The sequence below is a fragment of the Protopterus annectens genome, chromosome 2.part1 (genome assembly GCF_019279795.1).
Source record: "Protopterus annectens isolate FY-2018-M chromosome 2.part1, PAN1.0, whole genome shotgun sequence".
Taxonomy (NCBI): domain Eukaryota; kingdom Metazoa; phylum Chordata; order Ceratodontiformes; family Protopteridae; genus Protopterus; species Protopterus annectens.
The window spans coordinates 198,245,575-198,389,753 of NC_056729.1; positions in this window are offsets into that span (position 1 = coordinate 198,245,575).

Here is a 144,179-nt window from a genome sequence, read left to right on the forward strand (position 1 = left end):
TGTGTGTGTGTGTGTGTGTGTGTGTGTGTGTGTGTGTGTGTGTGTGTGTGTGTGTGTGTGTCTGTAGGTGATCTGATTGTGACAGTGGTGTGGGAGTCTCTGTGTGAACACAGTCAAGCTCTGTGCTAGCCCTACATGTCTGTATGTTGGTCAGCTTTGAGCTGTGCATGGTGAAGCTGACAGTTTACTGTCTCCACACAGAACACGGAAACTGGCTCTCCCAGGAGTTGCACTGGCACCTCTATGGTCATGGTCAGAATTGGGGCTAATAACATAGAGTGACTGCTGTCTGTTATGACAGTGTCCTCCATGGGAATGCTCAGGACCATGAGCTCATAGCCTTCCACATTTGGTGTAAACAGCATACTCCCATCTAAAGTTCTGGATGCACTGCCTCTATGGGAGTGTGATTGCATATGGTCACGTGGACTCTCAGCTGATGTACTTGCAGACCTACGTCCACAAGTCCAATGGTCAACTCCAACCAGATGTTGCATCACAGACAATGTGTTTTCCAAGACAGATTGTGTGGGATCTGTTTCAGATCAATGTCTTTCCACTGTGTCAGTCAACAATTCCAGGGTATTAGCAATGGGGTGGAGGCAATCATGGGTGTCAGACTGTACTGCATCCATAACCCTGAGCATTCATATGTAGTTCCTTTTGGAACATGCCTGTGCCTACATGATGACCCTAAAAATATGACGAGTGGCACATGATGAGACATCTGTAACAGGTGGTGGAGGGACAGCAGGACTCCTACGAGCACCCCTATCATTCTGGCTGTGTGGAGCCTCATCATCTCTTTGGCTATGGCCACTGTCAACACTCACTGCAGGCATAGTAGCCACACTTTCTTGTTCAATGTCCCCACCCTTCGACTGTCCAACATCTGTGGCCTCAGTGGACTGGGTAGGCGTAGGCATATTGACTGTGTACAGTGATAATGAAGGCAGAAGAGGGATGTAAACCTCTGTGACAGATTCAGCCCCTGCAACCCCCACCTGTACCTCACCTTGACTGCCATCATCATCAGACTCTGAAGAGACACTGACATCAGGTTGTGAAGGTTACAGGTCTCATCCCTACTGGTTACTTGTGATAAAATGGAAAAAGCAGTACATTAAAACCTGCATGACTATGCTCTGCAGTACTATGTTGCAATATGTTAAGCTGTATACAGTGTTGTCACTACTACAGACTTGTTTAACCCAACATCATATAGTGAGACATGAGGGCATTATTTTCTAACAAACATCTGTAGTTACTTATAAATAAAAGCTCTTTACACAGGAATCTCATGAGTAACAATGATGCACACTGTTGACATTTGGCACAATTCTGCAAAGTTGACACATATGGCAATCAGTAATGTCCTGACAATACAGTGAACTCTATCAGTGTGCTCACACCTACAAGGCATAGGTATGAGTCTAAGCTGTGTGCAGTCAGAAAATATCTGTGCAGCTGGCAATCATGCAGACAGTACATCAATCTAGCCAGCAGTCCTGGGATGACACTTTAGTTAGTGAACAGATTGCACTAAATGTACATCTGTAAGAAAATAGAATTGTGCTCACAAGGGGCAGGAGCAAGAGGTAATGTAAACAACACTGCATATTGCAGTATAACAAGGTAATATGTCCAACGATCCCACATTTACAGTAGCTGCCATGTTAATTGGTATGTTGGTCACAATCAGAGCATGATATTCAAAGTGCTGCTAATCTCCTCCCTCCCTCCAAAAAACACCTAACACCTGTGTAAAACTATGTACACTCTGAAACACTGAATGTAACAGTATTCCAATGTTGATCCAAATAAGCATACCTGGATGCTCGTTTTGTGTAGAAATGGTGGCACTGGCATCCATGGCATACTGTGTGATGGATGCCTGGGACCTGTACTGTGTTCCTAGGTTTGCCAGAAATCCCTCAGTGGCTGACATTGGTTGTTCTGCCGCAGGCCCTCCACCAGTGACACCATGATCCCTGACCATATCCATTTGTCTTCTGCATATGGTATTGATCATATTGGTGGCAATGTGTCACACCTGCTCATATGTCCTACTCTGGTGACTGATAGCATTCACATCATGGAACATATCAGCCCATAATGCTGCTACCAGCACTAAACATGCTACAAGGAAACTCCAGTACTTACTATTAATGCTCACCAGTCCAGGCATGTCTAAAGGTCAGTTCCTTCTGCTTTCTCCTGTTAACCTGGTGAACTTGGGCATCCTGACACAATGTAGCAACTGCCTCATATAAACTGACAAAACTCAGAGTTGTGAGAGATGCACTTATATATCCAAATTGGAAGCCACGCACTCAGCAGCCAAGACAGGAATAGCTGATCAAGAGAAGGTCAACACTTGCACCACACCACATGGAACATATAGACCTCCAGAATACACACCAGCACTGCCTTCACATAAAAACACAAACCACATATCCATGTTCATGGAGGCTCTCAATAAAAATCTACCCAAACAGCAGAGACCTCCAAGGCAGAAACGCACACGACCACCACAACACAACACTAATCACAAGACACATAACCCACCTAAACAGTGTACCACTCAACCAAAGCCCCTAAGGCAATACAGCATTCCCGACACACTAGACATTGGTGATTCAATAGTGAGGCACACTGATGTCCCATGCACTAGAATTAATAAGAAGAAAGTAACAGTCAGCTTCCTATCAGGTGCCAGGATCTGCCACATAACCTCACACTCAGGTCCCTCAATGACAGGTACAAATATGACTCTGTCATTGTACATGTGGATGTAAATGACCTGAGATGTACCTCCCTGGAATACATGAAAAGAGACATGGAGGAGCTCTCAGATTATGTAGCCCAGGCAGGTATGACCTTAGCCCTGAGCAGCCTCCTACTATTACAGAGAATGATACCACAGTACAAGCAAACAATGATTGATTACAACAAGTGGCTAAGTTTCTGGTGTCATTCTAAGGGGATCCAGTATCTGTCTGCCTGCGATGTCATGATTGCCAGACCTTGATGCTTTGTCAGAGATGGCCTGCATCTGTCACTCCTGGGCATCCGGATACTGGCTAAGGCTCTTGCCACCCTTATAGTGCCTTTTTTAGGTGGTGTTCCAAAGACCAAATTATCACTATAACAGCCACAAAAAAATGCTATCTGAGGGTCATGCTGCTCAATGCTAGAAGTCTAAATCTCAAAATGCACTCACTCAAAGCACTCCTTAAACTGGAGAACATAGACATTTGTGCTGTAACAGAGACCTGGTTCAAGGAAGCAGAAAACAGGTCCCCAACCATGTTCCAAGACTCACACTCCATGTTCCTAAGCACCCTGGAGAATATCAGGGTCCAACCTAACATTTTCATACTGGGTGACTTCAACTATCCCACCATTAACTGGGATAACTATTCATGTACCAATCCACTTGCCCACATTTCCTGGAATTCATTAAGTATATATTGCCCTGGACCAGCTTGTTTTTACAACCACAAGAGGTAGCGGCATCCTTGACCTGGTCATTACTAACATGGGCGACCATTGCTCTATACCAATAGTTAACTTCTCTCTGGTTAGATCTGACCACAAACTAATCACCTTGAAAATCCACATCCCACCCCTGCAAAAGTAACCACCATGAAAAACTTCTCCAAAGGTAACTTTGGACTTCTAAAAACAGAGGTGGCTAACTTCACACACCCATGCAATTGGAGAGCAGCTGCATGACCGCCGAATTATACACTAATGCTCTGTGCGAACACATACACAAATGCATGGATCTTGCCATACATAATAGAACCAAGATGCTCTCCTCCAAAAAAACAAAGCCAACCTGGTGGCCCCCTGCAACAAATAAACTCTACAACAGAAGGAAGAAACTGATGCAGAATAAGGTGAAGTCCCAAGACTGGAAAAACACCCTTATCAGCTTCAAGAAATAATTGATATCCCTCACCAAATCCTCTAAAGCTAGCTATAAAAACAGAATTGCAGGAGATAGTAAAGACAACCACAAGGCCTTCTATAATTATGTAAAGAATCTCCACAGCAATACCCATCATTACTCGGAACTATTGCACAATGGCACCTCCTATACTGAGTCAATAGATATTGCCCTCTCTCCCCCACCAAAGGACCAATCACCAATACCAGTAGTTTGCCAGGTACCCAGTATCACTGCTGCAAAGGTTAAAACAGTACTGTCCAAGGCCAAGAATTCAGCTTCTCTGGGACCTGACAATATCCATGGCTGTGTTCTACATGAACTACTGAGTGAACTGGCACCTCACCTATGTGCCCTGTTCAATCACAGCCTCACCTCAGGCTTTGTCCCTACTGAATGGTGCACCACTATAGTCATCCCTCTCCACAAAAGCGGAGTGACTACAGACCCTGGGAAATATCACCCCATTAGCCTGATGAGTCTGATATGCAAAGCTATGGAATGCATCATTATGGACCTAATAAACAAGGATACAGGGAATCTCCAAATTCTGTATCACACACAGTTCGGTTTTGTGAAGGGTAGATCATGCCTGCTCAACCTGGTCTACTTCTTTGAGTCAGTCACTAGAGCTGAGGATGAAGGCAAGTTGGTTCATACAGCCTACCTTGATTTGGCTAAGGCCTTTGATACCATTCCCCACTCAGGAATCATAGAAAAACTCACTAAGCTAGGTATCAACCCTTATATCAATAGGTTGGTTGCAAACTGGCCCACAGATAGAACCCACGTGTGAAAGTAGCTGACTCCAAGTCAGACTGCTGACCAGTCATGAGTGGAGTCCCACAGGGTTCGTTCCTGGGTCCTGTCCTGTTTGGTATCTACTTCTCTGAAGTCCAGGCCAACACAAAGGGACTCTGACTGACAAAGTGCACAAATGATTGCAAGTCGGGTGCTATAATTAACTCCCCAAGTGATGTTGACATCCTTCATAAAGGCTTCACTGAGACCAATGACTGGTGTCAGAACCATGGCCTTTAGCTCAATGCCAAAAAATGTGTCGTCATCCCCTTTGGGAAAAACCCGGTTCCCATGAATTACCATATCGATGGTAGTCCACTGAACACAGAAGGTGTTATAAGAGATCTGGGAACACAGGTTGACAGCAACCTCTCTTTGACCACTGCATTGCCACTGTGGTCATAAAGTCCTTTTATGTGGCACATCTCATTACTAAGCATTTTGCATCCAGAAGAAAGAGGTCATTGTCTCCCTCTACTCTTCCCTCATTAGGCCATTCATTGAGTACAATGCTCCATTTGGCATGTGTCTCACTAGATAACTGCAACAACTGGAAGAGGTCGCAAAAGTACCTCACAAAGAGGATCCTAGGCCTTAAACACTTGTCCTATATGGACACACTCAAAAAACTCCAACTATTCTCTGTCTCATATTGCCTACTTAGAGGCGATCTCTGCTTGACTTACAAAGCCATGTCTAACCCAGCTCTGTTAGAAATGTTAAATCTAAAGAAATCCCAATCACTTAACACTACACACTCCACAGACCTCAACCTCATTACCACAATCAACAGAACTAGATGGAGGGACAAGTTCATAACCCAGAGGCTGCCCATGCTATGGAATAGACTTCCCATACATATCAAGCACTCACATGTCACCTCCTTGACCCTCTTCAAGAGAAATCTTGATGAGTGGATGGGAAATAGAAAATTCACCCTGGGGATCACTCCATTGACTCTATTCGACAGAGGCACTGGGAACTAAGGTTGGGTGGCACTATACCAGGGTAATACTATGAGCTAGGCTTGTAAAGGCTCCAGGGCCATTAGCCTAGTACACACCTATGAACCTATGAACCTACTCTTCCCTGATTGCCTTCCCGCTGGACAGCAGGAATTGATGGTGTTGATGCAAGGCCCCCAGGGTGCTGTTGTCATATTCGGCACCTGTAAAAGGGCCCCAGCATCAGGGATACATATTTCCTGAAAGGCAACAAAATGGGAACACATGTCAGGATCACGTACATGGGAGTACAGTATGCAGATATACATCAATAATGGATGGCTAGCAGAATTCATTGCTTGATTACACATGTCATATGCAACAGTGTGCAAACATACAAAGGGTGTACATGCAGGATAGTAGCAATAATAAGCTATGTTTGTGCCATGATGCATACTGATGTATGATCATACACCCAATACAGAAATCCATTGTAGTTTGACCCCTAGGGGTAATCCCCATTACAATATATAAAAACAGCCATACCTAAACAAATAGCAGTGTACTACTGCAACTGTTATCAAGGGAAATTTCCTGGAGACCGATGTACCTAATTAACTTATTACATCTGAGTGATGCCTCCAAGTGCATGTGCAGTTAACTCTAATGATGCCTCTAGGCATCAAATATTGCTTGTTCATATTTGCATCAATAATTCCAAAACATTGCAATGTGCAAGGTTTTAAAAGATTTCATCTTAAAGCTTCCATAATGGCAAACTCAACTGCATCAATATTTGACCTCTGTCTAGTGCAGGTAAAGAGATGTTAATTGTTGTTTTCATGATATTAATTTATATAGATATAATTGTTACATTTTTCAAAATATCTCAGCAGCCAAATAACAGACAGAATCCTTAGCCTTACATGAAACCCCTCATCTAGACGAATAAAATGCTGCTGACAGTATGTGAGTAACTTGAGTGGTTGCTGAGATATTGTACATTGTTTACAAAATATTACAAACATAATAAATGCATTTACTATGACTTATAAAATTAATTTTTAAGACCTAGAGCCTAAAGAATACCACCACTATGAAAATAGTTTGTGCTGAAGGGTTTGCCATTTACACTTCTTTCATAATCCCTATGATTCTAGAGATATGAACATTTGTTTGAAATGTGAGGACATAATTTGATTCTGTCAAAAGGCTTAGGCTCTGCACATTGGAAGTTACAGTGCAAACTTCCTGAGCTCCATTGGAGTTAATGAGTTAATACAAAGCATTCTACCCGTACTGTACTCTAGATACTCTGTAGGTGTAAAACATAAGGAGGTCAATGACATATCATCAGTACAGTTCTTAGAAAGGCTAAATGATGTGATCCCCATCCCCCCTAAGTATATTCAAACATGTGCATTATGTTGGAAACAAAATAGTTGCATACCTGATGGAGTACAATATGCCTCTGTTGAGAGGTATAGATATATGAATGTTGTGCCAATGAGTTCACCCTGCAAAGTAACTGTCATATACAATGGTTTCCTTAGCTTGATGTTTGCCTTTTTAACATGGTGCTCATTAGAAAGTGATTGCCTCTGAACCAATCTGTGCTTTTGAACTGCTAAATGCAGCCTGCACAGCTGACTTACAGTATAATCAGACAGTTCCATGCAACCACTAAACAAGATATACAGCCTCAATGTGGATTATAACCTGTTTCTCATATGTTGGGGTTGGAAATTACTGGGGTAAAGATACTACATCATTGCAGAGAGAATGTCTGTAGCAGCTACATTTTACATACAGATGTATGTGCTACAGGCTGTAGCTGAAGCTGATGCTGGTGGCAATAGGCATAGGCAGAGAGGGTGAACACTTTGCAGGACAACAAGCTTTAAGAATTCATGTGGAGCCTTTGTCAGCCTTCTTGTATAGGTACAAACAGAGTGAGGGAACCCATCCTACTGGAAATTAGGTTATGTGTTTAAGGTAAGTATGTTAGCCAAAGTAATCACTAACAGAATAAAGGCAAAATGATGGTGTGTCCTAGAGAAAGGTAGGAGGTACATTAACCATTATGTCACATAGTTGGACAACTGCCAAGTCAAGTATGTCATGGTAGTCCACTGTTACATGTGTGCTGGCAACCCTTGTGTCTAGCACAACCTAAATATATGTATGTTACTTGTGCAGCTGTGAGTGTCTTTAATATCACTAGCACATCATTTTGGGCTGCAGTCTATTACTGGGCAAAGATTTAAGTACACACTTCAAAATCCTATGGGAGTTTAGGATAATACCTGATCTGACATTATTTTCACTTTCTAGTGTTGTAATAGGAGTAATTAAGAGTGGTCTCATCTGTAGGCCTTTGATTTATATTATTTAGAAGGAGACATTCCATATGTACTGCTTTGGTTGGATAAATAGGTAATAAAACAGACATACATATCACAATTTATAATGTTGATTTCCATATGCATGTATTTTTCAATGCTAGATGCAGCTGTAGTTGAACACAGGACCATGTGTACCAAAAGCTAATGTTCTCACTGCAATGTACATACTGAGCTACAGAGTCACTGTTACAGTAGATGTATTTTTACATGTTGTAGATACCATTCCACATTTATCTGCTGTTACATACCTTACTTACATCTATTTTTATGTGGATGGATTTAGAGATCTGTATTTGCCTATGAGACCTAGATAAGTGTATTTTTTACATGTTGTACATATAATTGCAGGATTGTCTGCTATTAGATACCCCATTTACATCTATTCTTATGTGTATGGCTTTATACTGATGTATTTCTGTACTCGAGTCCCTATTAGAGTACTAATTTTCTCTTAATCTTTTAGCTGATTTGCATGGTGCAGTATTGCTTAAACACACTTAATGATGGGAATTTGAGCATTACTATGTTTTCATTAAAATAGGTGTGCTGATTAGCAGCTGTGTGGCTTTGATGGTTGGTCCACTGTTCTGGAAGTGTGATGGTCCTGGGTTCGAAATAAGGTGCAGGTGTACTTTTTGAATGCATATATCAATGCAGCACTATTTAGCACAGCAAATCAACATGGCACACCAAGCTGCATCACTCAAAAAGTTTTTAAAGAAATAAAAAATGTGGAGATAGGACAGTGATGAAATGGGGTGCAAGCAGGGAGAAAACATAGAGAAACACAGGTAGGTATGTGCAGGAAGGGTGTAGGAAAGAACCATAGCTATCCATTTCTTATACAGCAACAACCGTGCACTTTAACAGATTTTTTTTAGATGAATTTGGACTGTCACCTCCAGACAGAGGGGTGAGGACCACAGAAGTGCATTGTCAAGCCAATTGGACCAAATTATCCAAAATGGAGAACTATGTATGGGACAATTTTTTTTTGGGACAAGTGCCCATTTTGTATTTATTTATTTATTTTTTTAGGTGAGAGTGGAATGCACCTGAAGGGACATAGGTACGTGTGGGGGCGGTAAGTTGGGAAGGTGAGGCAGCTTTTGCAAACAGACAAAGGGCTCAAACAGATGCCATATGCTGCCCGGTTAAAGAAACTCCAGCTGTACTCAGTGTCATACCGTATGCTCAGAGGCGATCTATGCCTGACGTATAAAGCCATGTCCAACCCGGAATTAATGGACATGCTCCACCTCAGAAAATCCAAATCCCATCGAGCTACGTGCTCGAGAGACTTGAACCTCAGCACTGAAATATATAGGACATGCTGGAGGGACAGATTCATAACCCAGAGGCTCCCTTCACTCTGGAATAAAATCCCAGTCCAGGTTAGGCAGAGTCCCTCATTGACTCTCTTCAAGAGGAATCTTGATGAGTGGATGGGAGATCGTAGGTTTACCCCGGGTATCACTTCTGTGTCACTGTTAGACAGAGGCACAGTATACTAACCTCGAAAAAGGGCATAGCAAAATTAATTTAAAATGGGTGGCGAAAGCCAAACACACTCTGGCTAGGCTTATAAATGCCCTAGAGCAGATAGCCTAGTATGAACCTATGAACCTATGAACAAGACAGCAGACAGGGTGGGTATATGACACAAGAGGTGGGTAAACAATGTGGTTGGTGAGGGTGTTGTAGAATCCCAGTCTCATGGAAATCAGACATGGTAGCAGTGTCCCTCAAGTCCTTCCCATGAGATTGTCAGCACTGCTCCTTCAGTTCTCCTGTAGAGGCAGTGTTTGACGTCAACATGCGGTGCAGGCTGCCCCACCAGGATGGACAGCATGCTCTGCATCCAGCATAGGCATGCACCAAGAGTTCAGTGTAGCAGCCCATGCACCATGTCTAGCAGCTAATCATGGGTGACATAATCTCTTCCTCTACTTCCACTCCCAGAGGGGGGGACAACCCCAGTCTCTGGGGCAGAACTAACCGATGGCCCAGGAAGTACAGGGGCAGCAGAGGCAGCTTCTCCAGTCTGTGGCCCAGATGTGCTAGTGCCCGGTGCCACTGCTGGGGGAGCCAAGGTAGGTGGATCACCAGGAACCAGCCTACGTTGTCGCTCTGTTGAAAATAAATATAAACATAAGCTGAAAATAAACATAACCAAACGGATGTTAGTATTAACATAATAGAATATAATAATGATTAATCAAAAGAAATATAAAGGAATATAACGAGGAACATTACAATAAATTATGTAAATGAAAGTATTTTAACAGCAAAATGATATGAAATTATACATAAGGCCAACATAGGTAGGAGGTAGTTACAAAAATATATATTATTATTATTATTATAGTATATATTAATATCAAATCATAATAATAAATGACAATACATTAAAGAAGAGAAGAGTTGGATAAGAGAGAGAAAGATACCCTTAGCAACTTTGCAGATAGTATTACTACTACTACTACATACTTCTATATATGTACAATTTCAGTTGTGAGTACAGTGACTGCAACTACGGCACAGATGATGTTGCACGTACATAGCTCTCAACCTGTTAGTATGGGACATTATGGGCTAAGCTCTAACACATGGTAGTACAGAGGCACAACTACAGGGAACATTTGCACATAGTGCGCTCATACATTAGTAGCAAGGTGTTCTGATAATGGATTTGCCAATAAATTGCATTCCAAGTAATGCCATTTATCTGCTAATAAAGTATCAAACATATGGGGCACTAGTCATTACATTCTGAAAACTCATGACATTCGAGAGGTATGTTCATGTACACTAAGTGCACTAGACAGCTGGTCATTTCTTAGTTGGCTGCCATGGGATTAGAACCCACAAGCTGTGACTACAGGAAAAATGTGAACTTAATTTAACAGTTGACTGGTATCAGATTAGAACACACATGCAGTGAATACAGGAATAATGCACACTTAGATGAAAATATTACTTATCAGAGCACAATCCTGTTCTAAACATTATTGATAATGTCCCTTAAAATCTAGCATTTATACAGATGGATAGCTGCCCATGACTTCATCTACCTTACCCACATACCTTGTTCCTTAACAGACAAAATGGCCAGAACACAGGCTTGAACATTACTGTGGGTATTGCACTACATTTATTTCAGACAGTTTCTTTCTGCAGTCTTTATTCATTTACATTTAATAGTTGACTGGTATCAGATTAGAACACACATGCAGTGAATACAGGTATAGTGAACACTTTTTATTTGAAAACATTACATAACCATCAGCCTTCAAAATGTATTGATTAATGTTGCTTCAAGTCTGGCATGTAGACCACGGATAACTGTGTACGACTTCTAATAAATAACCCATCTACCCTGTCCATTAATTGAATGCAACCTATGGCATATTTTACACAATGAGCAGACAAGAACAGTGACTCCTAATCTGGGTAGACCCCAGCATTAACCAAATTTTGGAAGCTATTCTACACAGTAATGCATGTTTACTTGATTTAACTTACTTCACCATTTCAGATAGTCAGTGACACATTACTAAACATGCTAGATGTCCCAGTTATGTCATACCTGACTGTTAACACTGCAAACTTTGTAAATAATGCATTATATTTATTAATATATTATAAATGCACATTATGCATTAAGTTATTACTTTGATGTTTCCCTACTTACCACACTCTCACCTCATCCTGGCCAGGCACCCTACATGGGACTGGACATTGTAAGTCTTCTCATTTGAAGCTGTTGTAAGAGAAGCAAACCATTATGCATACCAATTTTGCACAGATTCAGCTTGTACATTTCTAAAGTACTGCCAAACATACTTAGATATCTATGGGGTCTGGCCAGCCTGAGCTTCTTGGACACGTGTTCAAACTTCCCCTCTTCCTAAGCCTCAGGTCATTGCAGTGGTGACAACAATACTGACCAGTGTGGTAGATACCAATAGCACTGGTAAGTTCCCTAGCCAACCAATCACAGGCATCAGACTTACAGTCTGAGTTCTGGTAATCACCCTGCAGCAGCTGGCGGTCATAGTTCTTAACCAGGAGTACAACAAAAAATGTGAACTCCTGCACTCCCTACTTCTGCACCCAAAAGTGCACTCCCTCTCCAACACCACCAGGCATATCAACAGCCAAGTGAAGACTCCAATGAATGGTTTGAAATTCCCACCTATTGGTCTTTATATAGGCTGCATTCCCACCATTGCACATCATGCTGTACCTTTCAAAAAAGCGCTGTGTAGCTTAGCATCATGCAAACTCACACAAACCATGTTTAAGTGCTGCTTAGCATTGTGCAGCTTTTCTAAATGTAACAATTTGTTATTTTAAATTAAACTGATGTTTCAGTCACCTGACACATTTACAATAAATGTAAACCATATGACTGGTCAGGACTCGAACTCGGGACATACCGTAGGTCATGACACAACCTGTCTAGCCACTTGCATAGTAGAGGGATGCACTATATCTTGACGTATACTACTACAGTGCCTGTTAGCACTGAGCAGCTTCACTGCATGGGTTTACATGTCGCTAGGCACTATAGCACTACAATAACCAAATCCATCCGGTTTCTATTTTTAGATGTCTAGTGGCATTGCTAAGCACTTTGCCGCAATGTGCAAACAAGCAGGATGGGAAAAAATTTAAATTGATTACATCTGGTTTCTATTTTTAAATATATACCAAATGGTTGCTATATATATGTATAAGAGTGGCTCAGCATTGCTAAGCATTGCACTGCACCATGCAGACAGGAAGAAAACAAAATAAAACAAACAAACAAAAAAATACAATGGATTACATCTGGTTTCTGTTTTTAGATATATGACAGATGTCTGCTGTATATGTATACGTGCAGCTCAGCATCACTAAGCACACCACACCTCACCATGCAAACATCTCATACAGATTAAAAAAAAAAAAAAAAAATATATATATATATATATATATATATATATATATATATATAGTCCTGTGCTTACTACCTGTGCAGAATTTTTCTGGATAGTCCACAAGTACGGGACAGCCTCTACACTGTTGCTTGCATGGATTCAATATCCATGTTACTGTAATCTCCCTCGGCAGCAGAACATGACTAATATGCATGCCGTGCAGCCAATGAGGAACTATGGCCATTTACATGAATACATTCCATGTTGAGTCCTAGGGAATATAAGGTTTAAATTAACCAAAGAGCAAAGCGCCAAAATTGATAAGCCATTCTCTTTTAAGGAGTTAAAAGATCAAAGTAATAATTGTAAACCAAATAAAGCCCATGGTCTTGATGGTATAATCCCAGAATTATACAAATTATTCCCAGATAATATTTTCAATATCCTATTTAAAGGTTGTGAACAAGTTAAACATATGTCAACCATCCCCATCCTGGAAATATTCCATGATATCTTCTATCTTGAAACTAAATAAAACTTTGTCTTATGTTCTTTTTACCATCCTATTTCATTATTAAATGTTGATTTTAAAATATTTATGCCTATTCTTGCAAAATGATTAAACCTTATTATGCCAAGATTAATAAATGATGATCAGATTGGTTTTATATTACATAGAAAGGTTCAGGATAACATAATTAGGCTTAATACTTTAATAGATCTGGCTAATAAAAACAAAAATACACTAACTATAATAAGTCTGGATATAAATAAGACTTTTCATTCTATAAGTTGGAATTATTTTTTCAAAGCTCTTAAACAATATGAATTTTCCCTAGATTTTATAAATCTTATAACTAGTCTATATAGCAACTTGTTCTCTTTTATTAAAATTGGCTCATTTCTTTCTAAACCTTTCAAAATAGTAAAAGGTACAAAACAAACTTGTCCCTTTTCACCTCTATTATGTGTTCAAGCAATAGAACCTTTTGCAAACCTTATTAGATCTAATAACAAAAATGCAGGGATTCTAGAAATAGATGAAAGTTATTCCTGTAAAATTCAATTATTTGCAGTTGACATTTTAATAACAAATGGTGATGTTGAAGCTTCAATAGAAAATGTATCTAGGTCTATTAATTACTTTGAAAAAGCATCAGGTTTAATGTTTAACCCTGACAAAACAGAAACTTTGCTTATTAATAAAAAAGTTAATAATTATTTAAGAAACTATAAGCATGTTGTCTGGGAAAAGTCACAAATTAATTATTTATTTATTTCCAGTTTGATGACCGGGGAGGTCCACTGGGCTCAGGGAGCCCATTTTCAGCAGAGGCATGGGGAGAAAAGCTCCATATTACATAGTAAAAATAAGCAAAGTATAATAGAAAAGTTGCAAATTAGAGACAAGCTGTATATTGGTAACATAGCATTTAAAATTGTATGATGGCATTAAAGAGAATTGCTCCCAGAAAGGGGAGAATAAAAGGTGGAAAGCAAACTATTTACAATATATATTATCTTGGAATTATAATTAAATCTACTGTTAAAGACTCAATAGCAGTAAATAATAGTAATCCAATAAACACTGTTACTAAAATAATTATTAATTGGAACCATTTTTTTACAATGGAGGATAGACTTACTTTAATATAAATGATAATCCTACCAAAAACACATTTCTACTACAATCGCTAATTATTCTCCCTCAAAAAAAAAAAAAAAAAAGTTAAGAAATTAAATCCTACTCTTCTTAATTTTCTCTGGTTCCCCAATAAACCAAGAATATCATTTGATTGGCATGTTAAAAGTTAGCAAGAAGGTGGATTACATTTTCCAGATGTTGAATTATATGCCAAATCCATAATTCTCAATTTAATATCTCTACAGTTAAATTCCTATTAACAATCCAGTCAGAAATCAATTTATGCAAGATTAATAAATAAAAACAGCTATGTTGAATCTTTCTCTTAATTTGGAATTAATAACTTTACTGGATCTTGAAAGACTTATGTTTAAATTAAAAGAAAAATAATATTCCTCCCCCTACACTAGTTATATACTTCTACATTTTAAAAGATTCATAAATTCAAATTATATATTTAAAAAAATATATTGTTTTTTATTATTCCCTTTATCAAATGCTGCAGGTTGTGGGGAACTTTTAATCTAATCAAAATGCTAGACCTTGAAGATGCAAAGTTAATCTTTTGACATCAATCCTTTATCGAAAATAAATCACATAATACAGGTTATCTTCTTGCAAAACATTGGTTAGAAAATAATTGGTTGACTATACAATCTAGTGAAAAATATGTTAGTGATAAAATCAAAATTTCCATGGATTTTCAATCACACCATATTCCAAACATACTTGAGTTATTTTTTTCAGAATCAATAGTTACTGAAATAAGAATAAATCATATGCATCAATAATTTATGAAATATAAAGAAAATAATTTGATTCCACAGATAGATTATTTTGGAATTACTCAACTAAGATTAATGAGAAGGCCTTTTCTGATGAAGATAAATGCTTAATTCTTTGAAAATGGAAAGAACTCTAATTATTCTCTTTATTGTAAAATATATACCTGAAGATTTCTTCACGGAGCTTTCTTAACTCCACATAAGGTGGCTTTAATATAACTTTGGGAATATTAATTGTTGGAGGTGTAATGAAGTCTCTAACACAGACTGATTTCATATGATATTGGATTGTAAAACAGTAACTCCTATTTAGCTTGAATATAAAAAATTTTCCCAAGCTTTGTGGACAGATAATTGTATTATTTCCAACTTCTTGATCTTATTTAATGATCCAGTTCTGGATTCTATTCTTTGGGCATAGGTGCCTCTCCTTCCATCAATTTTAGCCATAGAAAGAAAAATAGTCACAAATAATTGGAAATGCAAAATTACTCTTTCTTTCACTAAATTTATTAACTTAGCAAAAAATGTCTGTAAAAAACAATTATCAACTTCCAAAATGAGAACTCCAAATATTACTCACCAGTTTAGACTTTGGTCAAATTAAGTGATTTACTTGATACGTTTTTAATGATTTAGTTTTCTAGTTTTGATTTTTTTTTGCAGATATCTGTAAATAGTTATGTTTTTGTTCTATTTATCTTTAAGTAATTTTGTACAATCTTTGTTTTAAAATTAATAAGACTTTTTTAAGAAGTTAATACAGAATAGGGGGATGAATATTGAGTGGAAATGACAGATAACTTTCAGGTTAGTTTTGTTTTTGGGGGGTTAATTAGAGCACTCCCCAAATCTGTGGCATGTATTGTGTAAGATGCAGATTATATATGGGGGTGAGAAGAAGTCATATATGCTATCTGTAATGATATATGAACTAGGGAGTTATGTTGTAATATCCAAGAAGGGGTGTCAGTGGAAATATTTTCAAGTAGAATAGAGACTTCTTTGGGATATATTACTTAGAAGTAGAACAGGGGGATGAATGGTGGGCAGGGTGCAGAATGCATGACCTGTGGGAGTTGAGGACTTTATTGAGGGGAGATTGCTAAATTCTTTAAAGACATCTTCTTGAGAAAGTTTGTTGTACCACATTGAATGGTGTTTCTAGACAGAGTGTTTGGGGGAATGTAATTTGTTTTTTTTTTGTTTGGAGATTTATTTTGTGCCTTCTGATGGACTTCTTCTCTAGCTTACATAAGACTATAAATTAAGTGCGATTGTCAGTTTTGTGTGTGTGTGTGTGAGTGTGTGTGTGTGTGTGTGTGTGTGTGTGTGTGTGTGTGTGTGTGTGTGTGTGTGTGTGTGTGTGTGTCTGTGTTTTTCATTTTTGACATGCTTCATTCCCTAGAGTTAAAAGATTCTTAAGTATTAGGGTCATGTAAGGATAGTATATGGTTTCAGTTGTAGGTTGTGAGAAAGGCTTTGACTTTGTCAATATTAATGCTACTCTGGTTTTTGAAGGCTTTTACCACTGATTTGCAGTTTTACAGGATGGCTGACAACTGCAAAGATGACCAGGCAATAGTTTAATAGTAATGGTGACAGAATGTTCATGCTAGGGATAGAGTTTGCTATGTTTGTAAATTTAGGCCAATGTGGATTATTTGGAGAACCTGAGGTTAAGTCTTGTTGATTCTTTTATGAGTTGAAGGAAACCAAGGTCTGCTAGAAAAAATACCCATGTCAGATAAAGGACAACCATGACAATTATGGCTGAAGACATCTGGAATGATTATGTTATTATTTTTGGAAAAGTTATTAAGGAAATCAGTGCAGAGTGATTTGAATTTATTTAGGGAAGAAGGGGTTAGTATAGATGCTGTAGAAATCAGTAGGAGTTTGTCTTTGTGAATTTAAATTTTTTTGGAGAATACAGTTAGGACCAGAGTCTGAGGAGGAGTTTTCTTGTGTAACAACTTTTGGATTTGGGTTATTTTTATGCATAATTACAGAGCCTAGTCTGGCATCATTGACATACTTGTAGGAGGTTAGAAAGTGTTAGAAGTAGGGAAAATTTTTTTGACCCAGGATTCTGTGACTGTTAGAATGTCTGGGTTGTGCTGGCAAATAAAAGCAGTTATGTGGTCGAGTTTGCTTCTGATGCTATGTGCATTGAGGAAGGCACGGGCTAGTATTGGAAGACAGTAGCTCAGATCTTGAGGAAAGAAAGTTGTTGGGCATGGGTTGGGTTCAGTGTTACTGTTTAGATGGAATATGAAGATTATGGAAGATATTCTGAAGGAGATCTTTGGTGTTTTTAGGCAGAGTGATCTTGACAGTATTGAGCTGTGGAGTGGGTTTCTTCTGATTTCTAGGGGGCTGTGGTAGTTTGTTACCGTGGGAGTTATGCTGATGTTCTGATTGGTTGTGTAAATGTTTTATGAAGATGGGATTGGCTTTAGGGGATGAGAAAGGTCAAGAAGAAAGAAAAAAAGGTAGTACAAGGTAAACTGGGAAACAGGAATATTTTACTAATTAGATATTTATTGTTTTTGTACAGGAAGTTGTAAGTGGGAGTTAAGATTTCTAATAATATTGTAGTAATGACTATGAGGGCAGTGAGAGAAGAGGGTTATGTTGTTTTATGGTGATGTCTTGAGGGTATGACAGTAGGTGGAGATCAGAGCAAACATATTGGGTGGTTTAATAGTGGCTTGCGAAATGGGGGTGGGAAAGGAGCAACACAGGACATAACCCTCAAATTTTGGGAGTTAGTCAAAGCCTGTGCCTAGTAGTGAGCTCAAAAAGAGTAGGGACAAATGCATGAATTGTTAAGAAATGAGATCTTGAAGAAAAGGGACAATGCTAATAATTGTATAATAGTAAAGCAGTGTACATTGTTCTACCACTTATTGGGGTAGGGTAACCATAAAGGAAATCTACTTATTGAGATGGAAGTGTTTTGAAAGGAAAGAGTTAAGCAAAAAGCAGTCATGGAGATTCCTCCTGCCTTAATATAGTTATAAAAAAGAAAATCTGAAGCATAAGACACTAAGTATATTTGGAAGTGTAAGTGGAAAATGCACTTTGTTTTTTCTTTTTGCTTGTTTTTTTCTTTGCTAAGGTGACTGGAGGAAAAGTTTGAGTAAAATCCACTGCACAGCTGATGTTTGTTTACAGTGTGAGGACAGACAGAAGTAGCTTGGCAAAGAAGTGAAATTCCCGAGAGTGGAAAAGTGACAGTATCAATGGGAGAATTTAAATTAGCAGGAAGGCATGAAAAAAGTTTTTTTTTTCACTTTAGGAACTGTACACAGAAATAAGTTAACCTAAGAGTTATGTGACTACTCTGCAAATATGTAAACAAATTCAATATAACAAAGGCACTAAAGATTTAGGCATAAGCAGCACTGTTATAATTCACAAAAAATAACCTTCCACTAAGTAAAATTAAGACTGAGACAGCATAGTTCATGCAAAGAATACATGCAAGAAATAAATAAATACTGCAAGCATGTAAAAGAATTGCTAGCCTACAGTGAAGTATATTGTAAGTAGACTGGATTAGTACTTGAACGAAAAATTATTGAATTTAATGAACTATTCATCAAGGTAGAAATTCCATCTGTATGTGGGAGATGATACCATAGCTAATACCTGGTGGGATGCCTGAGTACTTTCTTCAGCAAGTAGCATATACAGATGGACCTTTAATGCAAACCTTGGGAGTACAGGATGAACCTGTGACAATGCATTTTTGCAGTTCATTGTAGTGTGAGCTATCCTACAAACTTTTCTGGGGATGAATTTTAGTGCTTTAGTTTCAAAAATAGAATTAATTCCCTTCTGGGCTAAAGGCCTCATAAGACCATCAATAGTTTTTGAGGTGGAGAATGCAAGTATGACAGCTACACAGCCCTACAGGTGGAGCATCTGCACTGGACAGCCTCATGTCCATGCAGCTCAGGATGCATTTCAGACATTGGTCTCAGCAAAATCAGGACTGATATACAAGTGAAACTGCTCTGCCATAGAACATTGCCCAGATTCATGCCTTAATGTGTTCTCAGGAAGGTTTGGGCAATGCAGAGAATTGGTGATGAAATTCAATATGTAGAAAGCTGCAGGCTCTTATTGCCTTTCACTTGCATATCAAGGCTCCCTTCAATTTAATACTTAAGGTACTGAACTACACACTGTTTACCACTCTGATGACACCATCAGAAGGTGCCACCACATGACACAGGATCAGGATATAACTGAGCTCAGCATGCAATAAATACAGACAGAACTTTTTTATGTGCAATAAATAAACAGTAGGTCTTCTAATGTAACTAAGTTAAAAAGAAAAGCATATTTTAGAATCAGAAAGCCCACTTCATATGACAAACACATAACTTCAGCAAAAGAGATTTAAGAAAACTTTTACACATGATCTTTAACCTCAAGGAGGTTATGTAATCGTGTTCTATCAAAACACAATGTTCCTCAACTATAGTCTCTGAGGGAATAGGAATATATTACATAGGACATGATTTGTATGTGTTACATTTATAACATGAAAGTTTTCTGAAAGTATGCAATTCCTTTACTACAACAACCAAATAATGCTCTGAATTGGATAAGTACAATAAATGATCATCATTGTACAAATAGCACAATATTCTGTGTATAATACAATTTTATCAGTGATGAATAGTAATATATATACATATATATATATATATATATATATATCACACACACATATACACACACACACACACACACACATATATATATATATATATATATATATATATATATATATATATATATATATATATACACACACACACACACACACACACACACACACACACACACACACACACAGCATACCTGTGTGGGGAGTACCTCATCTGCTACTACAACATGGCTGTAAGTCCATCCTCTCCTTATGTTATACCTCTACTGTGGGTGTTTGACCCCCCCCCCCATGCTATGGGTAATCGTTCTAGCAAAGGGGAAATAAAGAGGACAGATGACCCAATAGCTGCCATTGTTTTTCATATAGTTCTCTTTTGGCAGTTTTAAGGAGACCTTGGTATTATCTGATAGGTCACTGTGAGTGATAAGACAGGGTTCCACAGGCAGGAACATACCTCACTGCTAAGACAGAGCCAACTGTCTAGTCCTTGTCAATGCACCTGTCCTGGCTAGATTTTACAGCTCTGGTCTGCACCATGTCTTTCTTCCTAGTACATCTTCCTCAAACTCTCCCTCAAGAGAAAGGTAACAACTGAGGCCCTGCCTATTCTCTCTATCCACTGCCTGCGCAATCAGTTAACTGGGCTACTTACTGCACATAGATCAATTAAACCATATTCAGGGCTTTATCCCTGTATGCTGATTGAGCTGACTGACAGTTATATGTAACAGATCAAAGTCAAACCAGATTCTGAGATTTAAAAATAAAATACCATTAGTAATTCCTAGAATAATCGACAAGAAAAAGAGCTGCTACTAAAAATATCTTAGAATGCAACATTCTCATTTATTATTTACTTGAGAGACAATGATCGTACTGGGAAAAAAAAGATGTAAAGGCACTGCAGACACATATGAAATAGAAATGTCGTTATGGCTTTTGTTAATATAAACTATTGATTTTGTAAAATATCAACAGTGAGATGAATGCCATCTTACCTATGAAGATTAACACATCGCTAAGTTTCCCTGAGGGCTTAAAATATAAAGTCTTTCTTAGGAACCATGATTATATAGGATCAGTTTCTCTTGGTTTTAGTCAGAAGCCAGAATTTGTCAGTTTCATAGATCACGAGATTCTCCAAGTAGATTAGTATTTTAATTTTGTTTTGCTGTGGTGCATACAGAGAGAATTTTGAAAAGGAATATAAATTATTTTGTTTGCAATTATTTCTTGCGAATAATCTAGAATGAACTATAATGATACTGCAAGAGAAATTACCTTGCGACAGAAAAAAATAGTGGACCGATGTTCGCTAAGGAGTACTTAAAAACAGAAGAAACACTGAAGGGGATCTTCCTGGAGTGATGCTTCCAGAAAACAGACATTTTTTGTATCTTTAAGGTTCTTACAGATAAAAATGACCTTTTTAAAACTAGGCAGCATTGTTTTTAATAGTTAACACATATTTTTAATAATGATCATCTAACAGCTTTGTGCTGATATGTTTTTCATACATACTGTTTCTCAGACTGAAGATAATATAAAAATTCTTTAAATACACTGGCTAAACATAGATTATAACCAAATTTCAAAACATAGATAAACTAGCAGATCCTACAAGTAATATTATAACAGAATTGTTCTTTATTGCAGTTTTAGTGCTATAGAAAGTGGTAATTAAGTAGCTGAAATGTTATGCAGTAGAAATCCATTTTTTTCTGCTGCAAAAATGTATTTCTTAGTGGAGTGCTCAGACATATCATTTCTACAGACTGCCAGTAGGAGTGCATTTTTTTTTCATTTTTGGGCCTACTGACTGGGCACTAACAGCTCTCAGTCTTTGAATCCATTCCTTCCATTCTCCAAGCAGGAGCTGAACAAGAGGGTCAACACTGTGTCATTAGACATGGTATGAAGCTTTTTTTTAACTCCCTGGTCTTGAACATGTGTGCAACTGCTGAGGGATGTGCAATGGGTTGCTTGAAGAAGGTGTCCTTTCACTTCCACAATGAGTGTTTCCTTCAAGCAACCCTGTCCTCCCTTTCTCCCACAACATAAATAGTGGACTTCCTCCATCAGGGAAACTACCTTGTGTCCATATGAGTGTATGAAAATAATGCCCCTCCCCATGAGAGACAAACAAGCTATGACCATTTACTCCACTTCTTTGCCTGGCTCCTCCAGTGCCAAGTCTGTTATATCAAGCCCTGGCATCCTGAGTCATAGTCTCAGCCTCCTACTCTACAGTGCCAGGCAGGAGGGCACATTTATCAAGCTGCCACATTTAGGCTCTTTAATTTTGAATCCTGTGCTATAAATTCTGAAGCAGCTATGCTGATTTTGAAGGCTGATATAGCTACAAAAATGCTTTAGCATATCTGATGCAAATGTTTAGTACTTGGTTTCCTTCAGAAAACAATCATAAACCTTTCCTGGGCTTTCCTGTTTGCTATGTGTGCTGGTTCACTCCGCCCCTTGGATATTTTTGTGGCTTTACTTGCTTTAAATAATTTCACAATCCTCAGCCTTGAGTTAAAAGATGCACATCATTTAACATATGCAGTATTAACCTACATCTTTAACAGCTAAAACATTATGCAAGGTTTAAAAATATGTGTCAATTAATCTCTATGTTTAGTCTGCCCTGATGGACTGGGAACATTAATAATTATGTTAGAATGCATTTTAATTTCAAAGACATTTCAGCTTCTCTCTGGTACACACATATTATTTTGCAACAGTACCAGTTATGCATGTAGTAAATCTATAAAGGTCTTAGTGTTCCTTTCACTAAATTTCATCCTTTTTCTTTATAATTATATCATTCTTCATAATTATATCATTGAGCTATAATTGACATATTACAGATTCATCAGTGCATGCCCACCTCTCTGTGCTGTGTGTAGGCAATTTTGCTGAGTATACAGAAACAGACTCTGTGACTGTAATATTTTAGACTGGAAAATCACAACTGTTTTTTTTTTTTTTTTTCAATCCACTACTCATTGCATCCAATCACATCTGGGATTAATTTCAAAAGACTTAGGGTAGTTTTGCAGAGGCTGTTCTCAATGATGACATGCTACCCCAAGCTGTGTTGAAGTCACACTCTCCAAATATTCATTTGCCAAAAGCTTTCATTTCATAAGACAAATGGCTAAGGTTAGACAAAACACTGAAAATGTGATTCCATAAATATCAATGTATGGAAACACTTATGTACACATAGAATGGTTTCAGTCCAGCCCAAATGTAGCCAACTCTAATTGCTATCAAATTCATGCATGGTATATGAAGGTGGGATAGATTTTCAGAACAGTATATTCCTTGCTCTAACAGTAATGTGAACAGATGAAAGTAATGACCAGGAGATATGAAGACGATAATACTGGGTATACTGGATGGCATTTACTCACCCTCACCTGTGTATTTTCTGTCTTTTGACCAGAACATATAAGCTCATAGTAGCCACCATTGTAAAATAGCAAATACTACATTAGACTCTGGTGTTTAAACTAATTAAAACAGCATTGAGATTCAAGGAAGCAAATTTAATCCAGCAGATCCTGTAGCAAAAATTGTGACAAAAAGACATGTTCTTAGCATTGTCTTACAATACTAATGTGTCATAGAAAGGTTCTAACCAAATTGTTCAAATACTACGCAACATTAATGCATTTCTGTTGAAAATATTTAATCTTCTGCTAAGTGCACCAATTTATGCTAAGTCTATGTACTACATGGGCTATGTTGGCTTGGCCTGGAATACCTGGGAGTGATATGACCACACCACATCATGTGCACACAGTAGGGTATGTGTTTTATTTTGCAGCCGTGTGTGTGTGTGTGTGTGTGTGTGTGTGTGTGTGTGTGTGTGTGTGTGTGTGTGTGTGTGTGTGTGTGTGTGCGTACGCGCACACACGCATGCACTAATATATGCACATTCTACGTACAGGCATATATTCTTCCCAGTACCTATATGTTTTTATTGATGGATAAAACCTGCAAAATGATGGGGTTTGTGATGGGTGCAAATATAACTATTTTTGTGCCCCAGTAATTTTTACATATGACCACATATCACACTGGGATTCCTCCTGTTTGTTTCGACTTGATAATGGCCACATACACCCTGCCCTAAAAGCCTTCTGCTTTTCCTCATTTCTCTACATTGCAGAAAGAAGCATATGAAACCTCTTTAGGAATGGTCTAAATTTCTGCAAGTATCATAAATTGAAAGTACTGCTTTTCCTTGTGCATAATTTGTTTTGGTTACCAGAGATCAGATTTAAAAGTTGCTGCTTGTATATTTTTATGAACAATTTCACTACTTTTATTGATGGATTTTGCAGAACCTCTATGAATCAACTTGCTAAATAGACTTCCACAGTTATGATTACTTTACAGTAGTCTCTCAGACAGATTCAATAAAGCCTACATGGTCTGTTTCCACCATGTCTGTGTCATGCCTCAATGCACACACAGTATGTTTTGGATTCACTAAACAGCTCTACATGGTGTGTAGAGCTTCACACAGCTGTGAAAATAGGGCAAACACCATGACATGCACATTTCAGCATAAGCATCTGAATTGTATACTATTCAACCAACCCAAGATGGAGGAGCTATTCAACAAGCTATAAAGCATCTGTGTAGACTCAGTGCTGGTTTTCACTGCAAATTCTCAAACCTATTGGAATACAGCCTTGAAAGGAGTCTACACAGAAACAATGCTGGGGGCGGCTGCTGCTTTAATTCATGTGTATGTGCAACATGCTGAAGTTTATGCTGCTTCTGCTGCTAATAGATCAAGGCCAAGAAGGAGAAGAGTTTTCAGAGCCTGAGTAACTTATCACAGTCTACATGATGTGCAAATTGTAAAGTGCTGTTGAATTGATAAAGGCACACTACCAGAACTCTGCAAGCTCTGTCATCCTCAACTCAGAGCCAAGGCAAACTGAGAGGAACCCATCCCAATGGAGACAAAGGTATGTGCAGCACTTAGAATCTTACATGCAGGTATCTTTCAGAGACCAACAGGGGACATGCTGGGGATGTCACAGGCATCAGTATGCAGGATCCTCCATCAGTTATTGAATGCTAAGCTCCAGCATGCTAGGGACCATATATATTTTCCCTGTACTCCTGAGGATAGAGCCAGAAATCTGCAGGAGTTTTACACTGTAGCACACTACCTTGAAGTACTGGGTGCCATACACTCCACACATATAGAAATTAAGGCACCACCCAAGGAACAGGGAAGGCAGTACATTAATAGAAATGGCTTCCATGCTATTAACTACCAAGCTCACAACTGTATCAGATGTTGGGCATATCCCACAGGGTCATTTACTGGTAGATGTAGGTTATGAACTGGAACCATGGCTGATGACACCCATCAGAAATGCACCTACACCTGGTGAAGAACACCATAATGAGGTACAGATCAGAAATAACATGCAGTGTGTTTGGGCTCCTGAAGTTGTGGTTTCACTGCCTAGATACCTCAGGTGGAACCCTGCAGTACAATCCACGGTCATGTACTAAGATATTCACAGTATGTGCCATGCTACACAACACAATCCTGAGAAAACAGCTTCAGCAGGGTCAACAAGGGGAAGGACCACACATCCCTCCACCAATGCCAAGGCTGCCACAACCACACACAGGTAAGGAGTTAGAGGGAGAAGCAGCAGCTGCTGAGGAGGTAAGCAGATGTAGGCATGTCCAATATGCCCTTGCATTGGCTAAAAGACAATGCATAGCACACTAACTCGGATCTATATTACGAGATCGAAAAACCCATTACGTGAATACCCAATCATCGACCCCTATACCGCAAACCGCAAAAAATCCCAAACGCACGAAACCGCGAAAAATAAAATATCGAACTATCATAGTCGGCCAACCCCACCAACCGCTACATAGTACCCACCCAAACAAAATAAATAAACCACATACATACACTAACCAAACCCTACTTCTAGCCTAAACTAAAGCACCGAAACCCTACTTTAACCCTACACTTCTACACTAACCTCATATCATTCCTTCCTACCCAACCCTCATATTCACTCCCATACTTTAAGCCTCTCTAAAAGTCCTCCTTCTACTTGCTCCTTTACCATATCAACTTCACTTTTCAACTTTTCATTAAACTGTCTATACAAACAAATAATTCATCTAAACCCTTCACCCACATGCAAATCTAAACTCAAACTCTATAACTATCATTTATTTTTCTCATCACACATACTTTGTACAACGAACATTATCCTCTCTGGAGACATTCATCCCAACCCAGGTCCAACCACCTCCTTTCTCTCCCACATACCTCACAACACTCCCTCTTCCACTCTCACTTCACAAACGTCCAGCCACTCCCTTCCCTCAAGTATCTATTCACTAACTATACAAAGTCTCACTAACAAAATCACTGAACTGCACACATGGATTGCCCATACTTCCCCTCACATTCTTTCAATATCCGAAACATGGCTCAAACCACACATTACAAATAATGAAATTCTCCCTCCTGGTTATAATACTTATCGCTCCAATAGATTCCCCAAAAAAGGGGGTGGAGTTGCCATCCTCTACTTGAACAGCCTCAATCTCTCACCTATTGACATCCCCATCCCAAACTTCCACCCAGCTGAATTGCTCATTCTCAATTGTTACCTCAACCAACATAAGAAATTTGCTATTGCTTCCATTTATATTCCCCCGGTATCAATATCCCCATCCTTGAAAACATTCTAGCCCTACTTCCAACAATAAACTAAACCCCACATACACAACTATCTATGCATTATCCTTAACCCCTCCCTAACCCTAAGGTCCATAACTACTGCACTCTTCCCCTACAGATATACACCCAAACAAAATAAATAATACACATACATACACTTAAAAAAACTTTACATCTAACACTACACTATATCTTACATACATTACCTATCTATGCACTTACCTTAACCCAAATCCTAACCTTAAAGTCCTGTCTATTGCACACTTACCTTACGGAGCGCTACCGCAGATGGGCCAACCAAAACAAATCGACATTCCGGAATTTGCGGTTTTGGACGTTCGAGGTTCCTGTACTTCGTGCAATACAGGTCAACGTATTTGTATTCACATAAATGGGTTTTCAATCTCATAATAGGAACCCCACTAACTCACCACCTAAGGGCCTAAAACCTTCCTCCGACACACCTACATATAGGAACATTGATGCCAGGCAACTGGCACAGCCTTTACCTCCTCATGTATTGGCTGTGTACTGCTTGCATTATACAGAGTCAGCCTTGAACTAAAACTGTTGCAAACAGCTGGATTTATAAGATAACTGTTGAACATGGAGTGTATCGTGTAATGATATGAATGACTGGCATATCCTTGAATCTTGTTACTTGGTAGTGTAAGCAATTAAAAGGTTGGAGATTTGTACAGGAATGATTTTGCCATGTGGCAGTAGAGACTTATATGACTTGTATGTGTCCATTATTAAGTAGTAGGCCTCGGGCACCAAAGGTTCACACAGTCATACCTCTCAAAAGTAGTGATGGTCACTGCATGCCCTCAGTTTAACACCATACATTTGTCCTTGAAAATCATTAAAGAGAAAAGTTAGAAAGTAGTGATACACATTGTAGTTTCAGACTTCACTACCCTCACAAGATCATTAACAATAAAGATAGAAAAATGTTGAAGCTATCAACTGTGCAGCTTCTAAGGGCAATATAAGTCAAAGGTACAATTACTAGTTCAACAAATGTAGGTATACTAAGCACTAAGTCAACTATGTATCCCGAGCATCAGACACAAAGCATATGTATCCCTGATTCCAAAACATACAAAACAGGGATATGGCACAGTCATCATCATTTGCACAGGGTGTTGTGAAGGGGGTGGGGGCAGGAAGCCTAGGCTGACCCAAAAGGTCAGTGAGTGTGTGTGAGTAAGAAAGAGAAGCAGACAGACATTTAGATAAAACAACAAATGGCCAGTGAGACAAAATGAGATTTAAGCTGCGTGGCTGAACTGTGTAACTGTTGTGTGTGTGTTTGTATGGATCCTACAGGTGAAATTGGTTTATGAGTGTCTGCATGAACACAGCCATGCTCTGTGCTAATTCTACATCTTGGTATGTCAGACAGGAGTGAGCTGTGCATGGTAGAGGTGGCAGTTCATCATTGTTGTCCCTGACCACAAGACCGGGCTCTGCCAGGAGTTAAACTGGCACATTCACACCCACAATCAGATGCACTGCTGCTATCTAAATGTGACTGATGTCTGCTGGATGAGTTTCCCTCATGACGGTGCCTAGCAAAATGACTCCATGGCCTGCTATGTCTTGGTATGGACAGCACACCCACTGATGGAGCAGTGGAAGTACTGCTATTATGGGAGTGTGATCGGGCATGGCCACATTGGCTAGCAGCAGATGATGTGGCTGACCTACGTCCACTAGGATGCCAACCCCCTCCCAACAGACATTCTATCACAGACACTGCTCATTCTAAAGTGTCATTCATCTGATCCATTGAATTGGCAACATGGAGGAGGCAGTCAAGCATGTCAGCTTGTGCCACATCTACAACCCTAAGCATTTCTCTGGAGCCCCTATGGGAATGTGCCTATGCCTCAACGATAGCCCTAAACATATGTTAAGTGGCACTGGAAAAGACACCTGGATCAGGTGGAGGATGGACAGTAGGCATCCTCTGAGCACTCCTAACAACCCTCCTGCATGGTACCTCACCCACATTCTGGGTATCGCCAGAGTCAACAGGTACTGAAGCCACAGTAATCATACTTCCCAGATTGGTTGTCTTGCCTTCCAGCTATCAGGTCACTGGAATGGGTAGGCATAGGCCTACTGGCTGTATTTAATGGAATTTCAGGGGATGGCTGTAATGTCAACCTCAGTGTTAGATTCAAACTCTTCACCCCCCCTCCCCGACTGTGCATTTGTTTGGACATCATCATCATCAGAGTCTGCTGATACTCTGACATCAGTTGGTAGAAGTCCCACACTTCTTCTGTCAAGCTCACATGTGATAATAAGCAACAAACAATTAATACCTACAATACTATAATCCAATATATGCTAACAAAATAACAGTGGTGCCACTATTAGACAGTGCAGAAATATAGACAACAGTCCTGACATCAACATTACATACTAAAATATTTCTTTGAATTGCTCATCAGTACTGACATAAAAATCTTTGGCTTACCATATGCAGGTGATTGTATGTTCTGTATGCCAGATGGTCCTGGAAGAAGTTAAGCAAAAGGTAATGACAACATCATTACAATTAACAATATCACACGGGGTAATACTTTTGCCCCTTTATATGTCCATTAACTATACTTTTAACAAGAACTTGGACGACAAGTCCGACCTAAGTCCATGTGTATTCAATCAGAATGTCTTGTTAACTCTGGCAAGCTTCAATTCCCACCCCACAAAAAAAAAAAAAAAAAAAAAAAATTGTGAAAAAGAACTAATATATTGATTTTAAACTTTACTATACAACAGTATTTAATAATTGAGATGCACAAGCCTACCTGGAAGCTCCTCCTGGGACATGCTTGCTGCCCCTGAAACAGTAGCACAAATGTTGATGGCAAGTTGTCCTGCACTTTCCTTGGAGCTGTGTGGATCCCTCTCAGTGGATAGGAACTCTTCATTTAATTTGACTAGTTGCCCTGTAGCAGCCCCTTGATACCCATCTGATCATGGGTCATTGCAGCTGCTCTCCTTCATGCAGATGAGATCATATCAGTGGCCCTATGGTGCACCTAATCATATGTCCTGCTGTGGCTGCTCACTGCATTAGTGTCTGCAATGATCTGCCTCCAAATTTGCATTCTGCCTGATATGTCTATACTTCCTCTCTCAAGCAGGATGGTGCCATGTTGCCGAAAAGCTTCAACAATGACCTGAATCTCAGGATCAGTGAAGGGTGGTTTTCCAGGATTGAGACACCTCATTATCATAGTCCTAGGTGTCCAAAAAGACAACAGAAGGATAATACACACAAGTGTCACATAACTACAAAAAAACTGTTTCCAGATAAAACAGAAAAGGTAGCATTTCAGTATTAACCACTGGAGAAGCATAAAACAGGATAGATATTTGAAATATGAACAGGCTGTATGCAAAAAAGGAGAGTAACAAAAGCAACAAGTTTGTGTCATAGCAGAAATGCAGCTTTGCTCCCCTACCCACAAAAGAACAGACAAATGAGACATTTTGCTAACAAACCATCTTTGAAATTATAAAAGTTCTATCAAATGAACTGTACCTGTGACATCTACAGATTTAACACAGAACATTCCATGTTAAGGTATTGCCAATCATGTACACTTGGGATATGCCCCGACAAACATGCCCATGCCAGTAGTACACTTCTAACTAATGCATACAGACAAAAATGTAAAAGCCTTTGTTAATCAATATATATATATAACTATTAAACAGATTTTTATCAATTACATTTCAGCATATACAGTATGCAGCTGACAAAATGCAAGCATATCTTCTCAAGCTCAGTAATCCTCTGTGCAGATATATCCTAAAGTAATAATCTCTTTTCTGTGTTCTCCACATAAACAAATCTCCTCAACTTCAGTTTCCCTTGTTACACGGTTGCCTTTTTATGGTGTAGATTCATTGCTGTCAGCACTGTTAAGATGCAAATTAGGTATGAGCTCATTAGAATTGCTGAATCCCAAATATCTGGCTCCATGTTGTAGATGTAAACATAGTGCAGGTACTATCCCAGAGTTTGCTTCTAATGGATTGCAACTGTGAATGATTACTGCTAGGGAGAAGGAAAACACAACAGCAATGCAGCCTGCCATACATCCAGTATGTCAGATTAGACTTACAAAGTGTTAGGTGTAATTTTGTCAAGGTTGGAAATGTAAGTAAGCAGCATACAATTCACAGGTTCTGTTCATTAACATCCAACCTTTCCTTCATTTGTTGGCAACTGCATATTATATTATTGCCATTTAATATCCTCACACATATTAAGGACAATGACATAGAATGGCTTACAGACTGCATGTCTCATATTTCTGGTCAGATAAGAGAAGAATGAACAACTAACATAGAGAGGTAAGACACTGCTGCATAGTTTCAAATAATACTTTTAAGTAATTGTGTGATCACTTAGTGTAGTACATCCAAAAATAATAAATGTACAAATAACACTTGTATGATTTCATATCACTGTAGATGATATTGCAGTTGGTTGTATGCAGAATGATTTCAGTTCCTTGCTGCAAAGCTGTTTTTGCAGTTAAGAGGGATAAGTGCCCTTACTGTGTTCTGAAGGTTAATTGGAGTGAGAGTTCAAATCCAGATTTATATAGAAATATTTCATGTGTACTAACATTTTGTAGTGTGTATGTCATAGACTGCTTTTCCTCATTTCAGGTACTTTCCCCTTTTTTTCTTTTTTTTCTTTTCTTTTAAACTTTTTATTTTTTATTTTGGAGGGGTGGTGTGCGCTATGCATCACTTAGCGCAAACATAGGAAACAGAGAAAATGAATGCCAGGCTTGGCTGTGCTTTTTTTGTTTCCACAAAGCATGGCTGTGTGCAAACTGGACTAGTGGCCAACCCAGGAAGCAGATATAACACCCAGCAAACACCTGCAAACAGGGAGCCTGTAAAAGGGCAAAGGTAAAAAATAATACATTTTTGCAATTTCTGTGTTTCATTGTGCAACTGCACTTAGTGACACTGCGCAGCAGTTAGCAATGTTCCTCAGGAACTGCAGCCATTGAAAACATGCAGACAAGACTCAGACAGCCAATAACTGAAACTGGATACATTCATTTAATTCTGTTGGCCACTGCACAAACCTGCTAAGGGGTGTTACCTGATGGTTAAAACAGAGACTTTAAGAGTGATTAGGAAATTAGAAAATGTCATGCAACTAGTCCTGTGACAGCAGGTATAAGTGTAGGGTTGGAGTACAGATGGTCATGGGTTCTAGTACATAGTGTGCAACTTATTTTTACTGTTGTGACAGTGCGGTTTATAGCAATGAACTGAAAAATAGATAAGTGTTATTTCAACATTCTTGTGGAAACAAGTTTATGTGTAGGACTGACATGCACATGGTCCTGGTTTGGAATACAGGATATTCAATACACTTTTATTGTTGTTATTCTTCTCATTATATTCAGTATCACATATAACACTTTAGATAGTGAAGCTGATATAAATTATATATACGAGGGATGAGACCCATTGTGTTTTCAGATGTATAACTGAGGGTATTCTGTTTACTATAATTCTATAAGTACAATTCTGCTGTCTGGACTTGCATGGACTTCTTAATTACATAAGACACATAAACAACTGGATCTATATCCAATAAACTTGGCAGGTCACACAACACATAAACATTTAACAGCTCAAGCTGTCACCTGAATTTATGTATGATTCCAGACTATGTGTGAGCAGCATTTCTTTGGTGGAAAAGATAGAAAATCAATACTGTAGAAGAAAATGCTTTCTCACTTATGCCTTGGTTTGAATCTCACAGTGTAAAAAAAACAATTTTCTTCAGTGTTTAAAGGCAAAAACAAATGTGTCAGGTCATTATATTTATACCCCTAGTGCGTGTCTACAAACTTAACACATCTAACAGTTACCTTCCAATTTCTAGTATATATATGCCAAGGCTACATCAGTAGACACCCCTCAAACTAAGGCCAAGTGTCAGATTAACCTTCCAATCTCAACTGTTTAATTCCTCCCTCTTGGGACTGCTGCCCTGTGTTTAACATCTCGCAAAAGTGGTTTGAATTGTTGCTCAGGTTTGCATAGTTCCAGTAAATGCAATAACTGGAATTGGCAGGAAAGAATCAGTTTTCTTTGTTCTAGTTCAGCTGGTAGACATGGCTGGCATTAGAGAGCAAGGTGTCATGTTTAGAGCACAGAGGTGGGGTGTCCAGTAGTCCAGGATACTTATTGGACTCGGGGTAAAATGCTACAGCCAAAGACTTCTGCAGGGGGACTATTCTGTTTCCCAGTACAAGCCTGAGGAGTGTAATAGTTTGGCTCAGGCTGTATCCAGTGCCATTGGTATCTCACATAGTGGAAATCAGTGTAGGCATCATTTTTAATGACTTACATAGGAGTAAAAGGGATACTGTCAATCGTTTGTTGCATGAGTTTGAAACTGCAGACATCCCACAGCTGTGTATGTATGACAATAACAGAATACTTGTAAGACTTAGCTAAATAAAATCAAGACTGGTATGCATAATGCTCTTTTGTTCTTTTCTGTTCTTTTCCCAGCTCCCATGAGTTCAATTGGAAGGTTCATTTTTCTTGATTGGAGAGACTGAAGGAAGCAAGTGGTATGTATGCAGCAGAAGAGAAGTGTTATTGTAGATTTAAAAGTTAAAGATATCATTTTTGTTCTTTTTTAAAGTTGTACCAAATTGATCATACATATCCCAAATGTAAAAGCAAGTATGCATGCATTAATCTGTAGCACAAACCAGTTGTGGGAGTCCAATATTAGACTGTAGTCAGAGGTTGTGGGTTTAAATATCATGATTCACAACTATACAATACTGTTATTTCTTCACTAATATTTACATTAAATTAAAAAACCCTATACCAGTGGCACAACTGCCCTGCTGTAAACTGTAATTTGTATAATTGGAACATGCATATGTGCATTACATGCGCATTTCAAGGATTACTTGAAGAAATCTGTAGTATAGTGTGTGTATCTGTGAGGGCATATACTTCAAGGATTACTTTCAGAAATCTGTAGTATAGTGCGTATCTGTTAGGGCATATACTTAAATGTAATACTTCAGATAAAAGAATTGTATAATTGTATTAATGCATTGTATGTCACATATGATGGTACTAATTTTATCTCTTTTTTTTTCCCTCACCCCAACCTTTATCTCTCTTTGTTTCAGTTTTCTATTATGTATCGTCAAAATGTCTTCATGTCATCTATGTGTACTGTATCACTATATACTACACAGCACAGCAATGTAGGTTAGCCCCAATGGATCAACCAGCCTCTGGTCCACCAGCTCCAGCAACGATGACCAGCCCATCAAAGAGCCAGCCTGGCAGCACTGAATTTGCTGCCCTTGAACTACCTATGCCCTCTGGTAATACTTCTCAGAAAGATGGTGTAGTGTTACCCTCCAGAAGCAGTGGCAGAGGTGGCAATTTCATCACCTGCTGGAAGATGCCAGAGTCCGTGTGTAGGGTTGTGCACCACACCATTGGTGTATGCCTATGCCAGATGGCGAGGCTGCTCTCTCTCATGTTCCATAGGAGAAGAAGATGTCAATCACTCCAGCCACCAGCGGAGTAAGGGGACAGTGATGACAATCCACTGGGTGAGGCCTTGATTCTCACTGTCTCCAAGCTTGATGAGCATGAGCCAAAGTACCCCCTCTTTCACTCCAATCATGGCTTCTCCAAAACCTTTGCGTCCCTCACTGTCCCTGTCTCTTGTATTGTTTGTCTTGTTTGTTTGCATTTGTTTCCTCAACTACCAAACTTACCTGACCCAGACATACGTCCCTTACCCATCAGTCATCTCTTATTGAATTAAAAAATGGTCACCTGTCCCACAAAAAAAATCCCATACCTAGCTCTCCATTTTGTACACATGTCTTCTTGACAAACTTGATTTGGTACAATTGGCTATAAAATATGATTATATTATTGTCATCCCTCTCTCGCAAGGTGAGTCTAAATTCAGCTAATCTTCTGAATATATTATCAGTTTTTACTGTTGAAGAAATTGATAGCTATGGTTATTTCCTACATCCCTCCTGCACATTCCTCTATTACTTTCCCTTTGTACCTCCCCCTAGTTTGTTCCACATTTCACCACTTTCCTATCTACTCCATTGAAAAACCTATAATCTGGTCAAAAATAGAATTACACACAACACACATAAGTAGCAGATAAAGTAATAGATCCCTTCACTTTTTGGCCTATATGCACAAAGTTTTGCATCTTGCAGCAATGCCAAGCAATGGTAAGTGGCAGTGCAATGCTGCAGTTACCTCCATGCAATGCCTCTTGATGTGATATGCCAATACACAACAACACATGTACTATAAAGAATTAATGTAATTGCATTATCACTCTTTAGTTAAAAGTAAGTGCAGAGAGAAGCAGCAGTGTGGAAACATAGCAGTCACAGTTCAAAATATTCATAGATATAATAGGCAGCTAACAGCAGGCAACATGTGAAATAAATCCAACTATGGAAACACAGCAGTCACAATTTAAAATATCCAAAGATAAAGTAGGCAGAAAACAGGGAGCAGGTAAAATAAATCCTGTTGATTGCTGCCTAGTGCCTACTTTACCTTTGGATATTTTAAATTGTGACTACTGTGTTTCCATACTTGGATTTATTTCACCTGCTGCCTGCTGCTTCCTGTCTATTTTACCTGTGGATATTTTGAACTGTGATTGCTGTGTTTCCACACTGGTGCTTCTCTCTGCACTTACTACTAGTGTGGTTTGTCTGCTGATGGAATTTTTGTGTTTTACATTTAGTTAAAAGTGTTTACAATTATTAGATACACCTGGATTCATACCCAGTATCATCTGGGTTCAAAATGAAATGTGTCAGTGCATTTACACCTGCTGCCAGAGAGTCAGTAAAGCAGCAAATGTGCTTTGTAGACTCAATACAAACTTTCAGACTTTACCAATGCAGCTTGTGTTTGTGCACTGCTTAACTATGTGCGAACAGGGAAAGTACTAAAAATGTGTATCTTGCATGTGCAAACATTTTGCTAGCCATTGCGCAAATCCATTGTTCACTGTGCTATGGAAAATTAAATACTATTATGTTTTACTGCTGTTTACTGTCCATTTCTTGTCTATGGCATGGAATTACATTTGAAAACATAAACTAAAGCTTCTATCTAACAATATGCCACATATTTATAATATAGCCATGTCTTGCCACCCTAAGCACTGTAACCCTGGTGTCTTAGTACTTTTTTCACCCACATATCACCTGCACTATAGAAATAAATAATAAATTCTGTGTAATATACAATGCACATGAACCTGTTAACATGAAGAAATAGAACTAATGACCCATAAGCTTAAACAACCTTATCTACAAGGCTATGGAAGGAATCAGCATAGACCTTATCCACAGCGACATCAGTGACCCTCAACACACTTGACCAACCAATTTTTTTTTGTCAAGGGTAGATCTTGCTTATTAAACCTAGTGGACTTCCTTTATACTGACTCTAATGACCTGGATGAGGGATAACAGGATGTAGTCTATGTTGAGTTATCCAATGCCTTTGACACTATCCTCCATTCAGGTATTATAGAGAAAATCTCCCATCTAGGGATTAACCCATACATTACTAGATGGATAGCCAACTGCCTCACCAACAGACCACACACTGTCAAAGATGAGCACTGCACCTCCACCACAAGACCACTTACCAGTGGAATACCACAAGGATCTGTGCTGGTCCCTCAACTGTTTATTTCTCTGATGTGCAGGCAAAGGTAGATGGCCTATGGCTTACCAAGTTTGCAGATGACTGTAAACCGGATGCAGTCATGTAGAGTACAAAACTATGTTAACATATTACAGAAGGGGCTGACACAGACAAATGCTTGGTGCCATACTCATGGGCTGAACCTCACAGCAGAAAATGCCTGATTGTCTCCTTTCTCAATGAAGTACTATTGCTAATTATGATATACATAGCACCCCTCTAAGATCAAACACAGTGTTGCAAGACTTGGGAACACATTTTGATAGCAATCTACACTTCAATCACCATGTGTCCATAGTAGTGAGACACACATTATACATTGCACTCCTCATAAATAAGGCCATCATATCCAAGACCAGGAGGTCATAGCTCTGTTGTACTCAGCCCTTATCAGACCACTAATTGAGTACAATTCCCCCTTCTGTCTGTACTTCACAAGATGCCTGCAGTAACTGGAGAAAACACAGAGATTTTTTTTTTACAGGAAACAGAGACGTTTGGTCAACATGCGGAAATTTGCCCTTTTCACTATTGTAGTGCTATCCAGAATCTGTATATTTAGTTAATGGGTGGGTGTTGGTTTGATGTGCTTTAGTGTTTATTTTGTTAAATGTTGTCCAAGTGTGTTCTTTCTCTGTGAAAAAAAAAACCTTTGGTAATGTGAAGGCTCGGTTTACTGAAAGTTTGGTGTTGTTGTCTTGGTAATCTGTAGTTCAGGTAAAGTATAAATTCAGTCTACCAAAGTAGACCCCATGTGGAACACTGTTATTGCCATATTCTCCTCACCAGACACTGCTGATGTCAGCAACTTTATGTGATTTGTGGATATGCGCTATTTTTACTAGGGTATGGTCAGAAACTGGCATGGAGGCCAGGTAGAAGTCACCTCATCCCATACAATACAAATTACAGTGACATGGATTTCAGTCTATCTACACACATCATGGCACTGATTGCTTGCTCTATGTTCTCTTGGTAAGTAACCTGTGTAGTCTCTTCAGCTGCTGCATGTGTCTAGTGAGGTACATGCAAAAGGGAGCATTATACTCTATATTAGTGTTCTGATGACATTTGAGTACAGTGCTGTAAAATAATCCTGAGATCTGAATACAATGGCATGACTTATGATGTGCACAACATAGGCTTTCAATACCAGTATGGACACTTGGTGGTTGAAGTTCAGAGTGCTATGTACTTGTGTTCCCAGTGCTTGCATTACTGGGTTTCAGCATAGCAGGACTTTTGTCAGTGCTGTAATTAGCAGGGAATTCCACTTTGTAGAAGGCTAAAAAAAATAAATGTTTTCATTTATTTGTAGACTGTATGGCTTTGCTACCAATCACTTGTCTGTGTTAGGCCCTTCTGTAGTATGTTATCATCATAGGTGGACTCAATAACTGCACCCAGTATGCAAGAAGCAGCACACACGATAAGCCAAAGGCTGTATATTTTAGCCTGAACTATTGAGAAATAGATTTCAAACAGTAAAGGGCCAAGCAAAGATCCTTGGGATGCACCAGTGGTGACAGCTCTACTGGTACAGGTTGAATCCACAACTTTCATCGTGTGTGCTCTGTCAGTTAGCCAATTGGTTACCCTTCTAGTGACATGAAGTATAACCCCCAGTTTCTCAGTGATCCCTGTGTAGGGCATTGTGTTCTACACTAGGTCAGTTGAGGATAGCCAGTATGCACTGCGTTATCTATATCCAGGCCTATCACAGAGAATCAGTGGGCTGTGATGACATCACAGATGACATATCATATGACTCATCACATATACTATCCTGACATGGTTGAATACACACTTCAATGCACCCTAAACACTCATCACATATAATTTCCTGACATGGTTGAATACACACTTCAACACACCCTACACACAGGCTATGTTGCTATAGAAGGGCATTTTCAACATGCACTTATATAAGTTGGTGGGGGGGCAGTACCTGATGCATGCATGTATAGACACATCCTGACTCTTCTCAACTGTGAAGTAGACCAGTATGTCATTATGGTAATTTTCTATGTGGACACTAGTGATATCCAAGCTGTGTGCAACAGACCTGTGTGAGTTGCTAATGCAATATCATGTCTGTAAGATGTCCTCAAAGAGGTCATCAAGGGCATACTTGACAACAACACTATCAGCCTTTAGAACATGACAAGCCCAAGGCATTTGACACAAGTCCACACTAAGGTACTCACTCAGCACTGTCAGATGTGGCCATATACACGTATATCAACAAGTGAGCAGACCAGTGTATCACATATATGGCATCTAAAATGTTGACATATGTGAAGTGACCGATATCTCAGGTCCAGTGATTGGATCCATACATCAGGGCTGTCTGCTAGGCCTTTTCCTGTCCATTATTTAAGTGATGGACATCACAGATAACATAGACATACTGTGTCCAAACAGCTGCCTGAAGGGCTATAGATTGTGGGCACTCATTGACTCCAACGGTAATATTAGTATAATATGGACAGTATCAACACACACCAAAGATTGCTGCCACAACCATGACAACACCTGCAATGACAAGAAAACATGGGGGGGTTTGTTAAGTTAGGAAAAGAAACACACATCCCAAGTATAATGACAGTATTACACCCTATAACCAGAACAATAGGTATGTGACCTGTGTCCTTGGGTAGATGATAAGTGGAACATCCACCAGCATATGGTCACAGGGTTGACTACTCTCTTGTATGTAACACAACTACTGAGTATGTGAAGGACATCCACATCAGAGGCTATAATACCTCCATAGTTCACAGCCTTCCTCACACCGATAACTGAGTACAATGCACTCTTCTTCATTGAACTCACTACACATCTTCCAGTGATGTGTAACTGAAGTGTACCACCTTTGCACAGTGAGCTGTTACACATCTTATTGGCCATACCTAGGTATTCTTTTTGTGGCATAAACTTTACTGTCTAATGGTGGGGAACCCCCATCAAATTGTTACACCAGATACATGTGTGCTACCTGTTCTGTTGATATAGATAGATAGATAGATAGATAGATAGATAGATAGATAGATAGATAGATAGATAGATAGATAGATAGAAATATATAGATATAGATATATTTATTTGCCATTCACACCAGTCAACTAGCCTGTATTGATCATAATGTTGCATACAGGTACAGCAGTGTCCCTCCTAATACCTCCAGCAGATGTTACGGTGCCAGGACAGTCTCTCAGAGGTTGCCACTCCTCTGGAATAGGCTTCCAATCCATATCAAGTAGAGCACCTCCATGACCCTGTTTTAGTGCAGCCTGGATGACTAGATGGGAAATCATAAATTTCTGCCGGGATTACCCCAGCATCTTTCCTGGGCATGGGTAGTCCTTGTTAGAAAATTATTGGGCATAGACAATGTCTCTCATCTAGTATTATATTGAGATTTAATAGTTAGGCTTGTAAAGACCCTCAGGTCAATAGCCTAGTAACTTCCTAGCAACCTATGAACCCTCATAGACTATGTACGTATCATAATAGTTTTACAGGTGTGTTCATGCAGAATCATCTCTGAGCACTCAAAATCACATATATTATGTCAGAAGCATGGGATTACCGGTGGTATTATTCTGATATTGTCCATGATTCTGCTTGCTTCTTTTAGTGTTGTCCATGAGCCTTTACTTCTGGCCCACTTGCTGGAGACTTCTGGTGAGATTACACTCACATTAGGCAAATCAGTTTGTCAGTTTCACAGTATGCACCATGTTTCAATTGTATGCAGCATCCCTGATAGTTGTCCTGTGCATTATTCATGTAAGGATTCTTATCTCACACAGACATCCTTCCCATTATGATGTAACTCTGTGTGACAGTCACATAATATACATTTTCACTGTGAAATCCCCACTGTATTAGACTGATATGTGATCGGTGTTGCTGCAACCATTTTCCATTGACATGCCCTCATCTGCTGTACATTATGTTGTTGCACCTGTCCTCTTTCCCTTTGCTCATTCCTACAATTCATCTGTGTGTCCCTATTCAATGCACACACTTCCACTGAGTGTTTATTTTACATGGCAGTCCATGCACCCTTACAGATCATTTACACAACTTCAGCAAAGAATGCCAGGCATGGGATTTCACAATAATCTGCACTGTAGATACACTGACCTGCATTGTGTTTTTACCATGTACTTAACAATCATACCTCTCAACTGTCCAGATTTTTGCCTGTATATCCTTTGGTGAGTTTCTTATCAAACTTTTGGTTTTCTGCCATATCACTGGGATGAACTCAGGACTGATGTGTCTCAATAATTACATACATTTGAGTTTCAGACTTCAAATGCTTCAGAACATGTATATGAACTCAAACCCCTGGTTATGCTAACAAATTTCTTATGAGCATATATGTCCCTTTTTCTGGGTCATTGTCCCCCTCATTATGTTGGTCTTTGTCCAAATGTCTTGCACTAAGAGCTTGAGAGCTATCTGTTAAGCCCTGGTGATTGCTGTGGCATTCCACACAAAACCGGGACCTTCACTGCTCTGACTTAAACAAGATTGCTATCCATGGTCGCTTACATGGTTTCCTGGCCAGCAACACTGTTGCCATTGTGTGAGACATGAATAAGCAATGAGCACTGCTCTTCATTGTGCATCACCTTGCACACATGCAAATTCCATGCAGGATTCAGAGGAAGCCTACATGACATTTATTGAATCCCAGGGTCTATTTTTTTTTTCTGTTTTGACAACTCTGTGTTTTCTTATTATATTCTCCTTCTTGTCTGCTGTAGACTACTTTCCAGTGGGACACCTTCTGCATTCATCTTTGTGGTCAGAACTAGAGTCATGCCCATTCATATGATATCTCATGTTACCAGTCTAGGTTCCCTATCCCCAGTACAACTCTTTAACATCATTAGTTTGTCATTTCTGGCACAACTGAGGTACAGGAATCAGTGCCAAAATAATGGAACTTATTGTTTCTCCTCCTTTGTTGTACTATTAATCTTCTATTACTTTTTGGGTGGAACACTTTACTAGAACAATGTCTTTTAATTGATTCAGTTATTCTCAGGTTTATGTTATCCAGGCTATTTAATGATCATATTGATGGTATCAGACTTTGGAGAATGGTCTGCAGTTTGACCTGTTCTGTGGAATTGTACTCTTTCTCTCTAGATTTAGATGTTATTGGAGCCAGCCATAACAAATTCTACTTTGACCATGCCTGCAAACTGTCTAAAATTTCTCTAAATATTAAATTATTATCGTATGGCTTGTATGGTATGTCTAGTTTGTTATAATTATTTAAACTGCACGTTTTTGTTTTATTTTTGAAGATTGTAAAATCATTGTTCTTAAAATGTTTAGTAATAATTTCGAGCTTTTCTCCCCAGGCGTCTGCTGAAAATGGGCTTTTACCCAGTCTGACTTTCACAGTAATCAGATGCCAATAAATAGACAATTAAATAAATAAATGTCTCTAATTCTTGTACTCAAGAAAAATACCTTAGCCTTTCATTTGATTTGAAAATGATGGGCAAAAATTAGGTCAAAACAGTATTGCTTTCATTTTTTACTTGTTTTTCTACCCAGGTACATAATTAAATTCTGGCAAATACATACTGAGATAACAAGCCCTGGGATTCAGCAAACAGCCATGCAGGAATAAGTTATTCCTGCACGGCAGGGACCGATCCTGTTCAGCATGGCAGCGCACCATGCATATGTATGAAGGTGCGCTGCCGTGCTCTAAAGCAGACACGGTTCCGTGTACAAGCACAAGGGGTGTGTGTGCGTGAGAGTAGAGCTCTCACAATATACACACCACCTACACTCCAGAATTGCCTTTTGGTAATTTAAAATGAGTGAGAATGCTTGTAACACCCCCAGCCCATCAGGATAACAAATCTGGGTCAAAGCCATAAGGGACAATCATTCCTACCAGGACAAATGTCAAAATAACAGATGTAGTATAAGCACATAGCACATACCTTCCAAACCTGTCAGAGTAAGGAATGTGGACAAAGCCAAAAGGGACAATTGTCCCACAAAGCAGAAAGTTGATAGAATAACAGGTTCAGCATTAGCAGGGATATTTTGAAAGGTACAAATAAAATAACGCAACAAATATTTTTATTTATAAATGCAATAAAGTTTAAGCGTAGCTGAGCAGGTATGGCCATTGCTTAGCTATGTTTAGTCCAGCTTAAACAGCACAAGAAGTTAAATAGCAAGAGACATCCAACCTAAGCAATATTTCAATAGTGTAGTCGTTAGAGCATATGCTTTGCAAGCACCATTCCCAGTTTGATCCTTCTATAATCAATTTGCACTTTACATGTGAAAGCAGTACATAAACATTTATTTTTATAATTAGCTACTAAATAATATATATTTGTTAACCAGAATACTACATTAGGTCCAGATGTGAGGTGTCAGTTTAATAAAGTTATGAACCCATACAGTATAGTCACACATGAATAAATGTAAGGAAAGCACATTGGGGGATGTCAGGGACAGTAAACAAATTTATAATATGTAATGAATGATGAATCAATGCCATACAGCAGATAGTCTATAAAATGAAAAATAAGCAATGCTAAGCATTGCACAGCTCTGCTTACCAGGTATAAGCATTATGTAAATATGACTGCTAAGCAATGAGTAGCTTAGCTAAGTGGATTTGCCTAATCGATAAGCAGTGCTGAACCTGTCCATTTAAGCACTGCCAACCTTAGCTAAGCAGGTTTGCCTATAGCTTAGCTTAGCACAGCATATTCAAAACTGTCCAATCATTGCAAAGGACAGGAAATCAGCCGTATTTAAACCTCACAGGTGGGAATACAGCTCATAATTGGTTACAGATTCCCATTGAAGGCAGTATGGCAGGAGTTGGTGAGGGCATGTGCTTCTGTGCGCACCGCTGGGGCATACAGGAGTCCAAGGTCATGGTAGGGATCCTGGTACAAAACCATGATGAGAGACTGCTGCAGGACCAGTACTAAGGCTCCCAATATAAATCAGAACCCTGGGACCATCTCGCCCGTGAACTCACCAGTGCCACTTATATCCCTCGGACTGGTGAGCAGGTTTGGGTTTGGCACCACTATGCTGACTTGGAGCAGAGAAAGAAGGGGCTCTTGGATGAGTGGGTCCAAGAAGCAAGGCAGAGGTGTGATGTCCTAGCAGTGTGTAAGTACTCATACCAATAACTGTTTACTAATGTCCAGCCTGTGTATACGATGGATAGGTATGCCTAAATATTTCTGTATTTACCCTTACAGCTGCAGCTGAGCGGGCTGCAAATCAGGAAGCCCATGCTAGTAGGTTGCAAAGGCTGTGTCACAAGGCTGGTGAGTAACAATCCTGCTTGTAGAAGTCATACCAAATAAATATAAAGTAGTAGAAAGTCACCTGGCAGTATAAAAACTGTGTATGGGTTGTACTGAATAAACCAGACAATATGACAGTAATAGTCCCATAGAGGTCATATTTAAATAAAACTGTAACTGCTTTGCAATAAAGCTCTAAATTCTGGACTGGTTGTGTTTACTGGTGGTATTGTATGGCATTTATTGTTTCATTCTCTGAATAGTAATGTTGCATTAACCACTGTTACCCACACTGTGCTACATAAAACAATGTTTAGGAATGTTTGTATAAGACTGTTGTAAGTACAAGATCAGATTGTACAACCAAGAGAGACCTAAACAGAAAACACTGAAAAGATAGACAACAATATCCAAATAGCACACTCTGCTGAAACTTAAAATTGTTGTATTCTTAGCAAACACAGCCATGGTTTGAATCCTGGGAGTGGTAGTAAGCTGTATGCATAATCATACTTCTCAACTGTACAGATTCTTTCAGAATGTCCATATAATTGGCTCATATGTTTTGCCTGTTCCTCTGTCCTCCTGGCAAATCAGTGGGATGATCTCAGAATTGTAGTCACTAAATAATGACATAACATTTGATTGTCAGACCTTAAAACCTTCAGAAAATGTATATTAAAACAAATCTTGTCACTCTAGCAGCTCTCCAAGTTTATGAGAGCAATATTCAGAATATGTCCCTATTTGTACCCCCCATGTTGTCAAGCTTTGCCCAGAGTGTGTGCATTAAGAGATTGAGAGGTATGTGCATAATATTAACTCTGAATCTGGGAATACGTGTAAAAACAGTCAGGTAGTGTTAACAAACATTTTCTCCACAGGTCTGTCAGATAAGAAAACTGTGCCTGACAATAAAGATTTAAATTCTGGACTGGTAGTGTTTACCCTGGTATAGTATGGCCTGACATGTAGCATTCAGTAACATCTGATATCAGAATAGTACTGTTGTGTCAACCACTGTTTCTCACACTGTGCTACATAAAAATATGTCTAGGAATGTCTGTATAAGACTGTTGTAATTACAAGGTCAGATTGTACAACCAAGAGTGACTTAGACAGAAAACACTGAAGGAATAGACAGCAATATCCAAATACCACACTCTGCTGAAACTTAAATTGTTGTATTTTTAGCAGACACAGCCATGGTTCGAATCCTGGGAGTGGTAGTAAGCTGTATGCATATCATACCTCTCAACTGTACAGATTTTTTCAGAATGTCCAGATAATTGACTCATACTTTCTGCCTGTTTCTCTGTCTCCCTGGCAAATCAGTGGGATTATCTCAAAATTGTAGTAACTAAATAATGACATATGTTTGATTTTCAGACCTCAAAATCTTCAGAAAATGTATATTAAAATAAATCCTAACTTCAGGTGACAGGATCCTGTCTGTGCCCGATCCCGGGGAGGGGGGGGGCCCATCCCCTGAGGTGGTTCCACCTGGAGGTAGTGCAGGACCAGAGGATGTGGAGGTCCCGAGGTGGGTCCTAGATGTGCTGTGGCCCGGTGTCATGGCCAGATGAGGTGGGAGAGGTGGGTTCGCTGGGAACAGCCTCCCCAAACATGCTATTGTGTTGCAGTTTTAGAACATATGTGTGTTAGTAATAGTCAACACACTCCAGGATTAGTTATAACAGCATGCATAGATATTCCCATTAACCTAAAACACCAGATTTGGAACAGATGCATTGCAAACAGAACGCATGCATATATGGAACCACAGTGGCCATTACAATGGCATGTAGGTTACTTTGATAGCAACAGGCCACCAATGCTAGTGTTTCAACATGGAACATGAATAGAAAGACATTTCAATATTTGTTGAACAATAGTACATATGTCCCAACAGTAGGTTTGGTGTAAACATACTCATTGATTTGTATGTTTAGATTATTGTTGCAGATATGGTGGTGGTGGGGGGGGGATGTCAATTAACAACTATTATATCCTTGCAGTATGAGGTCCTCTGATCTTTTTTCCTGTTTATGTCTTCCAGGTACCATGTCCCGTGAATGTCTCCTTGTGTACACTCCCCAGGAGAATGATATTATCACAAACTTCCTTGTACTTCATCACAGAACCCTATTTGGACACAGGGCCCATGATCTGCAGGAGAGGACCACCCTGTAGAATGAGCTTGTCCACAGGATAAACAATCTCAGCCTGCATAACCGCAGTTATGAGCAGGTGCAACATCATTGCACTGATCTCATCCGCCAAGTCCATCAGCGTGCTGCTGCAATTAGCAGGGACCAGCTAGCCACAGGTGGGGGTCATGCCATCCAGCCCCCACTGACACATGCTGAGGAGCTCCTCGCCAGCCTTGGGGCACCCGTCCACCAGCCAAGCCAGGAACCTGAAGATAGCATTGTGGAGGTAGGTGCTACCCACAGTGGATGAGGAGTGTGCAGGTAAGGCCCCAGGGCACATTAGTAGATCACTGATGCTTATCCATCTTCATCTGTAAAGTATCTTCAAGTATATGTCAGATAACATAGTATGTTGCTGCAGTGCATAATCTCTAGTATTGTGGGTTTGTACTGTTGATGTACTGAAATGCTGCTTCTACCCTGTACCAATGCCACAGGTGTGGCTACTGACATTACATCTCTCACACAACTATGTAGGTCCCTCTGGTATGCAACTGGGGCAGAAGCCTGTAGCTGGTGAGTATGGAGTTGCTTTGTTCAGGTTTGCCAATACACCAGCCATGTTATGGCTATGGTATTTGTCATGCACACATTTAACACACCTACCCATAATGCATGCTGTACATGTTCACTTATTGCTGCTGTTAACTGCACTGCATCACAGTGGCCACCATGGTGCCATATCTGAAGGGTATATAAGAGTCATGCAGTATACCTAATAACCTGTCAGTGCAAGGTGTGTGGACAGAGATGAACATAATGGTGGGACAAATGGCCTACAGTAGGGGCATGTCTGAAACATTACCCTTATACAGTGGCTACAGCAGTATATACACCACTATTACAATGGTAACTGTTACAGATCTACACAATGGCATATCATGATACCACATCCCACACCTTTTACAACCTGTAATGTGATCCTAACATGAGCAATGGATGTGTACTATGGAATTGTATGTTAGGACAACAAGTATGGAGAATGCATACCTTAACAAACACTGGAAGCATATGTGTGCACACACTCCAAATAACATATTGTGGAAGCAGCTTTTGAGGTACTGACAGCATTCACTCTTCTTGAGTATGGACCTTCTATCAAGTACAGGGCCTCGATGTCACACCAAGTAATGGTCTGCTGTCCAAGAAGTATGTCTATGACATTTGCCCACTGAACTGCAACAGAGGCAGCCGTTGCTTGCACACATCTTACAAACCATGGAATGGATCCCATATCCAACAGGTAGCACTCAGGAGTAGGAGAAGTAGCCTTACTTCATCATTGCATATCCCATGGCAAACAGTGCAGACAGTCATGTATGTGACTAAGAGGTATGGGACAAAGTTACTGTAGAAAATAAACAGATGACCATCCAAGACAGATGATAACACATGTTGCAAGCTGGTCATGGAGGCGGCCCAGAAACATGCAGCCTCACTGAGGGAATTGCAGGAATGTCTAGCAAGTACTGCCTGTGCAATACCTGTGTCAACAATTGACTGGAATCTGCATAAGTGTGGCCTATGGGCTAGGGTAATCAGATGGAAGAGTTGTTTCACAGGAAACATCATCCAGGGCTCTCTACAGGTAGCATATGCATAACATCAAGTCTCCCAAAGGCATGTGTTGCAATGTTTAATGGTGTAATGAGACCAAGGCTGAAACCTACAGACAGTTTTAATAAAGATACATGTGGTACACAAGCAACAACTCACTCAACCTCAGGCCCACCATCCCCATCAGTACCTTGCTGGTGCCAGTGTACACCTTTAGGTTTGCTGTTTATTAGCAGGAACTAGGCCGGTAGACATGGTGTTCTCAATTTGGAACACTACAAAATGACACTCATGTGTGGCCCATAGTTGTCAAGCATCTGCAATAAGGCTGAGGATGGGAAGGAGTGTCATCCTGAAACACAACAGTGTACTGAAGCATACATCCAAAGCTCACTAAGAATGGTTGTATTTGAATACAGTCAAGGTCATGAAATGTACCAGATATAAGCCTGACTCCACAGCGATAGTGAAGGCACTGTGTGACCTCCAAGGGCTGTGCACATGAACTGACCTTGCAATCCTGCAGAGTTGGGGGACATTTGTAGGGCAGAGTGTCCAAATAATGGCAAGTGAAGATGGGCCATGTTAGTATACCCCTTCCAGGAATAGTGACTGCTGTAGTTCACTTAACAGGTGCTGCAACAAACCATCATGTTAAGGGTGTGCACACTTACACAACCCACATATTGTATGTATCTCAATCAGCATCTGCACAGCTAACACATTTGTTTGATACTGCATTTCATTGCACAGATCATATGTTCACATATCAGGTGTGTGTAATGTTAACATATGCAGAATTATGGCCCCTTTGCATATCATGGAAGAGGCTGGCATGTCAACAAGGGTGTGTACACTCCTCACAGCCACAGTAAGCTTTGAAGGTTGTCAGTGTAATTGGATTTTATTGCTCATACATGCACTGCCGATAATGAGATCTGCAAATCAGAGGTCAGGCATTCATTACTGACATCTGTCGTCATATCATCCCAGGTATGTTTCAGACAAACACATAGGGGCTGTGAGCAAAAGAGCAAACATAACTGCCACACATATACACATTCAGCAATGGTGTGTACACTCATGAGGCATGGTTCCCAGTACATGCCATGGTGCTGAACAGGTGCACTGCAAAACTGTGTACATGGGTGCAGTATATTCCAGGTTAAGGGGCATCACCTACTAAGGACTGAGTATAGCTGCAGTGCATATTGTTGAGTGCCATATGTCATGCATGTTGACTGTTGGGTAAGGAGAGGTCTGTGTAATATCTTTGTGCCACCTCACCTGTAAGAGTGTGTGTGTGTGTGTGTGTGTGTGTGTGTGTGTGTGTGTGTGTGTGTGTGTGTGTGTGTGTGTGTGTGTGTGTGTATGTGTTTGCATGTGTATGTGAGTGTGTGTAGAGGTAAGCAATGATGTACAGGTCTTAAATTACAATTTTTGTTTTCCCCTCACAGGTGGCATGGTGGGTCAGGGTCCATCCTGCAGGCAAACTGATGTTAGTGTCCATACAGACTCTGACAATGATGATAGGTACGATGAGGCACAGGTAGGGTTGTCAGGGGCTGAAGCTGTGCCATCAGTTGACATCCCACTTTTATCCAACCCATCCCCACACACAGTCACAATGCCTATACATACCCAATTACCAGTGGCCACAGATGAAGGACAGTTGGCAGGTGGTGGCATGGGACAGGACAGTGTGGTGACTATGGCAAGTTTGTCTGTATACAGAAGCCATAGCTGGATGACTGGTGAGGTACCACATAGGCAGATGTGCAGGGGTGCTCATAGGAGGGCTGCTGGCCATCATGCCCCGGGCAGAAGTGCCACAGCAGGTGTCACCAGACGCATGTTTCAGTTTGTCATGGAGGCACAGGCATGTATGGAACATTACACCAGACAGAGTCCGGGGCTCCAGAGGGCTACTCATTTTGTTGTACTTGACAACATCCATGATCTTGCAGGTGGTGGGAATCCTCGACCGTGCAGTGTCTGTGTTAGAGCATATGGTGGGAGCAGGGTGACAGCCATGTGGATGTAGGTCAGCAACACCAACAGGTGGAGGTCTACGTGGATGTGCAACAAGTCACAGCTGCTCCCGTAGTGGCAGTACCAGTGCCAGCATTGCAGGGGAGGTGCTGTCCACACCACAACACAGCAGGCAACGTGCATGTAGTCCTGGCCGGTCCCAACAGGGACGTGGATCCAGCGGACAATTCTTATCATCAGGGGAGAGTACCATATCTGGGCTTCTACCTGGTAGTTCCCATGGAACCCCTGGCAGGCACAGTTCTCGTTTCTGTGGCTTGACATGGTGAACTGTACACCCTGCCATGTACAGTCTGCAGCTGTCCAACAAACCCCTGCATAGGACAGTCACATTGCAGAACTGTGTGCATACATAGACACACACATCACCAACACAGCTAGGGCACCTCCATACCTACACACACCACATCTGCACAGCCCAATTGATAAACAACCCCCTAACACACACACATGATGTCAACCAAATGGACTGTTTATATATATATATATATATATATATATATATATATATATATATATATATATATATATATATATATATATAAACATATGCCCATAACATGTAGTGGAGTTATACCTCAGGACCAATAGTCACAACCTCTTAGTTCAAGGGGATGTCATGTAAGTATTGCAGGTATAAATGTAGAATATTGCTGCAGTAACAATGGTGGTGTCAACAGACATGTTGTGTGGGAAGTCACTTCTGCTACTTACATGTACACTATTAGTTACTGACAGACATCATAAGCTCATCATAGTGAAGTAGCACACAAATCACAGTAATGATCCTGTGGAATACAGCAGAGATTTGACCAATAAACGGGGACAGTCTGACACAATCTGGTCAGTCCAGAGGTATACACAGAACTCCTTAGTACAAGACATGTGGACCAAGCCTGACAAAGTGGATGTTTACAGCCATGTAAATGGGGATATCACAAAAATACTGGAATAGATAAGCTCACACAGTTGATGCATTCACACAAGCCTGTCTGTCCTAACACATATTAACTGGAAGAGCAGAGGTCCCAAGCCCACATACTTTCCACTAGTTAGTGACATACATCTTCACAGCTTTCCACTGCTTTTTCAGAAATACACAACACTTATGGTGGCCAGGCAACAGTACATCTGACAAATATCTGGACATAACATCACACTAGGTAAATACACTAAGCTGGTAGGCATGTCACAAAGCACTGTGCAAACTACAGGCAGACTGCCACAACACTGACCCCAAGTTTCCTATGGGGGAATAAACATGTAATTGCAAATATAGCAGGCACTACAGGCATGTAACAGCACGGAGTAACAGATACAAATGTGATAGTGCATACACACAACCAATCTCAACACAATCACATTATGGTAAGCCTAATTAATAGTACTGTGTATGGATTGTGTGAACAAAACCATCCTCGTATGTGCCCCTCACACACTAATCCTATATATACTGGCCCAATATACAGTGTAGTCTGATGCCTGACTGTAGTGTGGGACATGTCTCAGTCTGGCCCTACAAACGTATACGCTGATAGGGTACCATAAACTAGTGCGGCATGCAACATCAGATAGAACAGGACCAAGAACAATGACATCTACCACAGTCTGTACACAGGCCAAGTAACATTCACGATACACACTCTGTCAACAATAACCATAAGTACACACACCTCACTACTGTATGGAATACAGCAGAATGTCCAGGTTTTGTCCTCAAATATAAGGCCTGCTATACATAACATGTCTAGCAGTATGATATCTCACTGGCTTGTTATCAGGTATGATGTCAGTAAATAACGATATACTGTACATATGCAGCTCTTACTGTATGACATATGGACAAAGGGTGACAGACTTGGGGGACAGACGCACAAACACCAGGCCAATATTGACATATTGATGTGATAAACTGAGAAAATTCCTGGTATAACTGGGTTTGTTGTGACCTATCTCTTCTGAGGGATATGAAGTCACTAACTCACATGGATGTCACCATGTACTGACGGCAATCATCAGAGTATGCTACTGCATTTCTAAAGATAGGAAATGTGTAAAACACCACATGTAAGACTCCAAACTCTGGCCAGTCTACAGATAACCCTGCAGCTGAGAGTTTCCTCAATGACATAACACTGTCATGCCAGACTTTAAATCATGTAGAACAGCCATATCCACACAAGCTCTGTTAAACCAACATTACTTCAAATGTAGAACAGTAATACTTACATTCTGTCCCCATGTCTGGAACATCCCCCTCCTGCTTGTAGGCCTGATTCCACAGTGTATGTTGTAAGAGGTATTTCCAACTACCCTCTGTGATGTTGTTTGTCAAACACCCACATGAAGCCCTGCTCACAGTGAAGGAAAAGGGCCAGCACCCACATGAACTGCTTAGTTATTAGGAGTGTGTTTCCATGCAATTGGCTAAAGGAATGATACCACAGCTGTTCCACATGCAATTAGCAAGTCAAGGACTGCAATTCGTGCACAGGCAATCAGCTGATCATGAGCATTACTTAAAAAAACTCAAGCTGCTGCCTATGCAAAGCAGATGTACTTTTCCACATCTGCCAGAGAGGGAGAGAGAGAGAGAGAGAGAGGAGTGGGGATAGAGAGAGACAGAGATAAAGTAAGAAATAAATGGAGTAGAGAGTAATAGCCAAGCATGTTTGTGTATGATCCATGGGGGGAGAGTGGTATCTGTGCATTATAATGGTTGTCTATATTATTTACTAATCCATACTGTCACATAGTAATTGCACATGGCTGTAAACATTTATGGCTGAGGATTGTCTACAACAACTTCTACAGTGTTTGAAAACTGTTGGCCTTGTAATATGGACATTGGGATGTAAAGGTCCTCAAAATAATGATGTAGCAAAACTCACACTGCAATTGATCCTGTCATTACACAATCACCCCCAAAAGGATATTGATGACACACACTTACCAATACTAAGTTTCAAACTCCTACCTGACTGTGCATTGCTATTACAGTGCTACGCAGTTATTGCACACACCACGGAGCTTGCATGTTGAAGAGATGTCCAAAGGTATCTTTGAAGGTGAGTAACATCAGCAACAGTGCTAAAGGAAGGATAAGGAAAGTGTAGTAAGTGTGAATGTCCACAAAAGCAGGTGTCAACAAACACATTCATATACTCTGTCTGGAAGCACACACATTATCACAGTTGGCAGGATCAGGATTAGAACTCCTACCTAACTAATTTGCTACACTACAGTATTATGCAATTATCACAAGTGCCACAGACCTTATATAGCTGACACTTGGCCAAAGGGTTATTTCAAGGTGAATGACATCAGCAGGCATGATATAGTAGGGCAATGGGAGGTGCAGTGAGTGTGAATGGCTTCAAAATTATTAATCTCCACACACACACACACACACACACACACACACACACACACACACACACACACACACACACACACACACTTGCCAGTACTGAGATGCATTGGTTCATTGCTTCACAGGTGTGCATTAGGTGAATGGGTCTGAAGGCTGTACAAGGCTTGGCAAAGCAAATATCTTGGCATCAGGCTACATGACAATAGTCTCCAGTGTGGCTCAGGGGTGTAGTCCCTGAAGTGATCCCCAGGAGTGAGTATTGTATTCACCATCCACTCATCTGGGTTATTATTGTGGGTGGCCAGTGATGTGCATTGCTTCCCATGTATGTGATCTATATTCCATAACATGGACAGTGTCTGGGTTGTGCACATATGTTCTTTGACATGTGGAAGTGTACTTGAGGTCTCTGGGGCATGTTGTGTGGACTGATTGGTATATTCTGATGTAGAATTCCTGACCTCATTTGGTGAAACCTATCTGTAGAACTGAGGTCATGCTTGCACCTACAATGACAGCATGATACAGGTATTCAGTAGAGTTGGTGGCATCTGTAAATACAGGGCATGTGTATAAGGCATGGTATTCCCTTTGTGGGTTACATTTGCAGACTCTACAGTTTTTGCAGGTGCCCACTGGGTAACATAGCAAAAGGGCCACTGTAATCATTTATTTGCCTACTGCAGGGATGGAACAGGGTGCTTTGTCCTTTTACTTGCTGGATAACACAAACTCAGTCAGGAGATGTAACACGTCACAGTACTTTCTGATGTCAGTGGTCAGTGGCACTGTTGTGGTCAACAGGCATGTAGTCCACTGCAATCACACCATGGTTACTATCTGTGTGGCAATATGCAGGGAACTACCAATATAGTGGTTGTTGCCTAGCCAAGTGTGTTTGTGCATGAGACATGGGTGGAGAGTGTTCTCTGAGTAGCAGAAGGTTTGCCTATATTACTCGCCAATCCATAATGTCACATATAGGGCTATGGATAGTCTACACCAGCCTCTCTGGTGTTTGACATCTGTTGTCCTTGTAAGGTGGAAATTCTGACATATACTAGGTTCTCAACATAATAATTTAGCAAAACCCACCCTACAGTGGATCCTGTTATTACACAATCACAGCAACCTCTACACAGGATACTGATGACATACACACACTTGCCAGTAGTGAGATTCAATCCCCAACCTAGTTCTGTATTGTTACTATAGTGTACCACATTCATGACATGCACCATGGAGCTTATAGGATGGATGTTGTCCCAAGGTACTTCTAAGGTGAGGAACATCACCAGCCCTTGTAAATACTGGCATTGAGTGATGTAGTTGATGAGAGATACGAAAAATAATTTTACCCTAAGCACATATTTACATTTGGCAGGGGTGAGGTTCAAGCTTCTATCTAACAATCTTTATGGACCATTATGTTATGCATTTACCATATGCACCACTGACCTGACATGGTTTAGGGTTGGCAACAGGTACTTCTAAGGTGGATGATATCTGCAGGACTGCTAAAGTCAGACTCTGAGATGTGTACTGGGTGTAAATGGGGCCAAAATCTTTGAGGTACACACATGCATATGTACACACACAAACACTTGCCACAGATGAGATTCAAACCCATACTTGTGTATCTACTGCTACTACATGGCTCTGCATTTATGGCACATAACATGGAGCTTACATGTTGGAGAGCTTTCCACGGGTATCTTTGAAGGTGACTAACATCAGCAGCAGTGCTAAAGAAGGGGTAAGGGGGATTAGTAAGTGTGAATGTCCATAATATCAGGTATTATCAAAGACACACACACTCTCTCTCACACAAACATACAGCTTCACAGTTGCCATGTCTGGGATTAGAACTCCTACCTAACTAGTATGTTACACTATAGCATTACACAGTTATCGAATGACATCAGCAGACTTGCTAAAGTAGGGCAATGGGAGGTGTAGTGACTATGAATGGCCCAAAAAACATTCAACTACACTCACAAACACACACACGTTCCATGTCTGGGATTAGAACTCCTATCTAACTAGTATGTTACATTATAGCATTACACAGTTATCACAAGTGCCACTTTGCTTATGGGGCTGAAACATGGCCAGAGGGTTATTTCAAGGTGACTGACATCAGCATGAGTGCTAACATGGGCAATGGGCAAGTGCAGTGTGTGTGAATGGGCCATAAACCATTCCTCTGGAAACACACACACACAACACTCAGTCACACAAAACTTTACATTTGACAGGACTGGGTATACAAATGCTAGATGAATACTGATTTGTACTATCATGTTACACAGTTATCACAAGCACCACAGACACTATAGGGATGAGGACTACCAAAAGCAATGTCCACAGTGATTGACATTGGCGCATCATGTGATATTGGCCAATTGGATGTGTGGTGGGTGGGACAGGCCTCATGATGGAAATCTCTCTGTCACTGTCTGTCTCTCTCTCTTCCTCACATCTGTGTGTGTGTATGTTTGACATATTATAGTGTGTTGGCCTTGGATATGTATGAGTATTCCTATCCAATGTGTGTGCAAAGTATGAATGGTGTGCAATGCGGTGTGTGTGCAAAGACATCTGCGACTGACAGATATGTATAGTTCACTGTTGTTGTCAGACATGGGCTTCATTTCTCTAAGTGTAGGAGCATGCCCAGAATGACCTTCTTTATTTAGTATGTGAATCCATTCCAGGTAGGTTGTACTCCAGTCCAGGATTTGATGTTCTACACCTACAGCTAGTGACCTGTTTCTGCAGGATATCTGTAGATAGGTTGACAATATGGAGTCACAATGGGCAAAATATAGTGGGATACTGTAACTATTGTGTTTGAGCTGCTTGAGTTACATGGCTGGTGTTAGCAGAGATATTCAGGCATATGTACTGTTTCACACTGTGTTGTATTATGTCATCAACTACTGACAGATATACTTATTTGCTCACAGTTATTTCCAGGGAAATACAAGATGAATGAAGCTGTGCCCAGTATTGTGGTCTGCAGCCTACATATTCTTGCAAACTCATGCCATTCTGGAGGGGTAGCTGCAGACACTTGCTGATGGGTCTGTGTAAATCATCCAGTACCTTGGTACTGTAGTGGCTGAGGATCGCCTACTTGTACATATATCGATGTAACAGAATGGCCATATCTTTCTGTGGCCATACCTCCCAGCTGTAAAGATTAACTCAGGTTACCCAGAGGCAGGGCTCATTTATCTGGTCAGTTCCCATTCACATTGTGGTTTATGATCAGGTTTGTAGCCTCCCGTTACTGGGTTTGCAGGCAGGCGTAGTATGGGCACATATCAGAGTTTCAGACTTCACACACTTCATGACGTCCATGCTTCTACACCCCCCCACTCTGTTATTCTATCCTCTTCCTAAAATTATTGCGAGCAATATCTGAGAAGTATCCCTATAGTTGTCCCTTCATCCCAGCAGTATTTAGGAGTTGGTACACAGTTCATGCAGTTTTTAGTTCAGACCCTATGAGATAACATACACTGGCAGTAAGGGTGAGGCACAGGCCTTTGACAGAGGAGTATAGGAAATTTGGTAGTGATGCAGGCCATCTGTAGCAGGCCACTGCATTCTGTCACTCTTACATTCCCAGGATGAGAGCCACTGGATTCACCTGGGGTGACAGGGCAAGTGTGTGAGGTGTTAATGGCAATAGTTCCTGTCCATATTAATCCATTTGTCTGGATGCTGGCAGGGTGCTGCTTACAGCTAGGGACACACCTGCATGGGACACCTCTTCACCATGTTGCATTCTGTGGGTATTCCCATACAGAAGTGGGGGTCATACTGTACTCATTCCCAACAGCAGGGATATGACCTCTGATTAACCTGTGGCTAATGGTGGGGTGAGCTGAGTGCATGTGTGATATGGAAGCTTCTTGCAGCTGACTCACAGATATACCTGAGACATTCCCCTTATGCTGCCTTGTGCAGGGACATAGGCAGTCTCTCATTACTTCATAACTGTGCCTTTTGTGGTCTGCCAGTGATTGGCCAGACTACATCAGTGTTCCATACTACACGGGCAACTAATGTGCTGCTATCCTGTATGTACATTTCCAAAGTTGTGTGTGGCTGACAGTTACATTTTATGTACTCTGCCTATGGTACTTCCACCTGTGTACTGTGTGTATGTCTGTGTCCACATTCATGGCATGCCCATCTTTCAGATGATGAAAGATATTGACATCTGGACAGTCAGTATAGATGACTGCTGCATTGGGTATTGTTGGGATGCATTGTGGGTGGCACTGCAGTTGTCAGTACATGGCCCTGTCATCAACAGTACTGGCCAAAGACTACTGAGACACAACCCTCCATGCCTGCATGCAGACCACTTCCACACAATATAGAACACATAACAACCTAACACACAGACCCCTGCATATTGTACACATGCAGCAATCTATCCTGTAAATTGGGCTAGCACAGGTAAACTGTGCTCCACTGTTATTAAACCCACATGTACATGTTACTGCATTTCTACATAGGATTGGGGGCACACCTGACAACTATAAACATCTGCTGTGACTGTACTGGTAGTTCAGGTACTCTGTTGGCTTCCATTTTGTTTTGCATTCTGACCTATCATGCAGACTAGAGGCATATCAGAAGAGTGCAGATCGTAGGTTTTATTGACCTACATTTAAGTTTCAGACTTCTTACCCTTCAGAACTAACATACAACTGGCAGACCTGTTATAGTCTGTCTGTGTAGGTCTGGACGGGGGATATTCACCATTGCCATCAATTGGAGGCCTTAGCACAGCCTTTCTTTACGGTCATCTACACCTGTTTTGCTGGCTGAGGCTGTTGTTGGGTATGTGAGCCTCACTGACATGCATGGGTGTGTCCTATGGACACACATTTGGGCCACCACATGTATTGAAGTGGGATTTGTCACCTTGTCTAGTACTGCCTACTTTGTTGACATCAGTATTTGTTTTGGATTTCATGCTGCCCATATAGGTGTCCACTATCTGCTGCCATCCCATTCAGCCACACAATTCCCTTGCATGCTCACATCCATACCATAGATACAACTATCAGAACATGCTACTCCATTCAGCAATTAATAGGAAGACTGACTTACCTTTTGGCTGTGCCAGTATTGAGGATGGTGCTGGAGGGCTGACTATGTTGGATGCACATAGTACACTCACTATACATGGTAAAGCACAGGTAGTCAGAGAGAGGTGTCATTCCCTAGGTTCCTACCATGTCAGTGTATGTGCTATGCATTGCCTCTTTGCCAAAGCCTGGGCATACTGGGCTTGCCTCCTTCTGCCTATATGGGTAGGCTCAGGTTGTTCCTTCTCTGAGTCCCTCTGTGCCTGTGATGGCCTTGGCAATGGTGGGGGGCTGTGTGGCCCTGCCCCATGCTGTTCCTGCTGCAGTTGTTTCCGCAGGATCATATTGTGTAGCATGGCACATACAATGAAAATTTGTGTACATGTTACTGAAGAGTACTGTAAAGCTCCAACGGATATGTCCAGGCACCGTAACCATGAATTGATCATCCCAAACACATGCTCTATTATGATTCTGGTTTGGGCGTGTACCTCACTATGGAGTTCTTGTTCGGGTGTGTGTGCATTTCTGATGGGTGTCATCAGCCACGGCTCCAGTGCATAACCAGCATCCCATACTAGGTGGCCATATGGGATGTCCCCACTGGCAAATTTCTGGTACAGCTGTATCATATGCCAGATGTGGGAGTTGTGATAGCTTCTAGGGCTGCCACTTCACACATTCAAGATAATACCCTGGGCATCGCACATGAGCTGGCAGTTGATGGAGGGGAAGCCCTTGCATTTTATGTAGACCCTACCCCACTCGCCATGTGGTGCTTTGATGTGTATGTGCGTAGAGTCTATAGAACACACTACCCAAGGGTATTCTGCTATTTAGTGGAAGAGACGCCTACTGCTGGTCAATTCCTCACAGGTGTTGAGGAAATATATGTGCTCACCAGAATGTGCTGACATGGCATCCAGGAACTGGTGGAGTACCCTGGATGCTGATGCCTATGAGATCCCCATGGTATCCCCAGTTGGCCTTTGGAAGGTACCTGTGGCTAGTATTCTTAACCCTACACATACCTTGGTATCCACTAGGATAGGTTCCTCTCTGTTGGTTCTGTGTGTGAAACATGGCTGGCACAGCTCAACAATTTGCTGTAGAATACCCCTGTCCACCCTATAGCACACCACTATCTCCCTGGTAGGTTATCCTGGGTCTGTACACTCTTCTGTTCCTCCTCACTGTGGGTTGGTCATCAGCATTCACATACTCACCACCCTCAGTCTCTTCACATATTGATGTATGAGAGCAACAGCAGTCCCTAACATTTTCTTAGTTTTGTCAGGGAAAATTTCCCCATCTGTGTACAGCAGTGGTGTAGAGCATGTGAGAAAACACAGAGTGAAAGGTGTTTGCACAGTTTATAGTAATGTGTTGGGCTGGGCTGCTTTCTGTGTTATTGGCTGATTCTGATACGCTTCACCTGCCAGCTATGCTAGTTCTCCTTGATTGCCTTCCTACTGCTGTTTTCCCTTCCCATTGCCTTCCCATTTAATTCCCAAGGTGCGCTGAGCATACCCAGTGCTCAGATGTGAACATAGCTGCTTTTTCCATTTTTAAACCTGGTGCATGACACGCATACCAGTTTAGGCAAGGTAAACACTGCTAGGCAGTCTCAGACTCACACCCCTTCCTTAGCTGTGCTTACCTAAGGGCAAACACGGGCCACAGAGCTCCAATAAGCTTAAAGCATGCATGACACTCCCCCTTATAAGGTCATCTACCTCTTATACCATGGTGTTGCTGCACCTACATGGTTGGGTGCAAGCTAACATTGAAAGGAAATCTGTGATTCAGTATCAATCCCTTCATTTGCATAAAACAGAATGCTAATTCATAGTTACCACACTCACATTGAGCCTTCCCCCTTAGCAACCATTGTTCTCTGGTATTGTTCTCTTATGCATGCCATTGACTATCATGGCAAAATGCTGATTTGGCTTTAAAAGCTTATTTCCAACTTTTTTACTTATTTTTGGGCTGATCCTGTTTGTGCACCACTGCCCTATGCTTAAATGACCAAAATCGGCCAAAAATAAAGTTATTTTTTTATAATTTTGTGACTATTTCCCATGCCAATGGCCATACATTTGGCCATTGGCATGCCTACTACATTGAATACATGCTTTCTTTTGAGCTGTCATGCCTCCATTTTGTAATTTGCAGAAATGTATTCGGTTAGTAACTGAATACATTTCTGCAGGTTACACTATTCCTGCACAGACTCCTGCCTGCTTCCTAGATAGCAAATTCACCTCATTTGCATGGTTTTCATCAGCAAATGAGGTAATTAGCATACAGGAGCTATGTCAGTCCAGGATTAGTGTAGGAACGCTCGTGCATGTCCCGGGAGCTCGTCTCGTTCCTGGATAGCTCGTTGGTCATATCGCATGCAGCAGCTCTTGCATTATTCCTGCACACCATGCAGAGCCTGCTGAATTCCGGTAGAGGTCTAGCTGATCACTGGCAACTACAGTATCTGTGATTTTACTGGTGCAAGCATGTCAAATAAGTTTAGCAATGTTGCTGTTGTACTGCTGACTGCCAGTAATCCTCTTATCCTTTTGAATGGATAGGTAATAGAGATAAATCCAGGCCTTAGTTTCCTGTTGATCAATCTTTTACTTTGTGGAATTCCATACTATCCTTTGCTATAATTCATAAATTTTGAGTCATACTATATGTGAGAATGATGTAAATAAGGCCACTGAAAGACAGTATTTTCTCAGGAATTTACTCCAGAATAAATACAGCCCTCCCTCTCACTCATTGCCAAATAAGGAGTGGAATAAAGTCCTAGCTTACCACTTACCTTAAATCTACTTAGATTAAGGGATATTATTTCGAAGGAACCACAAAGTCTCAGCTGATACAGAACTTTTATTTATTTGCCTTCTTTTTAGGAATGCAGGAAACCTGGAGACAAATGTTAAATATCCTAAGGATCAGACAGGCCAAACTATTGTACAGGCCAATAATATTTTATATGAGCAGAAGCAGCTTTGCTGCGTTAATGTTATGCCGAACTGAGAAAATTACAAAACAACGTAAGCTAAAATTTAACTTCTGCACAGATTTGACCTTCTTCTTCTTGATTTGTTCACCAAAAGCACTCCTATGTTGGAGCTGATGCTCTGTGTGTCCATTAATCTCACAACTCCATTTCAGAAACATTGTATGCAAGGACACAGTTATGCTCTTTCATAAGTTGGAGTCTACTTTTTGTTTTCCTCCTTGCAGTTGACAATCAACTGCCATCAGCTCCTCTCCTGATTCATCAGGTCTACTGGACCCTCCTTAACCAGAAAGTGGTTCAATCCAACCCAAATCTGAGTCCGGTGAAAAGAGTGAGAATTATTGTGTAGCATCATACTGCTTCTGGGGAGTGCATCTTATTCCTCCTGACAAACACACACACACACACACACACACACACACACACACACACACACACACACACACACACACACACAAATACCCTTGTGAGTTCTATAAATGCTGCTTTTAGGCGATGAAGAAGGGTTTCCCCATACACACAACCTGTAGCACAAGAAGTATGCTACTTACAGCATGGATCTCACAAGTCTCAAGTCTGATATTGTAGCAAGTCCAGACAGCTTCCTTAGCCCTAAGTTGGGTGAGCATGCATCAGATACTCACAACCATCCTCTCCTACCTGGTCCCACCAGTGCCCATGCTGCTAATCAAATACGGATCCTCTTACTGGATAAAGCCTTTGCTGCCCCCATAGTGCCATTTTTAGTAAGAGCCCCTCTACATTCCTTCTTAGTAAACTATAGCTCAAACTTGCAGAGCATCATAGTGCCAGTACTCTGTGTTAGCATAATAAATAGAAAGATGCTTAAACCTGAGGCTTTTCTTTATCTAAAATACATTGATATTTGTGTTCCTACTGAAACAGTTTCAATGTGATGACAGCAATCCATATATTCCAGGTTTAGTGCCTATCATATCTTCAGGTCTTTGGGATGAGGCACTGACTTTATGTTAGAAATAAATTAAATTTTGTTTTCTTGAGATCAAATCTGGGAATTACACCCATATATTTTTTAAGTGTGATATCTGATTATTACTGTGATTTAATTAAAATGTTCTTCTTCATCTATCTATCTGTTTAGCTATATATCTCTATATATCTATAATTATATATATGTGTGCATGTCAGACCTCCCAACCATCCCAAATTACTCAGTTTTTACAGAGTTTTGGGGTCCAAATAATGGGGTGCCATGATTCCAGAGTGGGACCCCTTCATTTCTGATTTTGTTTCAGGTTTTTTAAATTTTACGTGCTTTCAGTGCTGATTTCATCATGTGCATGATGATGTCAGCACCATCAGCCACATCAGCCAGTCAGACTTGAGCTCAAGACTTTCCCGGCTGGCTGGCTGTTTGAAATCTGGCTTGCCAGCAACTACAACATCTGTGAGTGTAATCTAGTATGCTTTTATTTTTTCTGCTGCAACACTGGAGTGTATTAAGCCGATGCTGGTATACTTTTAATTTTCCTGCTGCTGATTGTGCTGAACTACAACATTGGAATGTATAAAAGCTGACGCTGGTATACTTTTTATTTTTCAGCAGCTGAACTACAACATTGGAAGGTATGCTAAACAAAGTATGTGTTTTACTTTCTTGTCCTGCACTTATACAAACAACAATTCTTCTTTGGAGGGTGTCTGTGTGTGTGTGTGTGTGTGTGTGTGTGTGTGTGTGTGTGTGTGTGTGTGTGTGTGTGTGTGTGTGTGTTCAATAATTAATGACAGGCATTTGAATTTCAGCCTTCATATTCTTCAGAAAATACATGGTAACATAAACCTTTTATTCTAGCAATTTTCTAAGTTTATAAGATCGGTATTTGAAATCTGTCCCTGTTTTAGGGCTGTATTCCCCCATTATTGAATTTGTCCAGGTTTTTTGTGCTAAGAGGTTGAGTGCTATGCTGGTGAGAAGTGAGAAATGAATTCACTAAATGATAGCCATTTAAGTTTTAGTCTTGATGTCTTTCAGGATGCTGCTGATTTGGCATAGTGGTATGTTTTTCTGACTGTAGTGCACTGGGTTCTGGGTTCAAGACTTGGCAGTGAAATACATGGTGGTAACACAACATTTTATTCTAGCAACTTTCCAAAATTATGCAAGCAATGTTTGAAATGTGTCCCTGTTTTTTTTTTTTCTTTTGTCCCCCCCCTGAAAAAAAACTTTATATATATATATATATATATATATATATATATATATACACATACATATACAATTTATTTATAATATATTTTATTGTGTGTGTGAAAGTAGACATTTATGGTGGAAATGTTCTAAACTGGGCAGTTTTGTCATTATTGGTTCAAGCATTTTGTTTCATTGCCTAATGCCTACTGGAAAAATGTTCAAACAATAAATTTAAAAATGCACTCTAACTTAAGTCTAACAAGTGTGCTGTATTATACAAGGAATAAAATTTATAAAGTCAGGAAGGTGTATCAAAGAACGCATGTATGTTTCTTGTTTTGTGTGCAAGGGGCCTATGATTTGAAAACAGCCCAAATGTAATCTTTATCCACCACTGGCCAGATGCATTTTATTTGAATGTGGTATGGATTTCAATGTTGTTTCAATGAATGTGAGTTTCAACGGCAGAGAAATTTTAATGCCAAGTCTATTTTCATTGTTTGACAGTATTGCTTTGTTATACTATCTATTGGTGTTTGTGCATTGTACTATAAAATGTGAAAATAAAATCCAAATAATCATTGTAGAAGTAAAGTAGTATGCACACATTAGTGTTTATGGTAAATGGGGTGAAATAGAAAGGTAATAGGGCATTGGAATGGCTGCAGGGGGACTCTGGTGCCATATTTTGGTTGTCCTTCAGTTTGTTTGAAAGTTGGTATCTCACAATTCATTTCAGTGGGTGGGGTTACATAATTATGTATGCAAATTTTACGTTAATCAGCGTACAGATTTGTACCAATTTTTCATGGGCTTTGTCCAGATTTTTGATGTTTCCAGGTTGAGAGGTATGGTGCACACACACACACACACACACACACACACACACATATATATATATATATATGGTTCTACCTCACTTCAACGACACTGATAGACAGCATGAAGACCGAGCCCCAGAAGATCCCCACCCACAGAAGACCGCGAAGAAGGGACCTAGAAGATCGGCACTGGGAAGACCCACGCCGACGGATGCAAATGGGAAAAGGCTGTGGGCGGTCAAGGGTCAGTATGGTGTGGTTTTGTTTTGGGTGTTAGGGGCGGGATAAGTTGTAGGTAGTTGTGTATGTGTGGTTTAGTGTGGGTTTGCTTGTGTTGTGTATGTGGTTTTGGTTTTGGTTGTGTTGATTGTGATTGGTGTGTGAAGTGTATGATGTTTGTTTGTTTGTGTGCGGTTATTTATTTTATGGGCATGTGGGATTTTCGTGTTTTGTACTGTCGGTTATGTGGTGTCGGTGATTTTGTCGGTGTTGTGGTGTTTCGTTTATGTGAGGTAGAACCATATATATATATATATATATATATATATATATATATATATATATATATATATATATGTGTGTGTGTGTGTGTGTGTGTGTGTGAGTGTGTGTGTGTGTGTGTGTGTGTGTGTGTGTGTGTGTGTGTGTGTGTGTGTGTGTGTATATGTATGTATAATGAAACTTAAAACAGATTCTTTTCACAGAATACTCACTATAGCTATCCACAATACTATAAATAATAAGTATGAGTAGTATTGAGTAGTAATACAGCTTGTGGTGAATGACTGCTTCAGGGTAATGTGCCAAATTCCATAAAAGTCCCATTTTTCTCCAATGCATAGGACAGTCCAAATTTGAAGCAGAAAATCACTGTCCCTATCTGTGAGGGACTATTTAATTTTTATCAGAAATACCTTTACTTCATATCAGATTACCCACAAGCCTGACTTGGATAATCAGAATATTCAAATCACCTTTAACAAGTCAGACTATTACTTTGTTGCCAGCTGCAGATCCCCATCAATGTCCCACAGATATCATGGAGATTGTGGGATTAAATATAAAATTAACACCTTCTTGCTATGGGACTTAAATTACCCCTAGCATGGACTGTTGCACTAAGACCTCTAAAAATGGATATGGTCAGCATTTTTGTAAACGTTGTTAGTACAGATGCACTAAAACAAATTGCAAAACTATCTACCAGGGGTTCTAATATCATTGCTCTTGTCCTTACCAATCTAGCCCTGTTAACACCCATCCCATATATCTACATCCCTGGTTAACTCTCTTAACATATTTTGCTTAGGCCTAGTGCTACCTCTCAACCACCAAATGGTACCATCTAAAGGACCTTTATAGAGCGATCCTACTTCAGCTTGTAAAATGCCTATGCAAAATTCCAAAATTAGATCCAGCTGAGAGGGGTGCTCCATTTACCATTTAATATTATTTATTTATTTATTTTTTTATTCCAGTTTGATTACCAGGGAGGTCCACTGGACTTGAGGGCCCATTTTCAGTGGCGGCCCAGGGAGAAAATCTCCACAGGACAAAGTTTATTAACATGAGAAATTTCAAAGATAGTTTGCAATACAAACAATGGGTTTCTTCATCAAGAATAAGACAAAAAATTTTTGTTCACGAGATAAAAACAAGCATATAGCATAATAGATTTTACTATTTAGTTACATATACGAATCAGCAATTGAGAGTGAGGTTAGGAAGGTAAAAAGGTTAGCCTGGAGTGAAGGGGGAGGAGAGCTTGAGAGGTATGGGCGGAAGAGTGCAGTTGCATTTCCTGTTTAGGTAGTGGTAGGAATGAAGTTGAGTTTTGAAGTTATTATGGTTGTTACAGGTCCTTAGAGAGGATGGCAGAGCATTCCATTTTTTGCTAGGGTAAAGGATAAGAGAAGCTTACCATCTGGGCACTTGGGTTTTTGAACAGTGATCAGGTTTTGGTGAGAAAATCTAAGGGGTCTGAGGGGGTATATGGTTGCAGTATATTGTATAGTGCAGGGCAGTTAGTGGGTTGGAATAATAATTTGTGGGTTGTGGTTATTTGGTGAAAATCAAGTAGGTTGGGGAGTTCAAGCCAGTTTAAAGAGTGAAGGGAGGTGCAGTGATGAGAGGAAGATTTGGCATTGGTAGCAAATCTGGAGATTTTGTTGTAGCATACTTCCAGTTTGGAGGTCAGTGTGGAAGATAAATTAGTGAGCAGAGGAGCACCATACATAAGAGAGGGAGGGAGATGGGTAGAGGCAAGAGTTAGTCTGGTGGAAAGAGAGAGGAAGTGGTTGTTTCTGTAAAGTAGGCCAAGTTTTATTTGTGTTTTCTTGATGTTTAGCTGGATATGAGTGTAAAATTTTAGTTGATTGTCAATTGTGGCACCAAGAAGTTTGGCAGAGGGTACGATTTCGATAGTGGAGTTGTTAAGGCTGGTAATTTGAAGAGAGTTTTTATCAAGGGAGAGGATTTTGAGGGGGAGAATAGAAGGATCTTAGTTTTGTTGCCATTTAGTGAGAGGTGATTTTGGAGCATCTGGCGTTCAGTGGTTGAGAAGGCATTTTGTGTCAGAAATTGCAGCTCTGTTAGGTTAGTGGCGCAGCAGATCAAAGTGGAATCATCAGCGTATTGCACAATTTTGGTGTTAGGAATGGCTTTGTGGAAGTCATTAATAAAGATATTGAATAGCAATGGGCCAAGTATGGAACCTTGGGGTACTCCAGTGGGGGTAGGAAGGAAAGTGGAGGTGGCTTGGCCCCATTTCACAGCTTGGGACCTGTTTGAAGGATAGCTAGAGAACCATGAAAGAGTTTTTTTTGGGAAAAGTTGAGATTAGAGAGATGGTTTAGAAGGTGGGTATGAGAGATGGTATCAAAAGCTTTGGTAAGTCCAGCAGAACAGAAGATACCATATTACCAGAGTCACGGGCTGAGTTGACAGAATGAAAGAAGGAGAGAAGGGCAGAGTTAGTACTGTGTCCTGGGTGGAAGCCATGTTGGGTAGGAGAGAGTAGCTGGTATTTGGTAAGGAATGGCAAGAGCTGCAGGTGGATGCATTTTTCAAGAATTTTGGAGATAGGGGATATTAGATATTAATTTTGGAGATAGGGAATATTAGATAGGGGTTATTAGAACCTAAACAGTCATACAGAAAAGTTAGTAATTATCTGCCTTTAATGTGAAGTTACATTCAAGAATAAGTCTGGTGAAACTACTATATTAATAAATGACATAACAAAAGAAGAAAAATAATGAAACAATGTACAAAATCCCCATCCCCAACCTCAAGGTCACACTGAAACATTCTAGCAAGGAACATACGAGTGCTATTAGAAAATACAAAGTGGATTATGAGTTTATCATTGCTACAGGTACTAAAAGAAACTATAAAACATTCTTCAGTTATGCCAGGAAATTAAGTAGTAATGTTCAACCCTTCGTAATAATATTATGCATTCTGATCACAATGATATAGCCAGTATTTATTAGTAACAAACTTAGTGCTAATTTTTACCCCATATTGATGCTTTCCCTATCTCGGAAAACTGAGTTTTCCCTGAACTCACCTTGCAGCAAGTCTTAAAATCCTTGTCAAATGTTAAAAATAATACCTCTATGTAATCAGACAACATACTACTCCTCATTCTCATTGGTGTAAAGCATGTACTATCCAAGTATCGACTTAAACTTCTCAATCTCAGCCTATCTGCAGGGTCTGTGCCTGATGCCAGGAGAACAGCTATTGTGTATCCCTCCACTACAAAAGGGTGGTCCTTCTTCAGACTCAGGTAATCACCCTCACTAGACTTATGTACTAAGATATGGAAAGGATCATAGCACAAGTAATTTATGCAGACACAGGTGATGTAACCGATGCAAACCCCAGATTGGTTTAGTGGAGGGCATATCCTTTCTTCTGAGCCTTTTATATCCATCAAAGTCAATGTGTATAAATATTGAATGACACTTCATCAAAAACTAAACATAAAACTTGACGGATATCAAAAACTAAAAATCAAAAACTTAGAATGATTGAAAATAAGTACGCAAACTTTATTTTTCAGATCATTAAAGATAAAAAATAATTAAATAAATCCTCACAGTACCTTCAGATAAATGTTTTCCTTTTTCAAACAATTAAAAATAATAATGACAAATAAAAAAAAATCCTGTCAATACTGTGAGACATGCTTTGTCTGAATAGTGCTACTGTCCGGAAAAGCTTTAAGGCAATATGTGGAGATGGAGTTAAGGACAATGGTATGATTATGGTTAGAGTTAGTGCACATGAATAAGGATGGACAACAGGGCTGATGAAGATGTTGTAGGACATCAAAAGTGGTTTATTGGCTTTTGATCCAACAAGTTAATTTGGTATATAAAATAAAAAGACTTTTATATTCCATAGTCTCTTGTTTGTGGTGTTTCTTGGTACACTGTTCTGGTGCTGGATTCTATCGGTTTATTTGCATATACATAGGTCTCCTGCATTGCATTATGCAAGCAAAACTGAAGTCTAAGGTTACCAGCCTTCTATCCACTTATTGGTTCATAGATTCATATGCATTTCCTAGGTTAATGGACACTAGGGCCTTTTTAAGCCTAGCCATATATCCCAACTCTCTGGCAAGTTCTTTACCTTTGGTAAGTGTAAGCAGGAGCTTGGGAGATGAAACATTTACAATCAGGGGCCTGTGAAACTAATCACTTATAAGGTAACAATAGTCACAACTGTAGTGCACTGGTATTCATTACAGTGTATCTCTCTCTCTCTCTCTCTCTCTCTCTCTTGCTCTCTCTCATGAACTGCCTTTCTTGTTAGATCTCTTCAACCACAGTTACACTGTGGAACTTTCTTCACTGAACTATGACCCCCACAGATGAACCTGCTGGTGGCTTTTGCTCTTGACTATACTTGAAGTTCAAACATCATCTCTTCTCAATATCTAAACACCATTTTTAAGGTATTTGGGTTGTTACAAAGGAATTCAATCAGTGGATGAAATTATATTTTTGCTAAGTTCCTTAAACAGCCTTCTTGCTAGCCTAGTTTCTATAAATTCTTTCCTCTGGTCTCCTAAAGATTTTACAGCATCTAATCGCATCCATCCTTTTGCTCGTTTATTTTCATCTAGGGATCTAACACCATTTGAAAGCTACTAAGTCTACCAATGGCTTAACTTTCAGATGACAGAATTGAACAACATAAAGGGAGAGAAGAAACTGCCATAGAACAACTGCTATATAATTTCACTATGCTAACATCTACTGAAGGGACTTATATGAGTGCCGCAGTACAAAATAGATGCCTGGTACTTGCTAGCCTTGGTAGTGGATGATGCAATAGTTCTCACCTGCATTGGTGACAGGAGCTGACATAAGTGACAAGAAGAGCTGGTACTCCAATCTTCTTCATTAATATGAAGAAGAGATTAGGGAGACAGCACCTGAGTACTACAATAATATAATTCCATGGTGATAGCTTCTCCAAAATTAGTCTTTATTGCACACCTATATGCATTTAGTGCTTTCATGGGTATGCTGTGCCTCTGTTTTTGTTACTGTTTAATATCTTTCAGATGAGAATTAAACTCATGATAACAAACTAACCTACCAAAGGAGACAAGTAAGAGTGTTCAGACATTGAGGTATGTTTACAGAATTGCTATATTATCTGCAAATCTCTGCTTCACCTGCTTAGCACAGCAGTGCCTGGGTGTGCTATACTGCTAAACAGTTTAAACACTGGCTATACTTCTGCTTTGCTATATGTCTCCTATAAGTTGTTAATGCATGTGCACGTGTGCCACTGTCTTTACAACTATTAGACAGTTCAAACAGTGTCATTGCACTGTAGAATTTATTGTCCTTTTGTTTAACTATGCAGTAAAGGTGTAGGTCTTCACTGAAACTATTTTGCAGTTTGTATTTTTCAGTGTGTCATATCTCTGTGATTATCTTAGGTACAGTGCACTGTCCTTATCTGCCTGACATGTCATACTGCATAGGTTCATAGGTAGGTACTAGGCTATCGGCCCAAGGGCCTATGTAAGCCTAGGCAACAAGGTTCCATGGCTTACGCCACCCAAGAAAGTTATTTTCCTGTGCCACTGTTGAGCAGCGACACAGAAATGATCCCAGGGTGTATTTATTATTTCCCATCCACTCATCAAGATTTATTCTTGAAGAGGGCTAATGAAGAACTTTGCTTGACATAGATGGGTAGCTTGTTCCAGAGTATGGGAATTCTCTGGGACAGGAATCTATCCCTCCAGCATGTCCTGTTTATTGTGATGACAAGGTTTAGGTCCCTAGAGCATGTAGCTCAGAGGGATTGGGATTTCTTTAGGTGTACCATGTCCAACAGCTCTAGGTTTGACAGCTTTATATGTTAGGCAGAGATCACCTCGGAGTAAGCGATATGCTACGGAGTAAAGCTGGAGTTTTTTGAGGCAGTCAGTGTAAGGCATTTGTTTGAAGCCAGTAATTCTCTTTGTGAGATACTTCTGTGGCCATTCCAGCTGCTGCAGATGTCTTGTGAGGTACATTCCAAAAGAGGCTTTGTACTCTACAATGGGTCTAATGAGTGTCGAGTAGAGGGGAACAATGACCTCCTTTTTCCTGGATGAGAACCCTTTTATGATGAGTTGTGCCATGTAGAAGGACTTCCTGACTACTGTGGTGATGTGACTATCAAAGGAGAGACTACTGTCCACCTGGGTCCCAAGGTCCCTTATCATGCATTCGGTGTTAAGTAGATTGCTGCCTATGTGTAGTTCATGGGTATAGAGTTTTTATCAAAGGGGATCAAACTGTACTTTTTGGCACTGAGCTTGAGGCCATGGCTCTGACACCAGGCATCTGTCTCAGTGAGGCCCTTCTGTAGGATGTCCACATCATTTGGGGACTTGACTATGGCTCCTAGTTTTCAGTCATCTGCAAACTTCATTAGCCAGAGGCCTTCTGTGTTAGCCTGTACTTCAGAGAAGTAGATACCAAACAGGAGGGGTCCCAGGATGGAACCCTGTGGTACTCCACTTGTCACTGCTTTGAGGTCAGATTTGGAGTCTGCAACTTTTACAGTGTGGGTTCTGTCAGTAAGCCAGTTGGCAACCCTTTTTGTGACATAGGGATTTATACCTAGTTTAGTGAGTTTAGCTATAATTCCAGAATGGGGGATGGTGTCGAAAGCCTTGGCAATGTCAAAATAGGCTGTGTGAACCATCTTACCCTCATCCACGGCTTTGGTGACTGCCTCAAAAAAGTCGATCAAGTTCAGGAGGCATGATCTGCCTTTCACAAATCCGAACTTGGTGGGATCCAGAGTTTGGAGGTTACTAATGTCTTTGTTTATGAGTTCCATGATGATACATTCCATGGCCTTGCAGACCAGGCTCATCAGGCTAATATGTCGATAGTTCCCATGATCAGTTGTGGCTCCCCCTTTGTGGAGTGGGATAACTGTTGCTGTGTGCCATTCAGTGGACAAAAAGCCCAATGCGAGGCTATTATTGAACATGGTGCTTAAGTGGGGAGCCAGTTCTTTCTGAAGTTCATGTAAAACGCAGCCTGGGATGTTGTCCGGTCCCATGGATGCTGTGTTTTTGGCTTTAGAGAGTGCAGCTTTTATCTGCATAGTTGTGACTACAGGGACTCGGCATTCTTCCTGTATAAATTTGGGCCCTTTAGGGGGTGAGAGGGGGTAAAGTTAGCACTGAATCTATATGTCATGATGTTGGCAATATCAGTTGGTTCTGTAATTTCTGTGCCTTTGTGCTGTAACTCAGAGCAGATCTGGGTGTTGCCATCTAGATTCTTGACATAGCTATAAAATGCTTTGCGGTTGTTTTTGGATTTAGTTGTGAATTTGTTTTTGTAGCTAGCTTTGGAGGATCTTATAAGGGATCTCAGCTTCTTATTGAGGTTGGCCAGGGAGCTCCTCCACTCATGGGATTTTACTCTCTTTTGCAACAGTTTCTTCCTTCTGTTGTACAGTTTGTTTATGGCAGGGGACCACCAGATTGTCTTCCTTTTTTTGGAGGATAGCATCTTGGTTCTCTTTGGGATTGCATGATCCATGCACTTGTGTAAGTGCTTATAGAGGGTATCTGTGTAGGATTCAGCAGTTGTAACTGTATTGCCCATCTGCATGGGTGTCATGAAGTTCACCACTTCTGTCTTAAGAAGCATGAAGTTGGCTTTGGAGAAATTTTTTACTGTGGTTTCCTTAATGGGGGGGTGGGGGTGGGAGCGAGATGTGGATATCAAGGGTGATAAGCTTATGGTCGGATCGGATCAACAAGGAGCTGACTTCAGGTTTGGAACACCGGTCACTCATGTTGGTAATGACTAGTTCTAGGATATTGTTGCCCCTGGTGGGGGTGTGGATAAGTTGATCTAGGGCATTGGAGTTTATGAATTCCAGAAAGCGTTGAGCTAAGGAGTTGGTACATGAGTAGTTTTCCCAGTTAATGGTGGGGTAGTTGAAGTCGCCCATTATTAGGGTATTTGGTTGAAGCCTAATATTTTCCAGTACATCAAGAAAAGAGGAGTGGGAATCCTGGGGCATGGTGGGTGATCTGTAGCAAGCTACAATTTGGATTGCAGTTTTGCCCAGATTTAGTTGCACTTGGATAACCTCGGATGCATTATGCTGAGCAACTAGCCTGGAGGTGTGGATATCCTTAATGAATGTGGACACACCTCCACATTTGGTGTTTCGATCCAGGTTACATGGCCGAAAAGTGTGGTATGAGTTATAGCCTGGTAGTGCAGGGGTGCTCTCTGGAGCCTTGAACCAGGTCTCAGTCACTGCACAGATATCGATGTTCTCCATTTTAAGGAGTGCCTCGAGTGAGTGCATTTTGAGATTTAGACTTCTAGCATTGAGTAGCATTACCCTCAGTTTTTGCTTGCCTGTTCCTGTTATGGTGGTGAATTTGTTATTTGAACCCTGCCTAAAAAAGGCACTATAGGGCATTAGTGCTCATTCCTTTGTTCATGACTATACCATTAGCATCCACGTGTCAGACTAATGTATACCACTGCACTTGCTTTTAGGATTCTCAAGGTACATTTTTATCAGAGAGATTACACATTCTCTTTGCATTCCTGCTAATATTGTGAAATATGTTACATGTCATATGGTGCCACCCTAGGTCATCCTTCCCAACATTTGAAAACTTTGTGTGCTACCTTCTGAAACAGTGTTACCTCCACCGTGCTGCTCAATTCATTTGTGCATCAGTGCTAATTTAGCCTAAACATGATACCAGTTTTACTTACACTAATTTATGAGCCTACACTGCACCACTGTCCTACACACCAGTGGCAAGAGAGGTCTCATCGTATTCCACCCTATAATCTTGATAATCCTGTCACAGGTGTGCCCCACTTCTGTGTATTGTCTGTATTTTGTCATTGCTCTGTCGGCTGCATTTTTCGCCTTATGAGGCACTAATATGAAGCTGAAATACAACTTGCTCATCATTTTTCTTTTCGTCTTCTTAGTTTTATTGTTTGTCCTTTGCTGTTTTGTTTCTATCAAATTTTACTTATGTTTGTGGCAGTATCAGAAACAGAGCTTGGAGCTAGATGTGGCACGGCAGTATCCACTGTACCATGCACTAGCCTCACTACCACCAGCTGGGTTGCTGGGTCTTCAGCAGTCTCCAGACTGTCCTCTCTGTAAAGTGACAAATGTCATTCAATAGGCAGTAAACTGAGGTGCTTGCTGATAGTCTCTAGTGCGGCTTCTCTTGTGGGAGGTTTAGGCTCTTCATCAGGCACAGCATAGGTTGTTCTGTTGTACAACTCTGTGAGAGGTGAACAGACTTAAGTGAACTGTGACAATCCAGTGGCTGCACACCTAAACTGACACCCTGGAGTACATCCTCAAGTGACTTACAGAGTTGCACACCTGCACTATAACACCGCTAAGCCACTACTGGCTAGACCCAACCAGAACTGCTAGAATGGTGGTGACTGCTTTCTGGATAGATTTTCCACTGTGTAGCTTGACATTCGATCCTTTCCCTACCTAATTACCCATCAAGCTGTACGTTTTCCTTTTGTGTTACTCTGTTCTTAGATTTTCTGTCCAGTGTACCCTGTCACCATTTGGTCTCCTTTTCTATTACTTTTTTATCTTCTTCGACACCCCATTTTTTTGTATCAGCAAATCTTCTTTTAATCTTTGTCTGTGTTATATATTTGTTTGTGTTTCCCTGTTGCATTCCCTTTACCCTGATTCTTACACAAAGCTTTCCATGTTACCTTCCCAATGTCCCACTCTATACTTCTTAAAAAGGACACCTTTCCCCATTTAAAAACAATGTATACAAACATATATATGTACCTTTCTTCCACCCAACAGCACTCTTACAATTCCCATTTTTTCTGTATGCTCCTCTACTTTCTCTTCCTCCATTCTGATAGTATATCAATCCATTTCCTTCACATTTATAATGCTGACACAGTACGACTTCCCAGTATATGCCTTGCATGGGCTCACAATTGCCCCTGTGTTGTAACGTAGTGGTGCTTTGATGCACGTGTGGATGTGCATAATCATGAGTTTTCCAGCTGCCTGCTATAGGTCCCAAGTCATGTGACCTGGCATCATGTTGTTGATATTTATGTGCAATGTCTGCCAATTTCCCAAAGTAACAGCCTGCTTATATATTACTAGTCCCTACATATCCACTCTGAGGTCTTCCTAATCCATAATTAATCACTGTTGGCTTACATAGCGTGACATCAACTGCACTATTTTTCTCAGATATTGCATGATTACTGCTTCAGACTTGTAACCTCATAAACAGTCTTGTCTTGTTTCATTTGTTATCATTTTCACCAAGGACATGAAAAAGGTTCTTTCCTTAGGAAATGACCATTGAATTACCACTTCTGGAATCCAAACCTGCAAAGTGTTGAGGTGGCACAAAATTTTCATTGTCATAAATCCAACGCATAATAATGTGTAAAAATAAACTGAACGTGTAATTTACATGTGCCAGGTTGAGTCTGAAATTACAATTAATGGATACAGGTAAGTGAAGCCCTTTAAATGATCAGGACTTTTTTCATACTTTCCTACTGACAGCTACATAATCAGAATTTCTGGTGAGGTATGTCCAGGAATAGGATTTAACAACTAAAAAAAAATCCAAACTAAGAATGTTAAACAGAAGATTAAAGATGTATGCAAGGAAGTATTATATACTGTATGTGTTTCATGTACAAAGCATTAAAAGTAAAAAAATACTGCATAGTATTGCTAGAACTGTATATTATTGCAATATTTCATATTTAAATGCATAGAAATTTGCAGGAAAAGTAACATGAATATTACAGCAGAGAGTTCACAACCCCATAATGTTAATTAAGAAGAAACCATTTAGAGTAATAGCTTCCTTGACAGCAATTAGTGCACATATTAATTTAATATTTGTATACAAGTTTCTTTATATATGATAAATAGATCAAACCCGAGGGAAATAAAGTGATTATGAAATATTAATGTATCTAATCTAGTGCAGATTTTTTTAGCTCATTGAATTCATGGTGAAAAGTAAAGATGATAATAATCCATCATATAATATTCCATCTCATAGAAGAAAGGAAATGTGATTTCTAGGATACCAAGTCAGTGCTATTAGAAAGTATAATTTTAAAGAGAAGTATGCATGGTGGTACATCTCGGTGTGTTTGTATATACACAGAGGCACACACATGCACATACACAAACACACAAGAGCCCACTCACATTCACACAATGAGCAATGAAGAGATACTAATAGGCAGACTTCAGCTAAACAATTAGAAATCCATCATTTTTGTAGCTGTCTATATCCCCCCTCCCCCAAAATGCCAACACTACCAAAACCATACTTAGCTATATAACATCTACTTTCAACCTAGTAACCATCCTGCTCAGTGACCTTAACATAGACTGGACCTGTAACAAACCCAACTCTACTTCCCATTATAGTAACCTCTATCATTTCAATCAGCTGATCTAACAACCAACCTGATTTGACAAAGTATACAAAAAATACAACCATACGAGGCTGTATGCTTTCAACCAACCTGATAAAATAAAATTATCCAGCACCCTCCAAGACTCTCACAGTGATCATCACCCAACCTACATCAACAGAGAGTACCACAAGTCCCGTAAATCTCTATACTTTAACTCTGAGAGAAACATAACTAATTTTCATAAATCTATATTTAATGACACATTTAATGTGAATGGGAACCCCTCAAATATCTGCCTCTAGATGAAGTTGCTTGTCACGTCAATAACTCCTTCTTAACCCTACTAAACCAACAAGCCCCACTGAAACAAAAAAAGAGTGAAAATAAATTTTGCCCCATGGCTAATCCTTCAAACTAAACAACTCATTAGAGACAGACACAATGCCTGGAAAAGACAGCACAGAGCTAGGACCCAGTCCTATCGAGAGACATATCAGTGACTCGGAAATTGCACAAAGGCACACGTTCATTATGATAAAAAGGAAACCAGACCAAACATGCAAAAAAAAAAAATATAAACAATCTCCTAAAACCAGGCAGAAAACTCACCCTTTATTCTTCCCCATTTGAAACCAACCAGGACATTACCGACAAATTTAAAACTTCATATCCAGTATTGTAATTAACTCAAACAATAATAACATTTACCAACCCCACATAACTCCCCCAAGACCACAGCTCCACACTCCGACTCAATCTAACAACCATCTAGAAAAATATCAAAAAATACATTAAAAACTGAAACCCACAACACTAGCTCCTCACAACCTGCCATCAAAATACCTTAGTATAGTCACTGACACTATTTGCTACCCTGTATCTATCTTAACTAATAGATCAATTAAAGAAAAAAAATTCAAATTCCTGGAAAGCTTTCCTACATAATCCCCCATTACACAGGTACAACACATCCATCAAACGTCAAACTATTACCCTATAGCAATCCATATCAAAAATACATTAAAAACTGAAACCCACAACACTAAGTATAGTCACTGACACTATTTGCTACCCTGTATCTATCTTAACTAATAGATCAATTAAAGAAAACTACATTCCAACCCTGTGGAAAGCTTCCTACATAATCCCATTACACAAAGGTACAACATCCATCAAACTGTCAAACTATTACCCTATAGCAATCCTTCCTCCCCACTCCAAATTCTTGAGCAGTGCATACATCAGCAAGTCCTAACCTTTCTACTCAATAACCAATACATTTTGCCCACCCAACATGGCTTTCTACTCCACCACAGCTCTGAAACTGCCTTACTGCATTTCCTAGACAACACAAATCAAAGTAAGATCCTAGGTTATATTGTCTCCGCCATTTTCTTGGATTTGTCAAAAGCCTTTGGCATGGTCTCACATTGAATACTCCTCCAAAGACTAAATACTTATCTGAAGACTTAATCTTGTAGGCCTCGCAACTCCCTCAACTAACTGGGTCACCATCTACTTAAATAATCACAGCAAGCCCATAACTTCCACTCCACATACCTTTCAGTCATTATAGTAGTCTCTCAAGGCCCCATACTTGGACCGGTACTTTTCAATATTTTCATTAATGATATGCACAAGAAATCAAAACCTGCCAACATAATAAAATATTCTGACGACTCAGCTTTAATTTGGTGAGCCCCAAATCTTGCCAACTTAGAAATCACTGCACAGAAAGCTTTCACTTGTATAGAAAGCTGTCTAAATAAATCTTAATTGCTGTTAAATCCCAACAAAACAAAGCTAATCCTATTCTTTCCCAAAAACAGTAATCAAAACAGCACTTACCTGAATATTATCTCCAAAAACAACACAAAATTTGAAAATGTCACCAATACAAAATTATTAGGAGTTATCACTGATAAGTTAAAATTTGATCTGTACATTGACACTGCAGTCAAAACGACACAGTGCAAATCAGGCTCTCATTACAGAGCAAAGTACCCCTAAGTGATCATAGTAAAAAAGTAGCTGCCTTGTCCATTTTCTTTCCTGCCCTCTATATGCCTCAACAAAATTCACAAATCTCAACTCTTCCATGAAACCCAAGCTAGAAAGTACCTACAGCAAAATTAGCATGTTTGCTGCAGCTTCCCAAAAACCATTCCCATCACCGCATGGTGCTCACTACCCTCAAATGGCATGAACTTTCTCAGCACATCACCCTCTCCCAGCTACTCACAGCACACAAAATATTTTACCGTCCACTTGAAAAACACTCACTGTCAAATCTCATCCAATGGCATATACAGAGCCCTAAGATCCGAAGAAGTTAAACTAACTTGCTAATAAATCAAACAAAGTCACTTGTTATTCTCTGTTGCCATCACCAATGTATGGAACAAACTTCTAAAACATGTCAGTTTTTAAATAATCTGCAACAATTCAACTCTGCCATAAAATATCATCTGACTACCAATAAACTATGAAACTGTACCACACCTACAGTTTGAAGTATGCAATCCTAACTTTGTCCACTATGGATATTATACAAGTGTATTAATATAGTATTCTTGATTTTACTCACACTATCTTGAAAACACGTGTTTCCTTAGTCTGATATGCTTTATAAATAATGATCATTAGACATTTGCTTTGAAATACTTTGCAACTAATGTTGTTGACTGTTTTTTTCTTTTGAACTGTCAAAAATGCATTTCTACCCTAGTTTTGGAGCTTTTCCCCTTGCACCTCTACTGAAAATGAGCATTTTAGTTCCCAGACAGACTTTCTCAGTAAAACAAAGCAAATAAATAAAAAATAACTAAATAAACACATGCATACTCACTCACACACACAATGTGAAACACAGAAAACCGCAAAAAGCACTGTACATTGCCCTCTTATAACTCATGTTTTTAAACTAACAAAGACCCCCCCAAAAAAAACAGATATAAGCAAACTCAAGCTATATCTGTAAATATATGGAGGCAATTTGTAATGCATTTAAAATTTTCTAGAAATTTTCAGATTAAATTAACTTTTCATAGTTACTCAGTACTATCTGTAAAAGCAGACAATGGTAGACTGCTAACATTTGAAAGCTACAATACTGCTATAATAAGGAAGAAGCAGTTTCATAAATTTCATGTAAAGCTATTCTAATTTTGACTGATTTAACTAATTAATTCCAATGGAGCTCAGGACGTTTGCAGTGTAACTTCCAATGGGTGGACCTTAAGCCTTTTGACAGAATCAAATTTTGTCCTCACATTTCAAACAAAAGTTCATATCTGTGGAACTGTAGTGGTTATGGAAGAAATTAGCCAAGTAGCAGAGGCCGGAGACAACAACCAGCTAGTATCTTCCCTTTTCCTTGACCTCTCCAAAGGCTTTGATAATGTTTCTCACTCTCTCCTTTTTTCAAAACTGTCAAACCTCAATCTCTCTGGGTCCTCTCTTGACTAGTTCACAAGTTTCCTCTCCAATAGGCAGCAATCAGTCAGATGGCTTTCCTCCTGTTCCCCCTTCATACCCATCAAAACTGGGGTCCCCCAAAGCTCCATTTTTGGACCTCTACTTTTAAACATCTTCACCAATGACCTACATACTGCATGCAAACATTCCTCCATGACTCAATATGCAGATGATTCCACATATCTTACCATCTCAAATTCTATCTCTGACCTCCACACACACACACACACACACACACACACACACACACACACACACACACACACACACACAAAACTATTTTCTTTCCAATGAAAAATGGCTCTCAGACAACCAACTCATTTTAAGTACAAAAGAACAAAACTTTTACTATTTCTACCTTGACCTCTAGCTCACCATAAATCTTCCTTCACTATCACATCCCTTAATAAGACTACCATTAGACCAGATCCCCGCACTAAACTTTTAGGCACCTCTATTGATGTTGTTTGTCTTTCGGCTTTTTCCTGGTTAGGGGTCGCCACAGTGGAACTCTGGTCCGCTAATGATTGGCAGTAGATTTTCATGAAAGCCAAGGTGCCAGCTCGACGTCCAACCTTCAATGAAGGCACGCCCATTTACGCATGTCTTTCGAATGCCCCCCCAACTGCGGGGAGGACATGCAGACTCCACACAGAAGGCACTCCCCGCAATCCAGCTGAGAATGAAACGGGTGAACCTCTTGCTGTGATGCAACAATGCTACTGCTGCGCCACTGTGGATTCTAGGCACCACTATTGATGATGAACTTAAATTTGACCTGCATATTCAAAAACTATTAAAAAAAAACACCAAACAATAGGTCTATTGTATAGAAACAGAAAATTCCTTACTTCAGACGCTAAACTTTCCTTGGCCCAAGCACTTCTCCCCCCCCCCCCTTCTCTATGCAGCTCCTATCTTTACAAATATCCAAACTACACTTTTATCTAAGTTAGAACAGAGCTATCACAATATAGCTCTATTCGCTACTAACTTACCACATAACTCACATCACTACCTTGCTCTCAACACCCTCCATGGTTTAGAATTTCACCAGCAACTCCAATTGACCCAATTCAGCATCCTACATTCCATCCTTTACAACCTCACATCCTGCCCCTCCCTCTCCTTCCTTGTCACATATTACACTCCCAGACACTTTCTCTGCACATCCAATCAAGAACTCCTTGACATCCATAAACCAAACAAAAATGCAGGAAAAATCTTGTATAAACACATTGTAGCCAAGGCCTGGAATAATCTCCCCTTATACATAAGAACTATCTCCCACACCCCACTCTTCAAAAAAAGGCTAAAACAATTTTTACTTACCGCTAGGTCTTGTCACTGTCAGGCCCCTACCTAATCTCTTCCTTATCATTTTTTACCAACAGTCCCCGAACAATTACCCTCTGACTCCCATACTTTAATTACTGCTATCTTTCTTTTTTTCTCTGTTCTTCACTCTTCTGAGAACAGTAACCCATGCAAATATGTATATATTGTGACTCACTCATCTGTCTTCTCTTTCCTTAACTTAACCCACCTTACTACCTTTTTCTTCTTATATTGTCTGTAACTTTTCAACTCCCCTACTCCACAATTTGAACTGAAATACAATACAAAAAAAGCCTCCATTTACCATGCAAATGTTTCCTAATGTAACTACTTATATTTACTGTGTATGTCAGTCTTACTCTGCAATTGTGATATTTTTACAATGTTACTTCAGAGTTATAGTGTGCAATTATAATTTTTATCTATTTACTGGAGCTTTTCTCCTCGAGTCTCCACTGAAAATGGGCCTTAGCTCAGTTGGACCAACCCGGTTAACAAATGTCAAACAAATAAATAAACAAATATAAATGGCAAACTTTTCAGCATAAACTATTTTTATAATGGTAGTATTCTTTAGGTTCTAGGTCTTAAACCAAATTTTATATGTCACAGTAAACACTATCACATTTGTAATATTTTATAAACAACTTACAATATCTCAGCAGCCACTCAAGTTACACACATACTGTCAGCAGCATTTTATTCATCTGGCTGAGAGCTTTAACAAGAGGCTAAGGAGTTCTGTCTGTATTACTTGGTTGTTGAGATAATAAGAAAAATGTGAAAATTATATCTATATAAATTAAGATCATAAAAACAACAGTTAATATCTATTTACCTGCACTAGACAAAGGTCAAGTATTATTGCAGCAGAGTTTGCTATTATGTAAGCTTTAAGATGAAATATTTTAAAACCTTGTACCTAGCATGGTTTTGGAATTATTGATGCTAATAGGAGCAAGCAATATTTGATGCCTAGAGACGTTAGTAGGACTTAACTGCAGATGCACCTTCAGGCGTCACTTGGATGTAATGAGTGAAAACCAAACATTCATACAATAATATAATGAGAACAATTATATTATATATATATATATATATATATATATATATATATATATACGGGTCTACTTTCATTAACCGAAAGTCTTCTTACCCGAATCCATTTTCACTGAAACGACTTTAACGAAACCTTAAAATTCCGAAACCACGAAACACCAAGGTTCTTTCAGTTGGAAATGAACCACTTAGTCACCAGGGTGAACTTTGCCCTTTTCGTCCAGGTAGTGCAGTCTCAGAGTTGGTATATTTAGCTGGAGTGGGGTTGGGGGGGTGAAGCCCCCCACTTGGGTGAGTTTAATTTTAGTGCATTTAATTATTTCACCCTGGTGGGTAAGTGGTTTGTTTTCCTGAGAAAGAACCTCGGTGCTTCATGGTTTTGGAATTTTAAGGTTTGTTGAAGTTGTGTCAGTTAAAATAAACTCGGGTAAGTGGTCTTTTGGTTAATGAACATAGGCTCATATATATATATATATATATATATATATATATATATATATATATATATATATATATATATATATATATATATATATATATATATATATATATATATATATAAGGATCAAAATCAGAGACAGTTTATACTTTTTATATATTGCTGTAATTTACTTAAGAACACTTAAAAGAGCAAATGATTTTGCATCAACATGCATTTTATGAATAGCATGAAGTGCAAACTGTAAAGTCCAGCAATATTTAATTCTCAGTTATTTACTAAAGTCAAACATTTTATGAGACAAGGCAAAATTTGAGGCATAATCAGGGACAGCTGAGAGGTGTGGACTGCATGCAGAAACTCTGCACTCCTCTGTAGAGCAAGTGGCTTTAAAAGCTGTTAGAATCTTCATTCTGCCAAACTTTCTGTTTGTAAACATGGCAGACTGAACTTCTAACAGATTTTCAAAGGTGCCTTTTCTTTTTCAATGTTCTTGGCTGGCCAGCATTGTCATATGTTAGTCACTTGCATCAGAACTGATCTTCAGAGCACTTGCATATCTATAAACCCAAAGCACACTTCAGATAAGGTCTTGTGTTTGTGCAGCACTTCAGAAGTTCATCTTTTTCCTGATTTTGGAGCATAATATATTTTATTTTATTTTGATGTTGTTAACCGGGGAAGAGCACTGATCTCATAGGACCCATTTCAGTCTCAACAACACAATACTTGCACAGCAGTTACATGACATTATGTATACAGAGGAAATTACAAAATGTAAATACATGCATACACTGTTTACAAAGTGAATATCATCGTTTGCTTGAAGGAATAAAGGCAATAGATAAATGACATTATATACAGAGTGAGAAAAAACATGATATATACATGCATTCTATACAGAGTGGAAATCACAGATGACACGTTGAAAAGATCGCAACCATAAATATAGTCAGAACACGTTATGTAGTTAGAAGAAGGAAATGAAGAGGTTAAGTTATATTACTAGGAAGATAGCAGTTGCATTTTCCTAGAGTCTTAAGAAAACATTACTTTGTGAATGGAAGATGGGATAAAAGGAATGATCTTCAAGAAAAGGGGGAGAGTTTCCTACAGTCTGATAACAAAAGAGTAAGAAAGCACGGTCAGCACAGTGAAGCCTCTTTTGGGAGGTTTAGAGTAGAGGATATGAGCAGTTAAAATGTCTAAAGTTGTATGTTGGTGCATCTCTGAATACAGACTGGAATCTAGTGGAAAGGAGGTGTCATTCTTGATAAGTTTAAATAGTTTAAGAGGCAAGTAGGAAGTCAGCATTTTGTTTCATAGGTATCCACTTAACTTTTTCAGCAGTTATGAAGTGGTGCTCTTTCCTTGGGGACACATAGATGAATCTACAAATGGCATTTGAAATGGACTGAATGGTTGATACATTGCTTTAACAAGCAACAGCAATTAATGGAAGACAGTATTCTAGCTGAGCCAGCATGATCCCTTTACGTATATCATTTCTACAGGGTCTGGATAGACAAAAAAAAAGGAGATCATATTAGCCCATTTTAGGAGAGAGATGATTTTTGTGTGGGTGTAGTCAGGTGAAGTTGGACATTTAGGAAGAAACCAAATCCCTAGGTATTTGAAAGAAGTAATATTTTTAGTAGTGTTATTTAGATGATTGAGGATTTTTACAGGCCTGGATATTGAAGTGAGCTTTCGCCTAGTTACAAAAAGTATAGTTTTTGTTTTAGATTTCTTTAGTAGCAATTGTTTATCAGTGACTCAGTGAATAAGGGCATGAAAATCAGCCTGAAATTTGAGTTGAATAAAATAGACAGAATTGATGAAGCAGAACAAGACTATGTTGTCAGCATAACACAGTAGAGGAAGATGAGACAAATCAGAAAGAAGTTTGTTAATGTAGGTAAAAAGGAGAAGAGGTGCTAGAATAGATACCTGAAGCACAACTTTCTGCAGATGACTTGATGTACAGGTTGATGAACTACAATTAACTGAGAAGTGATGGGTTAAGAGGTAGCTGTTAAACCAGAGCAGTGTGAAAAGCATAGCTCTCCATTTAGTACAGACACATACAGACACACAGACTCACTCCCACACATATATTTTTATAAATATATTTGTATGAGTATGCATTTTCCATTATAGTCAACAGAACCTCCAGCAGTAGAATGCATGTACAGTAGTCACCATATATCTCAGAAGAAATTAACCAACATGCAAGGGCTGTGCAGAATGCTTTATAACATCACAGCTTGAATACAACAAAAGATATATTGATATAGATATTGATATAGATATAGATATTGATATAGATATAGATATAGATATAGATATAGATATTGATATAGATACAGATATATAAACAGAAAAAGAAATCATAGGAAGAGAAACTGCCCAAGCTCACTCTACCTTCTGCTCATTCTGTTTGTGAAATTAAACCATCAAAGTTAGAGTTGCTAGGTATGTATACACACAAACACACAATATAAACACATATATAAATATATATATATATATATATATATATGTATATATATATATAGAGAGAGAGAGAGAAAGAGAGAAAATCAAGAAGAAAATAAGTAAAATAAAAGCACTGTTGAGGCAGATACACAAGCTTTGTAAGTCCTTTGAAACCAGAAGTGATTATCCAAAACTGGACAAAATCCTGTGCGCTCCCTACAGGGAACCCTGCTATCTGAGGAAGCATAACTGATACAGCAATTTTTGTTGATTAAACTATTTTATCTAAAACTGCCAATGCAACACAATGAGATTACATATCAGTGGTTGTAGGAATGCTTCACCTTATCTTTTATTTTGTGCACCTTTTGTCATTTCAGCATTGGGATATACAAAGATATAGGAGTACGATGGCATGGTATGTTGATCACCTTTGGTCATTTCAGCATTGGTATATATAACGCTTTTGATTTATTGCATTTATCAGCATTCTGAGTTTTGTGTTTTTATTTTGTTTAGTATCTGATTTTTTCTCAAGGCTTACTTTATCACAGTACCTTATCCTTGTTTTATTAAGTGCTGCTTTTTATTTGGGTATACTGCGGATGCGGTATTACATTATGACACAGGCTAATTGGAAAAAGAATCCACTCAAAAGCTGATGGTTAAATGAACTTTTGGTGATGTGTGACAATCCACTGTTGGAACAATAATGTTACTGCTTCTAATGTCTCTCCTGCTCAACTGACTGATTATAGTTATCTTGAAGTCATTCAGTTTTTGGAATGTAAGGTTAAAACTTTTAAGAGACTGCAATGACAATGTTGTAGCTATTTAGCATATATTGCACTTGGTATTGTTCCCTGAGGGCTTAGAGTTCTAAAAATACCTTCTTTTGGGAACACATATCCGGACCTCGTGAATAAATGGCAGGAGTTAAATTTAAAACTTGGGTTGGATTACATGTCTTTAGTGAACCAATTCTTTTTTAAGATAGAGGGTTACCTGCTGGATAAGATACATAGTTTGGAGAAAGAAATCTCTGATCTATATATGTTTAATGATCTTATACCCATGTATAATGGAATGCTTGACCTGTTATGTGTTTATGATAGACAACTGGAAATGGCCAAGAGACATAAAGTTATGTGGGATATTAATTATTTTCATTCTAGTAATATTTTCTGTTGGACTAAGGAATCCAGAATGAAGGCATTTAAGCAAGCCACTGGTACACAGTGTGGCTGTCTGTATAAACTGGATGATATTCGGTTACCTGTTGGTGGTGATCAGCTAACTTCCTCCATTTCTCAAAAATAAATCCTCCTATTGGTCACACCTCTTTATTGTCCACCAATGAAAATGTTCCATCGACTCATACCATATTGCCAGCGGTAGAAAACTCTCTCTCAATGCATGCTGGCAGTGGATCTTAGATTTTTTTAAAAGATCTACAGGCCCTATGACCGAATTTACTGTGGAATACCTCTACACAAATGGGATCCCTCCAGAGGTCATTTGATACAAAGAAGAGGCAGAAGGAAAGGTTATAATGGTCCGGTAACACACAGCAAGTCCAATACGCATCAGTAAGTAATTTAGAAGCTTCCACTAATTTTCAGCAGGTTGAACAATTATCTGCTTGGAGAACAGATACTATAATTAATTTATCTAAACTATCACTGTCAGAGGCTGACATTGTTTTGTCGAATTGTGGCATTAAGTTTATTCCTTCTAACATAGATAAGGTGGTGAATGCTTTACTGATTTAAAAGTATTTACTCTCAGTTTGAATTTAAATCTGATTTTTAAGGATGCTTCATCATTTACCACACAAGAACACAAAAAAAAAAAAAAACAGTACATTTATTCCAGTAAGTAACCCTGTCATTACAGCATTTCATAATGTCTGCAAACAACAGATATGCAAATTATATGATGATAATAACTTTAGAAAAATATATACTTTATCAAAAAAATGACTTTGAAGCATTAATTAAACTACAGAATAATGATGACATTATCATTAAAGAGGCAATATGAGTGACACAATTGTTTTAATGGACCATGATAACTATATACAAGCAATGAATGAATTGTTATCTGATACTGATGCTTTTGAATTATTGACTGATGTAGATGTGTCTAGAAGAATTAGTGGTATTAATATTTAAATTTAAGAGTTACAACTTATGAATGACACTTCTGCTGACACTTTGACTATTACTATTATTACTAAGCTATTTAACTGTTTTATGCCCTACAATTGTGGTACTATATGGTCTACCAAAAGTTCATAAGTCTCTTAGTCATCCACCAATGAGACCTATAGTATCCAGTAGAGGTTAGGCTACTGAGCCCATTTCACTTTACTTGCAAGATATTTGAAGAAATATTTAATTAATGTTAAGAGTTTTGTTAAAGACACAGTTGACTTCTTGATGAAATTATCTGATTGGTTTAATTCTCTGGACAACTGTGATATTATATTTGTTACCTTGGGCATTAAGTTGTTATTCACTGTTATATCTAACAATTATGGTATTGACACAATTAAAGAACTTTTATGTGAATACAGTGAATACAGGTCAAGGGAAACTGAAACAATTTGTGAACTACTCGAGCTTGTCTTTGAAAATAATATTTTTATTTTTAATCAGGAGTTATACCATCAAATTTCTGGTTTTGTGATGGGTACTCCCATTTCAAATATTTATGCTAATCTTACTTTGAGTAAACAGGAGGAGATATATATATATATATATATATATATATATATATATATATATATATATATATATATATATATATATATATATATGTAGATATATAAAATGGGCCAGAAATATAGATCTAAAGTTTCTTTTTATAAATGATTAATGGATGATATTGTTTTAGTATGGCAGGAGCAATAGGATGAATTGTTTGAATTTATTGGTTTTCTTAAACAGACAACTGAGTTCCTGAAATTTGAAATTAATTTTTCAAAAAAAAAGAGATATGTTTTCTAGATGTTAGGCTAGAATATGATGGTTCTGTGATTAATACAAGCATTTTTAAGAAGGCTGTCCATGCAAATAGATATTTATATAGAACCAGTATGCATGCTGGTCACACCTTTAAGGGAATTATACAGAGTCAATATAAGCCTGCAAGTAGAATTAATAGCAGTGACTCAAGATGTATTGATCAGATGGCTGAAATGACAAGTGAATTCACAGAAAAGGGTTATAATTTGGATTCTTTAGATATCATTAGAAAAGAAGTGTTGAAAAAAGGGAGAGTACAGCTAAGCCTTGTTTTACTGTCTCTAGTACATCTAGAGAATTTATTGATGTTAATAAGGATGACAGAATATTACGTTAACTATCTACATATATTAGATGTAGTCAGGCTATGGAACAGGTTATAGTCACAATTTTGGAGTATTCTAAAAGGTCTTCCTGAACTTAAGCCTTTTGTAGGGGACAAGCCGTCATGTGCATATAAGAATTGTTTGAATTTGAAAAGATGGCTATGTTATAAGGATCTAACTATGAATGAGAAACAACAAACTAATTTTATTGAGTAGGAATCATTTCATGCTATAATTGCTCATGTTGTGATGCTATATGTAGTTTGGACAGTTTACACATCCCACAACTTGTAGAAAATTTAGTTTTAAGTGCACCACTACTTGTAATACACCCCTTATTGTTTATTTACCACCTGTAAAAGCTGTGTTAGCTTCTATATAGGTAAATCAACTAGAAAACTTAAAGAAATAATTATTGAACATAGATCAGACATACATAGGGGTGTAATGACTAATGCATTGCGAAAACATTTTGCCGAAAATGGGATTGATCACATTTTTAATTTTAGAGAGTAGATATGTTATATAAAAGTTTAAGGGGTGGCAACATTAATAATGCATTAGAACTGAAGGAGTATGAATGGATAATCTGAAAGCAGGCTGACCAGTTACCTGGTCTTAATAACCAGGTTACTATTAAACCAACATTAAAGTGTAAACAGTTATATTTAAGTATGTCAATATTCTTTATTTTTTATTTTAAGTATCTCATATTCTTAAGAAAAGTATTTTATAATCATGTAGCTGAGGTTTTATTATGATCCATTGGGTTGTGTGATGTGATTTTGTGCTTTTCTTTATACAGTATGTAATGTGGAGCTTTAACTATTGTTTTATCACACTGAGGAAATATATGAATCTGAAAGAAATAAAGAAATAGGAGTATAAAGGTATGGTATGTTGTGCACCTTTGGTCATTTAGGTGTTTATATATATATATATATATATATATATATATATATATATATATATATATATATATATATATAAAGATGTAGAAGTATGACGGTGTTGTATGTTGTGTGCATTTGGCAATTTCAATGTTGGTATATATAAAGCTATAGGAATATGATGGTATGGTTTGCTGTGCACCTTTGGCAGTGTGGTACATTGTGTACCTTTGGTCATTTCAGTGTTGGTTTATATAAAGATATACTATAGTCTAACTGAAGCTGAAAAAGCTGTGTTAAACAGGGGCCTGACTCTCATACCCTCTGCATGTACTGAAGTAAGTGAATTGCTGACTGAATTAAGAGTATTTGGTAGAAATGTGCCACTTGAATTGTTTTTTAAAAAATTATGACAGACAGAGCAGTACTAGATTTTGTAAAGAAAGTTCTTTTACACCTGCCATGCCTAATCATGTAGAAAATAAAGTTCTTTTACACCTGTCATTCCTAATTATGTAGAATCTTTTATTAGAGCTTGAGAAAATGAAATTTATAATAGTTTCTATACTAGTAATTGAGGCTCTTTGTACAATCTTACACAAGATGAGAGACATGCCCTCTGCTCTCTGCAGAACAATCAAGCCCTAAGCATAAGACCTGCAGACAAAGGAGGGGCAGGTGTTGTTCTGAACAGGGGTGATTATGTTCGTTCTATGAAGGAAACGTTGAGTGTTACAGATACATATGTCCCAATAACACATGTTCAGCATTTGATAATTGTTAAAAATATTAATGAAAGTTTATATGATTTGTTAATGTGCAGACAAATAGATGAGCAGCTATATAGGTTCTTCAGAGTTGATTACCCTAGAATACCTTATATTAAAGGGTTGCCCAAAATACATATATGCTTGGACAAACCACCACTAAGACCAATTGTAGATGGAGGGGGCTGGGTTACTGAGCCCCTTTCAATATATGTGGAGAGTAAATTAGGACATATAGTAAGGCAAATTCCCACCATTTTGAAAGATACGTCCCATTTTTTGAGTGATCTGAGGGGATTAATTTAAACATCAGGGCTAAGCAGTTGCTATATGATCACCCTTGATGTACAAATTCTGTTCACTTGTATACCCAATGAGTATGGGGTTGAGGCAATAAGAAGTGAACTAAAAGAAATGGGGAGCAGCGATACAGATGAAATTATGTTGATCTGCACATTATTAGATTTAATATTATCTAACAATATATTTGTATATGGTAGCAATATATATTGACAAAAATGGGGTGTTGCCATGGGCACCCCCTGTGCAAATTCATATGCGAACATGGTAGCTTATTATTGGGAGAAACAGTATCTATTCAACAGTGTGTACAATAAACACATTAAGATGTATAGACGTTTTGTCGATGACACCTTTATGCTGTGGGAGGGGGATCCATCACTATTGCTGGATTTCAGTAAGTACTTGGAATCTACAATGAAAAAAATGATCCTCTTTCGCCTGGCTGAAATGATGCATGAGTAGAAAGACAAAATAGAACAGCAATCCAAATGTCAGTTGCAACAGATTTATTCAAAGAATACAGTCAAGAGCTTTCTTCCAGTAAGCCTGGACTTCATCAGAACCAATTGTTTTTCCAAAAACCCCCATTTAAAAATAAAATGCAACCAATCAAATCATTTCAATCAAAACATGTGATAGAATTTAAAAAAACACAATTAAACATTTTAATTTATACAAATACATTAGAAACAGCTGAAATGAAATGACAAATACGATTAAATGCCGCCCACACCCCCGGTATTAATGAATTTATATCTATCATGCCATTTTTAAAGCACAGAGCCTTGACACTTTGAATCAATGGTGTTTTTTTAAAGTATTTTTAAAATTCTTTATATATATTTGTATAAATTAAAATGTTTAATTGTGTTTTTTTAAATTCTATCACATGTATTGATTGAAGTGATTTGATTGATTGCATTTTATTTTTAAATGGGGGTTTTTGGAAAAACAATTGGTTCTGATGAAGTCCAGGCTACCTGGAAGAAAGCGCTTGACCATATTCTTTGAATAAATCTGTTGCAACTGATGTTTGGATTGCTGTTCTATTTATTCTTTCTACTCACGCATCATTTCAGCCAGACGAAAGAGGATCATTTTTTACTGGTTTCTTTGTGCCTTTTTTACACCATTGGTTGTACTGGAATCTACAATGGACTTTTTGAGATTTACAACATACTTCTCACTCATAGAAATAGACTTTTTAGATGTTTCTGTGTATAGAGACAGTTTGGGTAAAATCAATACCAGGCTCTTTAGAAAAGTCTGTTGGAAAAAATAGTCTCTTAGTTTGTAATAGCATGCATCCTAAGCACATATTCCCAAATATTATCAAAGGGCAATTAATTATAGCTAGAAATATATGCAATGTGCAAACTGATAAAGAGAAAGAAGTCAACAACTTGCAGCAACTACTTCTGGAGAGGGGGTATGATAAAACTGTGTTTCAAACTGTAAAGAATGAAACTGCTGCTAACAGTAAAGGAATTAATTATATCAGTGTAAAGCCAGCAATAAATGCAACTGTAAAAAAAGAACCTCAAACATAATAATATAAAGTACATTTTGTTTCCAAGTATGCTAGTGATACTAGCAAGGTGTTTGAAATAATTAAGAATAACTGGCATTTCCTGATAACTGACAAGGAAACAGAAAATGTTATAGGTAGGGTACCCAGTTTTGCATATAAGAATAAGAGCAATTTAAAACAGTTGCTTTGTAATGGTCGGCAAAAGAATATTGTGTCCCCACTGAAGCTTGGAACATTTCCCTGCAATAAGTGCAAAATGTGTCAATATGTTTCTTCTGTACAGGAATTTAAACACCCTATTATGTACTTCATATTTCAGCCTAGATTCTATGCTACTTGTAGAACAACTAGCTTAATATATATGGCAGAGTTCACAGGATGTACATGCTTTTATATAGGGAAAACACAGAAATGGCTCAGAGACAGACTGTAGCAGCATATGTATGATGTAAAAAATAAGAACAAATTAAATGCTTTAGCTAAGCATACAGTGGAATTCCCTACACATAATTTTAGGTTTAGAGTACTATGAAATGTTAATAATGACAAGAGAGGAGGTAATATAAACAACTTAATTGAAAGAATTGAATTAAAGTGGATATTAAAGCTGCAAGCTCATCTATATCCTGGGCTGAACAACTATGTCTGGATTAAACCTGAGCTAGAAGCTTGCTCACTTAAATAAGATGTAATACTAGCTGAAGACTTAATTGATTTTAAGGGTGAATTTATTTTAATGATGTATTTAATTGATTAATTGATAATGCTTTTTGATATAAAATGTGTAGGGATTTTTACTGTTTTATTGAAGACTTGAGAAAGCGTGGCTTGTTCTACGTGAAAGTGCTTGTCTAAATAAACCTGTTTTAAGCCGTGGTGGTCATCTGGATTTTTTTGCTTCTTTATATAAATATATAGGAATATGATTGTGTAGTATGTTGTGCACCTTTGGTCATTTTGGTGTTGGTATATACACATATATATATATATATATATATATATATATATATATATATATATATGAGTATAATGGTGTGGTATGTTGTGCGCCTTTGGTCATTTCAGAGTTGGTATATATAAAGATATAGGAGTATGATGGTGTGGTATGTTGTGCACTTTTGTTCATTTTGGTGTTATTATATACAAAGATATATTAGTATGATGGTGTGGTATGTTGTGCACCTTTGATCATTTCAGCATTGGTATGTATAAAGATGTAGGAGTATGATGGTGTGATGGTGGTAGGGATAGGGATTACTTCTCTTCTATAGTCCTTGTTTATACTATTTTGGTTCCAGATAATCTGAAACTTTGGCTGATTTTTATAGATGGAAATAACTTCAATGAAAGACAAGACAGTAAATAGCCTCATATCTGTAAACAAATATACCTGTTTGCAGAGGGACTGATATAGAGGTTGATGAACTGAAATTAAGTGAGAAATGACAGTTCAACTGTTAGTTTATGAACCTGTGCAGTGTGATAATCATGGCTTTCCATGTACCACGTGCACACACAGATACACAGACATGCACACATGCAGATATTTTTTATATAATAAGGTGTGTGTGATTGTGTGGGGGGTGACTTACAAGCTATGACTCTCTCATAAAATGCACCATTCTCAGGATAAAATGCAATGAAGAATTGTATATTGAAGGGTGTTGTGTGTTTCTTGCATTGGTAATATAAGGCACTTTGAAAATGAATCCCTTGCTGCTTTGACAGTATTTATACTTCTACTGTGCTCAAAACTCTTTGGAAATGTTTTGCTATAGATCACATGATAATGCCTTATTAGGACAGAAACTTGTTAGCATCCAGCTGAAGAATGTACTTGCAGAAACAAGAAATTATCTTCCTAAATTCAAACTGAATATATGGGAAATCTTTTCGGCAATCCATATAATGATAGAGACAGGAGAAAGAGAGAAAAACAGTGAGAGAGACTGTTATGTCAAATCAGTTACTGCTTTTCCTGCTATAGACAAATTTGAAGGATTTTCCCCAATTAAAGATATAACCCAAGATGTAATAAAATATGTGTAGGCATAGTGTAGAGCCTACATAGAAGGTAATGTGGCTTTGTATGTGGTCCCCCCTCAGTAGCACACCATGCATATTTATGAAGGCGCATTACTGTTGGAGAGCCGGGGAAGACAGTATTGAATCAGTGTAGTAAGTGTGTCATTAACTGTGTCCGTAGATGAGTAACACACCCCTTGCACTGCCCAAGTACCTGATAGCAATAAATTCAATCTTACATTTTTTTTTAAATGTGCAGTGATTGACATGTGTTCAGACACCTAAAAATAGAATCCGGATGTATTTAATTTAATATTCAAAGGTCAGGTTTAAGCATAGCTGAGTGCTTTCGTGAGATACAGTGCAGTGCTGAGCATTGCTCAAACACAGCTGAGAAATTTATGTAAAAGTATAGCAGCATTCTACATATCCATGTAGCTAGGTGGATAGAGTTATGGCCTCCTGCACAGTCGGTGCAGGGTTTGAATACATGGAAGGGAAATTAAGCAATTATTTTTCCAAGATAAATTACGCCAATAATTTTTAAATCATGATCTACTGTGCTCAGTTAAGCTCTGCTAAGCTTTGTTAAACCATGATAAGCACTGCTTAAACAATCTCTGTTTAGGCACCACTTGGCTGCGCTTAGCTGGTTTGCACACTGCTAAGCACTGCAAAGCATAATCAGTTTAAGCACTGCTCAGCTGAGCTGATCTGGTTTGCATGGTGCTAAGCAACACAACACATTTTTAAATATTGCCCTATGGCATGTAAGGGTGAGAAAACAGGCTATATTAAGTGCAACATGCAGGAATACAGCATAACCAATTGGAGTTTGAACTGTGCAGGAACTATGGTAGGTGTTGGAGAGGGGGCATGCTTTCTGGTGCACCAGGGGACATTCTGGAGTCCAGGGTCATGGTTGGACTCCTATTGAAAGACCATGAACACCAGCTGCTGCAGGGCTAGTTCCAGGGATCAGAGTACAAGGTGGAGGCCTGTGACAAGCTGCCATGTGATCTCACCAGTGCTACAGATATCCCACACACAGGTGAGCAGGTCCATCATCACTATGATGATCTAAAGCATTGAAAGGGAGATCTTCTGGACACCTAGATCCAGGATGCTCAGAATGGGAATGCCCCACATATTTGTAAGTACTGTCAGCATTGTTTTACCAATACCTAATCTGAATGTGTGATAGACAGGTACACTTAATGGTGTGCTTCTCTCCCTACAGCTGCAGTGGAGATAGGTCACAACCTAGAGGCCCATGAAGGGCACCTGGCCAGGTTGCGCCATGAGTGTGGTGTGTACAGATCAATTTGCAATCTATAGTCAAATACACAAGATAAGAGTAATTCATTCACTGCCAATAGATACATACAGTACAGATTTGTGTATTGCAATGAATGTGGACACAGGCCTGTACTGCAATAACTGACTACTGCCAACTATAGTGCAATAACAGGGAAGATTAAAGCATTAAACCTGATAATGTTAATGAAATAAAGTTTCTACTGCAATAATTGTGGAATTGCAGCTGTATTGCAACACCTGCATTATATCAACTGTTGTGCAATAAAGACTCGAAAATATACCAACAACTGCATGATGGTACCCTTAATAATTGTGCAGTATTTGTGTAAGTAGGGCTGTTGTTCATGAAATTGAGTATGACATCTGCTCTGAAATAAAAACACAACAAATACCATTAACTGACTCAAGGTGTAGCTAAAAAAGAGTGTTATGCTAAACTGTAGATTTAGAACTGTACTACAAGATATATGCATTGTGACATTTGTTATGTACTAACATCTGAAGCAATACCAGGAACACCTAAGGTATATTGTGTATATCAGGATTGTCTTGTGTTAACCCTTGCATTTCAGCTATATGCATTCCTGCTCTGAGGTGCGGTGCTGCAGGCATGTATGAAACTGTAATAGCTGTAGAGTGCAAATATACTATCTGCAACTGTGTATGGGTCAGGTAGCCAACCCAATACTCTGATATGGTTTGTACACATCACAGATATTTCAACCCACTAAGAGTTTATTGTGTGCACCTACATTCTACCTAGTATCTCTGTCATGCATGAATCTTGTGCATGTGAGTTCAAGTGTCACTGCCATCTTGTATTAAACTGTACTGCTATTACCAGGTCATATTTTGTTTCCAGATGAGCTCTAAGCAAATATCAGTCAGTCAATAGTCAATAGTGGCTCAATAGCTCAGTTGGTTAAATGCTGCGTCTGATGTACATTTTGTCACACATAGACCAGGGTTCAAATCCAGTGATACGTACTAATAAATATTACTGAATCAGTTATGTATTGTTAACAGATGTTCTCCCCACAGGAATTACAGGTAAATGGGTGCAGTAGCCCTTATCATGGGTTAATAATTTGTGTTTTCAGATGTAACAAACTGTTGACAGCATTGATCAGGAATGTGATAATACATCATAAAATAAAGGCAACAAGTACAGTAGTAATAAAAGATGATACAATAAATAAATGTGTAATCTTGGTATGACTGTATGCCTGGTGTGTCTCTGAACATTTGCTGATGGTCTAACCCCATGCCTGCTAAGGACGACATGATAGTTGTTTACTATCTCTACTGTACATGATACTTCTCTCAAGTGTCATGCTGTCACAGACTTTAATCACTGTTGCCTAATCCCTCTGTAATAAATCTGTCATCATAATGATTATGTCAATAGCACAGTCACACTACATCAGTCTGAAGTACACCATGGTAGTTATATAGGTCTGCCTGACATGTAATAGTCCTCTGTAGTTGCATAACTGTAGGTGTTACAGCTTGGTCCATACTGTCCCATGCAGATAGCTTGAGAGGTATGGACATGCTACAGTAGCTATAGGGCACTATTATACATAAAGGAATGACAGATCTGTAGAGTATATAACAGTACTGTTGCAAACTATATAGCCTATACTGGTATGAATGGACTGTATTTCTCTCTTGCCCCACCTCTTATCTTCATCATAATTTATTATTGTTATAAATTAGTTATGGTTTACTATTAACATATTTTGCTCTTTAAACGTTATGTTGGGCTTTGTGTTGTATTATTGTTATGTATTACAATTGCTGCATACTATCATATCTTGTTGAATTACCTTTGTTGTTGGACTTATGCTGTAACTATTACTGTCATGTTGTTACTATACTGACTGTTATCTTACTTATTGTTGTGTTCCATATACTATTCATTGTTAGGTTACTGAGTTATTTGCAATTTTCTGGCATGCTGTAATAACTAACTAAATGTTTTGTTCATTACTAACCTATACATATTGAAATACCTCACCTCCACAGCTCAACTGGGTAGGCTGGTTCCTCGTGATCCACCTACCCTACCTCAGCCAGCAGTGGCACTGGGTCCCAGCATATTTGGGACCCAAGCCAGTGGTGCCCCCTCTGCTGGCCCTGTATCACTTATGGGTAGAACCACCTCAGGGGACAGGGTCCATCCTCCCCCGGGAGTGGGGGTGGAGAGGGGATTGTCACCCAGGATCAGCTACTCATGATGGTGTGCAGGATAATTCATTGTGGGTATGAGCAACGCCTGCACCAGACTGAAAGCAGACTCACCAACCTGGAGGGTCCCAGTGGCCCCGGTGTCCAGCCTCCAGCACAGCCACCTTCAGGACAGTAAAGTAGCAGTGTTGAATGCACATGGGTGGGGAGCTCAGTCACACTGCTGCCATCTGGGAGTGCATGCACCTCTGATTCCACAACACCCTCCCTGTCCAAGGTGTTTAACTCCTCAAGTGTCACACACTGCCCCTGTATGCTGTCTTGTCTGTCTGCAAATGCAACATCTCCTACCCAACCTACCTCCTCACATGCACCTATATCCCTACCTCAACATTACACTCTCTCCTTAAAAAAATAGAAAAAAAAAGGGGGGGGGGCTCCTGTCCCAGAAGAAAATATTGCCCCATACATAGCTCTCCATTTCACACACATGTCCACTGGACACAACTAATTATTACATTAATTAATGAAGACATTTACGTCACCCTCACTCCTCTTTCTGAGGTGTGAGGGTCCAAATTCCAAATTCTGTAAAACCTGCACAGCTGTTGCTGTAGAAGAAATGCAAAGCTATGGTCCTTTCCTACATACCTCCTGCATGACCCTAGCTTCCTTTGAGTATGTTTTTCCCCCTGCTTGCCCCCATTTCACCACTTTCCTATCACCCCATTTTTCATGTCTTTTTTATTTTTAGCAGGGGTTTAAGTGGAGCTAAGTGGCGCACCATGCAAACCCACTTAAAACTGCTTAAAAGTGCCTTAATCACCTTATGTGTTTCCCACAGTATTAGGTACATCTGCAAAATAACCTCCCCACCACTTCCCAAACCCAGACCCCTGTCAACGGCAACACACTAGTCCACTCAGCTCTGAATTAAGTCAGGAGTTTCCATCAACATATGCTGATTTCCACTGACACACTGCTAGTACATATAATGGGGAAAATGGAAGTGTACCTGTGACTGTGATGTAGACGCTACACCAGTACACAGCCAAATAAATAATAATGGATTATGTGAGGCCTGGGTTAGCAGTTATAGCTGTCAACTGTACAGACAGTTGCAGAATGTCCACAGTTTTGCCCCCTATTGTTGGCATGGTTATCACAAAAACATATCTGGCTAGTAAAGTACTGGCAAGTCTTGGAAGATTGATGTTAGAAAATCATGACAGACATTTGAGTGTCAGACTTCATACCCTTCATAAAACACATGCTAATGCAAATCCTGTCTCACAGACTGTATGCATGCACATATATCTTGCAAATACACATTCTGCAGCACTAACTTAGTAGCTCAGTCTGTTGAATGTCTTGTATGCAGTACATTGTACCACCCACATTCCTGAGTTTGAATCCAGTGTGTTGCACTTCAATTACATTCTTGTGAATACAGCAAATAATGACTGAGTAACCAAAACAGGTTGCTGCTACTGAATTAACCTGCTACCCATGTTTGCAAGTCAAAGGCCTGTAGGTGGGGACACACTGCACATATTCGTATAGCCTACCTGTATATCACCTACTACATTCTAATTGGCACTTTTACATAACAGATTAACCTTAAGCACAAGCTTCAACTGGACTGTTATGCGTACCCTCACCCTGGCTCTGCTGGTATGACAGAGCAGACACTGCTCCCTCAGTGACACATACACTTGCTGACATCCAAAGTGTTCACAGTCCCCCTATGTGTCTTAGGCTGCAGCCTGCAACATATGTAGCTGTGTTAGGCTATCTGCTACAGACCTACCATACCTGACAACCCCCATGAACAAGGAATCCAGACAACATCCATACATAAAGGGGGGAAAGGTCTAGCAACAGGGGCATGTTTCACAGTTTGCCCCTACAAACATAGTGAGCTGATAGACTAGCAGCTACTGCAGCAGAATGCATATTCTGATGGGTATGACATCTGACACTCGAATGTCTCGCCCCCCCTTACTGACCTCAACCCACAATGTTTAACATTGTACTGCCAGCTAATCACAATGTAATTTGACAATGGCAAAGCACAGCATGCAAAACTGTGGACATACCTCATAAATCTCAGCAGTGGACAGTATTTGTACCTACCCTCTGTGATGCTGTAGTCTCCATGCCTCACAAATATACATCTTAAAGACTAAGAAAGGGGTAAAGACCTACATGAAGGACTTAAATATTGCATTGTGGTGCCATGTCATTGGCTAATGAAAGTGCAATCCAGAAGTGCTAGATGCAATTAGCAAGTCTGAGCCACGAATTGGTGAACAGGCAATTACCTGTTAATGAGCATGACCTACAAAAGTCAAGCACTGTCTATGGGAAACAGCTCTGTAAGTTGCTTTACCAAGTCAGAGTATGAGTTAGCAAGTGGTTTTCAAGAAGATTTGTTCACATATGGATTATGTCACTCTACCAGGTATGTCATACATGTCCCCATATAATGGGACGCAGATGGAAGGATGCAGTTTTGGGGAATAGGGATCACAACAGTAGGCCTGTAGTACATCTCTGGGAGTGACATGGTGATACTGCTGTCCAGCAGCTACAGGCATGCCTCTCAACTGTGCCAGGTATGAATGAAATCACAGCTCTGGCCCTCTCACTCCCTCCTACAGTGGTCGTCTTCTGTATGAACAGCTACTGGATTGTGAGTTACATATATTGTTAGTACATAAGGGTGGAAACAGCTGTCATATCACATGATGTACTGTTATTCAGCTCCTCTGAGTCTGTGAATGTCACACAGGAATAGTTTAGACATTGTAAAGGTGTCCCTGACTGTCCCTAATGTACTCTGGCTAGGTCATTGTTTTGTCGACATTCATATCTCACCACTTGACAGCTATGGTTGACATACCTGGCAACCCCTATGGCAGGAATTCTGGTCATATCCATTATTAGTGGGGGCACATAGGCCCAACCTCAGCAACAGAGTGGACACATTGGTCATACAAAGCAAGAGTATGACTAGAGTAACAGATATTACTGTACCATAAGCTTTTTCTGGGAGTTCTGACATGTGACAGCCGGATTATCTATATGCTAACAACAACCAGCAATTATTGGCCAACCGTTTGCCAGACATCCACATGTTTGTACCAACAGGACCACATATATCAGGCACATGTACAGGTATGATGCCTGCAAGGAAGACATACTACAGCAGGTTTGCATTGCTGTCTGTCAGTGTGGCACACTGGTGTCACTGGACTGTTCCCATATACATGTAATAACACACAACTATGTGTATAACAGTTGCTGTATGACATAGTAGTGGGACTATGCCCATAGGGGACACACCACAGTAGATGACATTGATGAGTGTGCAGACATACAGCACAGTCTGTCACACCACACAGGGACATACTGGTATTGCTACTACACTGGTGATAGCCACATTCATAGTGTGTTGATAGACTGTGGGTATGACATGGGAGGTGGCAGTGGATAGTGCAGGCCACTTTGGTTGTGCAGCATCTATACATAGTGGATATCTATTTATCTGGTCATGTGATGTGTTCCACTTTTGATCTCTTTCAGGATGAATGTATTAAAGGAGGCACCCACCATTTTCAGATGCTGAAAACAATGTTATCCTGGATGGCCTCAGACTGCATCATAACATTCTGCTGTCCAGGAGTTGCCAGCATCATGAACAATGTGCAGCACTGTGGACTGACCTTGTCAGAGCAGTCAACCAAATAGAGCTACAGGACAGATCCTATGAGCAGATCTGACACCAGGCAACAGATATGGTCAGTGCTGCACTGCAAAGGGCTGCAACTGTGGCCAGGGACCGCGCTGTCACCAGTGGAGGGCCTGCAGCAGAATGACCAATCTCGGCCATTGAGGAATTCCTGGCAAACCTGGATTCATCCACCAGCTCACAACCATCCATCACCCCATACATCGTGGAGGTGGGTGTTCCATCATCCACATCACAGGAGCATCTAGGTAGGCTTCCTGTGCTGTTCATCACTGTAATACTGTATCAGTCATTGTGTCAGCCTCCTCATACTAGTACACGGGTGTCAGGTCTCTCTGCTTTTGGGGGGTTGGTTTTAATGCACAGTTGTGCAGACATACTCAGAATGTCAGTGATGTAGGCAGTACCACATTAGTTACTGTACATGTTGGTATATGCACATACTACCCACTAACAATGCCACATTTGGCATTGGTGATAATACCTCTCCATCTAATTTCCTTAGGTACATCAGGTGTGGCCGGAGTCCAAGGTCATGTGCCTGGTAAGTGTGATACTGTTGTCTTATGGATCATATATACCCTAAGAATGTTAAAGGCTGCCATTTTGACCTAAGCACAACTGTTTTGCTTAGCCAGAGTACAATACTTGTATGTTCTATTTCGGAGGGTTTACTGAAGTGCATTGAATGGGTAATCACAGTTGTGTATTTGCAGCAGCAGTAACACATTTGCACTTATTGTTGAGAAGGTCTATGTAGTCTGGTATACAGGAGGCAATCACTCACAGATGCCTGTTCACACACAATATGGAGATGGTACATACCTGAGGCAGTGATGCTATAACTGGCATAGTATGCTCAAGACAGGTGCACTGTGTTTTAGGTGTAGGTCAATCAGATACACTGACATATTGCTTATTTCGCAGGTATATAGTACTGGCAACATTAACTGGACATAGCTGCAGTGCATGTTATAAGGGCCTGTCTTGTCTGTGCATGTTGTAGTCTGTGTGTTGTACATGGGGTCAGAAATAAGATGTGGTATGTGTAATGCAGTTGTGGCTCCTCAGCTGTATGTGTGTGTGTGTGTGTGTGTGTGTGTGTGTGTGTGTGTGTGTGTGTGTGTGTGTGTGTGTGTGTGTGTGTGTGGATTACCATACATAATAATGCAGGTAGTAATGTACTTATTTTGTCTTCCTCCTCACAGGTAAATGTGGGGTTGGAGTCTGTCCCCCTCACAACCTGATGTCAGGGTCTCATTGGACTCTGATGATGATGATGGCCATACTGAGGCACAGATGGGGTTGTTGGGGGCTAAATCTGTCCCAGGGGTTGACATACCACTTCCTCTCCCATTGTCCCCGCACACCGTCAGTATGCCCACACATATCCAGTCCCCTGAGACCACAGATATTAGACAGCCAGAATGTGGTGACATCGAGCAAGAGAGTGTGTCAACTAATGCATCAGTGAGTGTAGACACTGGCCATAGCCAGAGAGCTGATGAGATCATGCACAGGCAGATTGACAAGGCTACTCAAAGGAGGACTGCTTCCCATCCACCGCCTAACACAGGTGTCACAGCACAGGTCACTTGCCGCATGTTTTGGCCCATCATGGAGGCACAGGCATGTTCCGAACACAAAACCAGATGGATGCTCAGGATTATGGATGCAACACAGTCTGACATCCATGACTCCCTCCACCACACCGGTGACACCATGGATTATTTCACTGATGAAGTGGACAGACTGTGAGGTGAGACATTGTCAGTCCTTGACCACATGTTGTCTGTACTGGAACATCTGGTTGAAGTTGGGCATTAGACACGTGGACGTAGGTCAGCAACACCATCTGCTGAGAGTCCACTGGGCTATGCACACTCACACTACCATAATGGCAGTACCTCTAGCACTACAGAAGGGAGTGTGCTGTCTACACCATGATGTGGCAGGCCATGGGCAAGTGGTCTGGTGGTGCCATGGGAGACAGGGGTCCAGCAGACACCAGACATCATCAGCCACTAGCACCACATCTGACCCTGGGCATGGTGGTGCCAGTACCATTCCTGGAAGAGCCAGTTACTGTGTTCATTGCTGGAGATGGTGAATTGTCCACTCTACCATGTACAGTCCCCAGCTGTCCAACACACACATGTGTATGCTGGCATGTGTCATGAGTACACATCAGACTTTGTGTACCTTTGTTGCATGATGTTAGATTGGCAGTACTGTTGCAGAATGACAGGTGTCTCACATAACTGTGTATGCTTCTGTTCCAGGAGTTTGAGTAGCTAAGCTATGGCGACTTGGTAGCAACGCAGCAGCACAGAATGGCATGGCAGCACAGCAGACATATGACATCAGGTGGTGGCAGATAACATTTATGCCTAGGCAGATGTGAGCTATTTAGGACCTGCAGGCAGTAGTGACAGGACAGTAAAATGCATGAATATTGCTCACCCATACATGCACTGCTACATGGGAATATACTTGTGCACTCACACACTTAAAGTCACTTTTATTGAGATTAGAACCCCTACCCATTGATCAGCATTCACTAGAACACTACACACTTTTGAGACAGACAGCCAGTGCTGTTAAGGTGGATGACATCAGCAAGTGTTGACAGGAAGGCCAATGTTGAGGAGGACATTAGTTACAGGGACATACAATGATTGACCATTGCACAGACATAGACCAGATGGTTATGTCTGTGCTGCTGTAAGAGAAATATCTACACACACACACACACACACACACACACACACACACACACACACACAGTGGCTGATGTAAGACTAGAATCCCTACCTACCTATTATTACACACTACAGCTCTTAGTACTTATTGCACACACCACCGATAACATCTGCTGTACATCTAGCTGCAGCAACAGTATTTGTGGGCTATGCAAAGTGGCCTTGTATTACACAGCATGTGTGGCCTGCAGAGTGAACCTACTTTATGCTATTATTGTATCTACTGTCCTAGCAGTGGGGTACCTGTTAATACCCCTGCTATGTGTGTACAGTTCACAGTATTGCCATTTCTGGTCGGCTGCAGTTTGCTAGGTGGACAATTGGCCAGTGACAATATGGTCTGTCCAAGTTTTGTATTGAAGCCTTTGCACATTACACCAGCTGCTCACCATTGTCTGTCTACATGGTGATATTCCACAGGCATAGGGTTCTTTGGTTGGTTGGATTATGTCATTATGTAGCCTTGGTGTGTTACCATCAGACAGCTGTTGTGTGTGTAGGTGCAGATAACCCCAGCATTTTGTGTGTGGGTGTGCACATTCATATATCCTCACACACATATACTCATGCACAAACACACACACACACACACACACACACACACACACATATATATATATATATATATATATATATATATATATATATATATATATATATATATATATATATATATATACAGAACAGGGATGTCAACTTAGGTGTAGTTGTGTGTTAGCTAAGTTTAGGAGCATGCCCAGTGTGACTGCTAGTACTTCCAAGATGACTCCCAGGCCAGAACTACCTGTACTCCAGTCCAGGATTTTGTGTGCTGCAGTCAGTTAGTTACTGCACCTGATTCAGCAGTCCAGCACCTCCCTAATACTTTGACCAAGGGATTCCCCGGCTGTGTGCTGAATGTATTATATGGCTCATACCTGTCAACTGTACAGGTTGTTATAGACTGTACAGAGTGTTGCATCATATGTATGGTACATTTTACATAGCATTGTGATTTTCTGGTACATCAGTGGCAAATCATTATAGATTTGCATTAGGAAATGATGCCAGACATTTGACTTAGTAACTCCATAGACACCAGGAAACACATGCTACTGCACAACCTGTTATTTTCTGCACTTTCTACATTTGTCTGGCCAGTAGTTAATCCTTCACCTTATATTTGGGCCTTTGTCCCACTACTTTTCATGGCTTTTTCCATTTTTCCTGCTGTAAGTGGTTGTAGGTATGATATGACTTGGGTACATGATGTCACACCACACACAGGGTGACAGTCTTCACACCTCTCATTGTACATGTTTTAGAAGGATGTCCAGCATCCCGCCCCATATATCTGCTCTGTTCCTCATATAGATGTGTTTTCTGGTACTGTACTACTAACTGGAGCCCACTGAATTGTAAGTACTGACACAGTTAAGTGATGGCATTTGCATCCTGTTGCTACTCTGACCTTTTGCAATCTGTTCTTATACTACCCACCTTCTAGGTTGCTCAAAGCATGCATAATGTCTGTAGGTTTGGGCCTCTGTTCCTCCATGGTCTCTGTCTTTGTTCAGCTATCTTGCAGTAACAAATTGGGGCATATTGACAGTGTGTGGGACTCCTACCTTAGGAATACCTCCCATGCAAAAGTTATAGGTAGAGCCGGCTTCAAACTATGAACACCATCAACCATGCTCCTGTACATAGCCCACTGAGCCACACCAGCCACCAGAGCATGAGGTTTACTTCCTCACACTATCAACAGCAGACAGACATGGAGGTTGGCATAATGGTTAAGGTATTTACCTTATAAACCAAAGGTGCAGGGTTTGATTCTTACGTGGGGTAATTGGTTAGGCTTAAAATGTTCCACAAAGGCAGTTAGCCTAGTACTAACCTATGAACCTATGACATAACACTTTGACCCCTACATAATGTGGAAATTAAAACGTGTCGCCAGGTTGTTTGGGACAGCCCTGGGATTGTGTGTTTTGCTAATATATCCATGTAAACATACTATTAATGCAGTTGTATGGGAACACTGATGTGTTGGGTGCAGAAGACTCTAGCATTGACAGTCGTGTCTGTCCTATGACCCTGGTGTTTGGCATTTCCCTTGCATACTGCAGTGGGTTTTGCTGCCTTGTGGCCTACTGCATATTATGGGGCAGTCAGTATTGGACAGAGTACCTGTTGTCCGACATAGCTGTTAGTTCTCTGCAAGTAGCCCAGTAGCCCACACTATTCACTTGCATATATGCAGCAGGTCCATACATATGCTGCCATAGTGTAGTATCCTCTACATTTGTTGTAAAGGAGAGTGATTTACCTTGTCAATGTGGCAGTTGAGATACTTGTGTTGCAGGCGTGACTCTGTCTGATGCACGCCATACACAGCCAATACACGGTGAGGTGCAAGCTGTGTTGTGTGGCTGGCATGCTTTTTACTATGTAAGTGAGTCAGAGTAAGATGTCAGTTCCTAGGACTCAAAGATGTCAGTGCATGAGCTATGTGTTGCCTCTTTGGCAAGGCCAGGGCATACTGGGCATGCCTATGTCTGCCTACAGGGACAGTATCAGGGAGTTCCTCCTCTGAGTTGCCCTGTGGGTGTGGCTGTGGGGACCTTGGCAGTGGTGGAGGGCTGTGTGTCCCTTTCCCATGCTGATCCTGCTGCAGCTGTTTCCACAGGATCATACTGTGTAGCACGGCATGTACTGTGAATATCTGTGCACATGTGGCTGGAGAGTACTGCAGGGCTCCACCAGATATATTGAGGCATGGAGCCATGATTTCAGTAGTCCAAAAACATCCTCTATGACATTCCTAGTTTGTGCGTGTGCCTCATTATGGCATTCTTCAGTAGGTGTCTGTGCCTTTCTAATGGGTGTCATCATTCAGGATTCTAGTGCTTAGCCAGTATCCCCCAGTAGATGGCTGTATGGGATGGTCCCTGGCAAATATCTGGTACAGCTGTGTTGCTTGCCAGATATGATAGTCATGATAACTGCCACTGCTGCTAGCACACACATTAATGACAATGCTCTGGGCATTGCACATGACCTGACAGTTGATGGAGTGATACCCCATGTGGTTGACATAGACTCTACACTCCTCACCGGCTGGTGCTTTGATGTGTGCATGAGTGCAATCTGTGGAACCCAATACTTCAGGGTATTGTGCTACATGGTGGAAGAGATGCATACTGCTGACCCTCTCCTTCGGGGTGTGGGGTAAATAAATGTGCTCACTGGCATGTGTTTGCATAGCAGCCAGGAACTGGTGGAGTACCCTGGATGCTGATGCCTGTGAGACCCCCATCATATCCCCAGTTGGTCTTTGAAAAGTACCTGTAGCTAGTATTCTAAGGGCTACACATACCTTTGTTTCCACTGGGATGGGTTCCCCTCTGTTGCCTCTGGGTCTGAGTTGAGGGTGGCAGAGCTTGGTGAGTTCTTGTAGTATGTCCCTGTCCACCCTGTAGCACTCTACAATCTCCAGTTCATGTAGCTCCTGGAAGGTTACTCTGGGCCTGAACACTCTTCTCCTTTTCAGTCTAGGCCTGTTGCCAGCAGCAGCATCAGGACTGACCTCAGCATCTAGCATATAAGGATGTAGCAGAGCAGCAGCAATCTCCTAGCAATCTGTTAGTTAAAATCCCCAGGTCTGTAATCCAGTGGTGCAGAGTATGGGGGAGAAATCAGATTGTAGGGTGTATACATAATCTACAGTTGTATGCTGCAGATGCAGCCTGTGTGATTAGCTAACTATGATGCATTCTGCCTGCAAGGTACATCATTGAGGGGTGTGACTGTCTCAGTGTAAGTGGAAAAGGGGTTATCAGTAATTTATACATGATTGGCTTTCACAGGTAATTTCCTTTTTTTAAAAAAACTGTCTTCCCTGCTAAGCACAGCAGCATGGCACACAAACCCTCTCAAACCAGCTAAAACAAGCACTCAAAAGCTAAACAAAATTTAGCAGCACTGGACAACCCCCCCCCCGCTTACCTGAGAGGTACGCTGCGCAAATGGTCACCACTGAGCTACAATACACTTAAAGATATAGTGACAAATCCCCTTTTGATGTCAGCTTTTTGTGTGGACACCAACATGGTTCTGGGGCTACATGGATTTTATCTGCAGACGCATTATCCTATTTTTTATGTTCAGTAACCCCAGTTCATTTGCATACAGATCCGTGCACCCAACCCGGATACTACACTATTCCAGGACCTGCCTCCTTAGCAACCACTGAAATTTCCCATTTTACATACTCCATGCAGGGCCTTATAATGCATTATTCTCACATATTTCTTATTTTTTCATTTTTAGACTTTTACATTTTTTTTTTGTTTATTTTTTTGTATAACAGCACATCTGTCCACTGCTGCACACCAAGCAAATGTAATATGGGTATTAAAAAAACTTACATTACATTAATTTTCATTACATTTTGACACACGGGGCATCGTTCTGCACATATCTGTGTCTACTATGCAATTTCTGACCTTCTAAAGGTGCCTGTACAGCCCCTGTTCAATTTTTATTTTCTTGCACTTGAAAATTTTTCATGTACACTTTGAACTCCAACATGGGGTCTGCGGGATTGCCTATCTGCTTGCTGGATCATTCCAGCACCCTCATTTACATGCAATTCACCTGCTTATGAGATGATTTGCATACCATGGACATTTTCATGTACACACGCTCGTGCACGCCCCTCTGCTCTGTTTACTGGATCATGCAACTGCTTACTTCTGTATAAGCTCTGTGCCACTATGCCTACACAGAAAATCACTCAATGTAAGCTTTATTGAATTCCCCTATATATATTTATTTTTTATTTTTATTTATTTATTTTTTTTGGAAACAAAGCAATTTCGAGCTCTGACTCATAAGGAATATGAAGATTCTGATTTGATCTTAAAGAAAAAGGCAGTTAAAGCACAGTATAACTTCAAATAATAGAAGGCACATTTGAGTTTAACTGCTAAGTCTTGTTTCCTCTATGTTATCTATTCAGAAATTTTACTTTATATTCCTTATACAGTAATATTTATTTTTGTACATTTAGTTGTCACTAGGAATGTTATGTCTTCTTTATTCCAAGTTAGTAATTTTATTATTAATATTTTAAAGCTTCTGGTTAGTGAGCAATTTGGTTATTTATTTAGGGATATGCATATTGAGAAAGTGCAGAGTTAAGTATGAGCTTTCACAGTTTAAATATCATTGCTGAAGCTATTGCTGCTATTTAAAATTTTTAAAGGTTTGCTTACCTGAAGGGTAGACTTTAAATTGTGTTCTTGATCTACTAAAGTAAATTGTAGCATTTCATAAAATTTGGAAGAGAGTACTGGTGTTTAAGAGTTATCATTTACTGCTATTTTATGGAAATGTTGAACATATGGATATGTCACTTTGCAAAATAATTTTGAAAATGTTTCCGTTACTGGTAGAATGAGTTCAATGGGAGGCATTGGGCACAATCTAAGGTAGACGTAATCTTTTGCAGCCAAAGATTATAACTCAGATCTGCAACTGTCTAGTGTAAAGCTTATTTGACTGTGGTAGGTGTTGGCTATTATCCAAGACAGCAGATTATATTTACTGTGCTCCCTTAAGGCTAATCAACCCACATATATTTTATGACTTGCATGTTGTGGTGTAGATTATACATTTATTCATACACATACACCCCTGCAAGGCCATTTTGATTAGGAAACAAACCTGTCCCTGACTTTGCCTGATGTTTTTGGATTTTGGCATATAAAATATGTGTTTTTCTGGTAAATCATTGAGGATTGCAGTCACTAAATAATGTCAGGGGGCTGTCTGACAATGACAGTAACTTTGTTCTCTTGTTGCTTGCTCCTTTTAAGTTTTGATTTATAGGGCTAATATGCATTTGTATGAAATAAGTGTATGAAATAAGTTAAAGTATGTTTTCTTTGGCTACTACTTATATGAAGCAAACTTAAAGGTGTTCTTAATTTCACAGAATGTCCACAATTTTCCTTATATTTTGGTCTAGTAAGTCATTAAGGATTGCGGTCACTGAAAGCTGCTTACTCTGTTACTGTTTGCTTATTTTAAGGTGTGGCTTTACTGGACTATTGTGCACCTGTGTCAAATATTTATTGTCTGGCTATTGTGCATGCTAAACAACACCTGCATGAAATAAGTTGAAATAATTATTCTCTGGCTACTGTGTGTTTGAAAAAAAGTTGAAACTGACACTAACTTTACAGCCCTGACTTTGCCTACATTTGTAGTCTGTACCCCATGCAATTTGTGGTTTCTGGTAACATGCATCAAGAAACAACATTGGTAAAAAAAGGCATCAAAAAACATAATTTATTGCAGGGAACAATGTATGTAATAGTACACACCTGTCAATCATCTATTTAATCAATCAACAGACACAATTGACCATGTCTAATACTTCCATATATATGTGTATATGTACACACACACACACACACACACACACACACACACACACACACACACATATATATGTGTGTGTGTGTGTGTGTGTGTGTGTGTGTGTGTGTATGTGTGTGTGTGTGTGTGTGTGTGTGTATTTTATGGCCTTCATGGTCTAGTAGTCTAGTATTGTTGGTTTGTGTGAGTTTGTATATAATTTTTCCTGAATTCTTTGAAATAATATTTCAAAGACATTTTCAAAATAACTTGCTGTGAATGGAAGAATAGAAGTTGACAAATATTTCTTTTCTGGAAGCCATCTTTGTCTTGTTGGGCAGATCATCAGAAAAACAGCAGAACACTTTCAAAGTGTCTTTGATCTTTTTTTTTTTTTCAAGCTGAGCCTTAGTAATTTATCTCTTACAGTGAGTCATGTCTCATACCGTTAAACAACAATCATACATATGAATTCTTCAAACTGCATTCTCTTTAATACTCACAATGCATATTTAGCACATATTACACTATTAACTATTACTGTGATACACAAAGGGATTAGAACTGAGACAACCTTACACATGGTCCTAGCACCATCACAGAAAATTTGGATCAATCACAATGTCATATAATATCTTGCAAAATGCCAACTACACAGCTACAGTAAGGGTATTCAAACTCCTGTAGATACATACAATTGTGGCAGTTTATTCCTGTAGCACACTGCACTTGATAAAGGATGTATTCAACACTCAACACCATTTTCTTCCAAAAAAAATAAATAATAATAATAATAATAATAATAATAATAATAAACTTTCTAAAGACCATTAGATTTTCTGGTTTATCTACTACACACCATTTTAGAGTAAGAAATGGATCCTTGAACTTCTGTTGAAAACTGTCTTCCCTGCTAAGCACAGCAGCGTGGCACACAAACCCTCTCAAAACAGCTAAAACAAGCACTCAAAAGCTAAACAAAATTTAGCAACACTGGACACCCCCCCTGCTTAGCTGAGAGGTACCCTGCACAAATGGTCACCACTGAGCTACAATCCACTTAAAGATATAGTAACAAATTCCCTTTTGATGTCAGATAGTTTTTTTGTGGACACCAACATGGTTCTGGGGCTACATGGATTTTATCTGCAGACACATTATCCTATTTTTTATGTTCAGTAACCCCAGTTCATTTGCATACAGATCCGTGCACCCGACCCGGATACTACACTATTCCAGGACCTGCCTCCTTAGCAACCACTGAAATCTCCCATTGTACATGCTCCATGCAGGGCCTTATAATGCATCATTCTCACATATTTCTTATTTTTTCATTTTTAGACTTTTAAATAATTTTTTTGTTTGTTTTTTGTATAACAGCACATATGTCCACTGCTGCACACCAAGCAAATGTAATATGGGTATTAAAAAAACTTACATTACATTAATTTGCATTACGTTTTGGATACACAGGGCATAGTTCTGCACATATCTGTGCCTACTATGCAATTTCTGACCTTCTAAATGTACCTGTACAGCCCCTGTTCAATTTTTATTTTCTTGCACTTGAAAATTTTTCATGTACACTTTGAACTCCAACATGGGGTCTGAGGAACTGCCTATCTGCTTGCTGGATCACTCCAGCACCCTAATTTACATGCAATTCACCTGCTTATGAGATGATTTGCATACCATGGACATTTTCATGTACACACACTCATGCACGCCCCTCTGCTCTGTTTACTGGATCATGCAACTGCTTACTTCTGTATAAGCTCTGTACCACTATGCCTACACAGAAAATCACTCAATGTAGGCTTTATTGAATTCCCCTATGTATTTTTTTTTATTTTTATTTATTTATTTATTTTGGAAACAAGCAATTTAGAGCTCTAGCTCATAAGGAATATGAAGATTCTGATTTGATCTTAAAGAAAAAGGCAGTTAAAGCACAGTATAACTTCAAATAATAGAAGGCACATTTGAGTTTAACTGCGAGGTCTTGTTTCCTCTATGTCATCTATTCAGAAATTTTACTTTATATTCCTTATACAGTAATATTTATTTTTGTACATTTAGTTGTCACTAGTAATGTTATGTCTTCTTTATTCCAAGTTCATAATTTTATTATGGATATTTTAAAGCTTCTAGTTAGTGAGCAATTTGGTTAATTTTTTAGGGGTATGCATATTGAGAAAGTGTAGAGTTAAGTATGAGCTTTCACAGTTTAAAAATCATTGCTGAAGCTATTTCTGCAATTTAAAAATTTTAAAGGTTTGCTTACCTGAAGGGTAGACTTTAAATTGTGTTCTTGATCTACCAAAGTAAATTGTTTGTAGCATTTCATAAAATTTGGAAGAGAGTGCTGGTGTTTAAGAGTTATCATTTACTGCTATTTTATGGAAATGTTGAACATATGGATATGTCACTTTGCAAAATAATTTTGAAAATGTTTCAGTTACCGGTGGAATTAGTTCACTGGGAGGCATTGGGCACAATCTAAGGTAGATGTCATCTTTTGCAGCCAAAGATTATAACTCAGATCTGCAACTGTCTAGTGTAAAGCTTATTTGACTGTGGTAGGTGGTGGCTATTATCCAAGACAGCAGATTATATTTATTGTGCTCCCTTAAGGCTAATCAACCCACATATATTTTATAACTTGCATGGTGTGGTGTAGATTATACATTTATTCATACACATACACCCCTGCTAGGCCATTTTGATTAGGAAACAAACCTGTCCCTGACTTTGCCTGATGTTTTTGGATTTTGGCATATAAAATATGTGTTTTTCTGGTAAATCATTGAGGATTGCAGTCACTAAATAATGTCAGGGGGCTGTCTGACAATGACAGTAACTTTGTTCTCTTGTTGCTTGCTCCTTTTAAGTTTTGATTTATAGGGCTAATATGCATTTGTATGAAATAAGTGTATGAAATAAGTTAAAGTATGTTTTCTTTGTCTACTACTTATATGAAACAAACTTAAAGGTGTTCTTAATTTCACAGAATGTCCACAATTTTCTTTATATTTTGGTCTAGTAAGTCATTAAGGATTGTGGTCACTGAAAGCTGCTTACTCTGTTACTGTTTGCTTATTTTAAGGTGTGGCTTTACTGAACTGTTGTGCACCTGTGTCAAATATTTATTGTCTGGCTATTGTGCATGCTAAACAACACCTGCATGAAATAAGTTGGAATAATTATTCTCTGGCTACTGTGTGTTTGAAAAAAAGTTGAAACTGACACTAACTTTACAGCCCTGACTTTGCCTACATTTGTAGTCTGTACCCCATGCAATTTGTGGTTTCTGGTAACATGCATCAAGAAACAACCTTGGTAAAAAAAGGCATCAAAAAACATAATTTATTGCAGGGGAGCAACGTATGTAATAGTACACACCTGTCAATCATCTATTTAATCAATCAACAGACACAATTGACCATGTCTAATACTTCCATATATATGTGTATATTTACATACACACACACACACACACACACACACACACACATATATATATATATATATATGTGTGTGTGTGTGTGTATGTGTATGTGCATGTGTGTGTGTGTGTATTTTATGGCTTTCATGGTCTAGTAGTCTAGTATTGTTGGTTTGTGTTAGTTTGTATATAATTTTTCCTGAATTCTTTGAAATAATATTTTAAAGACATTTTCAAAATAACTTGCTGTGAATGGAAGAATAGAAGTTCACAAATATTTCTTTTCTGGAAGCCGTCTTTGTCTTGTTGGGCAGATCATCATAAAAACAGCAGAACACTTTCAAAGTGTCTTTGATCTTTTTTTTTTTCAAGCTGAGCCTTAGTAATTTATCTCTTACAGTGAGTCATGTCTCATACCGTTAAACAACAATCATACATATTAATTCTTCAAACTGCATTCTCTTTAATACTCACAATGCATATTTAGCACATATTACAATATTAACTATTACTGTGATGCACAAAGGGATTAGAACTGAGACGACCTTACACATGGTCCTAGCACCATCACAGAAAATTTGGATCAATCACAATGTCATATCATATCTTGCAATATGCTAACTACACAGCTACAGTAAGGATATTCAAACTCCTGTAGGTACATACAATGGTGGCAGTTTATTCCTGTAGCACACTGCACTTGATAAAGGATGTATTCAACACTCAACACCATTTTCTACCAAAAAAAAAATAAATAAATAAATAATAATAATAATAATAATAATAATAATGATAATAATAAACTTTCTAAAGACCATTAGATTTTCTTGTTTATCTGCTTCACACCATTTTAGAGTAAGAAATGGATCCTTGGACGTCTGTTGGCATAATCTAACACTAACTATAACATTCTTATCAAAACCCATATACCTGTGTGGCAATTAGTACACTTCACCTATGGAGCATAGCAAAGCACTCTGGGGTCCCTCAGTTTCCTGGAAAGTGATTTGACACCCCTTCTTTTTAGTTAAGGCAAACCTAATAGCAGTGCTCTGACAATTCAGTTTATTCTGATCATACAAAACATTAATTTGTCTCCATTCCTGACTCTCACATTTATCTGCATGGTGACTGGTATATCCATTTTAGCCTATAATATATGGTTTGGCATCTCCATTATACTGTGTCAGTGACTGAAACTAAACATTCACCTACTGCCACAGTGCAGGTGTTTGATGTGACTTTGACTGGAGGCACTATGAAAAGTCACCATTTATGTCCTCAGACCCTGTTTGGACTGTCAGCAAAACATGAAGGAGCCAAACTCTGACCCTTTCTAGACATAGTCTCCATAACCCTGATAGCACTTATCACATACTAGTGAAGTAGAACACTTGTGCTACTCAGATAGATTCTATAAGAACTACCTTGGCAGCACAGTTTGAGAATGCTGAGTAGCATGTATTTCTGCCCATTCATGGTAACGTGCCCCATGCAAGCCTAAATCTACTACCTACACGTAAACCACTCCACCCTTAGTGTATGGTGCTTTGTTCTACCATTAAGCAAACATCATAAATAATGATTTCTTACTTCTTTAAATTTACTCATGTGACTGAATGAGAAGTTCAGTTTTGTGTACCTTCCATCAAAGAAAGAAAGATTACAAACACGCAAACAAAAAGCATTCTGCTAGCATTGGAAGATATAATTTGTGAAGGCAAATGAACATACACCTAGTTTACACCTATGAACCTATTTCAGAAGAACACAGGCAGCCTGCAAATCTTGCCCTAGGTTACACACACCACTTAAAATAACTTCTAAGACTCTTAAACCTGTGGGATATATTTGGGGTGCTTGGCTAGGCCTTTTAAAGGTCCTAATGGTCATTAGCATAGTATGTACCTATGAACCTAATTATTGCATTTTGTTACAAAGTGGTTATAAGATTCCCTTTCTGTATGTTAGACAAGCACATATTTGTAGAAAATTAAACAAAGGTAACCATAAAGTTGTGCAAAGGCAATAACAAATCTTATCTACATATACCCTAAAGATTTAAACAAACGAAAGAAAAAGGAAAGTAATCCGAGCAAATAAGTGGAAAAGAAGTTAACTATGCCATCTGTTGTCTGACGTTAAACATCTTTGACTAAGTACATTATTTATAACATATCTTAATCATTATTCACAAATATGTGTCTGTTTTGTTAGCATACACATAGTGCTCTCTACTCAGTATGACCTCTCTCTCATTATGGTTCCCCTCACAGATTATCTAAATTAAAGTGAACTGCAAAGTGAGATGAAAAACAATGAAGCTGTGACAACTGGCCATGTACAATGGATAATGCCAGGCCAACAGCATAAATATAGATATGCAAAGTTAATGTATTGTAGCATTACCTAGTAAAATAAGTAAACCAACTTGAAGTTATTATATTGCAACACTCCCCAGTGGCATTAAAGTTGGGACCAGAATATATCATTGTACAACACTGCCCAATAAGATGCACACACTTGTATTTGTTAAACTTTTGCTCTACTAAGGCAAGCAAAAACTGAGGGTGATGCTACTCAGTACTAGAAGTCTAAATCTCAAAATGCACTCACTTGATGCACTCCTTAAAATGGAGAACATCGATATCTGTGCAGTGACTGAGACCTGGTTCAAGGCTCCAGAGAGCACCCCTGCACTACCAGGCTATAACTCATACCACACTTTTTGGCCATGTAACCTGGACAGGAATACCAAAGGCGGAGGTGTGTACATATTCATTAAGGATATCCACACCTCCAGGCTAGTTGCTCAGCATAATGCAGCCGAGGTTATCCAAGTGCAACTAATTCTGGGCAAAACTGCAATCCAAACTGTAGCTTGCTACAGATCACCCACCATGCCCCAGGATTCCCACTCCTCTTTTCCTGATATACTGGAAATTATTAGGGTTCAACCAAACACCCTAATAATGGGTGATTTCAACTACCCCACCATTAACTGGGAAAACTACTCATGTACCAACTACTTCGCTCAACGCTTTCTGGAATTCATAAACACCAATGCCCTGGATCAACTTATTCACACCCCCACCAGGGGCAACATTATCCTAGATCTAGTCATTACCAATATGAGTGACCGGTGTTCCACACCTGAAGTCAACGCCTCATTGGTCTGATCCGACTATAAGCTAATTACCCTAGATATCCACATCCTGCCTCCACCCCCCATTAAGGAAACCATGGTAAAACATTTCTACAAAGCAAACTTCATGCTTCTTAACACAGAAGTGTTGAACTTCATGACACCCATGCAGATGGACAATACAGTTATGACTACTGAATCCTACACAATTGCACTTTATAAGCACTTACATGAGTGCATGGATCGTGCTATCCCAAACAGAACCAAGACGCTATCCTCCAAAAAAGGAAGCCGATCTGGTGGTCCCCTGCCATAAACAAACTGTACAACAGAAGGAAGAAACTCTTGCAAAAGAGAGTAAAATCCCACGAGTGGAGGAGCTCCCTGGTCAGCCTCAGTAAGAAGCTGCGATCCCTGATAAAATCTTCCAAAGCTAGTTACGAAAACAAAATTGCCACTGATTCTAAAGACAACCACAAAGCATTCTATAGCTATGTCAAGAATCTCAATGGCAACACTCAGATCTGCTCTGAGTTACAGCACAATGGCACTAAATATACAGACCCAACTGATTTTGCCAACATCCTGGCAGATAGGTTCAGTGCTAACTTTACCCCCCTCTCACCCCCTAAAGAGCCCATCTCTATACCAGAAGAATGCAAAGTTCCTGTAATCACAGCTGCACAGGTAAAAACCACACTCTCCAAAGCCAAGAACACAGCATCCATGGGACCAGACAACATCCCAGGCTGCGTTCTACACGAACAACAGAACGAACTGCCACCCCACCTAAGTACCATGTTCAATCATAGCCTCACCTCAGGCTATGTGCCTGCTGAATGGTGCACAGCAATGGTTATCCCACTCCACAAAGGGGGAGCCACCACGGACCTCGGGAACTATGGCCCTATTAGCCTGACGAGCCTGGTCTGCAAGGCCATGGAACGTATCATCATGGAACTTATAAACAAAGACATTGGTAATCTCCAAACTCTGGATTCTACCCATTTTTGGTTTGTAAAAGGCAAATCATGTCTCCTAAACCTGATAGACTTCTTTGAAGCAGTCACCAAAGCCGTAGACAAGGGTAAGGTGGTTCACACAGCCTATCTAGATCTTGCCAAGGCTTTCAACACCATTCCCCACTCTGGAATTATAGATAAACTCACTAAACTAGGTATAAATCTCTATGTCACAAGATGGGTTGCCAACTGGCTCACTGACAGAACCCACACTGTGAAAGTAGCAGACTCCAAATCCGACTTCAGACCAGTGACAAGTGGAGTACCACAGGGTTCAGTCCTGGGTCCTCTCCTGTTTGGTATCTACTTCTCTGAAGTACAGGCTAACACAGAAGGTCTTTGGCTAATGCAGTTCACAGATGACTGCAAACTAGGAGCCATAATCGAAACTCCTAACAATGTGGACATCCTACAAAAGGGCCTCACTGAGACAGATGCCTGGTGTCAAAGCCATGGCCTCAAGCTCAATGCTAAAAAGTGCATTGTCATCCCCTTTGGTAAAAACTCTGTACCCATGAACTACAACATAGGCAGTAGTATACTTAACACCGAAAGTGTGATAAGAGACCTTGGGACACAGGTGGATAGTAGTCTCTCCTTTGCTAATCACATCGCCACAGTAGTCAGGAAATTCTTCTACGTGGCACACCTTATCACAAAAGGTTTCTCATCTAGAAAAAAAGAGGTCATTGTTCCCCTCTACTCATCACTCATTAGACCCATTATAGAGTACAACGCCCCTTTTGGTATGTACCTCACAAGACATCTACAACAACTGGAAAGGTCGCAGAAATACCTCACAAAGAGGATTACTGGCCTCAAACAGATGCCCTACGCAGACTGTCCCAAAAAACTCCAGCTTTACTCCATCGCATATCGCCCACTCAGAGGTGATCTCTGCCTAACATACAAAGCTATGTCAAACCCAGAGCTGTTGGACATGCTCCACTTAAAGAAATCCCAATCCCTCTGAGCTACACACTCTAGGGACCTAAACCTTGTCACCACAATAAACAGAACATGCTGGAGGGATACATTCCTGTTCCAGAGACTTCCCATACTCTGGAATAAACTACCTATATATATCAAACAAAGCTCCTCATTAGCACTCTTCAAGAAAAATCTTGATGATTGGATGGGAAATAGGAAATTCAGCCCGGGGATCACCTCTGTGGCTCTGTTCGACAGTGGCAGAGGAAAATAATTTTCTTGGGTGGCAAAATCCAGGGTACCTTTTTGGCTGGGTTTGTATAGACTCCAGGGCTGATAGCCTAGTACCTACCTATGAATCTATGAACCTATGAAGTGCACATATGTGAACTTATCTTGCAGCACCATTACTACAAAACATAGATGTACATACCTGATGTTGCTGTATTACATGACTAATCTGTAACATAAGAGCCCATACTTGAAGTTATTGTGATATACCCCTGCACTGTAACAACCACATGACATAAATGTCCATTCCACAAGTTACAGTACTAATGCACTTACCAGTAACTGACTGTTATAGGAGCACATACCTGATTTAATGTACTATAGCATTACCCTGTAACATAGGTGCACCTACCTCTGATAAATGTATCATAGCATTATTCAGCACTAAAACAACACAGACCTGAAGTTACCACACAATCATAACCAGTAACATGCACATAAGGGATAATACTGTACTACTGCACCACACAACAATATAAGTGCACATTCCAGATGTTATGGACTACTACATTTTCTCAGAATCGCTGGTACTAATTCAGTAAGTATTTGCACTACAGTAGTATGCAGTAATATCAATGCAAATAACTGAAATTACTGTACTGCAGATTATTATGGTGGCCACAGTGGTGCAGCGGTTAGAGTTGCCGCCTCACAGCAAGAGGTTCTCCAGTTCGATTCTCTGCTGGGGTGTCTTCTGTGCGGTGTCTGCATGTCCTCCCTGTAGTTGTGTGGGTTTCCTCCGGGTGCTTCGGTTTCCTCCCACATCCCAAAGACATGCAGACATGCAGTAGGTGGATTGGACACTCTAAATTGGCCCTAGGTGTGAGTGTGTGTGTGTGTGTGTGTGTGTGTGTGTGTGTGTGTATGTGTGCCTTCTGTGGAAGGTTGGGTGCTGGGCTGGCAACTCGACACTGTAAAACTCCACTGCCAATCATGAGCGGACAGATGATCCACTGTGGTGACCCCTAACTGGGAAAAGCTGAAAGAAGAAGAAGAAGACTGTACTGCAGATTATCCACTAAAAATATTACACATACCTGTAGCTGTTATACTACAATATTATCTATTAACATGAGTCCACTTATTTGTAATTATTGTATTATTAGATTATTCTGTAATATAAGCACACTTAAATGTAATTATTGGAGTACCTCAGTTCCCAGTAGGAAAGTTGACATAACTCTAGTTAATGCACTGCTGGACTAGTTAGCACATAATGTACTGCAACACTAATGAGTACTGTAAGTACACAGAGTTTTAGTTACTGTCCTATAGCACACTTCAGCAAAGTAAGTGTACATACCTTTAGTTATTGTACTATGTAGTTACATAAGTGCTATACCTAAAGTTATTGTACTACTGCTCTCTCCAATAATATTCATATTTCTGATGCTGTTGCCATGCAGCACTACCCACTACATGCACATACCTAATATGTTTTTTTTTTTTATTTCAGCACACCCAAGAAGCATAAATGGACATACCTGAAGCTATCACACTACAGCATTAACCTAACATAGCTGTACATACATGATATCATTGCATTGTTGTACTTTTATTAACACAAATCTACAATAAGTTACTGTACTACAGACATATCAAGAAGCTTAAGTACACACACTTGTACTTATTGTAGTGTAGTTCTTCCCAGTAACACACACATATATATGTTTTCACAATGCAATACTACCCAATAACATAAGCACACACGTCAAGCTAGTGTACTAAAACAGTATGAAGTAACACAAGTGCATGTACATGGAGTTATTGAACTACAGCATTATCCACTAACAAAAGTGCAAAGAACAAAGTTCTTATAGTAGCACACTACCCAAGTATACAAGATCACATACCTGACATTATAGTACTACAGCATTACCCAGTGATGTTATGTGCAGATGACAGACGTTAGTGTACTTCAGTATTTCCCACTGATATAAGTGGACATTCTTGCAGTTATGCTAGAGCACTACCAAGTAATATAAGTCATCATTCCTGCAGTTTGACCTCAGCATTACCTAGTGACATATGTACACATAGTTACTGTCATAGAACTATAGATTTAGTCACTCACATTTTGGCTAACTAAGTACTCCATACCTTCTACATATAACTGTGTAAATGATTATATGAGTGTACCAGCAAGCTGTATTATGCATATGGATATTTATATGTTTTAATATTTTTGGAGATTTCTGCCCAGGCCTCCACTGAAAAGGGGAATTGCTGTCCAGTCAGATTTTCCCAGTAAACAAAGGCAATAAATGGATATATAAAATAAATACTTATTTGTACTACAGTGCTACCCAGTAAGATTTGTATAAGAGCCTGATATCATGGTAATACAACCCTGGCTGGTGCACATTCCTGTACTTATGCTGTGGCGTTGTCCAGTAACATAAATGTATAAACTGGAAGTCATTGTAGTACAGTGCTGACCAGCATACATTTCTGTAGTTCTTGTACTAGAAAAACTGTCCAATAACATAAGTACACATACTCCAAGTTCTTATACTACAGCACACAAATGCACACACCTACTGTTATTATATTACAATCCTACCCAGTACATAAGTGTACATACCTCAATTTCTTATACTACAGCGATACTCAGTAACATAAGTGCACACACCCAACATTATTATACTACAGTACTACCCAGTAACATAAGTACTCATGCCTAATGTTATTATGCAACAGTACTACCCACTAACATAAATGTACATACCTGAAGTTATTGCACTACAGCCATACTCAGTAACATAAATGCACATCCCTCAAGTTGTTATACTACAGCACTACTTAGTAACTTAAGTGCATACACCCAATGTTATTATACTACAGTATTACCCAGTAACATAAGTACACATGCCTGCAGTTATTTTCTACAGCAGTACCCACTAAAATAAGTGTTCTTACCTGACATTATTATTTTACAGCCATACTCAGTAACATAACTGCACATATCTAAATTTCTTATACTACAGCAGTACCCAGTAACATAAGTGCACACACCAAACATTATCATACTACAGTACTACCCAATAACATAAGTACACATGCCTGAAGTTATTACACAGCAGTACTATCCACTAACATAAGTGTACATACCTGGAGTTATTATACTACAGCACTACCCAGCAACATAAGTGCACACACCCAACAATATCATACTACAGTACTACCCAGTAACATAAGAACACATGCCTGAAGTTATTCCACAGCCGTACTATCCACTAACATAAGTGTACATACCTGAAGTTATTATACTACAGCACTACCCAGTAACATAACTGCACACACCCAACATTATCATACTGCAGTACTACCAAGTAACATAAGTACACATGCCTGACATTATTACACAGCAGTAATACCCAGTAACATAAGTTTACATACCTGAAGTTATTGCACTACAGCCACACTCAGTAACATAAGTGCACACACCCAACATTATTATATGATGGTATTACCCAGTACCATAAATATGCATGACTGAATGTACTGTACTACCCAATAAAATAAGTGCACATACTTCAGTTTCCTATACTACAGAAATACTCAGTAACTTAAATGTATAATCTCAAGTTCTTATACTACAGCACTACTCAGTAACATAAGTGAACACACCCAATGTTATTTTGCTACAGCACTAGACACAGATATAAGTGTATATACAGAAAGTTATTATTAAACAACACTATGCAGTAAAATAAATGCACAAACCTCAAGTTCTTATACATACACAAAACTCAGTAACAAAATGCCATACTCAAATTTAATATACTGCAGCACTACCGAGTAATATATGTGCACATATCTGACATTATTATATTACATTACTACCCAGTAACATAAGTATGCATGCCAGAAGTTATTATACTACAGTACTACCTAATAACTTTCATGTACATCCAAAGTCATAAAACAACAGCACTACCCCATAAGATAAGTGCAGCCATGGGATTGGCAAGGCCAAGATATAACCAAAATGGGGTAGGCTATTTCAAGCACACAACAGGAAATTATCTAAGCTTAAAATGGCCCGCAATGGCAGCTAGCCTAGTACTTAGCTATGGACGTATGTACATCAAGTTGGACTCAGCAACATAAATGCACACATTCTAAGTTAATATAACACAGTGCTATCCAGTAACATAAGTTCACACACACAATGTCATTGTACAACAGCTCTACCCAGTACAATAAGTGCAGATGTCTCAAGTTCATATATTACAGCACTACTCAGGAACATAAGTCCACACATCTAATGTTTTATTAGTATAATACAGTTCTACCCAGTGACATATGTGCACACACACAATGTCATTGTACAACAGCTCTGCAAAGTAAAATGAGTGCACATGTCTCAAGTTCTTATATTACAGCAACACTCAGGAACATAAGTCCACACATCTAATGTTATCATACAAAATTACATACATACATACAAATGTTTCAAGCACGGGCATTAAAGCCCTTCTAGTTTGCCAATATGCCAAAACACTTGTTCCCATAATAAATATCCGGGCTGTTCTTAAAAATATCTAGACTAGTACTTGCTTTAATGTAATTGGTAGTCTGTTCCAAGCATCAGCTATTCTGTCAGAGAACCAGTTAGTGCACTTCTCATTCCTATAGAATCTTCTACATAGGTTATCTGATGATTCTCTAGTACTTTTTGATAACCCCAAACATTCCCAGAGGTAGTTGGCCCTAAATGCCCTATATACCTGAATAAGATTTCCTCTTAAATATCTGTAAGTGACACTGTACAAGTTCAGATATTTTAGTCTTTCATAATAACATATTTTCACATCCATGGATGCCCTTAGTATATTTTCGCTGTACTCTTTCCAGTTTATTCATTCTTGTTTTCCTATAGGGTTTTCATATTGTTATTCCACTCAAGGTTGGGTCTAATGTAACTAACAAACAATGACTTCATTATGTTTGATTTCCTAGACTTTATAAATCTTTTTATACAACCTATAGTTATATAACTATCATAAGCCAGCTGGTTGATATGATTAGAAAAACTCATAGCTGAATCTAACCATATACCCAGGTCTTTAAATGAGTCTACAGTTTCAATCACTGTGTGCAGTATTAAATATTTACCTTTCAGTTTACATCTCTCAAATGTCATATGCTTAGTTTTTGATGTATTTAGGGTGGTGCTGCGGTAGCGTTGTTGCCTCACAGTAAGACATTGTCCTGTTCGATTCTCAGCTAGACCGTCTTCTGTGTGGAGACATGCGTGAATAGGCATACCTTCGTTGAAGGTTGTGCGTCAGAGCTGGCAACTCGGCACATAAAAATCTACTGCCAATCATTAGCGGACCAAAGTTCCGCTGTGGTGACCCCTAACTGGGAAAAGCCGAAAGACACAACAACATCAACATATTATTCTCCTGTGCCCAAATGGTCAATTTAGTCAAATTATTTTGCAGACATGCCTTATCTGTAACACTTGTAATCAGTTTACCCAATTTCAGGTTGTCAGCATATAGACTGTAGAACACCTCAGATGAAAAAGTAAGGTCTGAAAGATACAATCTAAACAAGTAAGGGCCTAGTACAGAGCCCTGTGGGACACCTTGACTCTAACCAAGGATTTCACCTGTCCAGTTGGTATGTGATACTTGCCATGTCCTATTTGTAAGTCATGCAGCTATCCATCTTATCCATAGTACATCAATACCTAGTTGTACTAATTTATTGATCAGTGTTTTGTGTATGCCCCTGTCAAATGATGAAGTTAAATCTATATAGATCACATCACAGCACAATTTTTTATTCATTGCTGTCATTATATTGTTATAGAACATCATGTTACAGGTGGTAATAGATCTATTTTCAACATATGCATGCTGATATATGGTTTCAAGTCCCAACTTATCCAGTTCTGACAATAACTTATCCAGTATTACCTTCTCCAATATTTTTCCACAACATGAAAGTAGACTTAAGGGTCTATATGATTCTGGGTTTGTCCTACTCCCCTTTCCCTTAAAGACAGGTTTAATAAGTGCATGTCTCTAGTCTTGAGGAATCTCCCCATATTTATATGACCTAGTGAATAATAGATGTAATGGCAGTGTATGTTCTGGCTTAAGTGTTCTCAGGTCAGTGTTACTTATTCCGTCTCCTCCCTGCGCTTTGTTTGGATCCAGTTTGCACAGTTCCTTTTCAATATAATCTAATTTGATTCCAGTATCTGGGGTTACCTGGATGTCACTAGGACAACTTACCACCCCTTTTGTGGAGCCAAACTGTTTTGCATAAGATTTTGTAAATATATCTATAGTCTGTTGTGTCTGAGAATAAATTTAGAATCTGCACACAGTTTATCAATTTGTGTATCTTTACTCCTTCCACATCTTATGTATCTATAAAAAGGTTTCCTATTATGCTCAATATCTTTATATAAAGTTTCTTCAAATTTTTCTTGATCTTGCCTAACACTAAGCTTAATCTGTTTGTCCAGCTCATTTATTTCAATTTTCAAAGTTGTAGTTCGACCTCTCTTCCATTTCTTATATTTTTTTGTCTCTCACCTTAACCAGGTATCTTGTTCTTATGGTACTACGGTACTACTCAGTAACATAAATATACATGGCAGAAGTTACTGTACTGCAGTACCACCCAGCAATACAAGTGAGTATACCTGAGGTTATTGTGCTACAGAACAATAGGACTGCAATGCCTGCCTACAAGAAATTGAATATATGCTGATCTATATAACAGGTGTGATTAAAACCTCTGTGACCATAGATCAACAACACTGCATCAGCACCAAGGACAACAAGGCATCACATGCACAATCATGTAAGAATGATGTAGTCAAATATGTTGTAATAGCATTTGAGAATGCCCAGACAACTGCTTCATATTTGCATTATAGCCCCACCAGCAGCTGTAATCTTATATGAATCATCCTCTCCAGATAACAGTTAACTAACAATTCAGCCCAAGGTACTCAAACTGACATTAACATTTTTCTTTCCACGTGGCCTAAGAAGTGGCCATCATGCTGTTTTCCACTACCATGCAACAGCTTGAATTAATGCAGAAATAAAAACTTATCACCAGGCATGCAAGCCTCACCAGTATACCTGAAGTCATCTACAAAACACAATTGACAATAAACAAGCTACAAGCTTAATGATTTCACAGCCAGAAATAATGTAAACTCTCAGCAGTGATATAGCTTGGAATCTCTATCCAAACTAGTTCATAGCCACCTACAGTCACTTTGCATGTGACATGTCTATAAGCTCCCATCAGCATTGTCTATGTGCAATGAAAAATAATTAACAGTTATATATATATATATATATATATATATATATATATATCAAACTATTATCCATATAGCTGTATTGTCATTAAAATATATATCAAATTATTATCAATATAGTTGCATTTTCATTAAATATTGTCAGTTTAAACTTTCCAGGACTTTTTATAATATTTTAGTTTTAAAATCATTCATGCTTAGGTATTCTCCTCAGTTTATTACCAAATATCTTTGTTGTCTATTTTAACTGTTTTGATTTATTAATATTTTTATGTGTGTGTCATTTCATTGTTATGTTGTTCGTATTATTAGTGCTGTTAGATTATTGTTACAGTGTTCGAGAAATAAGTTTCTAAATAACCTCGAACTGAAATTTGTGTTAATCTACTTATCTTACAAAAAATGCAATCACATATGTGGTCTACAAACAGAAGCTAAACAAATTGAGCACATATGCCTGTGTTCACACACAAACAACATGCAAGCATACAATAGCATTATTGATGTGCACCATTCAAGGTATCTATCAGATTGGCCCAATATTAATATGCATACCATTGAGCATCGACAGCAGGGAAGCGCACATGATTACAGCATACTTATTGCCCTAAGCAGCAAGCTAAAGCAATACACTTCGACTATGAAGGGATTAAGTTAAACCTGCCATGGACTGGAATTCCCAAATTGCATTCCCTGAAAATAAAAAAATCAAAAAGACTTTTTAAGTGCTTTTTTGCAGGGTATCAAGTCTCCCTGACCCCCTGAACTTATATATACTCCACAGACATACCAACTCTGATCAGACCCCATTACCCCAAAGAAAAAAATGGAGTTTTGTAAGCAAGGAAGAAATAGTTCAAACTAATTATAGACATAAACTTTTCCTGTCTAAATAGTTAAACATATGGCAGAATGTCATGAAATCTTTCTTTAGCATTTTAAGATAAAAAAAATCTACTTGAAAAGAATTACATATATACACTGCAGTCTTGTTTTTATATCCACATGCAATATGATATTTTGGTTATTGTCACATCACCTAGATTATTATTTAAAGTAATGTATAGAACAGACAGAAAGATGATCTGTGTGGCACTCTAGTTGCAAATAATATGAGTAATATAAAGACATACATACTTACTGAGAGGCTCATGGGAGGCTTTTCAGTGGTGCATACCATAAAGTTTTCTAGGAACTGACAACTAAACTGATGTGGGGTGCTCCATCTGTGGTGAAGCTGCTCCTTAGTTGAGAAATATTTGTGATTTAAAGTGTCAGTGGTGGCAGTCACATCACAGGATCTCAAAATTCCCAAACTGCCAGGACCTCCTTCAGAAGTCCATACATTGGTTATGGTGAGATTGTCTCCAGTGGTGAGAGGTAGTGCCATTACCTCACTGTAGCTGAGTAGCACACCACTCCTTAGGTGTAATACCATGCCAAAAAGCCACAGTAGGACAAATAGTAGCAAACTGTGAGCAGTGGTATCCTCACTATCAACAACACTTTGAAAACAGCTGTAGTTACAAAATGATGCCTGCAATTCATATGCCTATTATTCCTTCTGACAACAATCTTTCAAATGCACACAGGTGTTATATGCACAAAAAACAACAGCAGTTTACATTTTCACCGGAGGCCCAGGGAGAAAAGCTCCAAATTATTGCAAATCATTTTAAGAATAATAATTTTACAATCTTCAAAAATAAAACAAAAACAACTGTAGTTTTAATAATTGTAACAAGTTAAACATAGTATAAAAATATTGGTTAAGAATTGATACAAGGTATATGGCAATCATTTATTATTTAGAGAAATTTTACACGTTTGCAGAGAAATTAAAAGTAAGTTACTCTAATACAAACAGGAACTGCAATATGAAGTGAGGGAAAAACAGGCTTATGTTATAGAGAGAAAGTCAGGGAACATAATTAGATAGTAGTAAGGAAGTAAGTGAAGAAGGGAGAATAAGGAGGTGTATGGAAAGGAAGTTACTTGTTCACATTTAGGAGATGAAGTTTATTCTGGTTTTGAGCCAGAACAGAAAGATGTTAGCTAGGAAGTCTTTCAGAGTGGTTTGGAAAGATGGGAGGAAGGGTATAGAACTGATGGATACAGGTAAGAAGTTCCTGGCCTTGGCAGCCTTGAAAGAGTACAGACAATGCCCAGCACATTCATTAGGTTTGTAGACAGACAGGAGTTTTTGGTCACTGGATCACAATGACTGACTGGGAACATAGTTGTATAGAATGTTTTCAGTGCTGGATTGACAGTTCAAACATACATGCATGTACCCATCAACTGAAGGCTAATGCAAGTGGATGACTTACAGAAACCAGTGTGAGAAAATCTGTCATGTGCTAATCTGCACAGTTACTTGAACCCAAGCATAAGACAGTATAAAACCATTCATTCATGCAATACAGGTTAAGGCTTTTTACATACATTTTCATTGAGGCATTTTATGAACAATAACATTTCCTGAATTAATAGCCTTCATCACTATGCATAATGTTGTTCACAGCTGTTTTAAAAAGAACTGAAAAAGTGCAAGTTATACCATAAACCATCATCTACTGCTGATGTACTGAATCTATTTGCTATTTTGCACATTGGCAGCATTTTGTCTGCAGTTATGAGTTACAGGATGTCATTACTAATGTGAATTTTGTAATGGCAACCTGAACCTCAAGCCATATTTCAACATTACTAATGCATGAAGGATTTATTCATGAAAGATCCAAGTCATGTTCCAGTACATTTTCAAGTATAACTGCATTTATATATTTATTTTGTTATTCATGTATTTATATCTATACGTGCATGTGTGTGCATTTATTTATTTTGTTTTAGCACAGTTGTCTTGATCTTTTTTTATAAGAACAGATTACTAGAGTTTAACACATGGAATAGTATTTTATTCAACATGTGAACATTCCTGGCTTAATAATGTTTATTTTCTTTTTGGACATAAACATATCATTATGATATAAAATGTGGTAGATGGGTGCATTGTGCATTGCACCTCTACATAATAGATAAGGTAATATATATACACTACATACAAATACACACAAAACACCACCACACAATTTACATACTCCTCGCACACATACATCCATCACAGCAACAAAACACACTAACACACACCACAGCCCCTACCCAAAACCCTTAACAAATAAACACTTACCTGAATCCACAACCACAGTGAAACACCAGAAGCGCTAATTCAAAATCTCCGGTGTGTGAGGTTTTGAATTTTGCGCTTCTGAGGTTTCGCTGTTTTCAGGATTCCACTTTATGGGCTCGAAATACAATATTTTGAGCTTCTAAAGTGAATCCATATATATATATATATATGTATATATATATATACATATATATATATATATATACATATATATATATATATATATATATATATATATATATATATATATATATATACATATATATATATATATATATATATATATATATATATATATGTGGATCTAGGACATTTCACCGAATGCACATTTCACTGAAACTCATATCACCAAACACAAATCACCGAAAGCACAATTCATCGAAAACACAATTTACCAAAACATATTTCACCAAAAGTGGTATATGGCCTTTTCCCCACTGTAGTGTGACCCTGGAGTTAGTATACATAGTAGGGGTGTGGAGGGGCACCACCCCCCACATCGGGGGGTGTGGGGGTCGGAGCCCCCCACATATTTAAAGTATATATCATGTTTGGATAAGAGTAATATATTGCAATTGCAAGTATGCATGTATGTAGTTTAACACATTTAAACTATATATACCAACTCCAGGGTCTAAAGTAGGGACAAGGCCATATGCCACTTTCGGTGAAATGTGTTTCGGTGACTTGTGCTTTCGGTGAAAAGTGCACACTAATTTAACTTTTGGTGAAATGCTCATTCGGTGAAATGTCCTAGATACATATATATATATATATATATATATTTATATATATATATATATATATTTATATGAATCTACTTTGACCCATCAAATTTAAACTTTAGTGAAACTTAGTTTTTAGAGTCCAGTTTCGCGAAAGTGCATTTATCTGAAAATGCACTTTTGCAAAACTACAGTTCACAGAATAATTAAAAAAAATACAATAAACACACTTATGCAGGGGGCAAGCCGCCCACCTGCACCCCCCCTCGCTACTAATATATACTAACTCTGATATGGCACTACAGTTGGAAAAAGAGAATATTCCCTTATCCTCACTGTACTGCAATGTACAACAACAACCTCCACTCTCATACATCAGTTAAGGAACACTGTACCTGTGCAACTGCACCAGGAATTATGTTCGGTGAACTGCAATTTTGTGAAAGTGCATTTTTGGATAGATGCACTTTTGCAAAACTGGACTTGAGAAAATAAGTTTCGCTAAAGTATAAATTCGTTGGGTCAAAGCAGACCCATATATATATATATATATATATATATATATATATATATATATATATATATATATATATATATACACACACACACACACACACACACACACACACACACACACACACACACACACACACACACACACATATTTTTTTTTTTTTCTGTTTTGGTACTTTGGCAATGTGGCAGTTAACTGCCTATGCTTCTCCTTGATCAATATGCCTCCCACATTCAAGTTACACTCATCCTGATTAGAGACAATCACCCACTAAGAAAAAAAATCTAGTCTTTTGAGCAAGTTAGGATGAGATGCTCTGCACTGCAGCATCACTGAGTATCTCCAATTTTTTTTTTTGAATCGTGTCTCTGCGCTTGCATGCTGTTTGGTGTTTCCTGGTAGGCATGTATTTGTCCTTTGATACTGAACTATTGTTACCCCACAGTGACCCTGCCCACCCAATGAAACCTTCCATTAATGGCATACATCCACACCAGAGAGCACAAACTCAGGTACTCTCCATAATGCTCCCACATTTTCACCCCTTTATAGACACAAAGAGGCATATGCCTCACCATTCATTTTATTCACTGTGTATTACTCACACATAGGGTGCAAATTTAACCTATGTCATCTAGGTCACAGGCATGCTTTGAATGTTCTAATCCAATGGATCAACCGTGTTAGCTTATCAATAATTAAACAGTGAGATTTCCTCATATTTAGCAATGCTGAAGCTTGCAGAAGTGTTTATTTATTTATTTGTTTATTTATTTATTTATTTATTTATTTTGGAGAATTAATATTGAATTTTTATCACTTATTTTGCCCTGGCATACAAAAAAGTTCTCCATTCCTATACTGAATGAGCCAAGGACTTAAATAAATGCTGTAAGGATATTAAAAGAACTTTAAATGGTATTTTGCTTATTTGAAAATAGGTTGTATATGTTTTCAGTGTAGCTGATATTAAAATGCTGATGAAATGGTAATTCTGAATCAAATATATTATTCAAACCTCCATAATATGATATATGTATCACTTATTGGCACACTATATCACAATGAATTTTAATTTGGTCATTAATTAATTTCTAATACATGCTCTTGGTAGATGAGGATTCTCTTCAGAGACAGAAAATGAACCTGTCTTGCATTCATCAGCAAGTATGTTAAACCATGTACTTAATAGTCATTTTAGGTATTATTCTAACAATGTATAGAGTATTGCAAATGATTTGCTCTATTTTGGATACTGTCACCATTAGCTTTTGTCAGTATTGTAATTAATCACTCAAATAAATGTATGCATATGCTGAGCAGTGTAATGGTAATTTGGTCAGAATCTGAAATATGTACAGCTGTGGACAGCATGATTGAAAACAGTGTGTGAAGTGGGATATATATATATATATATATATATATATATATATATATATATATATATATATATATATATATATGGATTACTCCATAAGCTGGAATACAGATATGCACAGTGGCATATGTTTTGAGCCACTGTTTACTCAGAACATTGTGCAGACATATACAAAACAAACACACATAGTGTGACATGTTTAAGATAGATATCACTGTGAGATAGACTTCAAGGAAAGGAAATAGTGTATTAAAAAAAGGAATGACAAAGGCTATATTGGAACTATACTGTGGGTCTGAATGCATTTCAGATGTCTTGGGTTATATGGCTTGGAAAGGCATGCTGCAGTTAAGTTCAGCATGCAGTTTCAGCATACGTGTAGTATGCTGACATTATGGTGTTATAATGGTGATAGGACTAAGATCTACTTATGATGCACCTATGACTTCTGTAGCTCACTCTAATGTAATGCTAGGCCTTCAAGCCCTTAATGGTGTTACTTATACCTATGATTTATCTGGCATAGAATGAGTTTAGCTGACTGCTTTATATCAGAAATCTACAGATTAGGAATGGCTATAGGGGAACTTATATACTGTCACATATTCTAAGTGCAGTAAAGGTCAAAATATTTAATTGTAGACACATAGCTGTAGTATGTAACAGCTCTATGCATCAGATTTAAGAAGTCTGAGTGAAAAATGAAATGAAAACATTGATTATGAGATGTTTATTCTTGTGCAGGCTATGAGAAAACATAGGGTGGCATTCATAGTCATTACACAAACATATTAAGGCTGCAGATGTTGTTCATGAATGAGGACTGTGTTTCATAGAAGCCACTTAGCCTAATCCCTGATGAATGCAAATAAGCCTAAGCAAATAAATTCATAACGAGGTGAAAATGAGGAATGATGTAAAACAGTGTATGCTAATGAAGCTTTGTCTCACCTATTTGCAATTCAAAGTGAAATTATCCTGCTTTTCTGTGACTTCCACTGATAAGTTATACAAGGACAAGTCTTTCCTATTATATTTATTTTGCAGTCAGTACAGATGCTGTCATTTAATGCTAGCCTTGTTATTTCCCATTGTGAGCTACTTGTCTTGGTTTTACATTATGTAATGTTTTCTCCATTTGAAGTATGTTGCCTGTTGAGGTACTGCAAAACAGATTATTTTATTTTGTCATACACAAAAATGTGTAGCCTCAGAGAAAAAAAGTGTCATCATTTGCACAGTGGTGAGGGTAAAGTGGCAGCAGTACTTGTTTACATGGTAGGACACTCATTTGAATCTGTCATTTTCTTATTAGTGTTTCCCTGAAAATGTGTATATTACTACTTTTAAGTTGTAGGTAACTGCTAGTCCTAACAATGTGAGTATATACAGCATTAATGGTGATAATCAGTGCAATATTATGTCATGGTATACAGCTTTCTAGTTACATTTCAATGAGGTTTAGTAGCCAATGTCACACCACCTCTGTTTATCCCAGTGCCATCACCTCCTATGTCATAGTCATCCCCACTGATGGAGATGAGGGATTTTATCCCATTAACACCAAATGAGGAACTGGATAATTGTAGGAGCCCCAACCCAAGTACTGGTATGGGCAATTGCATTTTGCCTTCCCTTGGCTATAGCATATTCTGTCATATAAATTGCCCTCTTTTGCCCTCTTTTTGCACTGTAATAATGTGTGTTTTTTCCACCAAATACATTAATGCTCAGGACAACTTGATTCTAGGCTATTGCCTTCTCAGCTTATTTGGGTTTCCCCTTTACCAAACAGACATTTGCCATATGTCCTAAGGGCTGCACTGAGGATGCAGCTTTCCTCATGGCTGAAGTTGGCCTTTCTCTGACTTGATCCTCTGTTCTGCATCATTTTTGTACATAAAAATATTTCACAGTCATACACACAAAAGTAAAAAAATAAAAAAAAACAGTGGATGTAATCATCAACCAAATAGCACAACAATGAAAGTGTGCCGCCATCATCTTGTGAAAAAAGCTGGGTAACATAAACCCTATAATTATATACACATGCAAAATCTCAGTTCATCCAAGCCAAATTGTGCAATAATAATGTCTACAGCATCATAAATATATTCAGAAGAGTAGAACAATCCATTTGTTAACATATTTGTTCTTTTCCTAGCCCTATTTCTGTCTTGTATTTGTAATACTGACAATTTTCATTCTTCAATGACACTCAGAATTCTCCATGAAAAACATGTATGTTCAGCCAACAAGACACCCTTATCACTTCAGTACTTCATAATTAAAATCATGCAATTCTACTATGTATGCACTATCAGTACATGACACCAAAGAAAATTATGTCCCATTAATCACTAATCGTTTCACTGCTTCAGTAATAATTTTCTATTTACATATGGCAGACTTGCAGGTTTAACTAACAACAACATACTTTGCCCATCATATGATAAAAACAAAATATATTCTTGAAGTCAACTCTCCAATACTGTATCATTTTGATGTATTTCATATTAATTTACAATATTTCTATTATATATTCTTTCTTTAAAAAGTCTATGGTTTCCTAAGTAATTTGCCAACTAACTCGAGTAATCACAAGTTAATATGGCAGTATTAAACTGTTTCATATAAATTCAAGTCTATTTATGTGTTTTGTATGCAAATTAGGCCCTTTTACACTTCAGCTACTGCTCTGTATAACTAAGTCTCAGTTACTTATGAATGAGGCCTTGGGTTCTTGTCAACATGCTGTGGGAAGTGCTGGAGTCTGCAGCAGTCCTCGGCCGTCCCCAACATGCTGTGGGAATGTGCAGATACCCTCAGATATGCTCAAAACTGAATAGGTTTAGAAAAAGCAAAATGGAGTCATATGCATGAGAGTTTGCACAACCATGGAGTATGATCTCTACCCATCTAATATAATCTGGCACACCTTATCACGTCAAAGCACTCAGCATTTACTAAATGTTGATATTCACACACACACAGGAATATTTATTTTTGCAGACCGCTTCATAATTTTGTTTAGTGTGTTTTTTTTTTTGGTTTAGGTTTTACACGAAAGTGCATTTTTGAAAAAATGCACTTTTGCGTAAGTGAGTTCACGAATTTACATTTCGGTGAAATGTAAATTCACTGGATCAAAGTAGATCTATATATCCGCATATATATATATATATATATATATATATATATATATATATATATATATATATACATATTGTTTTTCTTTTTCTGTTTTGGTACTATGGCAATGTGGCAGTTAACTGCCTATGCTTCTCCTTGATCAATATGCCTCCCACATTCAAGTTACACTCATCCTGATCAGAAACAATTCCCCACTAAGAAAAAAATGTAGTCATTTGAGCAAGTTAGGATGAGATGCTCTGCAATGCAGCCTCACTGGGAATCTCCAAATTTTTTTTTTGAATTGTGCCCCTGCACTTGCATGCTGTTTGGTGTTTCCTGGTAGGCATGTATTCGGGCTTTGATACTGAGCTATTGTTACCCCCACAGTGACCCTGCCCACCCAATGAAACCTTCCATTAATGGCCTCCATGCACACCAGAGAGCACAGCCTCAGGTACTCTCCATTATGGTCCCACATTTTCACCCCTTTATAGATGCAAATAGGGCCCCCCCCAAGAAAAAGAAAATATCTATACTGCTGCCTACTGCATATAGTATGTATAATTGATAGTCAGGTGTACTGCTCCAAAAGTGGTAGCTAAGATGACACAGATTGTAAGAAATATAAAGAAAAAATTATGATTTCATACTGTTTTTTTATCCACAATATAAATGAAATATGAATATATTCCTTTAAAAGCATGTATGTGACAAAACATTTTGGCAATACCTGGTCTAATTCCCCTGCTGGTTAACCCAGCTTGGTTAAGGTACATTCATTACATTACAGCAATTAAATGTAAGAGATATGTCAGTATATATGTGTGCAGTATTATACCTTTAACTGGTTTTATAAGTAGTACTTATTTATAGCATAATATTGCAAATAAATGCATATTAGATACAAATATGCTGATTTATATTAGTATAATGGATTGCAAAATGAACCCCCACCAAAACTTCATAGCCCTGCACACTTTCATCTCAAGTACACATAAGCACTTCCTACATCATTTCATTCCAAGTATGCATATGCACCTCCTGTACCATTTCATTCCAAGTATGCATCAACATTTCTCATATCATTCTTCTCATGCACACATAAGCAGTTCCAAAATCAAGAGTCCCATGTATGCATAAGCAATTCTCATGCATTCTGTTTTATTTCAATAAATACTAATAAAAAGAAAACTGGTTTTAAGTAAGAAATGGAATGCTGTGCAACATGATGTGTGAATTGGAATGCTGAGTAACATGATGTGTGAATTGGAATGCTGTGTAACATGATGTGTGAATTGGAATGCTGTGTAACATGATGTGTGAATTTATTGTGCGTATTTTGCCTTTTGTCTCCCCCACACCTTTTTTTCTGTTTTTTTCTTATTTTATTTATGCATTCCTTTTTCCTTTTCTTTTTTCCTTACCTCTCATTGTGTTCATTTTGTATGGATCTGAATTCTTAAGGAGCAGCATATATCACAGGTTAGGGAATGTGGACTCTCTGCCTATCCAGGGACATCCTCGCAGGGTATGGATAATGACACCGGTCTTGCAAGTACCCCAGAATGTGGCAACTTGACAAACCTCACTGAATGGTGGATTCAGTACCTGGCTGAGAACATGTTGGAGCAGGTCATGGACAGATGCTGTCACTCAAATGAAGCCTTGCTTCAGTGGGTGGAAGATTTGCTGTCCGAACTGATGCCAACCACAATGCCACCACAGACCACTGTCCCTTCAACATTGACATCATCCACTGCAATACCATCTGGCAGTGGAAATTTTTGAGGAACTGTGGACTGTGGACTCTTGTTATCACTACTCTTCATCACCTTTTCTTCCCTTATCCTTTCTTCTACACCATCTTACCTAGCTCCCATCCACACTATCCTCTTATAGAAAAAACTCTTGAACAAATGGGGGGGGGGTCTATTTCCCTAAATCCTCCAACACAACCTTCTTGATGTGTGCTTGCTGTGTCCACCTCTTTATTATGTCTCCCCTTTTTCAATCCTTCCTATCTCCCCATTTCCATTCTTTAAAGCAGGCAACAGGGTGTCCACATGAGGCTACCCTTTAATAAAACATTTAACCCCCTTCATTTTTGTAAAATATTAGTAGTAAAAACTGCTCAGGCCACTGCTTGCCTTGTCCTTTAAGCCTGAATGCACATAGTCACATTCATCCACGATATCTGAATACATACAAAGAAATATGATGCCTACAGCTTTCCCATAGTGGTTCAGATGTACTTAACACTTAACTTTAGTTAGTCTGCACTTTTGCTGTAAATAAGCGTGTTTCTCAGAATGTCTTTGCTGTTCCTCACACAAGTACTTTTGGAATTCAAATACAGTAGCTATTTCTATTTCTATTTCAGCCTGTCGAAATGTTGGAATATCAAGGCAGCATCACTGAAGATAAGCATGGTTTTCAGATGTCTATCATACTCAATCCCAAGGATTCAATAACACCTACACTAAGTGTAGGTGTACACTGTTCTGAGTGAACAGACAACACAGGCATAACTCACACGTTCTTCTTCCTAATTTTATTTTTCTTACTGATTGTCTTGCAGATTTAAATATTGACAGGGATTCATAAAGGTTAGCACAAAGTGGAGATAACATGTACACAATGCAGTAGCGCATCAAGTAGGATCCCTATCTCATGAAAGTCACAAAAATATGCTTCAATTTTTTTTCGTTCTAATTTCTAGATCAGTGACGTATGCATATCAGTACTTGGACAATACACATTGTGAGCCTATAATACAATAATCATTTCATTTCTCCAGCATTTTATTCCCTTGGGCAGTCTACTATAGGTGCATTGTGACTCACCTGAATTATATAATTAATATTTGAAGCCACAAGAATGAGTCCTGAAGGAAGATAAACTTTTTCTTTTCATTGCCATGGATTCCTATCAGAAAAGCAAATTTACAGGTCTGATAACTATACCTCATATCAGTGGTGCATGCACAAGGTTAATATGTATATCCACCAGAGTTTATACAGGAGTATAACATTAATTTTTTGAAAACAAATGGCACATGATTGTAAAGCTACACATTTTCAATACAAAGTGCAATTATGGTTGCAATTATGAGAAAGGAAGATATTTTACAAGTGCGTTTTGAAGTTCTTGGATGTGGATACTGAAAATGCTGATATGAAAATGTATAATTTTTTTTTCAGTCACCTCAGCCTGCTTTCATCCATGACCTGGTCCCCCTCTTTAACTTTTCCCACTCTGTGTACAACTTACCATTTTATCCTAATACCACTTACATGGGATGGTCTTTGTGCAAGTGATGAGGTGAAGTGTGTATAGCGGAGCTCTAGGCATTCCAGTATGGTCACATCCTAAGATCTGCATATTATTTTTTTCTTTATTTATTTATTTGCCTTTGTTTACTGGGAAAATCCAACTGGGTAATACACATTTCCAGCAAATGCCCAGGAAGAAAAGCTCCATTTCTTTACATTGCATTATACTTACTTCCAGTTAAACAGAGTAGTCACATTTCTATTTACACTTATGCACATACAGTAGTTACATTTATACATTCTAAGATTTTACAAAGATAGAAGTTACTAAATTTACTTAAAAACTTAAGTTAAGAAGTTACTTATTGGATTGTACAGGCAACAGTTATGTATAAAAATTGTTTTGCAATTTCAGTGAGAGGTTGAGAGTATTCCGTCTAAGGACAGTATTTGGAGAGTATTGTATGGTGAACACAATGCGGGGAATTTAATAAAGCCTACACACTCTTTTTTACCGTGTAGGCATTGTGCCACACTGCTTACATGAAAGTAAGCAGTTTTGCAATCCAGTAAGCACTGCTGGGTGGCTCCCTACTCCTCAGCCTCGTAAAGCAAGAAATCTGGACAAAGCCATAAATAAAAGTGGGACAAAGGCCCAAAAATATGGACTATTTTTAAATATTGCTCTTACAAACTTAGAAAGTTGATAGAATAACAGGTTTTGCATTAGCATGAATTTTCTGAAGGACATAAAGTCTGAAACTCAAATGTCTGTCATTATTTTCTAACTCTAGTGTTTAATGATTTGCCACTAATTTGCCAGAAAACTACAATTTTATGAAAAACGGACCAAAAATATGAAGCAAAAATCTGAACATTCTGCAAAAATCTGTACAGTTGAGAGGTATGTGCGTCTCGCATGCACCCATCAACACAGGAAGTTCCATAGCATACGAGTCACCTTATAAGCCAGGGGAATCTCATGCAAATGAGGCAGGTAAAGTGATCCAGCAAGCAGATTGGTATCCCTACAGACCCCTTGTCAGTGCCCGTAGTGTACATGGAAAAATTCCATGTACAAGAATGTAGACAGACAAAAGGGGATGAAAAATGTAGACAGATGGACATAAATGGCATGCCATGCACAGATATGAGCAAAAATATCCTCTGCGTGTCTCAGAAATTACAGAAAATATGTTAAAATATTTTTTTTAATAATCTGGACATGTTTGTGCAGCATGCCACAGTGCACAAACACGGCTTACAAAAAAAAAAAAAAAACGTGGAAATAAAATTAATATATGAGACAGAAATGTATTATAGGACCCAGTGTGGAGTATCTACAATGGTGAATTGGTGCTGTTGCTAACGTGGTAAGGCTTGGATGCATTTAGTTTCCAGATTGTGAGACTGGATTCCTATGCAAATGAGGTAGAGTTACTGAATAGCATAATGGGGTAATCATGTCCACATATCCCCTTCATGTAGGCAGAGAACTGTGTTGGTGTCCACACAGGAGGTAGCTGACATCAAGAGAGGATGTGCCCAATAACTACTAAGCTGATTGGAGTTTAGCTGTACCTGTTTGAGTGGTGCACTGCCATGCTGAGTGTGGAAGTCTAGCACTGACTTCTAAGCTTTGTTTACCTATAGGGAGCATGTTTCAGCATGTTTGTGCAGCACGACACTGTGCTGAGTGTGGACATCTGGAGGGTGTGTCCATTGACTGCTAAGCTTTGTTTATCTACGGGGCGTGCATCTGTAAGGCGTGCCACATTGCTGAGAGCATCTAAAATGCAATGATGTATTAATTAGTTTTGACCCTTGCTTAACTTTAGCTAGGGCCATTAAATGAGGTTAATGATATACTAGGAAGGTGCAATACATCATAGGTAGGCATACAAGCAGGCAGCACCTGTAATAGTGTATTATAAAATATGCATACACCCTACAATCTGATTTTTCCCTCATACTGTACACCATTGGAGTACAGACTTGGGAATTTTAACTGAAAAAATACTAGGGCTGCTGCAGGTCTGCTCCATCTCTATGTGCTAGATGCTGAAGTCAGTGCTGCTGCTGTTACTGACAATAGGCTCAGGCAGAGAAGGAGAAGAGTGTTTAGGCCCAGGGTAACCTTCCAGGAGCTAGATACATGAGCTAGAGATTGTAGAGCACCTCATAGTCAGAGTCAGAGATCATAGACAGGGCCATACTACAAGAGCTCAATGATCTCTGCCTCCCTCAACTCAGACCCAGAGCCAACAGAGTGGAACTCATCCCAGTGTAGAAACAAAGGTATGTGTAACCCTTAGGATAATAGCCACAGGTACCTTCCAAAGACCAATTGGGGACATGATGGGGGTCTCACAGACATCAGCATCCAGGGTACTCCACCAGTTCCTGGATGCCATGCTACCACATGTCAGTGAGCACATTTATTTTCCCCTCACCCCTGAGGTGAGGGCCAGCAATATGCAACACTTCTACCCTGTAGCACTCTAGCCTGAGGTACTGGGTGCCACAGATTGCTCTCATACACATCAAAGCACCACTAGGTGAGGAGGGTAGAACCTACATCAACTGCAAGAGGTACCACTCTATCAACTTCCAATTCGTGTGCAATGCCTAGGGCATTATCATGAATGTGTGTGGTGGCAGCCCTGGCAGTTATTGCTACTCCCATATCTGGCATGCATCACAGCTGTACCAGATATTTGTTAGGGGGGACATCTCACATGGTCATTTATTGGGGGATGCTGGCTAAGCATTGGAACCATGGATGATGACACCCACCAGAAATGCACACACACCCATGGAAAAATGCCATAATAAGGCACATGCACAAACTAAAAACATCATAGAATGTGTGTTTTTCTGCTGAAATCATGGTTCTGGTGCCTCAATATATCTAGTGGAGCCTTGCAGTACTCTTCAGCCACATGTGCACATATGTTCACAGTATGTGTCATGCTACACAATATGATCCTATGTCAACAGCTGCAGCAGGATCAGCAAAGGGAAGGGCTACACAGCCCCCCCATCAGTGCCTAGGTCACCACAGCCACATTCACAGGAGGACTAGGAGGAGGAGCCTCCTGATGATATCCCTGTAGGCAGAGGTAGGTGTGCCCAGTATGCCCTGGTGCTGGCTAAGAGACAATGCACAGCACATTCACTGACAAACTAGGGCCCTAGGGACAGACACTGTACTCCTACTCACATACATATATTAAATAGCTGATGCCAGACAACCCACACAAGCTGTACCTATCCATGTATTGGCTGTGTACGGCTTGGATCACATAGAGTCATCCCTGAACTACAGGTCTGTCAACTGCTGCATTCTCAGGGTAAGTCTCTAACCTACACACTATTTGTAAAGATTACTATAATATGGTATTGTATGTATGAATCTGCTGCTGTGATGCAAGGAAATATTCTGGGCTATTTGGACCGATGTAACATCCACATGGGACTACAGATACTGAGTCCAGTAGTATGTGTTCCTTAATATTCACTAGGCATCATGGTTGGAATATTCACGACATCAGGCAAGGGAGATTTTAAACAGTGGCCACACATGATATGTGGATAACTGTCTACCCAAGCTGATCATGTGCATTTGTTCCCCTACCCCCACCACAGCAATAAGCTATGGTATATCAGTGTAACAGGCAGTCTGAGGGCTGAGACATAGATATCGCTCACACATTGTATGTCTCTCATCACACAGGATAATAATGTACATATTTATGCTGTAGATTATATGATGAATGACTCCTCTCTATCTGGTGACCCGTGTGTCTCAGTGGACTAGAGAAGTTAGCATGGGTGATGTTGTTAATGGTTCTGATCTGGTATTACTCACATCATTTGCATGTGAGTTAGCACTATGTTGGTGTTTTCACAGACTGTCATACCTCTTAACCTCTTAGTGCAAGAAATCTAGACAAAGCAAGAAATATTGGGGGGACAAATGCCCAATCATAGGGACAGATTTTAAGTATTGTTCCCGTAAACCTAGAAAGTTACTGGCATTAAATGTGTTGTAATATTACATACCAAACATATGATGCAAAACTCTAGACATTCTGTGAAAATCAAGACAGTTGAGAAGTATGCCAACTGTCAGTCTGTTAGTGGTGTAACATTACCAACCTCAGTCACATATTAAGTACAGCACACAGCTGGGGAATGCCGTGGACTTTTTTAATGAAGTGCAGTACTGCAGAAACAGGGGTGGATGTTAATGTCTGTAACATACAAAATTCCAGATTGGAGTGCAGGTATATGTGGCCTGGAGTCACTTTATCAGTACTGACAGTCACACTGGGCATGCCCAGACACTTAAAAACAAGCTCTAGTCCTCACAATGGAAAGACGCACCACTCCACATGGGAAATTGTACAAAGTAGTGTTTATTGAAGATAGCTTAAATGCTTTCATCCAGTTGTATCCTGGACTTCATCAGAATAAATAAAAACACTAAAAATAAGCCATTTAAATATCCCTCTACACATACCACATGACCCAACATGTCCTATCAGGTACAAGTATGTTCTTAAAAATACTTGTAAAACCAGTGACTTAAAGTACGAACATGTAAAACAGAAGAAATCACAAAAAAAACTTTTAAAATTAGTCATAACGTAAGTGCCAATTCATCCTAGAACGAATATTAAACATGACTAAATGATGTAAGATCTTAACTTAAGAATACTATCGATGCTTAACTGATCATTCAGCCCTGGCAATACATGTGCTCTCAGTTTAATTTGCCATATCAACTCCCTAGCTTCTAAAAGATCTGCCCATGAACCCCCACCCCTGGGATTTTTGTGAACTACCTCAACCCCGAAAAATACAAATTGATGCCTGGGATATTGGATTATATGTTTGGCCAAAGCATATGATGCCCAGACACTTAGTTAAAATGAGTGTAATTCAGTTGCCCCTTCATAAAAATGACCTATTATGTATAAATGTCTATACATACAGATATATACATCTAGATATCCATCTGTCACTATCTCACTCTCACATACAGAGTACATCTATCGCTATGTAGTGTCAAATAGATATATACCAATGTATATATAGCTATATATATTAAAATGATACATACACTCTCGCCATATATCTACATAACAAATATAAATAGCACACACACACACACACACACACACACACACACACACACACACACACACACACACACACACACACACACACACAGCTACACTTATATACACATCCCTGTTATATACAGAAATATATGTGTGGATGTCTGCATTGTCTGACATACCCTTAATAATGGTGAGTAAATTTGCAGTATCACATAGCCATACTGTTGTCAAAGGATCTAAA